Genomic DNA, 144,179 nt, shown 5'->3' with positions numbered 1-144,179 from the left:
AATTTTAGCAGAAGCAATAGATTTGTGGCTGTCATTATTGGACTGAATGCTTCCCTAAAAGTAACAATGAACAGGAAACTCTTTTGTGTATTTGGATTTATTCTACAAATGGTCAATTTGTGATTTAGGTCTATAAAATCATGACTGGTCCCCTGTGGAACTCCTTGCCAGAGGGTGTCGTGAAGGCCAAGACCATAACAGGGTTCAAAAAAGAACTAGATAAGTTCATGGAGGATAGGTCCATCAATGGCTATTAGCCAGGATGGGCAGGAATGGTGTCCTTAGCCTCTGTTTGCCAGAAGCTGGGAATGGGCGACAGGGGATGGATCACTTAATAATTACCCTGTTCTGTTCATTCCCTCTGGGGCACCTGGCACTGGCCACTGTCGGAAGACAGGATACTGGGCTAGATGGACCCAGTAGGGCCATTCTTATATTCTTAATTAGTCCCTCAAATTGAGAAATCGCTAACGGAAACTAGGTTGAGTGCACTTTAAAATAAGTTACCATGCCAGTGTTGTATTCTTAAGGAAATTTTCTATATATTACAATCTCCTGAAATAAAAACCAGGTTTGGGGATGTATGCATTAACATATCCGCTAGCACAGCAGTAGATCAGATTCAATTCTGACTGAAAATGCCAAAATGGATTAAGAGGCATGTTAAGATTACGCTGCAATGACTCCCTGGAACCTTTGGAAAAATAGTGCACATTTTAGATTATGCTATTAAAGGATCTAAATTACTAAACAAATTAACAGCTTGGTTATAAGTTTGCATTGCTATAGCAACTACTATAATTATCTTTCTGGGCACTTCAACACAAGTAATAGCCATGCTTTTCCCCCCAAAATTACTTATTACAGTTTCAGCTACAGTCATCATGCCAACTGGGAAACCAACAGAATATATTTGTTCAAAGTGTAAATGCACCTGAAATTTCTACACTAATGTCCCTTATAACGAAAGTTTCACTCCAGAAAAGAAACAAACCTGTATGCAGACACCATAATGGATGAAAACAATTGGTGACAGGATGCACTGTTGTGTTTTCTCCCTTTACAGTTGTTAAGGTGAAGTATGGGAATGCAGATGGCGAATACTGTAAATTTCCCTTCCTATTCAGTGATAAGGAATATAACAGCTGTACTGATGCAGGGCGCAATGATGGATTCCTTTGGTGCTCAACCACATACAACTTTGATTCCGATGGCAAATACGGATTCTGTCCCCATGAATGTAAGTTGAACACTTGGGTTGGAGGCTTGTCTCATGGCTGATTTTAGCCAAGAGGAGTCAACTGTAGTTATTCTGCATGTCAGGCTGCCATTGTACCTTTCCACTTTGAACGCTCCGAAGTATGTTGAAACTGATATAGAAACGTCAGTCCCAGGATCAAGTAGCAGTGTCAGCTCTTTTGTGTCCCTTCCATTTCCCCTTTCCGTGCACCCAGAAGAGAATCTAGGCCACTATCTTCAGCTCCTGGAATCTAATTATAGCATTGACTTCAATGGGAGCCCAGTCGGTCCTTATTAACTATATGAAAAAAATAAAAAAGGGGAAATAGGAGGGGGACATCAGCAGAAAACACTAGCTAAACAACTTCCCACCATCTCCTTCTTGGCATCAGAGAGGAAATTTGTGCTCAAGTCAGGTGAATTGAATAAAGTAAATGATCTGCCTGCTTAGTAAGAAATCCTCCTCTTTTTTCAGTCCTGCCAGTTGGCCCTCTCCAAAGAGAGGTCCACATAACAGGGGAGCAATGGAAAGGACTAGCATTTGGGTTTTGACTTCAGTGGGACAAGGATTTGGCCCAAACCGGGCATGCGGCCATTGCAAGGGCTAGCACTCGCACTTTCACGAGCAGATTAGCATTTTCCCCACACAGCACAGGGGAGCCTTGCAAGGAACTAATCTTGATTTATACAGATCCTGAGTTTCCAAATGTCTTATGGCCCATCGAGGTCAGCTGAGGAAGTCACAGGCTTTTCCACAGGATAACAGTCCCATTAAGGGGATGGTGTGATTGCAAAGAGAATGAGAACAGATAAAAGAAAGATGTTTTCATTTTGATTCACCATACGTAGATTTTGACTTGCTTGATATTAAATATCACCAGTATAGGACCAGCTTGAACCTGCTGCTCAGCAGCAGCAGATAGCACAAGAAACTTCCTGTGCTTGTTCCTTGACACCCAGCAGCCAAGTACAAGCACACTCCCCATGCTCCCTGAGTCATAGGGTCAGCTTCTCCTAGCAAGATGGGGCCAGATTCACAGAGGGGAGCGTGCTGCACTTACCTACGCATTGGGCCAGCAAATCTTTCCCCCCTGAACGCCATGCCGCTCCAGCAAGAATTGTAGCTTCCCCCAAAAGCAACAACTGAGACCATTGTCTGTGAACCTCACAAGGAGAACCTCAGAAGGAGAGTCAATGGGCCAGAACTTCTGGACCTCCATTGACGTCACTGAAGCTCTGTCAACTCATATAGCTGAGGATCAAGCCCATTGTCTTCTGTTAGAATCCAGGCCCAGGGCAGCCCAGAGGATTCAGGGGGCCTGGGGCAGGGCCAGGTCTTCGGCGGCAAGTCCTTCCCTCCTAGAGGGACCCGCCGCTGAATTGCCACCGAGGAATGAAGCCATGGCAGTAGAGCTGATGGTGGCTTTTTTTTTTCCCCTCGCCGCTTGGGGCGCTTGTACTCACTGGGCGGCACTCCGAGGCTTCGGCAGCACTTCAGCGGTGGGTCCTTCACTCGCTCCGAGTCTTCGGCTGCACTGAAGGACCTGTCACTGAAGACTCGGAGTGAGTGAAGGGCCCGCCGCTGAAGTGCTGCCGAAAACCCGGAGCGGCTCGCGGGGCCCCACTTGTCCCCTCTCTGGGCGGCCCTGTCCAGGCCCCCTTCTCTGCAATGGAATGAATTGTTCCATCCCATCCCGTTACACTGAAATGCTCTGACTCCTTTACAGAATTCTGGTGATGGGAAATAAATGTTATTATGAAGTTACATAGTTAATGGTATAATTGCAAAATGCTAGTCAGGTAAGTGGGCATGCTTTGAGCATTAGGTTTTTATTGTTAACAGATACCGAATGACTCTTTTACTTAAAAAGTACTTTCAGTTGCTCAGTGCAGCCAGAGGAATGTCACTGAGTATTTCAGAAACCATATATTAGAAACCATATTAATGGAAAAATTCTAGTGGGTTTTGAAAAGCTGAGATCATATGTAGGGTTTTTTATTAAGCTTTTTGAATTGTGAACAGAGTGCTAGGACTCACAGATAATTTGTCTCATAATTTGGAACTTTTTTTTAGGAAAGATCATATACAGATGAAATAATTTGTATAACAATTTCATTAACTCAGCAGTTTTTTGTACATATGTAACGTGGTGATTGTTTTTAAAGTAACACTAATATGGTGAACATTTTTCCCTTTGCACATTTGTAATATGTGCATTGTTTAAAATATTGCGGGTGAGTCTGCAGAGTAGAAGATTACAGAAAACTCTTATATTATGTGAACTTTAATTTGATGTAATCGATGTCAAACTGCAGGAAATATTCTGGAGAGGAAGTATGGTCCTGTGGGTAGGGCTGGGGCCTACAGCGCAAGATAACTGGGTTCTATTTCCAACACTACAACTGAGCTACTGTGTGACCTTGGGCAAGTCACTTCACCTCCACACACACACCCCCTTCCATTCTTTGTCTACTTAGATTGTAAGCTCTTGGAGTCAGGAACTGAGGTGTTTCAGTGTTGCTCACAGCTATACGCCTATTGTGTACCATTGGCAGGGGCACCAGTTGGGAGACAGGGCTGCCCAGAATGGGGGGGGGCATTTGGGAGGGCCCCCAAACTGAGTGGCATTGCAACCTGGCACACAGGCTCATGGCATCACTCAGATTTCACCCAACAGCCCCTTGACAGAGGATTCACTGGGATAACGAGTTGTGCTGAGACCCCAAGCTCCAGGTTGTAAGCGCCGCTCACTGAAATTTGGCCCGTCAGCCCCTCTGTCGTGATCTTTTAAGTTAAAGTGAGACTGGTTCAGCTGTGCATCCCATGTGAAACATTTCTAGGGTGTCTCTGCTGTGTTTTATACGGTGCCAACCACAATGGGCTCACTAGTTAATAATAATAATAATGAGTCAGAAAGGAACAATTGAATGAAATAATACTGGAGGTTTTGTTTGAAACCAAAGTTGTTGGAATCATCCTGTTCCTCCTTGGAACGCTTGCAGTGCACCTATTTGCAAGGTTACGGCTGGATTATATCTAGATTGTATTGGGAAAGGGAGTGCGGGTTAATAAACATCTTATCCCGTGCTTAAAAGCAAAGCTAATAAAACCAGATGTGTTCAATATCTTGCAGGTTCAAGCCCATGCTAGTCCAGTCTAACAAACCCTAACTACCATGTGACGTACTGCAGAGATCAGCAGTGGCTCACATAAAATAACTGCCCATACAGGGCCGCCCAGAAGATTCAGGGGGATTGGGGTCTTTGGCGGCGGGGGCCCCTGCTTTGGCAGTAATTCAGCAGTGGGGGGTCCTTCTGCTCCGGGACCCACCGCTGAAGTGCCCCGAAGACCCGCGGCGGAAGCTCCCAGCCACCGAATTACCACCGAAGACCCGGCACTTCGGCGGCAGGTCCCGCTTCGCCAGTAATTCAATGGCGGTGGGGGTCCTTCTGCCCCAGGGTGGAAGGATTCCCCCCTGCCACCGAAGACCCGGAGTGGAAGAAACTCCGGGGGCCCGGGCCCCACGAGAGTTTTCTGGGGCCCCCAGAGTAAAGGACCCCGCTCCAGGGGCCCTGAAAAACTCTCTTGGGGGGCCCTGCGGGGCCCAGGGCAAATAGTCCCACTTGCCCCTCCCCCCCCTCTGGGTGGCCCTGTGCCCATATGGGTATTTCTATGTTTATATTTGTCAGTCCAGCAGCCATAATTTTTGGAGAGACCATAATAGCTGTTGTGTAGAAAAAGGCCTTCTCATACCCTCCTTTTCAATGCTTCCCTGCTCGGCTTCTTATCCTAAGAGTGATCAGAGGCAGATATTATCATCCTAGGTGTTTCTTGGGCTCACTTTTCAGAACAGGAGGTTTTTAATATTTGCAAAATGAGCCAGAGTTTTTCAGAGTTCTCGGTAGTTTTCAGGTATAATGCCACATACTTCAGTATTCCAGCCCTGAGGTGACAGAAGGGGGTCCTTCATTTCTGAGGGCATGTCAATATTGTAAAGCACGCTGATGTGCTGCCTTCTAATTTCCCCAAGGAAACCCTGCTGGTACTCTCTGAGAGGTCGCGAGTTCCCATCATCTCAGTGCGCACTAGGTACCTCTTAGAGTACGTCAGCACTTACATTGGGCAATTAGAGCTCAGCACATTAAAGCATTCTACAAATCAGCCCCTCTGGGGCACTTTGCTTCACCCTGTAGACAAGCACTCAGTCTTTCCGCCGACTTCCCCACCTTACTTTTCCTTCAGGAAAGGAGGCAGAGAGAGGAATTGCTGCTGATACTTCTTTAAAATACTAGAGATGCTTAGATACTGCAGGGATGATGGTTAGGTAGGTAGGTGGACAGATAGACATTCATGCATCTTGGGCTATTTCTGTGCCTAAAATTACATGGGTTAGAGAATTTAAACAGTCTCTTCCAGTGTCCAGGGCAGTTATGATTCTGCACGGCCAAAATGCTGGTGTCAATGTTTTGAAATTGAATTGGTGGTTTTGAGCTGTTTGTTTGTGATGTAATTGTTTTGCAAGATGCTTGAACAGCTATGCACAGATGTTTCTTGTTAAACACATTGTGGTATTGTTCACTTATTATTCCAGGACACCATTTTCTAAAACCTAGGAATAAATTCAAATAGGGCAGGATTAGGGATTTACATCATGGAGTCTGTTGGGTCAGGAAAGATTTATATTTGGCAGTAGGCTGATCTTTTATTTCTAAAGTCAGTGTCTTTAGTTTTCCTATAACATTATATAACCAGAGAATACATGTGAAACAGTTAAAAGAAATGGTTTAAGACCTGAATCTGCACTGAAGGCTTTTAAAAAGCTATTCTGCCCAGAAAAAGTGTAGGTATTTTAAACACTGTATGTGCACCTTTCAGAACGCCAACCCAGCTATCCACTAACATATATAGTCAGTTGTTCTGCTGAGAACATATGGCCTCGGTTCTCATGAAGTCCTTTGACAACATTCTGGTAGTGTAAAGGGGCCTAGGGTATAACCCACTTGAAGGTCTCTTTACACTGCCTGAGTCCTGTAAAAGGCCCTTTGTGTAAATGAGAATCAAACTCACAGGGTTTGTTTTGTGCCGTGGGCAGGGTAGGAGTAGAGAACTTGTATCCCATTTTGTGGGGCCCATGTGAAGGCCGAACTGCATCGCACACCTGGTGCTCTGGGGAGTGGAGGGACCGTGTGAAAGTCATGCCTCAGTCCCCCACACACCAGCCAGCTCAGAGATATTCAGGGTTGAATGACTTTCCTCCAAGAGTTGAGGGTGTTGCACCCCTCACAGGTTCGACACTTAATTGAGGGCTGGAAATACTGGACCTGGTTCTACTCTGACATTGGTGTAACTTTGCGTTGGCATTACTCCTGATTTACCCTGGTTTAACATCAGAATCTGGCCCTGGATGATGCATTGATGATAAGTAACTGCACCTTTATTTCAGTTCTCTGAGCAAGTGATACAGTGTCTTTATTTTTTTCATTTACAATAAAACTCAAAGATGTTTCAGTTTAAAAAAACCTGTAAGAACTTTGTTGGAATGAGGGACTTTTAGCATCACGTGTCATTACCCAGGAGCAAATTGAAGAACCTTATTTTGACTGTGTCTTAATATTGTACTGACTTTCCATATGATTTTGCAACTTATCCCTGTTCAAACCAATCAAAAATTCTACTCATAGACCAAGGCTGCCAGATCTGCAGCAGGAAGCGGAATGTGTGGCAAATGAGTCATCCAAACAACTCAATTTCGTTTTGCTTTCCAAGTGTCATTTCTCTTAAAAATCTTTCCCCAATCAAAATAAAGACTGCACTGTTTAATGTATGTGCCCTGCCTAACTCACCACCAGAATCTGAGACATAAATACTGAGTCAGACACTTGGCTCCAGCTCTGTCTCTTTCGCCCAGCTCCCCCAGCATAGGGGCTATAGGGGACATGTTAGGGCACTGCCAGAGATCAAGAGGTCCCTGAAGGATAAAGTGTCCCCTAGAGATAGGTTCCTAATGTGGCTGATTGCAGGATCAGGGAAGCATAAATATGGCGTTAAGCCCCCCTCTCCTGGATCCTGTGCAGAGCATAGCTTGGCCAGACCAGAAGATCATGCTTGCTACATTTAAGCAATAACTTGTTCTTTTATAACTTCTGACCCAGTTCTGGAAGGTACCGAGCACCCTCCCCTCAATGGGACCAAAGCATGCTAACTGGAAAGATCAGATCCTTAACGCCCTAGTCAGTCCATGCTTTAACTTGGAAAGGGAGTCATCTGTGACACCATATTTTCCTATTCAGCAGTGATGCCCCTCAGCTCAGTTAGCCTATAAAGCTAGAAGGGTTTCCACTCCCCCCAAAAAAGCAAATCAAGCCAAGAAACAATGGATATGTAAATACGGCCATCTTGCTGCTTACATAACAGACTAAGCCCAGGGAAAATCTAATCCCACAAATACAAAGTGTCTGTGATAATTTTTCAGTAGTCAGAACTGGCTGAAATATAAAACTAAAAGTAACATACACCGTAAAGGAAAGATACTGTGTCCTAGGTGCAACTCTCTTACCCTCTAGATTTTGATGCTCCCTTTAGATGGATTCCAAGTCATTAGCACACATATTCATTGCTCATTTTCACATCTATTTTTCAAAATCAGGCCAAGACCATTTAATTGCCCTTCCCTGGGCCACACAGGATGTCTGTGGCAGATCTAAGGAGATAACCTGGATCTCCGGCCATGGCATTAGATCTGTGCCTTAGCTACAAGACCCTTCTTCCCCATTTATGTGGTAGATGATTCTCAGGGACTATAGAAAGCTTGGGAATGTTTGTGAGTCATGGAGCTTGTTTATGTGTGGGTGGGTGAGAGGGAGGACGCAAACCTGAACTTCTTGAAGAGGAGCATCTCATGTCAAACTATTAACTGGGAGGGAACGCAGGAGCCATGCCCATCTCTCCCTCTTTGTCAGAGGAGTGAAGTTCAGTCTATTTAGCTCGGATATTTATAGAGTATCAATCACTGCAGCATCAAGTGATTGTTGTGTGGACACTCAGAAAAGTAAAGCCGAGCTATTGAGAAGCTAAAGGAAAGAAAAGTGGGATAGGAAAAATGCCAGGATATGGTCTCCCCTACTTGTATCTTCTATTGTAGTCTGCAGACTAAACAAACAGAGGAATGTCACATAACATGCTCATTAGGAAAATTGTCATCGAAAGTGGTAACAAACCTGTCTACATGTTTAAGATGCTATTTTAGTCACCTCTGTAGCACAGTGTAAATTAATAAGCAAAACACTAAGGAAAATAGATGGCTTCCTGGAACACTCCCTCCAAGCCTTGTTTGAAGCAGACGTATTAGCTACAAATAGGCACTAATATATTATGAGGCAGGGTATAAAGGATATATTGCCAGAAACTTGAGCAACCCCGTGGACTTCACTTGAGCCATGTTAATAATTATTGTCTCTCTCTGTGCGTCAGGTCTCCCATCTGTGAAATGGGGATATTACTTCCTTTCTCCCACCCTGGTCTGTTTAGCTCATGAACCCTCTGGTCTCTTACCATGTGTACGTACAGCACCGAGCACAATGGGCCCTTCATGTTATTTGGGGCATCTACATGCTGCCATACTACAGATAATTAACCAATAATGTTTTTTCTTATCAATTTCTAGTTATAATTTATATAATTACTCATTAAAAATATTCTATTTTTTTTCTGTTTCACTTTCACTGCAGCTCTTTTCACGATGGGTGGAAATAGTGAAGGGCAGCCATGCAAGTTCCCCTTCAAATTTCAAGGCACATCCTATGACAGCTGTACAACAGAGGGGAGGACAGATGGGTACCGGTGGTGTGGAACTACAGAAGACTACGACAGAGATAAGAAATACGGCTTCTGCCCAGAGACTGGTAAATAGACATTTGATATGCTGGTCTGGTTTGTCATTGATCTGTATGTTGCACATGCAATTTTCCATCCTTTAATTGAATAGTTAAAAGTAGTTGAGTTAGGGGCATATGTGCCTCTGGATGTGTTGATATTTCCACTTTACTGAAAATGTGTTGATTGTGGCTTCTAGGCACATGCACAATATAACCTATAGATAAGCCCGTACACAAACCTATGTGTGCGTATATGCAAATATAATATTAAACCAAGGCAACATCAGTTAACAAGAATAAATATGGGGAGGAGGTGACCAGCTCTCTGTGGAGAAAGAAGTAGTTCGGGGCTATTTAGGAAAGCTGGACGAGCACAAGTCTATGGGGCCGGATGCGCTGCATCCGAGGGTGCTAAAAGAGTTGGCCGATGAGATTGCAGAGCCATTGGCCATTATCTTTGAAAAATCATGGCGATCGGGGGAGGTCCCGGATGACTGGAAAAAAGCTAATGTAGTGCCCATCTTTAAAAAAGGGAAGAAGGAAGCTCCAGGGAACTACAGGCCAGTCAGTCTCACCTCAGTCCCTGGAAAAATCATGGAACAGGTCCTCAAGGAATCAATCCTGAACCACTTAAAGGAGGGGAAAGTGATCAGGAACAGTCAGCATGGATTCACCAAGGGCAAGTCATGCCTGACTAACCTAATTGCCTTCTATGACGAGATAACCGGCTCTGTGGATGAGGGGAAAGCAGTAGTGATCAATGGTTCCATGTCTAGTTGGCAGCCGGTATCAAGTGGAGTGCCCCAAGGGTCGGTGCTGGGGCCGGTTTTATTCAATATCTTCATTAACGATCTGGAGGATGGTGTGGACTGCACCCTTAGCAAGTTTGCAGATGACACTAAACTGGGAGGAGTGGTTGATACACTGGAGAGTAGGGATTGGATACAGAGGGACCTAGACAAATTAGAGGATTGGGCCAAAAGAAATATGATGAGGTTCAACAAGGACAAGTGCAGAGTCCTGCACTTAGGACGGAAGAATCCCATGCACTGCTACAGACTAGGGACCGAATGGCTGGGCAGCAGCTCTGCAGAAAAGGACCTAGGGGTTACGGTGGACGAAAAGCTGAATATGAGTCAACAGTGTGCCCTTGTTGCCAAGAAGGCTAATGGCATTTTGGGTTGTATAAGTAGGGGCATTTCCAGCAGATCAAGGGATGTGATCATTCCCCTCTACTCAGCACTGGTGAGGCCTCATTTGGAGTACTGTGTTCAGTTTTGGGCCCCACACTACAAGAAGGATGTGGATAAATTGGAGAGAGTCCAGCGGAGGGCAACAAAAATGATTAGGGGGCTGGAGCACATGACTTATGAGGAGAGGCTGAAGGAACTGGGATTGTTTAGTCTGCAGAAGAGAAGAATGAGGGGGGATTTGATAGCTGCTTTCAACTACCTGAAAGGGGGTTCCAAAGAGGATGGATCTAGACTGTTCTCAGTGGTAGAAGATGACAGAACAAGGAGTAATGGTCTCAAGTTGCAGAGGGGGAGGTTTAGGTTGGATATTAGGAAAAACTTTTTCACTAGTAGGGTGGTGAAGAACTGGAATGGGTTACCTAGGGAGGTAGTGGAATCTCCTTCCTTAGAGGTTTTTAAGGTCAGGCTTGACAAAGCCCTGGCTGGGATGATTTAGTTGGGTTTGGTCCTGCTTTGAGCAGGGGGTTGGACTAGATGACCTCCTGAGGTCCCTTCCAACCCTGAGATTCTATGATTCTATGATTCTAAAGAACTACTGAATTCCCATCCAACCCTCCAACCCCCAGAAAAAACAAAAATCCTCAAGTCCTTTCTGCATCTCAGGAAAAGTCAGAGAAAATAAAATAGCTATTCAATATGCCTGACCTGTAGGGAGCAGTGCTCTGTCAGACCAAAAGGGAAGTGGATTCCAGAATTCCATCCCCTTTACTGAGTATGCTCTTCCAGCAGTACCCAGATAAATAAATCTCTGGATTTATCAGCCCAAGTGCTGGAAAATTGCTAGGGAGAGCTGTGTAGTACCAATCAGAACTAACCCCTTGAATTACACCCAAAAATGAATTGAGGCCATGGTATGGCTTTTTCCTTCACCACACTAGTCACCTGACTAGCAGTGAATATATCCATTCAGATGTAATCAGAACCACACTTGGAACACTGGACCAAAGCTCAGAGCTGAAACTTTCCTGAGGTTTGAAAGAGTTTGCTTGCGTTTTTCTAACGTAAGCAAGTCACAAATAGCAACTTTCCCAGATTCCTTGGCTCTTTCAGCTTCCAGATGGAAATGGAATTACCTACAACAACAGTCATATATTTGAGGTATACTGTATAGGCCAACCAAAGTATAGCCTAAATCTGTAAAAGCAAATGCATCTAAGGTTGCATACAATTTTACATATACCCAGTTCAGATGAAAAAATCTTGGATGCATGCACACAATCCTAGATAGCTTGCCCATGGGCATCAGGAATTTGCACAGCTAAATCAAAAATGAGCATAAGCACACATGTATGACTTTAAATTGTAGGTATAAATGTCTACCACTACATGGTAAATGTGGGTAGATTATTACTTTTTAATATCCCTGAAACATGAGTCACAAATGAAAAAAGCAGTACAAAGGAAATGTGAAACTTAAACAGCCAATGACTAATGATTAACATTTTTTTTTAAAAGAGTGTTTAGCACAGTCAAATTTAACTTAATAAATATGCCTTTACGAATTTACAACATACTAGGAAACAAATTGAAAATTATCTCCTCTCTCCAGAAGAATGATCTTTCTGCTTTCTTGACAATTTTAAATGCTTGTTAACGTCAGTCGTTACCACATAGCGTGTCACAGGAACAAAATTAGTTTAGAGGATTGTATAACTTGGCAGGAATCATTTTTCTGAGATACAGATGAAAAGCACGGTTACTCATTTAAACTGCCTATGATGGTTCAGCACTCCTGGCACTTAATGGAGCCAAGGTGAAGCCACCAAATGTAATGAAACCAAAACTAAATGTAAGCCTAACTCTGGAGCAATGGCTGGCTCTGGATGAACAAACAGATTGAATCCATTTCCAAGCTTTTTAAAATGCCATCTCTGTTTAAAATAGGTACTTGGAGCATTTTGATTGGTTGCTAATTATTTCTGACTTTCTGAGCCATCATTACTCTTAACAGCAAAAAAGGATCAAACTTAGCATAACTGGTAATGGGGACACAGAAAAATCTAAGTGAAGGTTAAATGAGCGGGAGAACATTGGGACTAATATACTGAAATTCTTACACAAAATCTTAACAATAACTAGAAGTAGTTCATACACTTATCTGTAAGGATCCTCTGTTTGTTTTTTTGGACAGTATCTAGCACAGTGGGGTCCTGCTCCAAGACTGGGGCTCCAACGTGCTCTGGTAATACAAATAATGACTAACTTTTGAGCAGATGAAGAAGTTACTACATAATCAGCCTGTTGTGCTTTGCATTTGTTTATTGTTTACATCTGGTTTATGCAAAATGCCAATCATCTAGCTGGCCTGGTTAGTCTTGATTCCAACTTTCTATGGATTTACAGCAAATATAAGAGCTCTTTCCAAATTATGCCACAAATCCCCCTATGACATTTAAGCCCAGTGATGCCTCGGAACAGTGTGTGTGAAAGTGGAATGACCATATGGCATTGGTGTAGATTCTGCAACTCCACAAAGCAAACCCCAAACCCTGCCATATTTAACACTCCTATTTTCACAGCGTGAAAGTCAGTACATCCTGCACGGATCCCGTGCTATCTACATGCGTTCTGGCTAAGCCACACTCCTGCACTGTGGCTACTCAATATCCTTCATTCCAACCTTGAGCAACATATAAGGGGTACAGTTCTTCAGCATCCTTTCCATGATGGTTCTGACCCACTGGCCATATTTAAAAGTGTGGGTGGATATTGTAGAATAGGAAGACAAAAAGCGGTCTCCATGAGTACCAAAGGTAGAAATTTTACTCCGCAGCACATATCACATATAGTTTATATCCTTCTCATTAGCTTAGTTTAAAAACCACTGATTTTAAATTGATCCTTTCTGTCAGTACACCTCGACTGTCTCAGTGTGCAAGATCTGACTTTTTGACTCCTCTAAGGCCTTGTCTACACTACAGGACTATTTCGAATCTACTTAATTCGAATTTGTGGATTCGACCTTATGAAGTCGAATTTGTGTATCCATACTAAATACACTAATTCGAACTTCTGAGTCCACATTCACGGGGCCGGCGTCGACTTTCGAAGCGGTGCACTGTGGGAAGCTATCCCACAGTTCCCGCAGTCCCCGCTGCCCATTTGAATTCTGGGATTTCCCCCCAATGCATGCTGGGGGAAAAAATGTGTCGAGGGTGGTTTTGGGTAACTGTCGTCATTGAACCGTCAATCACGCCCTCCCTCCCTCCCTGAAAGCGCCTGCGGGCAATCTGTTCGTGCACTTTTCTGGTCAGTGACAGCGTGGACGCCACAGCACTGCAAGCATGGAGCCCGCTGCGATCCTCGCCGTTTTCTCCTCCTCGCACTTTATCGTCCACCTCTTCCACATTCAGCTGCTGAGAAATTGGGCTACTTTTCAATGGTTCTGCAAGCACTGGGGGACCATAGGGGACGTTTTACCAACATGAACGTCGGATGGCCGGGCAAGGTTCCTGATGCATGTGTTCTCAGGAACTGTGGGCTGCTCAGACGCCTGCTGGAAGGTAGTTTCTTCCCGTACCACGAAATAACTGTTGTGGATGTGCATTTGCCTATAGTGATCCTCGGTGACCCAGCCTGCCCGCTAATGCACTTGCTCATGAAGCCCTATACAGGCGCCTGGGACAGCGACAAGGAACTCTTCAAATACCAGCGAGCAGCGTGACCTGTGACTGTTCAGTTTCTTTACAGAGAAGCTGAACCTGCCCCTGTTTCTTTACCCAGTTACTGTTGACTCTCCTCTTCGGTTAAATACCCCGTTCTCCCCGTTTCCTCCACTTCCAAGACACGTGTAAAAATAAAATACATGTCACACTGTTACTGAGGAGAGGTTTCTTTATTCATGACTTTTCGTTAAAGGGTCGAAATTGGAACGCAGACTGCGGTGGGTAGGGTGTGCGCTGATGTAAAGACCGCCTCTAAACTTAAGGAATGACAGGCTCCTGATCGTACAGCGGTCCGCATTGCCGGACTGCTTGTTTCAACGGAGCCTGCCATCCCTCCTTTTTGGGATTCTGTGTGCGGGCGGCTATGTGGCCTTGTGGCGGAGGAGGACGGATACAGATTCCTCTGCTGCGTGACTCAGCGGTCCACAACAAGGACCGCTGTATAAGATCTGTACCCGACCTCCCCCGCTAAAAAGTCACATCCCCACCGCCCACACAGAACCTGGAAACCACCTCCCATACCGACCACGGTGCCTGCTGACTGCACTGTGTGTGTTACCCGCTGCTGATCCGGCCCCCGTGTCTGTACCCTGCGAAAGGTGCCTGTCCTATGCAATTAGCAACGCACTTCCCCACGCACCCCATTCAAACACAGTCTTCAGTGAGGAAACATGACGGAAACAGTACTTAACAGCAAAGTATTTTTATTACTTAAGTACACAGTTATGGGATGGGACTGGGATTGGGACTTGTTTGAGTCCGGAAGGGAAGGACTTATGCAAACGTAGGGTATGAGAGCTTTTGGTTACTTGAGCACTCTGCTGGGGTGCAGTGACAGTATTCACGGACCAGGGCGGGCATCCTCCTGGTTATTTAGGGTGAGGGGGGTATGTGACTTTGTGGCGGGGGAGGGCGGTTGCAGAGATACTGCCGGGGGCTCTGTCCTGCAGCGGACCTGCAGAACATACACAAGTCGCCGGAGCATGTCCGTTTGCTCCCTCAGTAGTACAAGCATTGCTTGAGTCGCCTGCTTGTGTTCCTCACGCCACCTCTCCTCCCATTCGCTGTGTGAGCACTGGTACAGAGAGACTTTCTCCCTCCACTGCCTCTGCTGGTCCGCCTCGGCTAGGTAGCAGCCCACACATTCATCGAAAATCGTGTCCCTTGTCTTTTTCTTTCGCCGCCTAATCTTCGCCAGCCTCTGCGAGGTGGATGCTGTGGAAGGTCTGGAGACAGTGGAAGCTGTGAGATGGGAAACAGTTAGTTAATTCCTTGCAATGATACTTTTTTGCGAACAATTAACTGAATCTAGGCTGTCTCTGTGAATTTTTTGTTGAGACCCCTGTGCCTGCTGTTGCACAAATCATTTGCGCGGTGGATTCTGGGTAAATGTCGCCAGTCATTCCTTCCTCCGGGAAAGCAAGGGCAGACAATCATTTCGATCACGTTTTCCATGAAATGCCCTGGCACACGCCATAGCGTGGCAACAATGGACCCTATTTTGCCTTTTGTGTATGTCACCGTATGTGTACTGTATGCCGCTGATAGAGGCGGACCAGCAGCGCTACACAGCAGCATGCTTATGCTTTTGCATGACAGCAGCGATGGTTACCAGGCATACTGCACCGTCTACCATACCATGAACTGGTAAGAAGACGGTAATAAGATGGTCATGGTTACCTGTCCTTTTGCACTGCGCCATTTGGTGCTGTCATAAGTGCCCCTGGTCGATCAGCCAGGGGCGCAAAAGCAAAATTTGGGAATGACTCCCCGAGTCAATCCCTCCTTTTTGGGTATCTAAAAATAGAATCAGTCCTGCCTAGATTATGTGCAACTGTACTAGAGAACCACTGTATCATACAATCAGAGACCACAGCTGCTCTCTGTCCAATCCTGCATAAATTTTGAGCTGAACGCTATTCACAGGGTGTGCTCCTGAAACAACCCCAGCTGTTCATTACGTTCTTCCCCCAGCCTTCCTGGGTTCCAATACCATTGTCCCCCCACTTGTGTGATGAAGTAATATAGAATGCATGAATAAGACACAGGTAGTCGTTTGTGAGAAATGAGTGGAAGGAAGCCTCCAGCTGCAATGATAGTCCAGAGATGACATTAAGGGGTGTGGAGGAGGGAGCCACTCATCCCTCTGCTACTCCAGGGGCAATTGAATCTTTTCTTTACAATGAAGGGTGGGGGCTGATGGATCTCAGCCCCCTGTTGCAATGATGAGGACGGTTACCAGCCATACTGCACCATCTACCATGAAAAATTAGCAACAGGCGGCCTTGACCGACCGGTCCCAAGCAAGTTGGTACGGTTGTCATGGTTACCAGCCCTTTTGCACTGCCCCATGTGCCAATAGGCTGATGATGAGGATGGATTTCCATCGTTTTGTACCATCAGCCATCCATAGCGTGGGGGGAGCAAGGATGTTGGTGTTGAGTGCTGCACCATCGCGTCTATCTGCAGCATTCAGTACAGATACGGTGACATGTAAAAGAGTCAACAGAGGATTGTTTTCCCTTTTACTTCTGGGGGTCGGGGGGGTGCGTAAATTGCCGAGCTATGCCCCGTCCCACCGCGGACACTGTGTTTGACCCTAGAAGCATTTGGAGATCAGCCAAGAATGCAAATGCTTTTCGGAGACAGCAGGAACTGTGGGATACCTTGCGTCCTCGTTCCCCCCTCCCTCCATGAGCGTCCATTTGATTCTTTGGCTTTCCGTTACGCTCGTCACGCAGCTGCGTGCTGAGTCTGTGCTATGCCGTCTGTCCGTTTATTTATTAAAAATACTTTGGACCAGGCGTAACGTAACATTTCTTCCCCTACTTAGATGCAGGAGTCTAAGAGCGAGATCACCGTGAGGACAGGCACTGAAGGAGATAGAGAGCGCATGCTGCGTGAAATCTAGCACGAACCACGGACCTATGCAGCCGTGCTCTGGGAGGCAGTGCTCCCTGAATACCGCATGAAAGCCTCGCGCGGAAAAGTGTGCTATCACGGAGCACCCAATAAGGCAGCTCTCCCCAGGAACCTCCTGCTGATGCTTATCGATTAACGGCAGGAGAGCTTCGTGGCGTTCTCCCAGGAGGATTTGTGTTCTATCACCATATATACAGAGACCTCCTTTTCACACACTTCAGATTCCTGTTATATTAAGAATAAAAGTTAACATGGTTAAAGCACTTACCGACTGCTCCTACCCCTGATTCAGGATCCGGGTTCCTGGCCGGGGAGGGTTGGTAGGGGATCTCCGTGAGGGTGATGAATAGATCCTGGCTGTCGGGGAAACCAGCGTTGTAAGCGCTGTCGCCTGCCTCGTCCTCCACAAACCCTTCCTCATCTTCCCCGTCCGTGAACATCGTCGAGGAACTGTCCGTCGACACTGTCCCATCATCAGAGTCCATGGTCACTGGTGGGGCAGTGGTGGCAGGCTCCGTAGCGTCCGTTGGCCGCTTTGATTTTTTGGTAGCCTTGTCTGGGGTCCTTGATTTTCACGCGGCGCTGCGTTGCATGACGGCTGTATCCTCAGTCTGTATCATGGCTTTGGAGACCTTCTCGTAGGTCTTTGCATTCCGTTCGTTGGAGCGCAGCTCCGAAAGCACAGACTCCTCGCCCCACACACCGATCAGATCCAAGAGTTCCCGGTCTGTCTTTTCGGTGTCCATCTTTCTATTCAGAGATTACATGAACTCCTCTGCTGGAGAGCTCTGCATTGCTGCCGGTGCTGCGGAGCTCGCCCCGATGTGCAACCAGAACGTCAGATTCAAACCGCCCAGACAGGAAAATGAATTCAAATTTTCGCGGTTCATTTCCTGTGTGGCTGGGCAGAGAATCCAAGCTCGGGCTGCTGTCCAGAGCGTCAACAGAGTGGTGCAGTGTGGGATAGCTCCCGGAGCTACTAAGTTCGATTTCCATCCACACCTAGCCTAATTCGAACTAGCCATGTCGAATTTAGCGTTACTCCACCTGCCGGGGTGGAGTACCAAATTCGAACTAAAGAGCCCTCTAGTTCGAATTAAATGGCTTCCTGGTGTGGACGGTTGAGCGGTTAGTTCGAATTAACGCTGCTAAATTCGAATTAAAGTCCTAGTGTAGACCAGGCCTCAGATCTTTTTTTGTCCTCAGAAGCTAAGTAAACTTCAGTGTGACACTTCACAATCTGCTGATATATAACAAAATTATAAGTTTCTATCAATAAATCTACTCATGGAAGACAACTGAAAGCATTACCAGAAACGATCGTATTAATTAGGCTAATACCAGTTGTTAATACCACTTTGTTAATCAGTTCCCCCTCCAATTCCACATGCCATTGAGCTGCAGTAGAGTAACTGCTTCTTTCAAGTAGTTGCCAGTTGCAGTTTTTGTCTTTAGGTTCCGTGGCTTCAGCAGGAACAATTAGACTTTCCCTCGCTTTTCCTCAGTTGCAGGCAATTTCCATTTCAAACAGGGGCGGCTCCAGGCCCCAGCACGCCAAGCGTGTGCTTGGGGTGACACGCCTCGGGGGGCGCTCTGCCGGTCGCCGGGAGGGCGGCAGGCGGCTCTGGCGGACCTCCCGCAGGCGTGCCTGTGGAGGGTCCGCTGCTCCCACGGCTTCGGTGGAGCATCCGCAGGCACGCCTGCGGGAGGTCTATCAGAGCCGCAGGACCGGCGACCAGCAGAGCGCCCCCCGCAGCGTGCCGCCGTGCTTGGGGCGGCGCAATGGCTAGAGCCGCCCCTGTTTTCAAACTGTCATTTTCAGTCACAGTTTCCGTGTTTGTTACAACAGTTCAGATTTTCCAGTTGCTTTCTGGGCTTAGGTACGATTTAAGAGAAGGTGATGTCAGTTTTATGTCACAAAAGCTGGTTGATTCTCTACTTATTGCATTTAAATATTGTTTTCCCCATAGCAATGTCAACGGTTGGTGGAAATTCAGAAGGAGCTCCTTGCGTATTTCCTTTCACCTTCCTTGGCAATAAGTATGAATCCTGCACAAGCGCTGGACGTAGTGATGGCAAGATGTGGTGTGCTTCCACTAGTAACTATGATGATGACCGCAAATGGGGCTTTTGTCCAGATCAAGGTAACACAGTTTCTCAAACAATAACTTGAAAACCTTTAGCAATGTGTATTACTCCCACCTCTGTCTCGGGCTAACCAATGATAGAAGAACATTGACCAAAATGCTGTGAGTAATTGATGTAATCGGCATTACATCCAGGATAAGTTTGGACCCATATTTATAATTCATGTACACTTGCATTACTTTCCCTACAAATTTGGGAATGCATATTTTACTTTTGAAAATAAAAGGACACTCTCAGAGTACATCTGGCGCCCAAAGTTAGGGTTTGGAAAAAGCTTGTCAAAATAAATACATAAAAATGTTTGCAGGATATTTTTAAAAGACAGCAAAGGAAACAGGTTTTTAATCATAAATGTTCCCCTAAAGCAGTGGCGGCCAACTTGTGGCCCACCACTCCCAGAAAGGGTTAGCAGGAAAAAAAAACAAACCAAAGCCGCCCACAAAACCCCACAACTCTTGAAAAAGTGGGGGAAATATTTTTTTTAATAAATTATTTTCATTTTAATAATCTTTGGTGTTATTTGTAAATAAATTAGAGATGGTTTTTAAATGCAGTACTTGCAACATTGACCAACAATTGCTAAATTCAGGTATCTGATATACAGAAGCATTTTCCATTTTTTTAGAACAGGAAATAACTTCTCTATTCAGACACTGATTTGGTAACTGTTGATAAAATGCTGCCCTTTTGTAATATGGATGATTTTTCACCTATCAGTAGTTATTTAACCGTACTGAATCAATGCCCTCCTGTACTAATAAGGATTATGGAGTTGACGACTGGGTGTTGACAAATATGTACTAGAGTCTAAGATGGCAGTACAAAATTACTAGTGACCTAAGGTCGGTTTTAAACTCAGAAATCCAGAGGTGAAAGGCTACTGCACTAATCCTAGGCCTCTGCCTGCCTCATCTTATCTGCAACTCAAGCAAGACAAATAATGAAAACAGCAATTTTGTTAAAATAAAATAAAAAAACCCTCAATAGAGCTGTATAACTCCTGGATGGTTTTTAATGATTGAAAGTAAGATTCAAGGTCCAGATTGTGGTTTAATTCTTCCATGCTAAATAAATCAAACATTTCACTTGAACTACTTCCTTCCTTCTCAGAAGTACTAAGTCAATGTTCAAGGGCACTTTACATGAGAGACAGGGAAAATATATGCACGAGTCAACTGTACAATAGGATTGAAAAGAAACCTTTCTGTCTAATGACATTTCCTAAGACTTGGCAATATGCACGGCATCTTTATTATTATTATATGAAATTCCACATCAAGCAATATTTATTATGGGAATCTTTTGGTGGAGAGAGGAGGAGTGGCAATTTTATGGGCCTGGGATAATAGATGCAGTATATCTTTATTCGGATACAAGCAACCTGTGTTGACTCATTGTGTTGTTCAGGTTACAGTCTTTTCTTGGTTGCTGCTCATGAATTTGGCCATGCCATGGGACTAGAGCACTCTGAGGACCCAGGAGCTCTTATGGCTCCAATCTACACCTTTACCAAGAACTTCAGACTGTCTCAGGATGACATTAAAGGAATCCAGGAACTTTATGGTAAAGTATTCATCGTTTATCAAAAGTACGGGCTGACCTAGTATTTTCAGATGCTATTATAAATAACGTGCACTTCTGAGTAATTAGAGATGCAAATTTCCATTCCCTTGCCTGCCTCACTCAAGATATTGTTCCTACTTCCTATTAATGGCTCAATTCAGTAACAAACAGCCACTTACGCTTCTGAGCTGTGAAAGCCCCAGAGCAGCATAGGTTAATCCCGTATCTTTAGGTGGAACGTTCAAAGGCTCTCTCTCTCTTTGGCTATGAAACGCCATGCTGGGAATTGTGGGATACCTGCTCTGTAACATGGAGTCCTTAACTCAGGGGTCATGACCAGATGTCAGGGGACCATCATCACCTTGCCCTACATATTGCTAAAGGGGTGGTCTATCCTGACTAAATGGCAGAGGGCAGTACAAGGGTCCTGGTATGGACCCTCCCCACTCTGTACCCACTGCAACCCTGGGGGAGAGGAGCTCTCTCATTCTCCCTGCCGCAGCTGCAGGGCAGGAGGATTTCTGCGTCCCCCACCAAGCCCCGCCCCAAGTGAAGGAGAAGCTCACTCTCTCCACTGCAGCCCCAGGGTGGGAGGAGCTCTCTGCCCTTCCCCCCCCCCCGCTTTTTTTTTCTATTAAGATATTTCCTCCTAACATGCAGTGCGCAAACTCAGTGAGGTCATACATGTATCCCCGTAATGTGAGATTATGGATGCACATGCACCTACTTGGTTTGCACATGTTCCCCCCATAAGGTTAAGGATCCCATATTCAAAGTGGATTAAAGGTGCAGTTCATTTAAATGGTGATCACGTGGCTGTTTATTTCTTTGCATATGATGCATGTGCATGGGTTTATATAGTTTTGTGTATAATGTATGTGTGTTTAATGTGCCCCCCACACACAAAGCGGAAACATTTAAATTCCTGAGCACACCCCTGTTTCTGTGGGAGATGTGCATGCATAGTTCTGGGCAGAACCTGGGCCTAACATGGGGATAGAGACTTTCCTTAAGGACAGTGTACTACCTACCATCAACCAGAGAAAACTTCATGACAGATATTTAGCTCTTCATTTAGTCTCCTGGAAGCAATGGGGTGATAGAGGTCAATGGCTGGGCATATAATTTTCTTCTTCTGACACCAACTAGGGAGCTCACTCTTTTAGCCTGTAAAGGACATTTAAGTCTATACTCCAAAGGCCTTTTTTGTCTAAAAGCAATGCAAAGAGGGTAAAGCTGTTTCACAGATGGCGACACACACGCCCTCTTCAGCCTCGTACTATTGTTTTCAAATAGGGATGCTTCAGATGAGCAATTCTACCTTGTTCATTAAGGAGACACTCCCTAGACTTAGAAGCTGGTGATTGCTGGTGGTGGTTAAAATGAAAATAAATTGTGCTGGAGGGACAAGTTGCTTTTCATGAGTTTCTTGTCTCCACTCTGCTCAATTTAGTGATTATTCTCCACATGATAGATGTTTCTTGTTATTTCCTGATAAGTTTCAGAATGATATGTGAACAATAAGCCTCCTCACCTGATTGATTTATTGATGATGGACCAGAATTTACGAGTATGTGTAGTGTGTTACCTCTATCACCGTCCTATCAATCAGCCAACGATTTAGGCTGTACAACAGGAGAAACAACATTTGTAGATAATGTGTGGAAGGTGATAGCTGTATATACCAGATGTTTCTGTGGGGAAGAGGAGGATATCAGATATTTGTATTCTGTGTTCATCTTTAATATTTATGTATTTTTCTCCAGAGATCATTTTAACATATATTGCATGGTGGTGGTTTTATAACTTTGATCAGTTAAAATCCATTCAGTCTATAGACTTGCTAAATTACCATGTAGGGATGAAAATATCTCTGAATATAAGGCTGCTGAGCAGTTTGGAAGGATCATATCATTTCGCAGTTTTCTAACTTCATCACTTCTTAATTACTGATGCCTTGATTCTGTAGTTCTGGACACCTTAGGAATGCTAATAATAATACCAAATAATTACCAGATATATGTTCTTTATTCAAAAAAATGACTTTGATATTCATTTTTTCCAATTCCTGGGCTCTTTAATTGAAATTATTTAATCATTTGTGTGAAGTCTGGAGAGCCCAACCAAGACTGGACCTCATTGTGCGAGATGCTGCACATAAACATGTAAAAAGTATCCCTGCTTGGAATATTTTACAATCTAAATAGACAAAACAAAGGGATGGAAGCAGAAAAGGATGCAGCATACTACCAAAAGATTGGGAAGTGAGACACAGTAAGGTTAAGTGATATTCACAAGTTCATAATTGAAAGACTCTGGAAGAGCTCAGAATGTAACCCAAGTCTCTTAAGTCACAGCCCTAAGGCTTAACCAGAAGACCATCCTTCCTGCCTCTTTAACTAACTGAAGTAATACTTTAACTCAAAAAACTTTTCATTTTTGTAAACAAACTTGTATTTTGCTTTTGGGATTATTGTTCATTACACATTTTCTAGCATTAATCAGAGCTACATCAAATCAGCTGGAGTCACGTTTTGTTTAATGATGTAAAATCACCTGATTGCTAAGGAGCAGCCAGATGCTACACCAGGCAATGCAGCCACAGCCAAATAACAAAACAAAATAAAATCCAACAGATGGCAAAGTGCATGTTTTGAAGAGAACATTTTGATTCTTAATGAGGGGAGAAAGGCAACAAATGGCTCAAAATGTGTATTTATGACTTGCAAACTATTAGCAGGCTGGAAAAACTGCAGTACAAAAAGCTGGTATGTATAGTATTCAGAATTATCTGCACGTCAGTTCAGATACCATGGCATACACTGTTTTAAGAAACTTTAGTTTGTTATATTTTAAACTACCCCACCACTGGGCAAAAAAATTCTCAAAGTTAATAAATGCGAGTTGCAAACAAAAATTATCTGTCCTGAAAATCTTCCTGACTAAATAGACTAGATCAACTATGGGTAGGAGGGGAAATACAGGCACATAGAAATGACATGTCTTGACAAAGCTCACACAGCAGGCAAGTGGCAATGCTGGGAATAGACTCCTCCCACCCCAAGACCTTCTGAGTCCTAATCTAGTGCCCTGTCCACTGAACTACACAACCTCTGAAACATTTTCTAATTTCCATCAAATATAACCTCCAAACAACTGAAGTGATTGTTTCCCTTAAATGATTTATAGCAGTTTGGGGTCTTCACATTATTAGAACAACAATACACTCAAACATTAGAGTATAAATCTGTTCTTCGTTGTAGGAGGATCCACTGATTTTGGGCCAGATCCAGCTCCAACACTTGGACCAGTCACCCCAATGTTATGCAAACAAGATGTCATATTTGATGGTATCTCCCAAATTAGAGGAGAAACGTTTTTCTTCAAAGACAGGTAAGTGAGAGACATTGTTTAGTGGTAAGAGGCTGCCATAAAAAAGATGAAGAAAAGTTGTTTTCTCTTGCCACAGAGGGCAGGACAAGAGGCAATGTGTTCAAACTACAACATAGCAGATTTTAGATTAAATCTCAGGAAACAATGTGAGAACAGGAGGACAATGGAACAGATGCCTAGAGAGGTTGTGGAAGCTCCTTCACTGGAGGTTTTCAAAAGAAGGCTGGAGCCATCTGTGGATCTTGGCAGAGGGTTAGACTAGATGACCCTCGTGGTCCCGTCTTACCCTATGATTCTGTGATTACTTGGAGCAGAAGGAAAGTTTGTGCTATACTGTCAAAGCAATTCTGTAAAATTCTGGTTGAAAACTGGAATTTCCATCCAAGGGAAAAATCCAAAATTCTGAACAAACCAAATGTTCTGTTTCAGAACAAAGTGGAAATGATGAAATTTCCCATGGAAGGGAAATCGCGGGGGAGGGAGAGGCAGGATTTAGAAATAATCTTGTTTGTTTGTTTGTTTGTTTAAATGACAGGGAGCCAGGAACCTAGAAGTCCCAGGAGCCTCAGATTTTCCCAGGCTCTCTTCTGCAGGTTTGGGAGGTTTGTCTAGAGCTGGAGCTACCGAGGGCTTCCAGGCTCCCATCTCTGCAGTAGCTTGGGCTCTGCCACAGGGAGCCTGGAAGCTCTGGGGTCCCCAACTCAAAGACAGTCTGAACGGCAGGGGTGCTCCTAGAGCCACTGGCCTTGGGAGCCTGGACTTCCCAGCAGCACGCCAGGCAAGGTGGCAGGAAACCAGGCAGGGCTCCGTTGGAGCCCACTTCTGTTTTTCCAGAAGATCATTGAAATAAATATGGTTCTGGAAAATAGTTCCGTTTTGATGACTCAGTAATGAAAAAACATTTAGCCAGAAAACTCCCAACCAGCTCTAGTTGGGGGAGTATAAACAGCACTGTTGCGCTCCCCCCGCCTCCCCATTGCTCGGTTATGCCAAGCATTCTCTGGCTATAGCTAAAGTTCTGGCCATGTGCATATTTTGTGTGTGAGTGTGTGTGTGTGTGTGAGTGTGAATGTGTGTGTGTGTGTGTGTAAGAGAGAGAGAGAGAGAGACTCAAACACAACAGCTCAGATTTAGGACCAGCAAGTGAACCTGGCCAAACTATCAAATGGAACTGACCCATCCAATTTCAGTGTCTGCGCGTTGCAAAAAGTAACAGAATAAAAGAGTGAAAAGTACACTCAGTGCTCCAATAATCCAATGTTTTATTATTGCAACAAAACCAGAGAACTGTATTATACAGGACAGTAGACTAAATAATCATAATGGCTCTTTCTGGGCATAAAATCTATGGACTCAGCATATGTGTTTATATACATGATACAGTATGAGTGGGGGAGTATAGATGTGTGCACATTCACACTAATTTGTGCTTGAGTAAATTCATTTTAGAAATTAAGCTTTTTAATAATAGCTAAAAACGTAAAAACGAATCTCACTTGTTTAAAAGAAGCAGACTTCCTTGTTTAAAACTGCTCATGCAGTGCTGTAAAATTTGAAATTGGCATGAATCAGAATGTCGATGGTTATATTATTGTCCTAGATAAACAGGCACAAAGGCCATTTTTCCAGCAGTACTGGAAACCACAACTGCTATGTGCTCCGCTGAAACACAAGAGACTTGGATGTACTGAACGGAACTAAATAACCAAACTGGGCATGCTCACAAAATATCGGCTGTGGAGCTTCCAGTCTCAGGCCATTTAATAATCATTTGTGCCTGCTGGTGTTGTGTGCCCAGAAATCTCCTCCGTGTTTAATTTTCAGCTGGAACACTTATGATTTTCTGCGAAATAATATTGCCTAAGCCATGTTCTTTGAATCATCCTTTCAGAGAAAAAGAGCAGAAGGGAGAGGCAAGCTCTCGGGGCCTGCTTCACCACTATGTAACTCCACAGTGGATTTACTCCCAATTTACATGCATGTGAGATCAGAATCAAGGGCCAAGGTTCGGGAGGTTAACTTTTGCTCTGTTACTGGTTTTCTGGTCAAGTAACAGAGAGTGGGGTGACAGATGGAGGAGAGAGGAACACAGTAGAGAGACTATGAAGAAAACTCCCGCTGAAGCTGCTTTGTGGTGCTCTGGGTATAAGGGGCCTCAGGAGATTTCCCTTGGGAAAGAATCTCTGCTGACATTGTGGCACTTAGAAGCTCCTGTGCTATTCCTTTCAACCCCTAAAAAAGTAGGTGTGACCAGGGCTTCCCTACAATCTGGTGATGTGCAGCTGCCAGAAAGGTCCCTTGTGGGCTGTGGCAGTTGCAAAAGCAGTGCCTGGAGGGCAAACATTGCAGAAAGCCACCTTTGGACCGTTCCATGCCTGAGCTACAAAGGGGTGGACCCCAGGACCTGAACCACTTTCTGTTTACCACACACAGGGCACACACTTCTGCTAGCCTCGATGTCTGAGGGCAACCCTTAGCTCAGGCTTCCTTTTAGCTAAACACATGGCCTTTCAATAATGTCAATCACCTTTAAACAAAACAACAACAACAAAGTTTAAATGCAGGGGGAAAAATCTGTGGAGTCAAATTTGTTGCATTGCACAAAAGTAACTTGATATGTTTGCAAAACCTGCCTGACTGGGGGCTAGCTCATACCACTTCTGAATTGTGGTATTAAAATTGATACTCCAATGCCATATGTATCATTTTTAGGGCCCAATTTTCAGCCAGGCCCCAAGCCAGCTTCCATTTTTGCCATAATTATTTTCTGGCACAAATAGAGATCATCTCTGAAAACAGATCCTACTAAAAACAGTTTCCCAGCATTTAAAATCCAAGATTCCTGAAGAAATTTCCATTCAATGTCCTGGGAAAGAGAGAGGAGGTTGTCAGGTATAAATACACCATACTTCAGTTTCCTTGTGTAGGGCACCTCTGCTGAGCCCAGCAACAGCCTCTTGCAGTTCCTCTCCACCTGTCTCCCCTACTTTCTTTGTTTGGCAGCTGCTCATGGTAGTGCCAGTCATAGCATTAGTGTAATCAGCAATTGCCTTGTTTTAATCAACTATATTATTCACATAGGTCTCTTGCACTTGAAACTCACGTGCAAGTATTATGAATGTATATATACAAGGCATCAGCCGTGTCAGGTCAACATTTTATAATATACAAAATCATAGGGAAATATGAAATTCAACACGCAGTCGGAATAATTCAGTTGTTCCAAGAACAATATAAAGATTAAAACAAATTGTTCAAACTGACTCATACTTTATCTAACATTCAGCAAAGAGAGGGTGTGACTATTTATTTGGTTTACTTTGGAATTCATTCGCCTATATTTGTATCCTGTATTTCCCAATATTAGGGGAGAAGGCAGAAAACAACCTTGTGGTCCATTTCTGGAATTAATAAATAACCCTGAATCATGGTTATGACTCACCCACCTTAATAATAAAAATGACCAAAGAATCCAATGTTTATATCACATAGATATAAGACCGAGAGAAGACTAAGGAGAAAGACTAGATGAACTCTTCAAAGCAAAGGGTTTTGTTTTTGTTTTTCCTCTCCATACAGATGTATGTAGAATCAAGAAATGAGAGAAGGGAACTACTGTGTGTGTGTGCTACTCTACATAAGCAAGAGGTCCCGTATTAAAAGACCTGCTAGCCTTTCCAATGAGGATGTAGGAAGCAATCTTATTAATTAGTCGAGATGGGAGGAAATTGGAATTTGTGTTCAGTGGGAAATTCCAGCATTTAGAAATTTGTTTTCATTCAATTGGAACAAAAAAAAAATTAGAAATTTCCTGCAAAATGAAAAGTCCAACAAATTTAAATTCAAATCCACTGACTCATTTTGTTTCACAAATGTAAAAACAGAATATATTGTATGCATTATATATATATGTAATATACAATATTAAATTAATATTTAATGTAAACGTCTAAACAAAATGTTTCAGCATTATTGAAATGAAACAAGAAAGTTCATTTCTCCTCTTTTGCCGTTGAATTTTTTGCTGGAATCAACACGTAACCACAAAACATATCACTTTTGACTAAACTGCATTTGCCAACAGAAAACTGTTGTCAAAAATATTTTGATGGGCTCCATTCAGTAGAGATGGGCTTGAACCACATCCCTGCTTTCGAACCCTTCTGGGCTCTGGGAGGTTTAGAATCCTAATGTGGATATAGATCACTGGCCCTTTTCTCTGATTAGAGTCTAAATTTGATCCAAACTTTGCAAAGGGGCTCCCCTTGCAGAGCCACTAATATGGATCAGAATTCTGCAGCTTAGGCCCTTCTGTAAGGATAATCATTTATCAAAAGCTATATATGTAGTGGCAGATATGTGTTACATGGAGTTCCTTATGTCACGTGATCTGCTTTTCTGTGAAAGAAAAGAAACATATAATAGGCAATAGGAAAAGGACCCTTTTCATATAGTGTATCAGTAGATTTGCTTTTGTGTGTGTGTGTGGCCTGCTATAGCTACTCTGATTATTCTTCATTAAAAATAAATATGAAATTGATGTTTATATCAGTGAAAAATAGAACACATTAAGACATCATTATCCCAGTTATTAAGACCAAGTTATATCTAACAAAACTTTTGTAAAAAAAAAAGGAAAGTAACATACGTTTAGTCATTTTCTGTCTTGCTCATATCAGCTACTACACCCTATTATCAGAATTGTTTAATTTTAGAAATGAGACAAAAAACTATCGTACTGACAAATACATATTAAAATGCTCTAAATTTGTGTCCTTGCTAGCTCCTTTGATCCATAGTCAGATTTCAACTGATGGGTGGTACAGCAATCTACAAAAGCAATTTAGGGCCTGATCCTGCAATTTTTAGGCAACACTGAAATACAATTTCAGTCTTTGAGAGTTTCATGAGAAAAGGATTCCAGTTAGGGGTGAGAAAAACTGGCACATTTTTTTCAGCTTCTACTTTTCATAATGATAAAAGCTGGATTTGACCTGATAATTAGTTTACTAGCTACAAGATAAAGTATGTTGCAACAGGGCTTCAGCTAGCTTGTTGATTTTTCATCTTAAAAAATTGGCAAATTGCTATAAGCTTTTGTTCTGTTGGGGCGGGAGAGGGGGAAGGCTGTTCCTTCAACAGGGGAGAAAACCAGTAGTGCCTTTGTTAATATCAAGTGCCTTCTACACAATGCTCTGCCATTGAAAGATCATTACAGTTTTTAAAATCTTATATCAAATGAGGATACTGCTTGTACATAAAATAAGCATTTCTCTAATGAACATGTTTAAGGTTTCTTTTACAGCCAAGCTCACTTCCCAGCTGCTTGATATATAGTTATTCGATTTGAACTTTTAGTCCCTACAATAATAATTGCAAGAGCAATTCATGGGATGCAAATGTCTGCATTTGTCAAATGCTGGTCCATCTGCTCCATACACAACAGCAGGATAACTGTAATCATGTAACTGCCTTGTAAATGGTTTTATTTGTATAATTGAAGCATAGAATACATTTTACTCTGGCGCAAGAAGCAACATGAACCCTTCAGCCATCAATCTACTTCACTTCAGTGAGGTTCCGGCGGGTGGCAGATTATGCAACCATTTCATTAGCATGCTGCAGGAGAATTCATTTAACCTCCCAGGCACAGTTTTGAATGTATAGCCAAGCAGTTATAAGTTTGTGCTGCTGTTGCTAGACCATGTGAGAGCATGTGCGTGTTCAGGCACATACGCCTTTGCCAGATATGATGAGAAACAGATGTGCTGATGAATCAGTTCATTGTAAAGCCTGTGCCATTTTCTGTTCTGTTCAGATTCATCTGGAGGACTGTAAACCCCCGAAATAAACCCACAGGTCCCTTGCTTGTTGCTACATTCTGGCCGGAGGTGCCAGAAAAAATCGATGCTGTCTATGAGGCCCCTCAGGAAGAGAAGACCGTGTTTTTTTCAGGTATTGGTTTGAAGTTGTAAACATAGCTTGCATAAGTGCTGCATTCAAATTCAGTCTTCTAAATGCTAAGCTGGATGAGGGAAATGTACCTCTGAGGGCAGCCATATCAGATCTATTATGAATGTCAGATTTCAGCTATTCCTTTCCTAGGACTAAAGGTCCAGAACCTGCAAGGTGCTGAGCACCCTCCACTGCCCTTAACCCATTGGGAGCTGAAAGGCTGTTAGCATCTTGAAAGAAAAACTCGGCAATATGCAGAACTGAGTCACTGTATGTGAATGCTGGCATTTCACTCACACTGAATGTCACCCTTCCCTTTGTCCAGGTCACCCTCATTGTCAGCTACAGTATCAGTACAGATCACTTCTCTTTGAGAATCTTAGACTTAATTCCATTCCTTTCCATGTTCTGCTGCTGCACCTCTACTGTCTGTCAAAGACAAATTCCTGCTCTGCATTCCAGGAGTCTAACTCGGATTACTCATCAGGCAGAGAGGATGCATGCGGGCATGCTAGCTAGCTTGACGGCCGAGGATAATAATAGATACAAATCAGTATACTGTCCATTTTAAGTCAGTCATATATATGCTCCAGCGAGCCTAGCCAAACTAATACAGCTGGGAGGTTGTTTTCAATGTTTGGAAAACTGAGCCAGCAAAAACTATCCTTCAGAATCCATTGCAACATGACTAAACATCTCCAGCCATGTAAAAAACACATGGCTGATGCTGTTGTACATTTTCTGCACAGGGGGAAAAAGTATTGTTAATTTATTCCCCATGTTTGATTGGCTATTGGAGTTAAGCTACATGGTAAAACAATAAAAACTCAGCACAGTCAAAATGCTTTGATATGCCATCTCCAGTAAATATTATTGTTAGTTGTGGTGGACTTTGGAGATTTTATTTGGTTTGGTTTGGTTTGGTGTAGCTTTTTGTTTTGTTTTTTGCAGGGAAATGCAATTGCTTTAGAAAAATTCTAAACAGGAAAGACTAGCAAACGCTAAAAGATCAGTAGGAAACTGCCTCTAGCCCAAATACCCTAAAATCCTTTGTACAGGAGCATCCGCATTTTGCTTCTGAAAGGCCATGCTGGTAACTTACAGGATGGAGAAGATTATCCTGGGAAGCAGTGACTATGAAAAGATTTGGGGGTTGTGGAGGATAATCAACTGAACATGAGCTCCTAGTGTACTCAGTGGTCAAGATAGCTACCGCAATTCTGAGATGCATAAACAGGGGAATCTGAAGTAGAGCAGAGTCTATGAGTATCTACATAAAGAACAAATATTTAATAATAGGCTCTAGGGCTTGGCTACACTTACAAATTTGCAGCGCTGCAGCAGGGTGTGAAAACACACCCTCTCCAGCGCTGCAAATTGCGGCGCTGCAAAGCGCCAGTGTAGTCAAAGCCCCAGCGCTGGGAGCACAGCTCCCAGCGCTGTCCGTTATTCCCCACAGGGAGGTGGAGTACGGACAGCGCTGGGAGAGCTTTCTTCCAGCGCTGGCGCTTTGACTACACTTAGCGCTTCAAAGCGCTGCCGTGGCAGCGCTGCCGCGGCAGCGCTTTGAAGTGTAAGTGTAGCCAAAGCCCTAGTCTAGAAAAGAAAGGTATAACCCGATCCAAGTTCAAGCAAGACACAGTCAGACTGGAAATAAGGAGTAAATTTTCCATGGTGAGGGTAATTAAGTATTGGAACAATCTAATCTGGGCATGGTGGATTCTCCATCACTGACCATTTTTAAATCAAGATTGGATGTTGTTCTAAAAGCTCTGCTCTGGGAATTATTCTGAGTTAGTTCTATGGCCTGTGTTATAGACTAGATTGTCACAATGATCCCTTGTGGCCATGGAGTCTGTGAATCTATGAGTTTGCCAGGAAGTTCAATGTTGCACCTTACACCTTTCTTGTGTTAGATAACTTAGTTCCGGATCCAACTCCCAGTGAAGTCAATGGAAAGCTTTCTGACATTCATAATTATTGTAATATAATTATGGCCATTAGAAATATTCTCTCATGGCGAAAGTTTCCATGGTCACCGGTGGGTAATTTCACTGGAGTCAATGGAAATATTCACTGAGTAAGATACCAAACAACGTAAAGGTTGCAGAATTTGGCCCTTTGATTTTTATGTATTTTGGGTCATATTAGAAATCAAGGACCACAGAATCAGGGCCTTTTAAATTGGAGATATAGATGGCCACTTAATATGCGATATTCTTGTATCTAACTTGATGGATGAATAGAAATTTCTGAAATAAACAAACCACAGATACACAGAGAGGGTGGGTGTGCGCAGGATATACGCTGTGTTTGGCCTTCAGACTACCCTGCTTTAAGACTTCATCATCCAACCAGATTATCATTGTTAATTATTTGTACTACAGTAAACCCAACTGACAGCAAGGCCTATGCATGCTCATAGTCAGAGGCACCCGCTGTCCCAGAAAGCTTACAATCTAAATACACAAGCCAGATGACAAGTAGGAAGGGAAACAGAGGCACAGAGAGGGGATGCTATATGTCCAAAGCCAAGCATCAGGTCAATGCTAGAACCAGGAACAGAACCATAATTCCTGAGCCTCAGTCCAGTGCTCTGCCTACTGGAACACACTGCTTACTAGTAATATAAGCAGGATGATAAAAGATCCTATAAAGTATCACAAAACAGAAATAGCTTTTTTGGTTAATCCACTGTGTAACAGAGTTAACTACCATGTAACTCAGTGTTTTTCCCACTTAGGAAATGAGTACTGGGTTTATTCAGCCAGTACTTTGGAGAGAGGATATCCAAAGAAACTCACCAGTCTGGGGTTACCTCCCGAGGTACAACAGGTCAATGCAGCTTTTAACTGGAGCAAAAACAAGAAGACATACATTTTTGCAGGAGACAAGTTTTGGAGGTGAGACACATTACGGTTAAGGAGGTGAGCCCTTAACTAAGCTGTTGTGGTGGATACTTGTTCTCATTTAGGCTCAGGTGTTTGCTGCAAAATGTTTTGCCAGACAAGAGCCTAAAAAAATTATATCCCTTGGCAGCACAGAAACAAGGTGGTCAGGTGACAAGGCCTGGAATAAATCTCTGAGATTTTCAAAGGCACAAATAGCAGCTAGGTGAAAGTCACTGGTAGTAAGCATCTAACTTCCATCTGTGCCTTTGAAAAATCTCCCCTTGAACCACTATTCCTGAAGGGCATTGGCCAGAAAAATGTGGAGGGGACAACGACAATATAGGGCTAGCAAACTTTGGTATAATTGCTTTTCTTGTAGCAACAGAAATAACAAAGGGCTAACATATTTGCTCTACTTATCTAATTGGTGCTGAGGGGAGCTGGGCACATCCTGCTGAAATATATCTGTTAATCTTGTGTCAAATCTTAATTTGAAATTTATTTTGACTGCATCTGCAATCCTTTTCATATGTTTTCTATGCACAGCAAGGCAAGCCGTCTTTGTAAGGATGTCCACAGATAACCCAGAAATACTAGTGTGTATATTAATGTGCCCTAAGAGTCATGTTGGAAATGTCTGTCAGAGAGTTAAAATAATATTATGCAACATAAGTAACCAAAGGCAGAATTCAAATGTCATATTCTTATTTTTGTTATTTGTCACGTATTATGATAGGGCTCAGAGGTTCTAACAAAGATGGGATCCTTTTGTGCCAGGCATAGTAGTTACATATAGTAAATGACAGTTCCTGCACCGAGCTTATACTTTAAATAGACAAGACAGACAAAGGCTGGGCAAAAATAAGGATTATCCCCATTTTACGGAAAGGGAATTGAAGCACAGAGAGATTGAAAGACTTGACTAAAGTCATATAGGAAGTCTGTGGCAGATCTGGGGACTGAAACCAGTTTCCTGAAAATTATTCTTCCTTCCCAAATAATCAAAGTAATACTCAAAGAGTTGCACAGCAGGAAGTTTTGGCTAACTTTGTGCTAGAAGGAAAGGAGACGCTCCTTCACACCCGTCCCTGTCTAGAAAGTCTAACTGAGTCCTGTGCTAGAAGGAAATGTCTTTAACCGCAGGTCTATGAGTGTGATTGAAAGGTTAGTATCAAATATCTTAAGTTGTATCTGAAGAAAAATGTACTCATTTTATTTTATTTCATGGAGTTGCAAGAGTATAACTGTCAGCAGGTTTTGGCACAAAAATAGGTTCTTAAAATTAGTCACCTGTCTGAGTGCTTCGCTGAACTGCGGTGACTTACCTAAGGAATACACATCAAGAAAGTAGTAGAGCTGGGAGTGGAATCCTGCCATCCTGGCTCCTGCTTTAATCACCAGATAGACCTTCTTTGCACATGGAATTAGGGCAGGGTTTGGTTTTAAGAACACACACTTGAAATTCCAGGTAGAAATAAGAGCCATTCATTAATTGACAATATAGAAACAAGTTAAAACCAGGAAGCTCCTACTACAGATGTAATAAGTTCCCAAGGTTTCAAGTATTCTTTCAGTGAAATGTAAGCTATATCACATATCAAAGATACATCTAGGGTGCATGAATCCTTTTTATATGAACAATAATTTCATATTGTGAACAGAGTAGATGTAGTGTCTTTTTTATATCCTAGTGGCTATGAATTCCTATAAGTACATAAAATATCCTTTCACAAAGGTTACCATTTGAAAGACAAGTATGATTAATTACCTTTGAGAACAGCACTCTTCTTTTCCCCACTATCTGAAAATACAGGCATTGATCTTAAAAAGCAAAAGATTGCTTATCACTCACTTGGAAAATATTAACTATGCAGCTGATCATGGTTAATGTTTTCAAGTATTTATAATATAGCCATTTGTAATACTTGAAATTACAGACCAGGAGTTAGCAATGCTGCTAGTTTCCTCCTTAACACTCACTGTTTTGATTAACTGTACCTTTGGGTCTCCAAGAAATTTATCACTCTGATCTCAGACACTATTTCTATCAAAACCCCTTATCAGTTGCAGTCACTGTAGAATGTATAATTTATTGTTATGCAACTAAACAGCTTAACTGATTTATATCTGCATAAAGAAGATAGCAAGCAATCAAAAAACATTTGGGAAAAGGCAACTGTGTTTAACAGACATTATAACCATTTAATATGCAGCTGTTTTATTTTATACAAGTACTCTGCCAGACAGAATCAAAATAACTACTTTGCAAAGTCCTTTTCATGTCATTATCACAAGCTTTGAACAAAGGCGTAAGAATGAAGCCTACTGCCTCCCTTTCAGTGTCTTCATAACAGGATTGGTAAGCCAGGGAGGTTTATTGGGCTGGTGGTGAGGGGAATTGGTTCATAAATTCCACAGCTAAACTTTTAAAACTTCACTGCAGGATGGTTTAGCCCCCAAAGTAGGTTTTGCTTAACTAGTAATAGAAAAAAAAAGTCATGATTTTAAATCTCTCTCTGAATGTATGGGCCTAATTTTGATCTAAATTACGTCAGTATAAATCAGGAGTAACTCAGTCGAAATCAAGAGAGTTTTATGTGTGTAAAACTAGTAAGGGAGAGGAGAATCAGGCTCTGTATAGAACAAGAATATATTACTTCTGTACGGTATTTGTGTGTAGGAAGTGAAAATGATCATAAAGAGATCAGTCCACTACCACAGGTTAATCTGAGGCTCACTGATGCAGTCCTGTACTGGGGGCATAGGCACATCAATTGCTACCATCCCTTGGTAAATCCTGCATACTCTCCTCTCCCCTCCTTCTGGGAATCAGTCTCAGTCCCTAGGTCCACGTGAGGTAGAGAACCAGGCCATAGCCCCCCTGCCCCCTTGGGAATATCCTGCATCCCGAGCGTCACAGAATGGGATTAGTCCCTGTGCTCCTATGTGCATAGGGACAGTCACTTGTAGATTAACTGTATGTGGGCTATGAAAATGGGGGGAAAGCTTCTTACATCTCCCTCTCCCTGTGCACAGGCTAGTCTAGAGCGAAGTGCCCAAAGTGAACAAAGCATCAGATCCTCAACTGGTAGAAATTGGCAAAGCTCCAGTCACTTCAAAAGGATGTTGGAAAGTAGATATAAGTTCAGTGGAGCTAAACTGATTTATACTAGCTGAGGATTTAGCCCCAAAAGTATAACAAATGAAAGTAATTGGGTTGGTTTAAATTCTCTGGTTTTCCAAGCTAAGGTATTACTGGTAGTAACACATTGTAAGGAAGTTTAGTTCTTGTAACCATTATATTTATCATCACTGGTAGGGCTGTGTGAAAACAGTGGAGATTTGTGGTTAAATTTCATGCAAAACTATTTGTAATTTCATTCTGGGTAATTTCTATGGCTCAGAAATGGAGCTTTGAATGGAATCTTCACAAACTGGCCATTATACATCAAAATGTGTCATTTTGAAAAGTTGCTGGTTGCAGAGCAAAAGTTGACCTTCACTGGAATTATGTTTTGATGTTTTAAATATGAATTTTGGGAAATTGATGGCGTTGCTCAGAAAAGACTATCTGGGTGAAAGTGAGGTCCATTTTCAGTTCAGAACTGATTGCATTTTCAAACAGAAAAGCTGCAAAAATTCACAGGATTGTCACACAACTGGACAAAACTGAAACAGTGCGAAAACACGATGATTGAATATCACATGTGAATGTTTTGTACAGCCACAGTTACTGGTGACTTCCTGAAAGGTAGTGGCAAATGTTACAATGAAATAAAGACATGATTATGGGGTGTTATCTTCTGCAGGTACAATGAAGTAAAGAAGAAAATGGACCCTGGGTTCCCTAAATTAATTGCTGATGCTTGGAATGGAGTTCCAGATAACCTAGATGCTGTGCTGGATCTCAGCGGAAGTGGTGAGCAGTCAGGCATAAGTCATTATAGAGCTTCCTTTCAAGTGTGTATTGCCCTTGTCTACTTCTGGACTTCCTGGAGACATTCATTTCTAGTGGTTAATGAACAGGCAGCCAATCAATCATTCTGCTTGGCATGCTGCCAGGCAAAATACATATTTCAGTTAAATATCCCATTGCTCTCAATTTACTCTTAAAGAAAAATATTTAGGAATTATTACGTTTCCTGAACGTTTCTGGTTCCTGTAAAAAATAACCATCCTTTCAAATCAGTACCACTTTCATGCAGTACTTGTATTTAAAAAATCTGCTACCGTTGATATTGAAAGTATTTAAGCTCCCCTGACACCGGTCCCTTGGAAAGGAAGTCTCTTAGAATTAGAGATTTAGTAGCAAAGGAATCCTTTGATTTTTAGTTTTCATTTTCCCTTTTTAGAAATGAGCAAACCAAATCAGATAACACAGTTCCTCCCCATTCCAAAACCATGTTTAAAACAGCCCATTAGAGAACTGGTTGGAGTAGAGATGGGTTTGAGCCATATTGTGGAATATGGAACCCTGAGGGGAGTCAGAAGCCAAGTTTTGCCAACTGGAACATCTCTACTTTGGAGGGGTTTTCTCCACTTTGTTTCCATCATGGATCAGAAGTGGAAGTAATAATATACCTCAGGAAAGGGTCTTCTTCTAGAATACTTGACCAGAACCAGAATGCCAGAATGCTCATGGGGAAAGAGACTTCTCATGAGAAAATCGGGGCAATGTTAAATTTTGTCTAAACACCTGAAATTTTGAATTGAATACGCATTCTGAACTGTTGGGCACTTACTCAACACTTACCTCATTGTCAATATAATTTGTATACTGGGTCTTCATTTTGTCTTTATGTTTTATATGCCATGTCTTGTGCATGGGTAGCTTGAAGGCCATAGTTTTTTCTGTCACTATCCTCTAGAACAGTGTTCCCCAAATTTGGGATGCTGCCTGTGTAGGGAAAGCCCCTGGAGGGCCGGGTCGGTTTGTTTACCTGCCTCGTCCATAGGTCCGGCCGATTATGGCTCCCACTGGCTGCGATTCACTGCTCCAAGCCAATGGGAGCTGTTGGAAGTGGCACAGGCCGAGGGATGTACTGGCCGCCGCTTCCAGCAGCTTCCATTGGCCCGGAGCAGTGAACCGCGGCCAGTGGGAGCTGCGATTGGCTGGACCTGTGGATGTGGCAGGTAAACAAACCAGCCCAGCCCACCAGGGGCTTTCTTTACACAAGCAGCGTCCCAAGTTTGGGAAACACTGCTCTAGAAGGTTACAAACCTGTTCTATATGTGGAGGAATATAAGAGAAGAATCAGTCACACACAGAATATAAATGTGTATGACACAGTCCTTAAGGTTTGGACTGGATGTCTTGGTCAAATCCCTCTGCTTTGCACCATTCTGGTGGTGTGAAGCCTGAAAACCAGATTAGCTGCCTTCCTGTGGTGGCTTCTTCTAGTCCTGGATAGGGTCAGCATAAGATCCTGCCGCATGGCCTCTGACATAAGAACTGATCCAAGAGAAAAGGGCGTGACCAGGAGATTTCCCCACATGGCTTCTTGGAATCATGGGTGGCCAGTTAGAGCATGTTCCAGCACTGTTCTAATTCTCCCAGGATCTGAATCAGCCCATGGTAAGCTTCAGGACTGGGGCTGGTAGCTTGGAGCCAACTTTGCTTCTTCCATCTCTGAATGTAGCTCAGCTGCAGCTAAGGACCTAGTCCATGGTTTTCAGAAGTGGCCTGCCATTTTTGCACTGACAACTTCCCAGGCACAAGTGTTTGTGAGATGTCACGGAGGTGCCTACCTGATAGCACCTTCATACCACGGAGCTAAATTTTTAAATGACATTAATTGTGCCAGCAAATATTTGTGTGCATAAAACTTAGGCTCACAAAATGGGCTTCATTCAAAATCAGTCCTCCCTTGATATCCACTCTGGATTTCATATATATATATGTATAAAGTTATTAATACAAATGTCATTTTAAAAACCCTGTTAAAAATAAAACATAGTTTCTTCTAAATATCATTAGAAAAATTTCTTCTATTCCTATAGGTTTAGCTAAAATAATAAAGAAACAAACAAAAACTATAATCAAGAGTTGTGTTTTCCATAATATTTATCTTTTTTTTTCTTCACAGGGTACAGCTACTTTTTCAAGGACTGGTATTATCTAAAACTGGAAGCCACGAGCTTGAAGATTGTTAAAGTTGGCAATGTAAAATCCGATTGGCTGGGTTGCTGAACTGTATAGAATATTAATAACCAAATACTTACTCTTTTCGTTATATGCCTTTTCTGTAATTAGAGATAGATCAGAATGCTAATTCATGGACCAGTCTGGTACTGGTACCAAAACACTAAGTACCAGTACTCTACACTTTCTTTCATCAGATAATTTAAGAGTGTGCACTTCCTAAATATACAAAAGATGTTTATCCCAAAAATATGGTACAACTTTCCAATTTTCATGATAGTCACAGTGACGCTAGTAGCAGAATATCCAACACTTTTTATTCCCCTGGTGCCTGAATCAAAATCCAGTGAAGTCACTGGAAACTGACTTCTTTGGACTTTGGTTATGTTCCCTGTGGGGTACCAGTCCCAAATAGGATGTACCAGCAGTGCACTTTGATTATTTTTTTTTAATACAACTCTGAATATAGATGGACTTGCCTCAACGCTTGTCACCTTCTTGCAGGTTTTGGTCATCGTTTCCATTTATTTACATAGTCATACAGAAAGATTGGCAAAGGCACAGGTTGCCTCAGGATTTGATTTGTGTTGATGCATGATGGAATCATGGCAAGAAACTGTATTAAAAGTATTGTTTTAAAGTACTTTTTATTTTAATATCTTAGTTAAAATTTAGCAATTTGCTTCATGCACTTTGTTACTACTATCACTTGTTTATATGGACAGAATGACTCAGATTTTTGAGGTCGATGCATTATACATAAAAAGCCAAGTACTAATGTTTAACTTGTTTTATTTTATTTTGTTTTGTTTGTTCTCTATAACATTGGGGGGCTTGTTTGTTTATTTGTTTACCTGCTTACTTATACATTGGGCGATGGAAAATTTTCAATCTACTACCTGATGGAATGTTTTTATTCATTAAAAAAAAAAGAAAAAAGAAAATCTCACACACGAAATGCCAATGATACAAATAAAACCAAATGATGCTGTCAGTGATTCTCATAGACATGCTTCCTTGAATTGTTTGAATTTACAAAGCATTTTGGTAGCATGTTAAATTGAGTGTCTGTCAAAGGAAAGACCATATTAACCCACAACAGAAACGCATATTGGAAGTGTTTAGGAACTCAGGTTCAAATTCTCAGTTGTTGACTTCAATAGAGCTGCACCAATTTACACCAATCGGAATATTTCATAGAATCATAGGGTCAGAAAGGACTGCAAGGGTCATCTAGTCTAACCCGCTGCCGAGATGCAGGATTTGTTGTGTCTAAACTATCCAAGATAGATGGCTATTCAGCCTCTTTTTAATAACCTCCAGTGAAGAAGCTTCTACAACCTCCCTAGGCAGTCTGTTCCATTTTCCTACTGTTTTTACAGTTAGGAAGTTTTTCCTGAGATTTGATCTAAATCTGCTATGCTGTAGTTTGAACCCATTGCCTCTTGTCCTGCCCTCTGTGGCAAAAGAGAACAATTTATTTCCATCCTTTTTTATGGCAGCCTTTCAGGTATCTGAAGACCTCTCTCATATCCCCCTTAATCTTCTCTTTTCCAGACTAAATATATCCAGTTCTTTAAGCCGTTGCTCATATGTTTGAATTCCATTCCCTTAATCATCTTTGCCTCTTGCCTCTGGATCCTTTTCAATTTCTCTACATCCTTTCTATACATTGGTGACCAGAACTGGACACAGTACTCCAGCTGAGGCCTAACCAGCGCCAAGTAGAGCGGTTCTATCATCTCCTATGACTTGTATGCTATGCCTCTGGTAATGCAACCTAAAATTGCATTTGCTTTTTTTTGCAACAGCATCTCATTGCTGACTCATGTTGAGGTTGCCACGTCAGTTTTCCCCTATTCTGTATTTGTGCATTTGTTTTTTCTTCCCTAAGTGTAGCACCTTACATTTGGCCCACAACTGCAGAAGAGAGCACTGTACTTCTACATTTAGCTTCCATGTTTTTTCCACTGAAGTAGCCTTTCCAGACAGTGTCATTTGTCCATCAGCCATGTCTTTCTTCCCTCAATAGCCTCCTATCACCTTGTCTCTTATTGGCATTGATCTACAACCTACTTCTCTGGTTAAAGGTGTAAGCAGCCAATGGCCGATGATGTAATTCTGGCATCTGTCGGGAAATGATTGAATAAGATTGGGTATGGCACCTGAACAAGAGACAAAACACATCGCTTCTACAATAGATGGCCTGGGTGATCCCAAAGAGTTCTCCATTCACTCCTGAGTCTCGATTCCAGGCCTTCTTCACAGATATAGAAAGACACAATTGAATAGCGATGCAAAGTCCCCAATCTGAAAAGCAATGCTGGTTGGCCACCAAGAATGAGTAGTGTTTAGTGATTTAAGGTGATTTTAATTCAAATGGACAAACCCCACGTACTGTTAAAAGAGAACACTGAAAATATACAAAAAAGCACAGAGACCAGTTGTTAACATGCAGTCATCTTTATTCCAAATTTATCACACACATCTAATTATCTACTGTTGATTGATATAATGTGATTTTAAAAAATCTCACAAAAGGAAACAACATGCAAAAACACATCTTTTCCCAATAATCTGGGGATGTAAAATTGAACTGAAAAGTAAAATTAGCACTGCCTGTTGGGCACCAAATACTGGCTAATGTGCAGAAAGTGGTTTAGCAACTTCTCAGACTTTTTGGAGGGCCCAGAACAGAGCTCTTATGGTATGTGCACGCATCTAGTGTATAAATCCATGGTCACAAACAGGACACAAACTACCAAGCTAACTCTCGCCCCTTTAGCATTGGGGCTCAAAAACAGGCATTCATCCAAAGCCACAGGCTTTGAGTAAAGGTAAAATCTCTGCTAGCTGCAGTATATCCTCTGTAGGCCAGTCACTTGAGGTCTGACATTGTATCCAGGAGGAAGTGATTATACACAGAGTTAGGCAGAAGATTTTAATCTGATAGATTTGAGGTTCCAGGAGGTTTTCTTGTAGTGTTTTGCAGGTTTTTAAAAAATTGGGTTCAACCATTTTGTATTGCAAAGTAGTGATTCTAAAAGGAACTTTAGGGGTCATGGCGGATAACCAGCTGAACATAAATCCCCAACACAATGTAGCAGCTAAGAGATTGTGATTTTTGGATTATAAACAAGAGAATATTGAATTGTATAGTAAATGTATAGAGCGTTAGTGGAACCTTTACTGGAATACTGTGTCTTGTTCTTGTGTCCACACTTGAAAAAGAATGTTGAAAAATTAACAAGTGTTCAGAAAAAAACTACAAAAATGACCTGAGATCTGGGACACAAGTCTTACAGTCAAAGACCAAAGAAATGACTTGATCACAATCTGTAAGTACTTACATGGGAAGATTTCTGATAGCAGAGGGACCTGTAATCTAGCAAAGACATAACAAGATCTAATGGCTTGCAGCTGAAACTAGACAAATTCAGATTAGAAATAAGGTGCAAATTTTTAACCATGGGGGTAATGAACCACTGGAAAAAACAGACCTAGGAATGTAATGGATTGTCCATCACTTGAAGTCTTTAAACAAAATGGAATGACTTTCATTAAGAAATGATCTAGCTCAATTAGAGTTTATGGCCTGTGTGATGCAGGTGGTCAGAAGAAATTATCATAATGGTACCTTCTGGCCTTAAAATCTATGAAAGTTGGTGTCAATGCTTTTTTTCTGCACCCATAGAGGAAAAAATATAAATGGTATGATTATTTTAAAAGAATAAGAAATCTGGTAGCACACTATGGACTACAATATTTTCTTTCTTCAGTTAAGATGGGAGCAATCATTTATCTAATTAACTCTTAGTATAGGTAGAACTCCAAGAGCTGGGATTTTTAAAAACCATATGAAACCTAAATGTTGCTTAGCCTAAAGAATGTCTAATTTGGTCACAGTCAATCCATTTAAGTATGTTTAAACTGAAAAACAGAGGGATCTGACTTAGAAATAGAGTAAGAAATATTAGAAATAAGCATGTAAATCTGGACACTGGTCAAATTGTTGACAGCTAGTATTTGACAATACCGGTCTGCTCTAATACAATGGTTCTCAACCAGGGGTCCGGGGCCCACTGGGAGGGCCACGAGCAGGTTTCAGGGGGTCTGCCAAGAAGGGCTGGCATTAGACTTGCTGGGTCCCAGGGCAGAAAGCTGAAGCCCCACCGCATGGGGCTGAAGCCAAAGTCTGAGCAACTTAGCTTCGCAGGGCTGCCTCTGGCGTGGGGCCCTGGACAGTTGCCCCGCTTCCTACCCCCTAACACTGGCCCTGGCTTTTATATGCAGAAAAACAGTTGACACACAGACGGACAATGGAATTTTTATAGCATGTTTTATAGCAGAAAGGAAAAGGTTGAGAACCCCTGCTCTAATAGACTCTGGTACTTGTTGCAATAAAATTAGGGTTGTGATTAAAGGGCATTTGTTGATGAGAATAGCTGAAGAAATGAATGGCTTTGTACAGTGCTTTTGTTTAAGAGGGATGAACAAAAAGTCTCTCTTAATAGAGATGCTTTAGACCAATTGTAGTATTGTTCCTATTAGTATACCTGTATCCCTGCTTTTAAAAAAATCACATGATTAAAAAACAATTTCTAATTATAAGAACAAATCTCCAGGGAATTGATATCTTCCTGTATAATTTTCTGCTTTTAGAAACACTGATCTATTCATATGAGAATGGTTTGAAAATCAGATGTCTTGTTTGTTTACTTCAGGGTCATGGGTGCATGCAGCTTCCCAGATTAGCCTCTCACTTCCTGTATAGAAGTCGTCTATTAATTAGGCTGCTTCCTATTAAAACAAAACAAAACAAAACAAAACAGGTCCACCCTGGATCACCATTTCTTGCCCTGCAATTCTCTCAAATACCATTTTGAATCTTTGTGACCTGTTAACATGGGCTGATAAAGTCAACATGTTGGATAATTAACACAGTTCAAGGAGCAATCTAGACTAATTTTGCATACATTGTTCCGTGTCTGAGGACTCCATATTTTCTAAATAAGCCATATGCACAATGAATCTATGAGAGATTTTATAGATAATGGCTTACAAAGAATGAAACAAAGGGAAAGTAAGGTTATGTTGCAGATGAAATTAGAGCAGATGGAGTGGCAAAGAATATATCAGGCTATATTCAGTGGTGAGCTGGAGCAGGTTCCCACAGGTTCTCAAGAACCGGTTGCTAAAATTAGACCTCCGTGGAGAACCGGTTGTTAAAGGACCAGAGGGTGGGCAAAGAACTCTGGTCTGTGGGCTGGACCATCCTGTTGCTCCCAGGATTCCCAGCTGAGGAGGCTGAGGCTCCCCCGGCCCTTCCCCCGCTTCCCCCCAGCTGCAGCGTGGCCAGCTGCCGGCACCAGCTGGGCAGCTCAGCTGAGCTCGGGAGTCATCCTGGTGCCACTTTTTGAATGGCCGAGCAAGGTATGTGGGGGGGGGGGCTGCTGCAAGCTCCGGGGCTGGCCAGAGGGGAGGGGAAGGGGCAAGTGGGGCAATTGGCCCAGGCCCTGCAGGGGCCTCCAGCCCCACGACGATCTCTCCCCGGCCCCTCTCCCGCTCCCCCCCCTTAAATCAGAACTTTTTATAGGGAACCGGTTGTTAAGATTTTGGCAGTTCATCACTGGCTATATTGCAGATGGAGTGGCAAAGAATATACTCAAAGAGATACTCAATGACAGGCTGCCATAAATGAATGTTAGTTTGAGCCATCAGAATAAAGCCTGTTCTACTGAAAAACCTGCTAAAACATTTTGAAGAATTAAAATGGAGATGCAGCCTGAAATTCACATATATACAGCACAGTACAGACTTGGTTACAAGTGCTGGTGGGCAAACCACAAAAGACATAGAAGATTGGTGTGGTTTGGTTCATATAATCACCCGTGAATAGATCTAGGCATTCAATTGGATCTAAATTTACTCCAAACTACACATCTGATTTGTATAATCCAAAGTTAAATAGAGCATTAAAATTGAATTAGTGCAGCAGTAGGATATGGAATACTTAGTTACGTTGCTAAACTCTTTGCTAGCACACTCTTCGTATGCACAAAGCTGTAAAATGCAATGGTTGAGAGATTTCTGAAATACAACTCAAAAGAAAGTTTATATTGCAAATCTCTATCCTCCAGCTCTCAAACTCTGCTGACATTTCCTGTGCCTTAGTAACTGAAAGGGTCAGGAAATAAGGGAGTTAGGTTTTCAAACATGGATACCTAAACTACTCTGACTTTGGCCAGTCAAATCACATGTCTTGTGAATGCCCATTTTAAATGCTCAGCTACAGAATTTGACCAGCATGTTCAGGTGCCCATTTCAATACTGGGTCCACAGTCAAAAATGAAATAAAGTAAAAGGTTCCATGCTCCATTGATCCTCTCTTATTATAACTTTCCAGGATATCAACTTCAGTGACAAGCTGTAACTTGAGGATGCACCATTATTATTTTCATCCCTATCACCTACTTAACCAGAGTATCTAGGAGAAATCTCCACATACAGAAAATCTTATAAATCCTGAGGAGGAATTCAGGTCTTCCAGTGGATTCTCCAAAAGCTAAGCTTTCATTATAAAATTTTAAAAAAGACTTTCTGATTTCAAAGATAAGGTTGACTAGTTGTGTCTCCTTAATGAGACAGAATAAAACAATTGTAGTAAAAGAAATTATTTCTCTCAGATACCACAGGGATGAGCAGGCATAAACCTCTTTAAAATAGAAAATCTCAATTAACCATAAAGTCCAACTGTGGTCACTTAAATACCATCATTGTTAATCACTTGACTGTTGATTGTCCAGCACACCATAAATACCAACTCAAAATCCGTCCAGTATGGCTAGATGCACAGTATCTTGATGGTCTATGATCTTGCATAAGGAATAGAAAGAAGTTTTTAATGTTCTAAATATGCAAACAGGCAAATAAACTTTCAGTTATATTGATGATCAAGGTGATGGCTATTAACCTTAAAATTATGGTGAAAGTGGTACTTAGAGTGATGTCAGCTAAAAAAGTTGTGGACTCCTGAGGTTCACTTTGTGGCATCCAACATGACATTACTTGATTTTGAGGGTTTCCAATAAAACCTCTTTTTAGACCAGAAAAAGCCACTCTTCACATTTTTGTTGAATGATTTATATTTAATTATACGGATACCTGGTACTGACTTTTCATGCAAAGCATTTTTGATCTTGTATTTGTAAAATAGCTAACAGATCTCTAACGGACTCTGACTGTGACCAATTTGGAAGTGGAATCAGTCATACTGTCACAGCACCGACGCAACCAAGGTCTGAACTCCATAGTATCTTGTTTTCTTATGGGACAGAAATTTGTTGACTCAGACAAAGGATCCTAGTCTAATTTACCAACAGTAGATATATATTTTTTAACAGAGTTATTACATGTGAAAAGCAAAGGGCATCTTCTATCAGTCACACATGTAGCACGGCTTTTCCAGAACTCAACAGAACCGCTATTTTCAAACCCTCACCTGCAGTGTTGTGCTCTCAGACCCAGTGAGATTTATTCTCCTCTCACTGGGGTTTCACTCCAATGCAACTCCATTGACTTAAATGGAGTTACTCCTGATTTACACCAGTGTAAAAGCTAGATAAGGCCCTGTGGGTTTAAATACCTCCACAAGTACATTAAGGGTATGTCTTCAGTACGTGTTAACTGTGCAACATCTACACCCAGGTTATTACCCTCTCATTACGCTAGCTAAGGTTAGTGCAGCCCTACTATGAAATAACACTTGATCTCCTATGTCCACACTGGTGTGCTGCACTCACTCGTGTGAGACACTAAGACTTGGGGTTGAGGGTGCATCCGATGGTTCTTTGTGCTACAGTAAGATGAGCTGCTCTATAAATTCTTTCCCAGTGAAGTGTGGGAAAACTTGTCTGCCTAAACTTGTCTGCCTTTTCTGGGCTCACGGAAAGCAGTGGAGGACCAATGGCACACAAGTGGAACTAGCTTGTGTCCACACTCCCAGAATAGTTGAATTAGCAGCCAGCGAGTTGTGCTCACTCGAGCGTTAGCACGTACCCCCTCTTGGGTCAGGCAACTCAAGTCAAAAGCATCACCACGCTTGAGCTAAGAATTTCTCTATGTTGACAGGACTCAAGTGAGGAGCAACACTCGAGTTAACTCCACAGTAAAGACAAACCCTAAATCTTTTGTTATGAGTGTGGGACTGGGCTGTCACTCAAAAGCACTCCTCCCCTGAGAAGCTGAGTCTGAACTCCCCATTTCCCGCTGTTACTCCAGCCAGGAGCAAGCTACATGTTGCAGCAGCAATGACTGGCCTAGCGTAGAGAGAACACTAGGCAGCCACTGGAGTCTCAATCCCTGTTGTCTAACACTACTCAGAGCAAGTCTAGGTTCAATGCCAGGGCCTTGTCTCCATTAACATTCTTACTTAGCTACCACTGCTGGAGCAACACCAGCAGTATCAATGGTGGGAAATATTAGGGGGAAATGGTGAATATAGACAAGACCATATAGTGCTTTTCCTGCACAGGTCTCAAGACCCTCTACAAAATTAAGTAACCATTATTGTCACCCTTTCACACAAGGAACATAGAGCCCGTGAGTTTAAGTGACATCTTCAAGACCACAGAGTGAGGAAATGGCAGAGCCAGGAGGAGACCTCCAGCTCTCCCAGGCTGGTGTCTTAACTGCTTCACCACATTTTCTCCCTTCTTTTATAACGTTGGGATAAATTCAAGTCCACTTAGGACTTTCCAGTGGTCATTATGCTATAAACCATGGCTACAGGGATCTTGGCAATTGTGGAGGTTGAACTAGGTACTCCTGTTCCAAAGCTTAACCCTTGATCTGAAGGAGAATTTCCACTAGTTGTTAGCAGTACAGGGTCTATGACACACAGTAGGGCAGTTCCAGTTGTATCCAGTCAAGGGCAGTGGTGTACATTCACTAGCCAGTCTATTACAATACATACAACGTAGAACATAGCAGTGGTTTTAGTACAATGCCACAGTTTACACAGACAAGGTGAATGAGGTAACATCTTTTATTGGACCAACTTCTGTTGACGAGCTAGATAAGCTTTCGAGCTCACGCAATGTTCTTCTTCAGGTTTGGGAAATGTATTCAGAGTGTCACAGTTAAATACAAGGTGGAAGAGATAAGTACCTTTCAAGATCCGTGGCTCCTACACATACCTATCACTACACGTGCTGTACCTCATCCAGTGCACTAAATGCCTCAACAACAACTAAGTGGGTGAAACCAGACACTCACTACACTCTCAAATGAACTCACACAGGAAAATGATAAAAGACGAAAATATCCTATCACCTCTGGGTGAACACTGTTCACAAAGCATGAACTCTATATCTGACCTATCAGTCCTCATCTTCAAAGGAAACATGTACAACACCTTCAAAAGACGAGCCTGGGTTCTTAAATTCATAATTTTGCTACACGCTGAAAATCATGGACTGAACAGAGACACTGGATTTATGTCTCATTACAACAATTTAAAACTCACTGAACCTCCACCCCACCCCCAGCCGCCTTCCCCTCCCCTTTCTTTCCCCCATATGACTGGAGAGGTGTTAACAGTCCACTTCACCCTCAATGGCCCTTTGAAATATGCATTAAACATCTTATGCTAAACAATCTGTTCCACCTTGTATTTAGCTGCGAGTCTCTGAACACATTTCCCAGACCTGAAGAGCTCTGTGTTGCTTGAAAGCTGGTCTCTCTCACCAACAGAAGGTCCAATAAAAGATATTACCTCATCAACCTTGTCTCTCTAACCTCCTGGAACGGACACTGCTACTACAACAATGCATACGGGTTACATAAGCAGTAAACGCAGCCGGCTAAAACAGAAACTATACTAACTAGTAACTGGTTAATGAACGCTTGTTATTAATTTTCTTCTTGCCATTTTGTTGTGATTTGACAAAGCAACAGTTTCCCGTGAATTTAAGCAATTGCCATGATCTAGACTGTTCTTTACATCAATAGCAAATAAGTCCTCTGAGCCCATCTTGGGCAAATGACTTCTCCACATGCGCTTGCTTTTAACAGTAAAAAACAGGAGCCTCAGCTTTCCTCCGCCTTAGGAAGAGATTCACTCTAACAAATGATCGTGCACTGGGCTCTGTGGGATCTCTGAAGCCAAATATGTACATTTACATCTAACTGCCTACATATACAAAGGGGAAACATTCTGCTCATTATTGGCTACAGAGAAAGCTCATAAGAAATAGCAGTGAAAATCTTATAAGTTTAAAGGTAGGGATATCTGTTGAGAACTGGAGGGGGAGAGGGGAGCGGGGGATGGACCCAGAAACCCACAAGAGAAGAATAATGCAGTCAGAAAGACGGACCTGGAGGTATCTCCAAAGCTGTCAGCTTAGCTTCCTGCATACCAGAGTCTGTCAAAGAGCTGCATGCTGCTATTTGAAACATATTACCATCTGGAATTGCAATCCAAAAAGGAAGGGAAAGCAAAAAGAACAGCAAAAATGATATCCTAGGAAGATTAAACTGTGTGGCTCTGATATTTACAATTGCACACACAATTACTATGATTTCATGCACAACCAGCCAGGTAATGTGTACTTGGCCTTTTACATACACAATCAGTGCCGTTAAATGTGCATCTGTGATGGCTATGCACACATTTTGCACATACATTGAGTGTATGCAAATCTAAGCTTTTTTGTATAAAAATTCTGAAAATACCTTTATATTTTAATGTGTAAGACAGCTTTGCATAACAATATATTCTAAAAATAATTGTTCAGAAATTAAACACATTTATTTTTTTAAATAGTGTAGGCGTTTATTAAGTACACGTACAACATTTTAAACCAGTGATTATGTCAATAACACATACAAATAGCTCATTGCTAACTAACCAAGTTTAATATTAACTTCCAGACATCAGCTAACTAACACATACAAATAGCTCATTGCTAACTAACCAAGTTAATATTAACTTCCAAAACCTCACTCAAAAACAGATGGGCCATGTTCTGAGTAGGGATAAACAGCATAGTGACAAAAACCAGCAACAAGTCTACACTCACGTTTTCCCAATGGTTGTTAGCAGTAGCGCAGCAATGGTGGGAGAATTTCAGAACAACCTCAGTGCAGAGGCAGCCTTTGGGAATCACTCATGATGCCCATGGAGAGGCCCACCCCCAGAATACAGGCTTCCACATTCTTGCAGTGCCTAGATGATCAAAAGTACTCAATAGACACCACCTTTGCTTGGCTGCCTACCAAAGGGTGAGCCTTCCCCATCTATTGAGGGTGCTGATTTAATCTATGCCCAGTTCTTCTGGTTGCTTCCTCAACTCTTTAAGCATTACCTCCGACTTCAGGTAGGCTGCACCCAGACCCAGTCTCTATTAGATGATGGACAAGCTGCTCACTTGCACTTGCAAGGTCAACAAAGATTGGAATATAAAGCCATGTGTCTTCCACATACAGTACTGAAGACACCACAGCCTGTATTTTCCTAAAGATCCCATGGAAACGGAGGGTGGCAGAACAGAAACCTTTGGAACCTACAACTGCCTGTAACTGCCCAGCGCTACCGTTTGGCACTTCCAAAGGAAAGGAACAGAGCCACTCCCAAGTGACTCGAACTCGCTTTGCAATGAAGAGTTTGTCAGTGTTGCCAAAATAAACTCAGTATTAAAAGGATAATAGTTTAAATTTGCATTAGCCTGAAGTTTGTCAAAATGATCCCACGGGTTATTCAGAGATGGTTTCCTTCTCTACATGACAGGAATTCAGAATATTATGGGAGTGAGTTTGTCTTTAGGTTTTCATCCACTCCTTTGATCTTGGGCTGCTGTGGAGCTTCACAGACATATCCTGCCTACCATATGCCATCACAGCTGTAGTCCTGATGCCAAGAGGGCTGGCGTTTTCTGAATCTGTAAAGCAGTTAAACTATCTACAGTCAGGTGCTATACAAAGATGACAATCCTACACCCTCCCTTGTACAAGACTTCAAATCTCCACCAGCTTAAGAATGAAGAAACTCAAGGTTAAATCTAAGCATAGGCCTCCCACCCAGTGCTACCTCAGCCAGCCAATTAAGCGTTGGAGACATTATTAAATACTCTGTGGTTGCCCCCATGAAAGATCATGCTGACTACTGCCTTTCTCTTCATTGTCGTCCTTTTCAACTCCTTTACTCCCATTCATGCTGAACATTGGTGCACTGGAGTATAATGTCTAAACAGGGCGAATGACTGTTGTAGTAAGTAAACCAAGTTGAGGCAATTTATTTAAATGCAAATCTTGCATGTGATAGGAAAAAGTCAGACAATTTTTCTTTCAGTAGTCAGTGCCTCAGTCCATCTTCTCTACAGAGTTGGAGAGAAGGTTCATTACATATTCCCCTCCTAGGATTTTGGTCCATTCTTTCCCCAATAATACATGTACCCTTTTCTGAGGCCTCTGCCAACTCTCTTGTTTGGCAGTGCCAGAAATGAAATGGGAGGACATCTTGCTACTTGGTAGGAATATGGGTGTTTCACACACACACACACCCCGCCGTGTGACTTGCCTTTCAGCAACTTGGGAAGTGCATGTGCCAAATGCAAGGGGTTTGTGTTACTTCTATTCAACAGCCTAAACAATATGCTGAGAAGAGGGTCAGCCAGAGAACATGATGAAGTTACTGGTGTCTGTCTCACATCAAGGTGACAACATTAGAAGCCTTCTGTTTCCTCAACAGCACCTCGCCATAGGGCAGGCGAAAGCTGCAAGTCCTCGCCCTCAGCATACTTGTATGGTACTTATTCTGTTCTCCCTTACCTGTTCTCATTTAAATACTATTTTCTCTCCCTTCTGTCCCAGTGGAGCATTTGATTGATTGAGAAGCCAGAGGTCATCTTCCCTTCCTAACGTACTTCTAGATGGGTAACCATCATTGACCAGATAAAGCTCCCTCTGCTGGACTCACCAGGCTGATGGGTTCAGATCCAAACACTGGATCCTGTATGTTTCTACCCTCTGGATCTGAGCAGTGTCCAAGCACTGTTTCTGGCCTCTCAGGCTCACTCCCAGGGTGCAGACACCCTATCTAATACCTGTTCTTGCTCAGCCTTCAGGTTTGCTCTTACGACAGGGAAATATTTCGTTCAAAGATTCATGAAGGAGAGCAGATGTCGATAAAATCCTTTTTTAAGACTTTTGCAACCAAAAAGCCAACCACGGAAAAGCCATCCCAAGAATACCCAGCTGCCACCCTACCTAAGTTTAGCATAATTGACACTATTTTATACTGTATTACTGTACTGTATTGACTGTATTAAAATGTTCTGTGTGTTTGAATGATGTTAGTAGGGTTCTACATTATTTTATTCAATATTTTGTGTGCAACGTGTACTGTATAACCTGACATTGTAAAAAAGATACACTGTTTAGGTGAAAAAAGCATTGTCAGAGGCGAGTGTGGTGAAGATGTGAACCCCCTCCCCCATGCCATTATTTCTTATGGGGCAAAATTCCCCAGTATTCATCTGTAACAGGGTGCTGGCCAAAAAGGTATTGGCCAGGCCCCTGTTAGCCCAGCCCAATTAAGGGGTATTAATTGGTATTGGCTGGGTGTGGCTCACCAAAGGGCTTAAGGAAAAACACCTGCGGGCCGTGTTAGCCAGGAGGCTATACAGATAGAGCTGGCAGGAAGGAAACTGGGGGGGGGGGGAGAGAACAGGAAAGGGAGGAGCCTGTGGCTGTCGTTCCCAGCTGGCTGAAGACGCTAGCTGTCTCCCAGGGAGCTGGCTGGAATGGACTGTACATAAACGGTGGTGGGAACTGACACAAGGAATAAAAGGGCACTGGTGCTGGCATAACAAGCGGTCTCCGACTGATTTTTGGGAGGAGCAGCGAAGCGTCCGTTACAACGTCGTTTTGGTATCCATAACCCTTTATAAGAACGCAACCCCAGTGGATATAGGGGACCCCCGTAACACCTCTTCTTCTAAGCTTCTAATACCTCTTCTTTGTTCTCCTTTTCTGCTGTGGAATTTTCACTGCTCCAGCCCCATTATCAGCAGACAGTTTGGGATAACCAATTTCTTTCAGCTTGGCCAGTCTCTTTAACATACTCTTTTTTTTTTTTTTTTTTTACCAGGGCAAAGACATTAGATGGTAATGACTTCTTTGATTATCCTACAAGCTGCTTCTAGACAGTGTGCATAATATGTGCAGTGGCATGCTGTCTGTGTATGCAGGCCATATCCAGCCCATGGGATGATTCCATCTTGTAGACACCATTTTGTAGAATGGAGCATCCTCTGCACTGCATGACCTCGCATTCACAGTACGTACAACGTCGCGCTGCCAGGAGGATGCCATTTGGGGCCAAGTGAGTTGTTGCATACCTTACTAAAACGGTCGTGGAACAGCACTCCACCTGCTCTCTGTCAGCAAATGGCTGATTCAATACACACTGAGGATTAGAGTTATACATGGAGTTCATAAAAATCAATCAGAATTCGTAAGTTTTACATAGACATATAGGGGACTCAATCCTACCCTACCCTAATAGCTGAAGAATGGTGGTTAAAGCACTGACCAGACTCAGGAGCTCTGGGGTCAATCCCCTGCTCTGCCACAGACTTTCTGCATGACCTGGGGCAAATCACTTAGTTCCATATGTTGGGTGAAATGCTGTGGTTTGTGTTAATCAGCAAGTCAGACTAGATGTTCATAATGGTTCCTTCTAGCCTTAAAAATCTATTACTCTCTAAGAAAGCACATGTTACCACTTAGCCTGTGAATTCCATGACTGCACAGTAGCTGATTTTAAGGCCTGTTGTAATGGGCTTGCAATACTCTGTTTTGTACAGATGAAAGACGATGATGAGGTGGCGTTGTAGTATTGCAAAGTATAAACTGCCATATGGGAAACTATATTGCAAACTCCACCTTATGTAATCGTTTAGGGGTCTGATTCTGAGAGGCACTGAACACCCACAAGTCCCTATGAAGTCAGTAGGAGTTGCAGGTGCTCAGACTCTCACAGTAAATTTGTTTTTATACCGTTGATTTGTTCGGTTTAGGCACTAGGTAATTTGATGTCTACTTAACGATGGAAGCTTCCATCACCAGGGCATTGCTGTGTGGCTACAGAAGCTTAATAATGACGTTGTCCTGGTTCTTTGAGAAAAAATTATTCACAAAACTGTTTGTATATTAAACCTTGACACACCTTCCAGCCATGGGACAAGGGGGCAGTTGCCCTCACCAAAAAAACTTTTGATAGGTCCATGTGCTCCATTATGTCTTCCACTTTTTGCCCCACCCAGTCCTTGGCTGCAGTCATTAGGAAAGCAATCATTGTCTAGTTTTTCTCATTCATGATGCTATTCAGAACTGAGAATGTTCTATATGCTGACACAATTTGCCCACCCCAAATTTCTCTCAAATGACGCCCCTGCTTCCAGCACAGAATCCACACCTCATTGCATACCATTTTGAGAGTGAAATGAGTCTAATTTCACCCTGGCATATGTGCAACTCCTTTCAAATGAATGGATTTTTTTCTGGCTTACACCCACAGTAAGTTTGGCCCTGGACTCTTCTTCAGTTATTTTAACCCTCTGATAGCAAGGGTAGAAGAGAGAATCTGACTGAGAGGGAGTGGCAGAGACAGGGGAATGGATAGCTGTAGCTGTGGTTTGCAACTAGGATGAAAGGAGATAGCAGAGACTCCACATGGCCCTAATGCTGTATTTTTAACGTGTGTGCATTATTTGGAAGAGAATACGTTTCTAGAGTCGGGCGAGGATATTAGTTTGTGCTATGCAGGATGTTTCCCAAATGTCACTATCTGACTAAATGGCATGGAAGGACTCTGTGATGTGTAGTGTAATGGGTCATGCTGTTTATACGAGAAGAAAGGGGATATGGCCCCTGGACTTCATTGTTATTGGCTGACTTTGACTTGAGTTGAGTTGTGACAAAAAGAAAAACAAATCTATGCTTCCTGGACATGTAATACTTGAAAGTTTCAAAGGCATCTAAAGAAGTTAGGTGCATCGTTTCCATTGATAGTCAATAGGGGGAGGTGCCTAACTCCCTTAGGCTCTTTTGAAAGCATCAGCTTCAGTTTACATCTGAAGTGTTTCTACTAGATGTTTTCACTCAGGCAATTTGGAAGAATCTGAAACTCATTTAAGGTTGAATTTTATGTAGTTTGCAATTTCATGCCTTACATCATTTGATCAGTTAGGACCTTTTCTGAGCATAGTTTTGGAAGTAATTTATTCCATCCCTCTGTGAATAACTGTAATAGCGAATTTATGCAAAGAAAAATGGAGGTAACAGTGCTGACTTGGTTATGTACAGTTAGTACATGTAATATATAATTACTAGAGCTAGTGTGAAAATTACAAATGAAAAATGAGAAGAAAGCTTTTGGAAAATGGTTGTGATATTAGCACTAACTAAGCTTCCTACCAGCAAATGCTCAGGTTCCAAATAAATGCCCAAAATTCATCTGCAATTGTCCACACATATACATGCGGCTTACATGCCTAATTTACATGCACAGCTTCGATGGTTGTAAGCACAAAGTAGGTAACTGTAGGTCTGATCTAAAGCATTTCCACTGAATTTAATGGAAAGCTTTGGATTAAGCTATTTACATGAGCAATTCCCAATTAGCCATGCACAGCCAGGGTGTCTGTATGCATCTTGCCAGTGTAACTGTGCACCTACCTCATTTGAAATGTAATCCAAGTTCTATGTCATTTATGTACTTTTTAAAAATGTTCACTCTTGCTGTGTACCTTCCTTTCCCACTGCTTGCACTATGAATTATGCCCTCATATCTGTCTTTAATTTTAAGTGTTATACATCTTACTCATATGAGGATAATTCGGTGTCTAGGCAAGATCAGTACCAATGAAACAAGTCCTCTGACCTTTATATTTATTATATAATCAATTATATTTAATAAGCATAATTCTGACCTGGTTTTTATTTGAATTGGTGAAAACCATCACAGATTTTTATACCTTTAGTCCAGTATCTTTGAAAGTAAGGAAATCCTAAAGCTAAATGAAATACAGTCCCAATTCATTCATACAAGGGGGACACATATCTAATCTGCCTTTAGTTCTTAGTTTTTACTTAACTGGTGTCATGCATGTCTATATATCAAGTTATACCTGGCATTTGCCAATATCATTTTGGTTTCACTGCACTTAGACAATGAGGTTTATTCAGATACTTGTACCTCCAGATTTACTTCCTGTCTACTCACAGTTGGATACTTGGAGCAAAACATTTCCATGAAGAGTGTAGTTAGGGGAGGACTTAACCTTTCACCCCTAAAATCATGTGTTCAAATCCCCACTAGAAAACCAAAAGCTCTTTGTCAGCACCAAATTCAATTTATTTTAAAAGTGGGGATAGATTTAATATTTTGTGGGTAAATTTTGTGCTTATTAAAGAAAAAGGCAACTAACATTGGCTAGAGCTACGCAAGCTTCCCCACATGGCTCTGCTAATGCCATTCACTCCTGACCTAAATCCCCTTGCTGTTCCAGTCCCAGTGTCCCATGGGCAGAGACTGCTAATGGTACCAAACTGGCACACATTGTTCTTTTCATAAGACTTTTGACTTTTAACAAGGTAAATGTTTAGATCGGGAAAGGGCCTGGTCTAACCTTTATACCAGCTTGATGGGCCAAACAAGCACTATTAAGGTAATTATTACTATTTACCGATTGTATTATATTAGTAACCAGGGGCTCCCAACCAAGATCAGACCCTAGTGCTCTCAGCACTGGCAATACAGATAGTGAGAGACAGTCCCTACCCTGAATAGTTTCAGTCTAAACAGACAAGACAAACAGAAGGTGAGAGAGCTAAAATACCCTCACTTTAAAATAGGAGAACTGAGGCCTGGAAAGGCTAAGAAATTTGTCTTAGGTCACATGGAAAGTCTGTGGAAGAGACAGGAATTGAGCTGGTCATCGGGATTCAAGGCAATATTTGCAAAGGTACTTGGGCACCTAAGATGCAGATAGGTGCCTAAATACCTTTGCAAAGCAGCCCTTACCCGCTAAGTATTTACACTGTTATGTGTCATTAGAGATTCAAAAGCCCGGCTACTTTACATCATTTTCTTTAATATTTTTTATCTGTACGGTATGGTGCTGCAAATCACAGTGAGGATGGACTCTCATTATGCAATCTGTAACATTAACAAACACATGCCATTTTACACACAAACCTACCTTTCAGAAAAATGTCCAAGGGTTTAAGACGCCCCAGTAAAGCTAAAAAAATGACCAAATGTATAGAACTTTCCAGTGACGTTAGAAAGCCTCAGAAGACATGGTAGGTTCAGAACTGCACATTCCCTGTTTAGGGCCTGATTCTGTAACCGTTGCTCACCCTAGCAGCCCCCTCTGACTTCTGTGGGTCTGCCTGTCGAAGTGTGTACGACTCAAGGGCCAGATTCTGCATCCCTTATGCTACGGATTTGAAGAGATGTGCACGCTCCTCAATGGAAGGTGGCCGCACCAGGGGGCTTTAGCTACTCTGAGCCTTTGTGGCACACAGATTCTGTCAGCATTGCCAAGAATGGAGCGTCTGTACCAGTAAACAAGCTCCAAAGGTAAAGTGGTGCAAGCATTTAATCATAACCCTTTTATTTGGTAACTTTCCATGATGCACATACCACTGCCCTTCTAGACCAAGGCAATCTGAAAGACACTCACATAAGACATTCTTATCAGATTACCTTCAGTACAATAAATGCAATTGATTTTTCCACTGTGTTAGCAATTCCTCACATTAAATTATTGAAGCCCACACTCACCAACACATCCAGAAAGCTATTAAATATGGATTGCTTTAATACTAGGAGATCTTTTTTTCTCATGTGAAATAAGAATTGTGGTGAATTTTAACCTACTGAAAGCCTTACAGCACGCCAAGGTTAATACTGCAAACGTCACTAAAGCACTGCACTAGGTTTTGCTAGAGGTTGCTACAAGAAGCAGACTAGCCACGTAGCCCAAGACTGTGCAGATAAACTCTTGATCAGAGATCACTGCCGTCTTTTCTGGCCAATTTAACTCATCTCTGGGGTCCTGTCTACGTTAGCACTTTTCCCATCCCTGATTCAGTGCCAGTACAATTCCGCTGGTAGTATCATGGTAGAAGTGCTGGTACAGGCAGGGCCCAGGCATTTTTACTATCATGTCATGTTAACTGTGTACAATATGAAGGTTCAATCATGCTCATCTACATTAGTGCTCCTTCCAAGACAGGATTAAGGTACTATAAGCTGATGGCCCCAGATCCTCAAATTTTATGATTGCATCATAATTGCTGTTTTCATTTTTAGAAAAATTACAGTTTCTGGCCCCAACAGTTGCAAAGAACACCTTCAGAATGTGGATCAAGCATAACCAATGCAGCACCTGAGTCTGTAGAGAGCCTGAAACAATAGTTCTTAGAGGTGCAAACAGCAGTATGTATCTCAATGAAGTGATAACTCTAAGACCTACTGCTCTGGGGCCCTGCCAATGCCACCCCAAATGAGGATTCAATGTGGGGCAAGAACAGATGAGTAGAGAGGGCCCAGCCCGCCCACTGTGGTGGATACATCCTGGCAGCTCAGATAAGCACAGGAGGGCTCACCCAGCTGCTACCGCTGCTTCTCTGAAGCAGGTCGGGGACATCGATTGCCACCTCTGTTGCTCTCAAGAGGAGCCAACCTTGCCATTCCTAAACTGGAGAGAAGGGGACTCACGCTTTTACCTGTGACTCTCTGCCAGGGCAAAGGAGCCCCACTGCCACCACCACTCCAAGTGGAGGCAGAATCATACTGGGACCTGTGTCATGGTTTGCCTAGGGTCCCAAATTATCTTAGTCCAGCCCTAGTTTCCTCCTCTGCTACCACTAGTGGAGCTACACTGTTAGCAGTCGAATGGGGAGAGAAGTGCTGGACATCCCCAGCGCACACACACGCTAGGAACGCATTTGGAATTTCAGCTGAGCATAGCTCCCAGTTGACACTGTTTGAGATGCCTTGCCTGCATCGAGTCCCTTTTATGTGAGCATCCTGGAAAGCTTTACAAACATTAACGCCTGAGGTAGGTGAGAGCTGCTCAACACATTGCAGACAAGTGTCCTAGAGAAGGAACTAAGTGGGTTATCTGCACCCATAAAATGGTTTGGAATACATGTTTATTTTCAGTAATACATATTGGCATGACATATGACTCGCCAGCGTTAAACTTGGATTCAATTTTTTAAAAAAGCATCACGTGACTTTTGGCCTGTGGAAGTCTGCAAGGACAGCAAAGAAGTCCCCCCAAAATGAGACTTTTGTGGGTTTTGCAGCATTGCAGGGCTTGCGTAGTGTGGAAGTTGAAAGTATTTCTTATTAAACAGTTCTGATCTTTGGAAAGCATAGCTCTGTAGCTTAGCTGTACAAAAGCTAACCACCCCCAACTGAACCTTTGCCTCTGAAAAATAAGACTATCATAACAACAAATATTGCTAAGATGCAGTGTGTTGGAAGGGCATCCTAGAGCAGCTGGGTCTGCCAATGCCTTTATACTAGCCCTTTGGAAAGAGGACTTCAGATTCAAGGGTTGTCACATTCAGGCATCTAAATACTATGTTCATATAAAGAAACAGGTCAGCATAAGTTAGACATGAGGACAAATTCCTTCTGACCATTTTGAACCTTATATGTAAGCAGCAAGAATAAATTCGCCTCTTTTCAGACTGTTCCATTCCTTCTAGTGAGCATCTTTATCTCAGCTGCCAAAAGCTGTGCACTGTGGAATTTGAACTGCTTAAGACCAGCATAAATTACAAACATATTATTACGTGCTTGATTTTGAAGATTAGCCTCAGCCTTTTGGCATGTACAGAATCGAGCTTAGTTTCCCTATCCCTAAAATTGAGGATAATGATACATAACCTACTTCACAGGCATGTTGTCAGGTCTAACTAGATGTTTGTCAAGCACCATATAACTACAAAGAGGTACTAATGTCTGTCATAGAGGTGATGAAAGGATCCCAGCTTCCAGCTCTGTGTTTATTCCTCTGCAAAGTGTGACCTCTAAGGCTGCAATGTCACCTCCCCTCTTTGCTCCAAAAGTTTTGATTAGGAAAACGGGCCTCTAAGTTTTTTCACTCTTCACTGAAACACATTTTTGGCCTCTCAAAATTTTAGGGATGCAAAATGAAGTGGTGAAAAATGTTTGCAGTGCTGATGTAGCCGTATGAAAAATGTTACTTTTATGCAATTTTCCACTCGTCTCTGGAACGACATGTAAAATTACTAGCAAACTCTTCTGGACTTCTCTGCATATTTCCCTGTATAATCTTGTGAAAGGGAAATGAATTGACTGGAACAGGGAAAACAATAACTGCTGGACATAAATGCACTTTTTAAATGCACAATGATTTTTGATAGAAAATGGAGCCTTTTCTATTAGGTTTTGAAGGGATTTTTATGATCACGTTTTAATAAGGAAGGATGTCTTAAAGAATTGTGCAATGATACCAGATACCATAAATACCTTCTGACCATGCTGTGAAAATTACATGGTAACTTATGTGGGAATTATAATGGAAATAATGACAACGGCACCAAGTTAGTTCATGTGATTTCAGCAGGCCCACATTCTCTTAACTTTGCAACCAGGCTGGATCCCCACTGCACACCCATGTATTTTCACACATACTCAGCTTATTCAGTAGAATTGAGAAATAAGAACAGCTATGAAATGAGGAAGTTAAAATGAAGGCGTTCATGAAGACTGAGGCAAGGAAGACTGTAGCTGTAGGACTGGCTTTGCAATAATTGATATGTTCAGAGAACAGCAAATGAGAGCTGTTGCAGTTGCCACAGCATTGTTTCTAGTTTGCTTTTATTTTCAGAGTCAACAAACAGGCTGTCATACACTGATGTTTGGAAAGCATGAAAGATTCTGAAGTAGTCCAGCCTACATATGGTTTTGGGATCAACTGTGACATAGTCCAGTAACTGGACAAACAGCACCACTCACAGGCCAAACTGAATCACTGCACCAATGTGTTTCAAACCCTGTGGAATTGGCAAAGTTAAAAGGGATGGAAAACCTAGTTGGTCTTCATTAAGCCCCAGTCCACACCACCCCCTCAACTTGTCAGTCATGGCATAAGAGAAGTTTCATCTAAGATACTCTCTGAATTCACTCTCTGAATTATGCTTGACCATGGCCAACCCAGGATGTGGAAACTGCCAAAAAACATGAACTCCACTTTCCCACAAGACAGTTACAGATATTTACCCTGGACAGTTTTTCAAAGTACAGGCACAAAAATGACTTCTGCTGAAAGCAAGATGAAAAGGTGCAGTATCCCCTCAGTCACTGCTTCCCCTAATGCCTCCTCCGCTCAGTACCTTAACACTAACCGAATTCCTGCAATTTGAGAGTGACGGAGCTCAACGATATCCAGGTTAAAACTGTCTTTCCATTACAGCAGCTTGGGGTGTGACTTAAGCCATTATAACCCCCTTCTAATACTTACATCAAGACATACATTTGAGGATTGGATATGAAATTTGTGTTTAGAACTTAGCACATAGTACAAAAATGAAGGTGTGGGCATTGAGGATATGGATATGATGAGGCATGGTATGAGTGTGTGGCACTGAAGTACATTATATAATGTCCTGACACATGCCTATATTAATCAGATGCCCACCACTAATCCTCCATATCAGATCCAGAGCCACATTCTCAGCTGCACACAGCTTCCGCTATCTCCGAGTTGGTTACAGTGCTCTGATTTTCAGCCTGGCATAGGTTAGAGTGGCTGAGGGATTGTGCTCTGTCCACTTCCTGCCCCCACATGGCCTTCTGCACTAACTGCTTTAGGAAGAGAGGCACAGGAGCCATATTTCAGCCTTGGGTATTCCCCCAACATCAGGGCAATGCCAAGCAGGGGACTTGTAAGTGTTTCCTACTCCCTGTGTGCTATTTGGGGACTAGTATTGTGCTATGCAAACAGACGCCATTAATTAAAACAGTCAACATAAAAGGAAGGTATATTTGTTGGACACGCGTGAGAATACATTTCCAGGCAAAAATAGTTAAGCAGCAAGAACATTGCCTTATCAGCTCTCATGACTACTTATATATACCCACTTACCCATTCTCCTCAGGCCCTGCAGTTTGGTGATCATTCCTTCAGCCAGGGAACTATTTCCCTCCAGAATCACTGAGCATGTCAGCCAGAAAGGGGTGCTTGAGGCAGATTCAAGGCATTTCCTCCTGCTAAGAGCTTGAGGTGTCTGTCTTGACTCACAGTCACTCCTGGCAGTTTGTGAAGCAATGATCTTCTCTGTAGGAGCAGAACATGCTGCCACTAAGCCACTGGCCTGGCCCACATTTCAGGAGTATTTCAGCTATGTATCACAGCTGCTAGAAGCATTTATTTTGTAAATGCACATTACTGGACACAATTTTTTAAATTTCTGAAAGGGTCATCACAGCCTGTCAAAGACATCTTTACTAAAGCCTGTTTAGCAAAAAAATGGACTTTTGACCTGACTGGCTGTGATGGATTCATGACGGAAAACCTCATTGAATCAGTCCACTGGGTGAAACCAGCAAAAATTTATACAGGAAAGCTCATGCAATAAAAACAGCATATGAAGGAGGCACTTTCAAAACCAAGCTAATCTAACCCTTTACTTTTGCATTCTTGAAGAACACAAGGTCAACAGAATTCCAAGGTCTTTTTAGGAGACTGTGTGTTATTTTCTGTTCTACTCATCCAAACAGCTCATTAAGAACCTGATCCAAAGCCCATTGTAGTCAACATAAAGAGGTCCAACTGACTTTAAAGGGCTTTGGATCAGACCCTAAATCCACTGCTCCAGTGCAAGTAAGTAGTATCTGTCCACATCTTTATGTAATTTTAAGAGTAGTATATACGGATATTAAATCCCAAGCACAGCTTTCATCTGCCACTTTGCTTCTGTTCTCTATCACAATTCAACATGCCCAACAGCAGATTTTATTGTACACTTTTATTTCCACAACCACTTATTAGCATGGCAACCTTTCCGCACAGAGCATGGGGAGCGAGCAATGTCACTGCTAACAGAAGGTATTGCACAAGTAATTACTGTGTATCACAGTGAAAAGTTACTCTGCAGTTTCTTGCTATAACTGGCTACTTTGTAGAGACAGTGAGAAATCATAATAATTAAGAGCAAAGATCGTTGAACACGCTCATTGCCACATTTGAAGAATGAATGAGAGTAAAATTTATTGCTAATCCAGTAATTGTGGGAAAGCAGCCATTAAAATATCACAATGTCATCCTCTCACTAGCCTATAAAGTGAAATAAGGAGAGCAAATCCAACTTCAGAACACTTGCAATTGGTCTTTACAGTGGCTTAATAATGGAAACATAGGTTTACAGCCCATGTACCTCATCAGGAATACCTAAAAGTTGTGACCAAGTTAGAGGAACTAAAAGAGAAGAGAATGAAAAGGGAGAAGGCGGCAAATGAAGAAGCAGCCCAAGAAATATGGACATTCAAGGTAAGCATCCACATGTGCATCTCCATAGTGTCTATATTCTCTGGGTCAGTTTGTCTCTTATGAAAAAGTCACTGTTATTTTCTGTCCCTCAATTTTTAAAATTTCTCCCAGTCATCAATGCAGCCTGACTTCTAACATATTTAACTAGCTTCCAGGAAATTCACGGGGCCCTGGCTTGGTGGAGGAGAGAGAACACGGACATCAACAATGGTTCCTTCTCCCCAACAAATGGCATTTGAAGCTTGATGCTTTTGGTTCACTTAGGTGGTTTATATCTCCCAAGCATAATGAAAATTCCAAAATCAACCAATCATTGACTGGATCAAACAAACTTCTCACAAACCCAAATATACTAGGTGAGCGGAGTGGTTCAAATTCAGATTTTTTTTTCTTTTTTTGCCATTGAAAAGAAGAACAAAGCATGGGAGTTTTTCTCTGCTGCTGTGTGCCCTAACAAGAGCCCTTTGCCATAAGAATCAGGTATGTTTAGTAATAAGAGGAATTGTCATAGGCAATGCAATAAATAAATGATTATTCTATGCAGATCTGCTGAATTCCATTCTAGCATGGGGGGGATGTTTCCCATGACTATGGAGAGTGCTCAGGGTATAAAATGAGTTCAAAACAGAAGCCATATTACTAGCAGTCTCTTTATAGCAGCAGATGTTTGTTAATAAACAGAAATTTAACTGGGTCTCTCTGATGTTTCATTATCCGAGGCTGAAAAACACCGCTAAATATTTCAAATTTATACAGATTAATCTATTCTCCATTACCGTCTAATATACAACAAGATCTAATCTTTATTGGCAAGACCTCTCCATTTCCCTGATGGGAAGGGTAAATTCTATTAATATGAACATGAACAGGTTCTATCTGTATTGCAGTTCCGGTGGCTATTCCCCAGCATACTTTCAATGTACTGAAGTGCAAGAGCCTCTTGTTTATTATGGAAAAACTGCTGACCTAGAATTAAATACAGCAGCCTTGCATTATGGAGAAAGAAGGGAGGTCCTATTCTTCCTTACTGTCTAGTAGGGCAGCTCACGGCAATTCCATGTGATAGAGAATTTATCACATCCATAGTAATGTGTTCCACTGGTTGCTTATCTTCACTGTTATAAATGATTGTTTCAGAACTGTAGTGTCTTCACTCTTTATCCAACTTTAAGGACCTGGTGAAACCACATGGGCATAGCTGGGTTCCAAGTACCATGTTTGCTACTTACGTACAAACAAACAAGGCTCCTCTGATAGCTTCTGGTGGCTTATGCTAAAGAAGACAGGGAGGCCAACGAGAGGACTCACAAACTATTTAAAGGGATACTACCCAATACCTACACACTACAGAAGCAATCTATAATTATTGTGTAACTACATATTTTCCTTGCTCCCTGTTGAGCTTGGATTTTCTCATGATCATGGGAGGGGATATAATTCTGGTAAATTCCCCCAATTAATTGCACACTTGCATTTAAAAATTTTCACTAACTCAGTTCAATTGATCAAGATCAGCCTTTTAAAAATAACTGCAATTTAGGCACTTAAATTTCTCTCACAAAAATTTGGACACAGAATCGCCTCCCACCCTGAGAAAACAGGATTTCCCCCTCCTCAGAGCACAAAAGGAACAAGCATCCAGGACGTAGTCCAAAAATATATACTTCAAAATTCTGAGCCAAAGCCCACTGAAGTCAATAGAAAGGCTCCCATTGAGCTTTGGATCAGACCCCAAGAGAGTAAGAACATGAGAGCAATTATGTTCTTCATAATTGAGTACAAGAATTTCAGGTCGATACAGAATTTGCTTTCAATGGCTTTGTCCATACTGCCCATTCCCCATTCAGGATTATTGACTCTGTGGTTTTCCAAATTTAGCACCACTATAGATGGTTCAGAATAGCCTTGTGCTGTAATATTAATGAACTTGTATTTACATTGTGATCTAACTTAGTCTTCCTGGAACCATTGAACTCAGCAGGGTAGACTTAACCCCTCATCTTTGCAAGAAAAATAAACCAATCTCCAGACAGATTACTGTGTGGTGAACTTCAGGTGAGACTTTATAAACTGAGATCCTGCCAGTTCTGTGTTCACACCAAAGAGCCCATTCTTCAGAAGAACAGATGCTTATCTAGTGTCTAAAGTCAAAATGTCCTCTCCTTCCCTCTGTCATTCTGTTCATTAGGGCCCTTCAACGCTGGAGGTGGCTACGGTTTTCAGTGGTGCTGCCTACTCAGTCTGTAAAGCACTTTGGGGTCCTTAGAGATACAAGGTGATATATACTCATGTGTGTATAGATATAGATATACACACACACAAACACACTCATATATTATACCACACAGATAAGTATAGTAGTTGAAGTTATATTCACTATTACTCACATTAAATTAGAATTAAAAATATTACTGTTGTTTTTGAAAATATGGTGCATGCAAAATATTCACCATCCCACCTTTTTGTGCCAAATTTACTTGAGACTTGGGCTTGTAACAATTTAAGAGTCTGAACTAGAAGAAATGGGGTAAGGGAAATCTCATTAAAGGGAGAACTAAGAAGAGGCTTTCACTTTCATCATTTGCAATAGCTGTACGTGATGGATTGGCGGTGGCCTGAGCAACTTCAAAGGGGAGAGGCAAGGAAGTGTTTCCTATTAAACCGCAAAGCACATATTAATAATCAGCTACAGTATTTTGGAAGCATCAGAAGCTACTTCCAACTTACTCTAGCTTTGTGATGAAGAGCGATCCAATGAACTGCAGTGAACTATGTCAGGCTATGTTGAGTCTACAAAACAATGTAGCTTACACGCAAATTGATTTACACAGCTTTTTTGGAATTCAGTAGCATTTTCTTACCAAAGAGATTTGGATTTTCTCCAAAGAGAAAGTTGTTTTCATTAACCGCAGTACAGCTAAGCAACGGAGACAGACAACTAATTTCCTGAAATGCTGAGCACAAATAAAGTCTACAGCTATGTGTTTGGCAGCCTAAGTATTTCCAATCAAAGCAGCTCCGCTTGAAATTTTAAAAAAAATCTAAATATTTTAACATCAGAAGGTATCTATCCAGTCAATCACACGCTCTCAAGAGACAATTGGATTACAGTCAGAAACCACCAGGAAAAAATTTCTGCATATGGCATTCTGACAGTGGGATTCTGTTTCTCACCATGCATATTTTTTTAAGGTAATTAAAATATATTAGTCCTACATCTCTATAGCAAGAAGAACTTCAAGAACTTTAAGTAATAATAACCATATTTTCAGTTTGAAAGCACTTTATAAATATAAACTAAATAATCCTCATAGCCCCTTTGTAAACTGTGGAGTTTATTATCCATAATACAGAGGTGAGGAAGCTGAGGCAGAGAGTCAAGTGCTTTGTTGAGGACATAGAAGAACTTCATGGATTAGACCTCATGCTCTCTGAAGAGGATATAGAGGCTAAAGAGGAGAAACGATAGTCCCCTCATTGCAGAAGTTTGTGTAGGTGGTGGGACTAGGGGCAGGAGGATGTGTACCTGTGGTGCTCAGAATTATAGGGATTCTTGTCTGTGGCACAGCTTTAAGCAGCTATGGGAAAACTGCCATAAATTAGAGCTGCCTCAGTGCCTAGGGCTATTTCTGTCCCAGCAGCACCCAGGAATCCAGCTACCTTTGCATCCCCTCCTCACAGCATAGCATCCATCCGAGAAAAACAGAACATGGTCTCTGCTAATAAAGATATAGTGGTTTGTGATCCCGGCACTCATAGTTATCAGGATAAGCAGACACTATTCTGCTATATTATTTATGTGAATGTTTAGTGGACTTCTTTCTGTCCTCAAATGAAGTGTCACACCAATCCAATACCTGGTAACATATTTTGGGATATTATAAAATACAACTCGTTCCCACTAGTGCTAACAGAGCAACTCCAACAGACAATATAGTCTGAAATATCACATTCTAATTAGCCATTTATCTGACTCCACTTGGATTTCCCTACACTGGTTACACAGGAAGTGCCGTCTGCTCAGTGCTGTCTCCTACTGGAGCACAGCATGCTGGAGTATGATTCCATGACTGCTGCCCCCATGCAAGAATATTACCACATTGCTATATGTAGCTCATAAGACTATCCTAGAGAATATCAATTTAAAGTTACTACAAATATATATGTGCAAGTTAAGATTAATAGTCCTCTTGTCCCAAAGCTCCTTAGGTGAGGTTATCCTGTAAGATGTCCTTCACCTGAAGGATGTTTGCACCCAAAATGTTTCCACAGTAGAGCCTGAGTTCCTTTATTTCAGAACTTCCAGAATAGCCCAAATTCTAGGCTCTCAGTGTTTAAAGCAATGTACATCCTGTTCCGTTCTCTATATATGCATCTGTAATTCACTGGTCGTTGTGGTGCCTAGGTAGCATGTACTTGGTCAATCTTTCTCCAAAATTCAGAGAGCTCTCCAAATTCAACACCACACCAGCATTAAACTAACTTTCTTAAGTGGGGCTGTTCTTACTCGTTGGTCTACAGCTCAACAGGGCTGGGCCCTGGATTCCTAAAAGATCACCTTCAGACTGCAGAATAGGACTGTGGTTGACAATTCTGCTTCTCGGACACAATGGTGATGTTTATCACAAGGGTATAGCTTGTCTGTACTGGAGACGGAACTTTCTCAGGGGCTGGCCCAAGGCTCTGGAACCAACTCCTCCAGGATCTAAGAACCACCACGAGCCTTTCTGCTTTCTATTCCGAGTGAAAGGCACAGTTCAGTTATAAAAACACAGCAGATCACAAACACTATCATCATAAACAATTACACTGAACTGAAAAATCTCACATACTTTTCCCCTTTGGAGAGAAAAAGGGAGAAAGAGAGCACTACCCATAACAGATGTCAGTCACATCACTCGCTGCACTACTGGAAGGCCATCAGATACTATGGCAATGAGGGTGGTACAAGAACCTGAACAGAGTGCAAAAGAATGCATTCTGCAGCTACCATTAATGAGGTTGAGTTCTAGTGGCATATGCCATTCCCTCTTCTATTCACCCTCTCACTCTCGTCACTAACAATACTCTATTATTTTGGTCCTCAAATTAGTCGGTTTAAATAAATGTAATGAAAAGGTTTTAAAGAATGCATATATTTGCTTCTTTTCTTGCTTTTCTTTCCGCCCTTTAACATAATTGCAACTAGCCTGTCAAAACCGTGAACAGCATCAACACTATAACATTGCCAAGAAACTGAATGCAGGAATTAGAAGATTTGAGTAGAGTCACTCAGGGATATTTTAGAGAAGGACAGTGTTGGCCTTGGGTTTATGGCAGGAAGTCCTTTGATACTGAAGATAGCAAGTAGTGAAATGCAACTGGCGTTAAAGCATTAACACCTCCAGTGTTCAACTTTCATGTATTAATGCTTAGGCTAACCCTTGCCAACCTCTGAAAAGAGTCTTGAGTGATATTTCAGGGTAAAGTGAGTGGATAAAAATGCCATCAAGAAAAGGTGAGCAGAGAGCATTCTTACGGAAAAACTTGAACACTTTATACTGAGGTGTGATAAGCACTCAAATAAATCTTGTGCAGATCCCTATCTGCTAAGGGTGAGGCTATAAAATCTGGACAGTGATATAAAACTAGTAAAAGAAAACCCAGCCTATTAGGCCTTTTTCAAAGGCTCTGTCTTTCTCCCGCCTATCTTGCTTTTAAAACTTGAGGGTATTTTAAAGCGTCCTGGAGATCAATTCTCTCATCCATTTTAGCTCCACTGTCAAGAGCCACAATCCAACAGCATAGGAATATATGGTGCATAGAGAGGTTTGGTAGATTTGATTTCATTTCATATGGCCTCAACTGTGTTTTGGTCTGTTTTTAGGATTTACCACAAAATTCTTTTTAGAAAAAATGCTGCAATTTACAAAGGAAACACATTCCCACCCAGGCGAAATATATGCTCCTGAGGAAAGTGTTTATTGAAATTTAAGTATAAGATGGGGTTCAGTAGGTTTCCAATATTTATCATAGCATTTTTTTTCTTTAAGAGGTTCTTTGTTTTGGCTTATTGTTCTTGACATTTCATACAGCATGTTATGAGTTTTCTCAGAGGAAAGCTTTTTCCAGAGAAGCACAAATTGCTGGGTTTTCTCTCATGCTAAGCATTATTAAAAGACGCTCCTTTCCCAAATAATAGATGAAAGGCAAAGTGCCTTATGTGTACTTGCAAAACAGAAGCACGAAGCCTCAAAGAGAGATGTGGTCTAATTTCTAATAATATGAAGGAAATTCTCTCAGCAGGTTGGTGTGTTAGCATTTCCCTTTATGCAGCTCTTCTGTGGTAATGCTCCACCAAGACTTGAGATAAAAGCCATGTGAGACCACGTATAGGTAGGAAACAACTTTCCAGATTTCTATTTATGTGGTATATGCCTAGAGTTCTACAGGCTTCAGCTGAAAGGTTGGAAAGCCCATCTCTCCAAGCACAATTCCAGGGAGTCTGAAAGCCTAATCCTACTTTAATTCCCTTTAAAAGCCACAGAAGCAGCCAAAAGATACAAATAAAAATCAGAATTTAGAATTTTAAGCTAGATCCATATTCTCCCTTACAGTAATCCGCTGAGATTTAGCCCTATCAGTAGTTACTCTTAAGTAGATTCTAGATGGATAGTGGCTGATTGCAAAAGTGTTTTGTTGCTCTCTTACTGGGCTGCTTTGGTGATTGCGCTTATTTGCATCTATATAGGCTGAAACTCTAAACAGCAGTTATGTTTCTCAAATGACTCAGTTTAGTCAGACATTTACTAAAGATCATAGACTACAAGGCTAGGGCTAAATATCGGGCTTCTCCCAAACCTCCCCTCTCTTATGTTAGCTCCAGCAGAAAAGCACTTAGGGAACTAGTTATTTATAACCTGTGTCAGGAATCACATGATGCCTGGCTTTTAGTGGAACACACCCTTTCTAATTACGCTCTTGTATTCAATTAACATACTTTAGCTTGTGTTCCTTTTCTGCCCAAATCCTCAGGCTATTCAAGTGCTTTTCATCCTTACCTGCTTATGTTTCAGAAATACTGAAATTAGCAGTTTCCATAAAATCACAAATTAATAAATTGCTAATTAATTGATTTACTGAGCAATACTGCATCTACTCTTCTGTCTTTGCTCTCTCTCAGTAAGGAGCAGAGACTGAGAGTAATTAGGCCCATCAGCATAAGTAATCTGGTTTCTGAAGCTCCTGCCTTTGCTTAATGCTTCCCTGAGGGTAAGAGTCACAACTTTTTGCCAGATTAAGGGCCTGGTCCTGTCCCCAGTGAAACCAATGAAAGATATTGATATTTCTGATAATTTCCCAACAAATAGCTGGAGTTAAGGAATTGGTCTTCAAATTAACTTCTGGGCCTGCAGCGATTGATAAAAGAGATTTACACTTTGCACCTTCTTTTTCAATCCACTTTACAAACAATATATTAATCCTTTTCCAAACCCCAGTAAAATAACCACTACATATTACATAGTGGGAAACAGGCAGGGAAGTGAGTTGCTCCAGGTTGTATAGTGAATCACTGGTGGAATTTCAGACTTCATTCACTGATCTTACTACTAGTCCACACTCCCGCTGCTGCTGTGGACTCAAATGTCTTTCTTAACTAATCACTTCACTGATGTAGCGCTTTCTTTTTGGCAACTGAGGTGCAACATATTTACTTATTTATCATAACGTTTGTGATCTGTGATTTGACAAAATCATTTATCATGTTTTATAGGGGCCTGGTTACAGCCTGAGCCAGCTCCCCACTAGTGTAACCCCTTCAGGGACAATGTGTCAGGATAGTGAGGTACACAGGCTTAGCAAATGAATTTCTTAACCATGGACACTTTACTCTAAAAGCAACTCAGAGGTACAGGACTTTGAAAATAAAGTCCTGAGACACATCCTCCCTGAGTCTGAGCTCAATCCTCCTTGTGAGTCTCAGGTTTGGCAATGTTTCAGGCTGGGTTGAGTTTCTTTTGTTCTTTCTCCTGGAAGCCCTTCTTAGATATGGTGAGGGTTGGTCGCTCTGCACAGAACAGCACCCTGTTTTCAAGTAGGTCTCCATCTCTCTGCCGTGTGCTCCATTGGGAAGCCCCAACCCCCTTTCCCAGTCATGCTGGCCCTATCTACCTGTCCCCATGTGGAAATCCTATGGGGCAGGCCATTAGTTGAGAGTCATTCAAAGTCAATGGGTCCAGATCTAGGTCGTGAGGATTCTTAGTATTAGTCTTTCAGCAAGGTGTCAAAGCATTTTTCCTGAGGAGGGCAACTATCTGTAATGTAGTCCAATAGGTTGTCTTTGGCCATGTCCAGACTTGTGTTCAATACACTACAAACTGGAATTAAAATTTGATACAGAAACCACACTGTCATAGGCCTGGCCCCATTTTCTGATTCATGAAATATCCCTGGCTCTTTATCCCAAAGACAGCTCCTTTGCTTTTTTCACATCTTATAAATTGTGCAGAGCCCCACTGAAGTCCATGTGGATGGAGGAGTCCTTCACACAGCTACAGGATTGGGGGCCTTAAGATTTAAGTGTTTTATTGTACTTGCTCCTTCATTTCTTTTTACTTAAAGATACGATATTTGAGGACCCTAATCTTGCTTTCTTTATACATCCCAAACTAAGTCAACTCAAACTCAAGGAAGAGCTGGTCTGAAAAAGGTTTTGTTTTTATTTTCCATGTGGAAAATTTAAACAAAAATGGGTGGAAAATCCATTTTCATTTACATTTTCCATGGAAAATGTTGATTTTTCAAGGAAAATTCAAACACCAAAATTTTTTGACCAAAACCAGAAATATTTCAGTTCATAAATGCTGCAGTGGTGCCTCATGTAATTGAAGTTTGGGTGTCTCATGCTTTCATTCTACTCTAATGGCTGGGTCCTATGGTTGGACTGTATCTTCTATGATCCACCACAGTATCCTCTTTTGGAGAGCAGAGGCAGGGAATGATGGGAGTTCCTGATCATGGTGCATCTTGAGAATGTAGTCCAGCCAGGAAGCATACAAAGCAGAATGGAGATGTGAGGCAGGTGAACTACAACTCCCATGAGACATTATGGCAACATATCCAAACTGAAATACTTTGATTCCCAGGTGTTTGGTTTTTTCAACAAAAAAAAAGGCAATTTTTTTCAGGAAATCATACACTTCAGGAAAAAAGTTGTTTTGTCAAAAGCCCAATTTTCCATCAAAAACAGTTTTGACTGAAAATTTTCAGACAGCCTTACCTGGGAGTTCTGGGGGTACAGAAAATGTAGGATTTATTATTTCTTTTCATAGTCAACAATTTCCTCTTGGCTTTTAATGGATGTCCTGGTCCATTGTAAAAAAACCCAACAACCCTGGATCATCTTCTACATACAAGCTCTGCTGATATTACAGTGTGCTTGCAATTTTAAGTAATAAGACAAAATGTGACTTTTGAGGATCATTTTACATATGGATGGAGTTTTGGAGGGCACATAGTTGTGGTAAGAAGGGTTTGTTTTCCTTAACTGAATACGCATGAGTTATAGATTAAAGTGAGGCACATCCCGTTTACAGTTGACTTTACCCTATTTAGTGTTGCATACTCATGGGTGCATAGCAGAACTGTGGCTACTTGTGCCAAGGAGGGTAATGGAACACAGAAAACTCTGAGGTTTTCTGGCGTGAAGCTGATGTTAAACCCACATAAGTGATGCCACACATTTTTGTGATACTATTTTGAACGTAACAAAACCAGCCGCAATGCCTGAATCTCCGGGGAGAAATAACTAGGGCATACTGGGTGTTAAGACTTGAATTCTTGTCTCAGAAATCATTGACTATGGCAGGAAAGGGGCTCTGAAGATTTTAGCTAAAGATACAGACATTAAAACTTCTCTTGGTGTTTGAGCCTGTAAGACACAGCAAAGCTAAATAGCAGTACCTTCCGTCCAGCAATTATGGAAAGGATGGGGCAGATTCTGATCTCAGTTACATCCATGCAACCAAGATCAGGGTTTGGACCAGGAGGTTCAATCCTGTGTTCCTCACAAGTGCCATTCGGCAAAGGATCAGATTCCATGTAGCTTTACTGCTCCCCCAATAAATAGTGCCAGTGCAGGGCCATCTATATGCCAAGGGTGGGGACAGCCCTGTCAGCTCTGTGTTGCCCCTGCAGAAACCCTTAGTACAGAGGGAATCGTTTGTTGGGAATGGGGGAGAGCAGGGAGTGGGTGGATTATTGGCCTCTGGAGATGTGGCCGGGATAGTCCTGCAGCCTAGCAAGTCTCTGCTGCTGCAGGCACCAGGGCACTTTGGCAATGAAGTCTGTCCTAGCTTATGATTGGGGCCAGAAGAGCCTTGGAAGCAGAAAGCTGCAAGTTCTTGAAAGAGAAGACGCAAAGGTGGTTTGAGGCACCTCTTGACCCAGCCCTCTGCATTAAACCTAACCACATGCCTTGTGCTTAGCTGAATGGAGTCCTTGGTTCTGCATGCAGATTTTCTATGCATTAGAAAAAATATACAGAAGTATATTATATCTAATAATAAATATTTTCATTTAGGAGACCCAGTAAAACCATTCTTCAGGGGCTATATCAAGCCATAAATTTTATTAAGCATTTACTTTAACAGTGATTGCCATTACAAGCTGAAATAGGCCCAGGTCCTTCAGATCCAGCACCTGGAATGAGCTCGTGTAGCATTAACAGAGACACAAAAGTATTGAATTTTCTAAATCAGGGGTTCTTCTTCTTTTCCTCTTTTCCTTTAGGATGCTCTGGCTGGAGCTGATGAAATTCTTCACAGCAAATAATTCACTGTTCTTAATATAGCAGAAAGAAAATCAGACCTCACAAAGATAGAATGGACAGCAAAGAAAAAGGAAATCACAACAATCATTAAAATAAAAGAAAATAAAAGGATCATAAGCTTCTTAATACAAGGGGGGAAATAATTATACTGGAAGAGAAACCAGAGATGCCAAATGTTCCAAATAGCAGCAGCTGTTTCTGCTTTCCATCATTATTATGCTGATCAAGATAAGGCAGCCTGAGAATATGGCCCTGGTCTGTAGATGCAGTATTATTGCTGTTAAAGGAGAGTGTCTACAGAAAGAGACGTAGTAACTTGAAGCAAAGGGCTGAAATTAAGAAATGGAAAATTCAGACAACCAGGGAAATGTCCCCACTGTAATGGGTGCTACTTCAAATAAATAAAAACGGAAACACTGTTAGGCTGTGGGATGGCCTCCCAAAGGGCACCAGTAAATGTAACACTCCTGAACTAGTAGTGGGATGGAGTAGTACTGTGCCTTAATAATGAGTAGAGATTTATCGCCCCCTTGTGAAAAGAGAAAAAAATGCCAGTCTTCTAGGAAAAGGGACACGTGATTTTTTGCTCATAGATAATACTGAAAATGTGATGATACTGTGTCCATATAGTAATTTCACTAAAGGTAAGGTTAAGCGAGCCAGAGGCACTGTTCTTATTGACAGACTGTAACAATTTTATGTGAAAGAGACAAATGCGAAGCCTAAAAAAGGAAACTACAAACACAAGGAACTGAGCCAATTGGGAGTTTTCGTAAAAAAGCAATTTAAACTTCCCAATGCTCCATTCCCCAAGTTGTGTGGCTCAGCACTGCCTACAATATAGACCTCTAATGGCACTAGCTGGCCCTAAGCAGGCCCATCCGGAGAAATCTGGGGCCTCAGTACATCATGCTCACTGTCCCCGTTGTGTGCCAGCCCTCCACTAGACAATCATCCCCCATTTTGCCCCACTTCTGTGCCCAGGTTTCCTCCATGGGCAGCCCCAGGTCTCTCATTCTTTAGCAGCTTTCGCAGAAGACAGAGAGCTCTGAGTATTCTACCCTCGGTACAGACTGTGAGCCCCAGGCCCTTTAAAGCGCTACCAGAGCTCCGGCAGCCAGGCTCAAGCGGAGATTTAAACGGCTCAGTGCTTCGGACACTGTGGGGATCCCCGGGCCCTTTAAATCCCTGCCAGAGTTCCAGCAGTCAGGCTCAGGTGCGGATTTAAAGGGCCAGGAGCTCTGGCCGCTGCGGGGAGCCCCGGGCCCTTTAAATCCCCACCAGAGTTCTGGCAGCCGGGTTCCCGCGGTGATTTAAAGGGCGGCAGGTGGAGCCCCGGGCCCTTTAATTCGCCCCTGAGTCCCGGGGCTCCCAGCCGCCTCTGCAGCTGGTAGCTCCGGGGTGATTTAAAGGCCCCATCTCTTCCGGTTGAGGCCATGCCCCCGCTCAGGACTCCAGAGTACCGGTAAGTCCTTTAAGTTACTTTCACCCCTGGCTAGGCACAGTGACTTATTACATGTTCTACCTCCTGCCTTTCCCGGACTGCATTCTCCACCCCTCTACTGTCCCTGTCAGACTCAGACCCACTCACCGTTCACCTCTTCCTTTTCATCTCCCTCATTATCCATTCTCTCACCCCCATTCTCACTTAGCCACTGGTCCCTTCTTCACCCTCTTTTTCCCTGGCCCCACATTACTCCCCACCTCATCTTCCTTCTCCATTGCTCCTTCCTGCTACCAGGGGCGGCTCCAGGCCCCAGCACGCCAAGCGCGTGCTTGGGGCGGCAAGCCGTGGGGGGCACTCTGCCGGCACCGCGAGGGCGGCAGACAGGCTGCCCTCCGCGGCTTGCCTGCGGAGGGTCTGCTGGTCCCACGGCTTCGGCGGCACGCCTGCGGGAGGTCCGCCGAAGCCGCGGGACCAGCGGACCATCCACAGGCAAGCCGCAGAAGGCAGCCTGCCTGCCATGCTTGGGGCGGCAAAATTCCTAGAGCCGCCCCTGCCTGCTACTTTCCCACACCTCCCCCTTTTCCTCCCTGCTTGTTTTCCCTGAGCTTCTACCCACTTCGCCATGCACCCTCCTAAGATAAAATGACTACCAACGCTTACTTTCTCTCACCTTCTGCTGTCTTCTCTATGTTAACTGTAAGCTCTTCAGGGTAGGAATAGTCTCTTAACTACGTATGGGGATCACCTACCATAAAGTGCCGATGGCAGTTGGGGCTGCTAGGCACTATGGCCCAGATTGTTAAAAGCATTTAGGCATTGCTCTGCTCAGCATTGCAAGGCCTAAGTGACTTAGGAGTCTAGAGTCTTATGCACTTAGGAGCATAAATTCCATTGACATTCACTAAGACATTTAATATTCCTAAGGGCCCACCTTTGAAAATGAGACTTAGGTCTTGCAATTCTGAGCAGAACAATGTCTAGATACCTTCCAAGATCTGGGCCTATGTCAATACAAACCAGTACTACTATTTCTACTGTTAATAATAATAATAATCCTGCCTGCCATAATGCCTCAATAGTTCTACAATTAAATCTCACCTAAACACTCCTTTGTGACATTTCCACCAAGTCATGGTAGCAATACGGGCCTAAATATTACTTGATCATAAATAACAGAGGACTTATATTGTGAGGAAGAAAAAAAATAACAGCCTTCTACATTAATCCTGTCGCTTCTACTGTGCTGCATTGGGTTATGTTGCCTCCCCTGATTCAGAATAAACAAAGCATAAATCCTATCCAAATGAAGGTTTTGCTAAGTCCTGCTAGCATAATGTAATACCCATTCATTATCACAAGCAGTGTATCATTACCACTTAGCTTAGTAAATATTTAAAATTATATTACGGTAAAGAATACAAATTCACCTACGTGCCTTTACTGTGCTTAGTTGTGAAATTTAATAAACACAGTTTTATAGCTACTATATTTAAATACAATTAGGTCTATACATTTCCAGCTTAATAAGAAATAATACATATTCATTTCTGCTCATTAACAGTCAGTAAATAACTCTTAGCTAATGAACATTCAATTATGCTCCATGAATACATTGAGGGATAAATTCTCTTTTTGTTGCTCGTATCAGTTCACTTCAATTCAGTTTTTTCTAATTAAAATTATTTTGCCTCATGTAGACAAAACTGGGGTTTTTGAGTCCCTGGAGACTTCTCTAAGACTTCTTTTTTATCTCTATGTACTGTCAGCTCCCTAATTAATGTTTTAAATAGGGTAAACTTTACTGTTCCTCCTGGGTTTAGTTCAAAGGGGAAAAAACAGCAAGATTTTATATTTCATACACATGCAATTCACTGATTCGCTCTTTTTTTTGTAAATCTACTTTTTTTCTTTTGTTTTAAAGTGAAATTAGTGATCATGGAAGATGACACTACAAGAGCCCTGGGAGTTGGATACGTAATCCTTCATCACCAGTTTGGACTTCCTCTGACCAAGGACACACACATATAAGAAATTCCCATCAAAGTGTCCAGTTCTCTAGCAGGGCACTCCTTGATGTAAATGAGAGTATGTGTGACATGGGCAGCGCCTGCTGAATCAGGCCCTAAGTCAATACTGACTTTACCTTCAGGTAGAAATCAGCAAGCCACATCATTTAGCTAACTGTTCAGTGTATCTAGGTAGCCATATAGGCCCTGATCCAGTGAAGGATTTAAGCAAATGCTTCTCTTTAAATCCCATTGACTTCATGGGACTAATCACATGCAAGCTAAGCACATGTTTAAGTGTTTTGTGGAGACCCTGTGCTACACTTCTGATACACGACTTGTAAACCTAAGGGACCTGATTCTGGGTGCTTGTTGTTTCCTGCTTTATTCCACTCAAGTGGTGCAAAGTGTGGGGGAAGTCAGATTAAATGGCTACCTGGGAATTCTCTCAGCATAGGGGGAGTCTGTTGTAGGGTGCATGCCCATGGGAACAGGGTATCACTTTACTGCCATTATACTCCAGCTATTCTTGGATGCCTGAATGACCCATTAAAGCAATGGACAGTCCAACTGCCAAGCTACTCTAGCTTACGCTATGGACTGGACTGGATCCTGGTGGGCCCAGAATCCAGGAGGCTGTTTATAGTTACTTATACCCCTCTTATCAATTGCTAGAGCTTTGTTCACAGATTTCAAGTTATTTTGCTAACTCATCCTGGCAGCCAGCAAATGTGATGCCTGTTGGCTTCCACCCAGGATATCAGAGCTTTGAAAGGCTCAGTAAGGCAGAAGAACAAGGGATGGAGACAGGAATGGGAATTTATCTGAAAATAGTCTAGAAATAACCAAGCTCTGGAGAAAGCTTAGGTTTAGATTTGTTGTGTTGTTATTTAACAAGAAAGGAAATCTCCGGGCGTTAGATAAGTTTGGACCAGAGCCAAAGTGTGTGTGTGTGTGTGTGTGTGTGTGTGTGTGTGTGTGTGTGTGTGTGTGTGTTTTCAGGAGCAATGACAGGACTACCAGTTGCTTGCATCCATGTTCTAAGTCACATAACTTTCTGAAACTTTCAGTTTTGGGGCTAAGATTTTGCAGACTTGGTTTCTTACTGAGGGGGGATTTTGTTTAAAAGATGAAAAAAAAAATCTACTCTGACTTCAGTACCAGGCAAACCAGTTGAAACTATAGTAAAGAACAAAATTGTCAGACACACAGATGAACATAATTTGTTGGGGAAGAGTCAACATGTTTTTTGTAAAGGGAAATCATGCCTCACTAATCTACTAGAATTCTTTGAGGGGGTCAACAAGCATGTGGACCAGTGGGATCCAATGAATATAGTGTACTTAGATTTTCAGAAAGTCTTTGACAAAGTCCCTCACCAAAGGCTCTTAAGCAAAGTAAGCTGTCATGGGATAAGACGGAAGGTGCTCTCATTGATTGGTAACTGGTTAAAAGATAGGAAACAAAGGGTAGGAATAAATGGTCATTTTTCAGAATGGAGAGAGGTAAATAGTGGTGTCCCCAAGGGGCCTGTTCTGGGACCAGTCCTACTCAACATATTCATAAATGATCTGGAAAAAGGGGTAAACAGTGAGGTGGCAAAATTTTTGGATGATACAAAACTACTCAAGATAGTTAAGTCCCAGGCAGACTGCAAAGAGCTACAAAAGGATCTCTCAAAACTGGGTGACTGGGCAACAAAATGGCAGATGAAATTCACTGTTGATAAATGAAAAGTAATGCACATTGGAAAACATAATCCCAACTATACATATATGATGGGGGTCTAAATTAGCTGTTACCATGCAAGAAAGAGATCTTGGAGTCATTGTGGATAGTTCTTTGAAAACATCCACTCAAAGTGCAGCGGCCGTCAGAAAAGTGATCAGAATGTTGGGAATCATTAAGAAAGGGATAGAGAATGAGACAGAAATTATCATATTGCCTCTATATAAATCTATGGTACGCCCACATCTTGAATACTGCATGCAGATGTAGTTGCCCCATCTCAAAAAAAAGATATATTGGAATTGGAAAAGATTCAGAAAGGGGCAACAAAAATGATTAGAGGTATGGAACAGCTGCCATATGAGGAGAGATTAATAGGACTGGAACTTTTTAGCTTGAAAAAGAGATGACTAAGGGGGGATATGATTGAGGTCTATAAAATCATGACTGGTGTGGAGAAAGTGTATAAGGAAGTGTTACTTACTCCTTCTCATGACACAAGAACATGGGGTCACCAAATGAAATTAATAGGCAGCAGGTTTAAAACAAATAAAAGTAATTATTTTTTCACACAACGCACAATCAAATTGTGGAACTCCTTGCCAGAGGATTTTGTGAAGGCCAAGACTATAATAGGGTTCAAAAAAGAACTAGATAAGTTCATGGAGGATAGCTTCATCAATGGCTATTAGCCAGGATGGGCAGGGATGGTGTCCCTAGCCTCTGTTTGCCTGAAGCTGGGAATGGGTGACGGGATGGATCCCTTGATGATTACCTGTTCTGTTCATTCCCTCTGGGACACCTGGCATTGGCCACTGTCGGAAGACAGGATACTGGGCTAGATGGACCTTTGGTCTGACCCAGTATTGCCACTCTTATGTTGTACTTTATTTTTTTTTATACATACGTACGTACATACACATACATACATACACTTTGTACCAGATCCTCAGCCTATTAAAGTCAGTCACTTGAGCTATGCTGAGTTACACCAGAGTATCTGGCCCTTTGAGCATTACATATAAAATGTGTTTTATGTTGGTTTCATAGTTAAATAGATACCTCTAGAAACTGATCACTCCTAGTATGTTTTATTTTCCTTCTATAATGTGACCTCTTTCTGTTTCTAGATTTGCCATTCAAAATGATCCTTTATTATTATGGACCATAGCTTGTGCTACTGATTTTCCTTTCTCAGTCTGCATTTTGGCTACCTAACAAGTGGTAATTTCTACACAAAGAGTGTGATTCTTTTTTCACACCAGTTTTACACCAGTATAACAGTATTGGCTTCAACTGAACTGCTTCTAACTTACACTAGTGCAAGCAAGAGGAGAGTCAGGCCCATCGAATTTAGTAATCTCTTATGGCATTATTTGGGCAGGGATATTGTAGCCCGCCCTGAGAAAGGGCTGTGGGGATCAGTTACTGAACAAAGTGCTGAGTTTTGTTGTGGTAGAGCATTGTGACCACCAGATGGGGCTTGTTTTTCAAAAGCAAGTGGGAATCTGCTTCAAATATAAAGTGGGTTTTCAATTTATATGTCAGACGTGCCTTCTGAGTGTGTTCTATAAAGATAACATACTGGGGCTAATCAGGATAATTAATCAGCGAAAACCTATAAGGAGCAACATCTGTTAGCTTGTGGTACGGAGGAGAAATGACTGACAGCAGATTTAAAAAATGTGTGAGTGCATGTATTTAGTCTCGCACTTTGGAATATGTGTTTTCTTCCATTCCACACCTTTTGGAAATAAACATTAAAATGAGTTTCTGATGTTTTATTTCCCATCATTATGGTATGAAGATATATAGGAACAAATTCTAGCTAATGCAAAGCAAGGAGAGTTATTTCTTCCCAAAACGAGTACTGAGGGGAAGATGTTAATATGATATAATTTGTCATAGCACCACTGACATCAATGAAGTTATGACAATTTACACCAAAGGAAAATCTGCCCTCTACAGGATATATTCTGCAAAAATGGCATTATTATAATCTGCCCTCTACAGGATATATTCTGCAAAACATGGCACAATCTGCCGGCATGTTTCGCATCGGTTGTATGTACAGACTGCAGCTGTACTGGACGCAGGGGTTTAACATCAGCAGATTTAACCACAGGATCAGGATCTTAGTGTAACAGAGACTGGCCAGGAGACCTGTGCCAGGTCCCACTTAGCCCAGCTCCAAGTAAGGAGTATTAATTGGAGCTGGCTGGGTGTGGCTCGCCTAAGGGGTTAAGGAGAAACACCTGCTGGCCTAATCAGCCAGGACACTAAACAGAGCTGGCAGGAAGTAAGTCGGGGGGAGGACGACTGGAGAGGGAGGAGCCTGTGGCTGGAGTTCTCTGCTAGCTGAAGAGACTAGCAGTCCCCCAGGGAGCTGGCTGTATTGACTGAACTGTATATAGATGGTAGTGGGAACAAACACTGCAAATAAAAGGGCACTGGTCTCCGGCCTGATTTTTGAGAGGAGCGGTGAAGTGCACCATTACACGTGGGGGCTTGTCTGGGATCTGAAGCCAGTGAACATGGTTGGTGACCCGGACATGGAGGAGACTCTGCAATGGCTGGTAAAGCAGCAGGAACGGACACAGCAGACCCTGCAAAACTTCCAGCAGTCCCACCAGGCTGAGAGACAGGCCTTCCTGGCCTGGCAGGTGGAACAGCAGCAGAGCCTACAGGACTTTATCTGGGAGCAGACCAGCGTGCAGGGGCAACTCCTGCAGTGCATGGTGAGTCCTATGACAGGGGAGGGCACCTGGCTGCCGGGTTGGGGACTGTGTAAGATGAGCATGGCGGATGATCCGGATGCCTTCCTTGGGACTTTTGAGCGGGTAGCCATGGGCACCAGGTGGGAGAGAACAACCTGGGCCCTCCAACTCGCTCCCTACTTAACTGGTGAGGCTCAAGCCGCATACATGGCACTGAGCGAGGAACAAGCTCACAATTATGAGGCGGTAAGAGCAGCCATTCTGGACTGGGTGGGCCTGTCGGCCAAACGGTACTGACAGAAGTTCTGGTCGTCCCGGTGGATGTCAACAGTGTGGTCCCGGGCGTATACCCAGAGGCTGAGGGACTGGGCCACGCGCTAGCTGAGACATGAGGCGCGGACCATAGAGGAAATCATGGATACCCTGGTCCTCGAGCAACTATTGCAGAGCCTCCTGGAGACCATACATGTATGGGTGAGACGCCACCAGCCCGGCACCGTCGAGGCAGCCGTCCGATTGACGGAAGAGTACATAGAGGCCGAGGGACCCCGGAAGGAGGACTGACCCCAGAAGGATAGGGGAGGATGCAGACAGAGCTGTTTCCTGGGAAAGGACAGGAGAAAAAGGGGGAGCCCCGAGGAGCACCCAAAAGGCCTGCTAGTCTAACGTGTGGCAGTGTGAGAGACCGGATATGGAATTTTATGGATGGACTCAAGTTGAGGGGCAAAAATGGGGGCTAAACCTGTCCACCATTCCCTGAAGGTGGGAGAAAACCCCAAACGGGCCTGGTAGACATGGCATCAGGCTGTACACTAGTACAAAGGATGTTGGTAAAGCCACACTGGCAGCTCCCGGGGGCAAGGATGGCCCTTGGGTGCATCCATGGGGACAAGAAGTCCTGCCCGGTGGCTCAGGTACCCCTGGAAGTGAGGGGTTGCTTCAGATGGAAGCAGGTGGGGTGCTGGACGGGCTACCATATCCAGTAGTGTTAGGCCAGGACTGGGCCCCGCTGCTTAGAAGGAAGCAGTGGGGTACCCTGAGAGGAGGGGCAGAGATACTGAGCCAGAGGGTCCCCAGATGAAAGGATTGGCCTAGTCCCGTCAGTAGCGAAGAAACTCCTAGACAACAGAGCCCAGAGAGGGTGGGCCCGTGGGAAGGGTATATGGGGGAGCTGGCTAGCCTGAGCCCTTCAGAGGAAGGGACGTGCCAAGGGGAGCACCCCATATCACTGCTCCCCGTGGACGAGGCCCCAGACCCGCAGAATAGAGGTATGGGGGAAACTGAGGTGTGAGGAGCCCCACCCGAGAGTGGGATGAATTTAGAAACCCAACCCGAGGTACAGGAGGAACTGGGGATGGAGTGCCCGCCACGCTGTGATGACCTGCAGGCAGAGGCGAATTAGGGGGGCCACCCCTCTCGGAGCAGTGTACATTCTGTGGGAGAGGGATGGAGGATCCACCAACAGAGGTGGCCGGGAAGTGCTCAGCCAGGAGTGGGGAGCCTTCCCTGAAAGGGCCCTCCTGGGTAGAAAGGGCCAAGGGGCAAAAGGGCTAAAGTAGGCCGGCCCTTGCCTGTCTTAGCGGGTGAGGCGTGTAACAGGGGCTAGCCAGGAGACCTGTGCCAGGCCCCTGTTAGCCCAGCTCCAAGTAAGGAGTATTAATTGGAGCTGGCTGGGTGTGGCTCACCTAAGGGGTTAAGGAGAAACACCTGCTGGCCTGATCAGCCAGGAGACTATATAGAGCTGGCAGGAAGGAAGAAGAGGGGAAGGGGGAAACTGAAAAGGGAGGAGCCTGTGGCTGGAGTTCTCTGCTAGCTGAAGAGACTAGCAGTCCCCCAGGGAGCTGGCTGTATTGACTGAACTGTATATAGATGGTGGTAGGAACAAACACTGCAAATAAAAGGGTACTGATATTTGCACAGAAGAGGTCTCCAGCTGAGTTTTGTGGAGGATCCAGGAGGGCAACATTACACTTAGATTCTTGCCCAGAAGAGCTTACAATCTATCTTCCTACATCCCTGCAAAGTGCTTAGAATACTCTTATGTGCTAGATCAATAAGAATAAACTACCCTTAAATTGTACATATATAACACTGTATGTTTATTTGTGGATTTTGGTGATGTACAATAAAAACTCAGTAGATAATATCACCACAATGAATTTTATGTCTTTCAGTAGTAGTCATTTGTATTGTGGTAGCACATAGGCGCTCCAGTCATAGACCAGGACTATTGTGCTAGGGGTTGTACAAACACAGAACAAACAGATGGCCCCTACCCCAAAGAGGTTGCCATATACCTCACTGCCACGAATTCCGGAACAATGGCTAGATTACAAATGAACGCTGGTAAAATCTTTTCACCTCATCATGTATTCTGATATGCTACATATTTTACAGAAAGACTCTTCCAGAATGTTAAAACATTTTATTTGCATTATGTGCTTCTCTCTCACTGCAAAGCTAGGCTCCCTCAATGGCATAAATCCCACTGTACCAATCGTGGAAGGGAAAAAAATATAATCAATACTTTTAAAATTGTGTGAAATTGCCTAAAATAGATTTTCTATACATAAGAACATCATTACTGTAAGACTCAATAACTTGGGATCTTTGAAGCAGCACAAGAACTGAATGAATTAGAAAGCTAGGATTCTCCTCTATCCAATGGGATAAAGCTCCTGACCAGATCTCCAGCTCATGTAAGCCACTGAAGCTCCCTGGAGTTAGAAGTAGTCTCAGTGGGTGAGGATTAGTGGGCAGAGTGCAGGTGAGATGGTCAAAGATGCTTGATAAGCGCCATTTATCACAAGTACCACCACCACATGCTTTATATATACCTAAATATGAACTCAAATAGCAACTGAAAATAAATTTGATATAGAAAAAGAGGGCCTGATTTTTGGAGATGCTGAGCCCCTGCAACTCTCAATGATTTAAAATGTCCATATCACCAAAGCACTACCCAAGAAACCTGGTTGTGCTCAAGAGGTGGAAGGTTAGAGAGAATACACAACAGAGATCACACCTGAGTTTTGCAAACAGGAACATGTTTACTCAGCTTCCACTTTGCTGCTTCCTGCATGAAGATCACACTGTACAGGGTAGAGAAGTTGAGGCTCAGAATAGTTGGCTGTGTGAAGCAAGGTCTAACCGTCAACTGGATGGCAATTCTGTGTCTCCTGCATTAAGCTTGGAGCTGCTAATTTATGTTAGCTCTACTGCTAAAACTATAACCCCAGATTTCTTCTCCTCATCTCGGTTTATTTAATTATAAAATGGAATATCCATGATGAACATTCACTCTTGTCCTGCTATCCATTACTGAAACAAAACCTTTCAATGCTTCCGAACCACATTTGTTGACATTACTATTCTATGGGAAATTCCAGTTTCCAACTAGTTCTAGCCATGGCCCATGGAGTCAGGGCTTTAAAAGGAGATCAAGGATTGGCAGAGAAGGTCACTTTTGAATTCACGGCACTGTGGCTCTAGGCCTAGAAGCTCGAGTCTTGGCATCATCCCAAATGGGAGGAACGTGAGTGAGAGATTTAGTACCTAAGTGTCCTTCATTATAAGTGGGGGTGGGGGTTACAGAGGGAGAATTAGGCAGGGCCTTGATTGCTACACAAAGCTCATTTAAGCCCAGTTGGGGTGTTTGTATTCTCTATGGAAGACTGGCTGCCGATGAGAGAGGAATTGGTTGCTGCTCGCCTAGCCAAGCCGTCAGGTTTTTGAACAAACTGTTATTCATAGAGAAACTACAGCAAGTTACAGAACAATGCAAAAACAAAACCAGCACCTCCCTCCAATACCCTCACCACTCAGAGAGCCCTTCGGATTTTTGGCTGGTCCTTTCAGGATGCCTAGACTCTCCTCTCCTCCCTCTCAGCCTTCAGATTCTCTCTCCCTTCACCTGTAAGGTCTCTCTAGAGTCCAGATAGTTCAAGAGTGGAAGTCAAAAGGTTCCCCAACATTCCATGTTAGCAACTTCTTTGATTGTCTTGTAACTGTTCCAGACAGGGTGTGTGATAGGTGACAGTGAGAAACCCCAGCAGTGAGGAAAATCCTAGCCCGGCTGAGGTTCAATTGCAGGCAGATAGTGCGGTGCATGCATATCTGAAGCCAGAATTTGGCAGAATCTTTGTATTATTAATTAGCTGTTACACGGTGTTTTGCACTTTGAAAGCACAAATATTATTAAAAATCATCTGACTGCTGTTAATGTATTAATCCTCATGACAACGCTGTGAAGTAGGTAAGTACTGTTCTCCCCAAACAGAGGAACTGGATTAGAAAGGTTGAGACTTGTTATTGTTATTTAGTTGTATGATGGTAGCACTTAGAGGCCCCAACAGAGTTAGGGTGCTAGCCACTACATGAATGCTTATTTAGACACATGACAGACAATAGGTGAGATAGGAAACAGTGTCACAGGGAGGTCAAGGGACTCACCTAAGGTAACCCAGCAGGTCAGTCATTTGAGAGCCAAGTCCCAGTCCAGTGCCCACTCCACTAGACCCCCTACCTTTGATGGGGCAATGAAAAAGTTTTGTTCTTATATCATAATCTGTTTAATAAACTTGTATCAACAGTGTGCTGTGAGGAACTAAAACAAAGTACCGCAAAGAAAGTTAGGCTGAAACTTCGCTTAGTTTCAGAAAGGGACCCAGCTTCATTCAGGTTTGAAGACAGAGGAAGTTCCAGCAGCCCTCACCTCCGAAAGGGAGATGGAGAATGAATACCCTTATAGGGCTCCCTACCTAAAATTAACTCCTCTTCACTAATTATGCCACCTGACCCCCTGACTTTATCTTTCTGGCAATAAATTGTCCTGTCTCCGCCTAGTGGTAGATGGCTGCAGCATAAAGGTTTCAGGGCATTAGGATGAGGACCTCTTTACAGGATATGCCATCTATTTTAGGTCCACGTTTACCCCTGCGTCTACATACAAACCTGGGGCTGTCTCTTTGTTAATCCCTGCCAAATACTAACCAGAAATGGTGGCAACATGATATAAAAGGATGAAACTGATGTTATTGAAGTAAACTTTACACATATTAAAGAGAGAGAGACAGACCCAACTGACTCAGACCTGGCTTGCTCCTCTGTGATTTATTGGGCTATGCACTTGAGAGATTTTTGGTTTTGCCCCACCACAAAGAAAAGGGGAAAAGAAAATCTCCTTGGAGCAGGGACAGTCTTTTGGTCTGTGTTTGTAGAGCTCCCAGCACAATGGAATCCTGGGCCATGACTGGGGCCCCCAGCAGGCCCTATCACAATGCAAATTATCATCATCATAACAAGGGATGCAACCTCCAAGCAGATGCCTTGGGCAGAGGTTTAGGTTGGACATTAGGAAAAACTTTTTCACTAGTAGGGTGGTGAAGAACTGGAATGGGTTACCTAGGGAGGTAGTGGAATCTCCTTCCTTAGAGGTTTTTAAGGTCAGGCTTGACAAAGCCCTGGCTGGGATGATTTAGTTGGGTTTGGTCCTGCTTTGAGCAGGGGGTTGGACTAGATGACCTCCTGAGGTCCCTTCCAACCCTGAGATTCTATAAGTCACTAGTTTCTCTATGCCTCAGTTCCCCATTTGTGAAATGGGGGCAATAGTACTTTCCTGCCTCCCAGGGTCGTTGTGAGGAGAGATATAGTAAAGATTGTGAGGCATGTAGATACTACAGTGATGGAGGCCAGATAGGCACCACAAATAGATGTATGGTTAGTGAGGCTTTCTGTGTGCTGCCTCTGAGAAGGCTGCAAGCGGCTGGCTGTTCAAGGTTTGGGGTGCTGGCAAGAACCCACTAGCCCAGGGGTTCTCAAACTGGGGGCTGGGACCCCTCAGGGGGTCATGAGGTTATTACTTGGGAGGGGTCAAACCCCGCTTTGCCTCCAGCATTTAAAAGTGTTAAATATAAACATGTTTTTAATTTATAAGAGGGGAGGTCACACTCTGAGGCTTGCTGTGTGAAAGAGGTCACCCGCACAAAACCACTGCACTAGCCTGAGTCCAAGGAGATGGGCAAGTGCCAGGGTCCAGCCTCCTGCTTTGGCTTCGGCCACAGCTCCTGCAGGAGGCACAGGGGCTCTGCTGTTCCTGGGACGGTTTCCTTCCCAGCCCCCAAAGCTGAGGGCCACAAGGGCCCTGGGGTTGGCTGTGCTCTGGGGGCTGGTCCCTGTTTACCCCCGGGGGGCCAGCCCCGGCTGCCATTAAATCCCCCCTCCCGCCCCCAGCCCCCCTGGGGGCTCTGGCTGGAGCCAGGCAGGGGCTGCCTGGCAGGTCCCCTCCAGGGACGCGCGCCCACAGGCGGAAAGGCCGGGAGCAGAGGCCCGTGGGCGTCTCCTGCCGGCGGGGGAATCCCTGGGGCGCGCTCAGCCCGGGGGCCCGGCCGGCTCATGCGCAGGTGGCGGCGGCGGCGGCGGGAGGTGGAGCAGCAGCAGCAGCCCCGCGGCGGTGACTGTGCGGAGCGGCGGCCGGAGGAGCGGAGCGGCGCGGAGCGGCGCGGGGCCATGGCGCAGCGGCTCTTCCCCCTGCCCAGGCAGCAGTCCCTCTACCCGCCCAGCGTCCGCAACCCCTTCGTGCACGAGGGGCGCCTGAGCGCCCGCGACAAAGCCCGGGTAAGGCCGGCGGCCCGCGGCGGGAGTAACGGGGCAGCGGCATCCTGGCCGGGGCAAACGGGGCACCTGCGGGGGAGGGTCTGGGCCCGGGCCCGGCTGCTGGGCGTGGGGCTCGGCTGCCCACCCAGGCAGCGGCTGGCTCCAAGCCAAGGGAAAGCGGCTGTTTATTCCCGTGCAGCCCTGCCGCCAAGGCTGCCGTAAATCCAGGGCGGCGATTAGCCTGCAGCCTGGGAGCAGCCCGTCTCCCTTGGGGCTCGCCAGGGAAGCAGCCCGACGGCCCCTGCGGGCGTGCACCAGCTAGACGGTGTTTGTCTTTTCCCTCCTGCCAGCGTGGGGGGTTGCAACGACCCGGCTAAATTGCATGGACCCCAGACTTCCCTTTCTGTGCGTGGACATACTGCCGCTGAAAGAGTGCAGGGTGCTCCGACCGTGTGGTTAAAGTAGGGGCCGTTTATACCAACAAACAAATCCCATCGCCCTCCCCCCGCTTGTCAAAATCTACATGGCTCGTTCCCATTTTAAACAGAGGGACTATCACCAATAGTGTGTCTTGGTAAATGCTCTCCCCCCCGCACCCCCCTTTAAAGAGTAGCTCCCATTGCACTGGAGATGTTACACTGTTTTTGAAGAGTTAACCTTTCAGTTTACTGTGGCTGTTTGGTCCAATTGACCAATTAGAGCAGTGGTTCCCAAACTGGGGGTTGGGGCCCCTCAGGAGGTCGTGAGCTGTCAGCCTCTACCCCAAACCCCACTTTGCCTCCAGCATTTATAATGGTGTTAAATATATTAAAAAGTGGTTTTAATTTATAGGGAGGGGGATGCTGCACTCAGGGGCTTGCTATGTGAAAGTACAAAAGTTTGAGAACCACTGAATTAAAGGACTAGAACTTCTGAGGTGCAATTACTTTTGATGTTGCTCTGGCAGCATCAGGTCAAAATGGTCCATGACTGCAATTAGATCCAGTTGCAGCACTGGGATTTTAGATTTGGCTGGGGTAGGGGAGAATTTTATAACATTTAACAGCAGTAGAAATTTTTTCCAGTGGAAACATTTCATTCCCAATCATTTCCTCATTCTTCTGGTTCATGTCACCTTGAAAGTGAAACTGAATAGGAAGAAAATGACTAATCTTTTTATTATCAAAGCTTAGGGGAAATGTAAAAGAAATCAGCATAAAGAGTAAGTCACTGTTTAAGATGATCTCATTTTAATAATTTAATGACCCAATCCTACAAACAAGCAGGTGAAACATCTGTATGTAAATTAGTAGTCCCACTGACGTTAAAATTACAACTCATGTGAGTAAAGTTACACCCTTGCATAAATATTTGCAGTATGATGGCTATGGTGGTTGTTTATAAAGTAGGAAAGAAAATATCTTAAAACATTATTTTTGTCATAAGGGAACTTTTAAACTCGGTTCCTTGGGTTATTAATCTGTACAATGTGTCTAATACTTGCCTCGCTTTGAAATGGCAGTATAAAAAGCTGAATTATTATAATATTGATTTTAAAAGGACTCGTGTTAAGCACTTTAAAAATTCTTTTCTGTTCTCTTAAAATTAAAATTAAATAATTTAAAACATATACTTTTTTTTTTTAATGTTGACTCTTATCTGTTAGCTTGGACAATGCAAAGAGGTAGCCAGTTTCACATTATTGTTAACGGATTTTACTTGCAGGCTCAATTGAACTAGATTCTACGGTAGTGGATGCAAATGCTGCGGGGGATTGGATTACAGACTTTTCTTTTTTCTCTTTCGCCTTTTGCAATTAAAAAATATGTGGAAACAATTATGATTTATGGTTTTAAAAATCTTATATTATTAAAATCTAAACTTTGAGCCAAATTTGACCCGACATTGTCTCAGTAAGGACAATCAACACAACACAGTGTGGCCTAATCATCTTCTACTTTCTGCTGATACTTCATTAAATATCGGGGATTAGTGTGTAATGGAATTCTAAATAGTTCTATATATCTATGCTCTACATTTTAAATAACTCGCATTGAAGGTAGGTGAGGTGGAGGAAAGGTAAGACTGATCGTAAATTGTTATGCAAGTGTATTTACTCTGTTCTGCTTTAATGGTGGACTGAAATGCTTCTTAAATACAAACACACCAGGATCTGCAAGCATGGACTGCACACGTCTCAGTTGTGCCATTGACTTTAGTGCGACTGCAATTTCCCAAAGGTGTAGGTTTCCATACTAGCAGATCCAGTTATAGAATACAGAAACTTGTTTTCAGAAGCCTGCAATTTGAAACCATGGTCCATTACTCCAGATCTCTACAATAATCTCCACTTGTTCAGCAGTTGAAGTGTATGTTCCTGTAAAGCTACAGGAGGGTGGGGGGAGATTACACAATGGTACGGTTTCAGGCCCCATTGCTGCAAGGTGCACTGTGTGGTGAGCCTGGCACCCATTCACAGCCCCCTCAAGGCCATTGGGGTTCTCCATGAGTGCTGGCTTCTGCCTGTGAGGTGCACCTTGTAGGTCAAGGCTTGACAGAGAGACAGGAGGCCAGTGGGAACTGAAGATCCTGCTTTTCACTCACATTTTGCTAGCAGAATCTTTCTTGTGGACATTGGACAGCAACGAATGTTCATGTTCAAACTTCTGCATAAAAACACATGCTTTTCTTTAATTCCTTTCTATTCTTCAGTGAGATGTGGTCTCACCCCGTCCTACATTAGAGGCTTAGTCAAATACTTCAGTTCCCAAATCTAGGGGGGGCCTTTGTGGCTTTGAATATTTTTTTACTCTTTAACAAAACTTAATATAAAAATAAACATTTTCATGACGCGTTGTCTGGATAGCTATATTCTGCTGTAAACCCAAAGGCTGCACCAATGTGCTAATACATGGAAACTGGAAAGTGAAACTGATTAGTCTGTTTTCATAGTTGGAGCTGAGTGCATTGTAAAAGGTAAATAATGTCAGACATGGTGAAAAGTGTAGTCAACTTCAAAAGACCTCTGGCATTATATATGGCAATATAGCAACTTACTTTTAAATAAAAATGGTTTTTTAACCTCACAGTGCAGCTGTTTAGAAGAGAGAGGCTCTCTTTAGAAGATGAGGAAATGGTTTCCTTGTCACATAGGATTACTTGGGTTTGGAACCATCTGAAAAAAGTAATACAAATCTATTGAAACAAACAATGGATGTTTACCTTGCGTCCTAAAATATAGCCAGTCATACCTGCTAGGGGCAGGTTTACCTGCTCAGGAGCTGTAAGAAGGTGGGATTTAGCAGACTTAAATTCGTCTCACTCCTTAATCATCTCTGTACATCAATTTATGACATGTCCCTCTAATATTAAATGTGTGTGCTATAGGTGATCAGGAAAAAAGATTACATTATCTTTGTTGTGTTAATTATAGCTCAATAGCTCTCCATTTAAAATGTGTGTGTATTATACTGCCTGTGAAAATAGAGAGGTGTTGTATCAGAATAGCCCATCAAGGCAAGCAGAAGACATGGTGGTTGTCACCAAAGACTGCAATTAAGATTTTTAAAAGATTGTGCTAGGAGCTGTACAAACTGCATAGGAAGATGCAGCCTTTGCCTCAGAGAACTTGCAATCAAGTTTGAAACAGATGTAACAAGCAAGTGTGATTAAACAAAGTGAAGGAAGGAGTAGGGTATTTAGAAATAAGATCACATGGATTTACATGGATTTCCCAAGCTTGATGGTGGCCTGCTATTTCCAGTCTGGAGTTAGTTCATCAGGATGGTTGTCTTTTAAAATAAATAAATCTGCTACCTCTGACTGCTGCATTATCTATCATTCACAGGCTGGCTGATTTTCATGGGCCTAACACCAAAAGTATGTATTGAGGAGAGGATAGTAACCTTATAGATTAATTCAGAATGCGTGTTTTATGTGTAATGGCCACCATTTTGGCCAACACGAGGGATTGAACTGGAGATCTCTAGGGCTAAAAGCTTGAGTCTCTGCATCTTGAGTTCAAGAAACAGACTCTCGAGCTGGGAGCTGTAACAGACTCATCTTGTGTTGACTGGGCACAGAGGAGGACATACTGATCAGTGGGTTACATATGCATAAAGGGCATCATGGAAGAAAGCAGAAACACTCATGGGAGAAATAAACAAATGGAGGTTTGCCATAATTGGCAAAGCAAAGGAGGTATGAGGGAAACATAAGAGACTAGAGTAGATATGTTAGAGAGGGACAGAATTGTGAATAGCCTGGAAGATGAGGACAGGAAGCTTGAATTTGATGCACTGAAAAATGTGGAGCCAGTGGAGGGATTCAGAGAAAGGGATGACGTAATCAGAACAAAGGGTAAGGAACATGATCTTAGCAACTGTATTTCTTAATGGATTAGTGGAAACGGGGGCAATGTGTTTGTCAGAGAAGCCAGAGAGGAGGAAGAGGGAGATGAGAGATGTGAGCCTAGCTGTGTGGAGAGAAAAAAGGCTGGATTTTGGAAATGTTATAAAAGAGGAAAGGGCATCATTGGTATAAAGTCTAGATGTGTTAGATGTAGGAGAGGGAGGAGCCAAAGGTGATCCCAAGATTGACAGAGTGTCAGGGAGGATTGGGCATTGTCAACAGTGTCAGATGCTGGGGTGGAGCGTTGGGTTTGGGAGGAAGTCTAGAGAGTTCAGTTTTGATCTTGTTAAGGGTAAGCTGGTATTGCGACATCCAGGAGGTGGCAGAAAGACAGGCCGATGTATGAGATTGCATGGATGGAGACCCGGCAGGTATGGAAAGTGAGAATTGTAAGTCATTGTTTTAAAGCTGGTACTTGAAGTCCTGTGAGTAGAGCAATCATCCCCAAAAGGGTGCACAGCTAGAAGAGAAGAGGCTTTAATGAGAGCGGGGCAGGAAAGGGAATGTGCAGGAGCTGACAAAAGAGATCCTCATTCAATGGCTAATTTTGAAATTTTTGGCATGGGGGACTGATAATTCCCTCTTTTATTCGGTGTCAGTCATTATGAATCTAATAAAATCAGCTCCTGTGTGCAGAATTTGTTGAACCAGAGATTTCCTACTAGCATCTCAATACTGGATCAAGAAATACAATACGTGATTGTCTCCTTTTGCGTCTTTTGTTTATAATCTGCACATGAAGTGCAACATCATGGAAACTTGGTGAAATGATGATAATCAATGGAACTTGGTAATACCAGCGTACAAAATATATAGGAATGACACAGTAGGTCACGATGTTGGGGGAATGGCACTATGTGTGAAAGAAAGCATACAGTCAAAGTAAAAATCTTAAATGAATCAAACTGCACCATAGAACCTCTATAGATAGAAATTCTGTGCTTGAATGGTAAGAGTATTGCAGTAGAAATATACTACCGACCATCTGACCAGGATGGTGACTTTGAAATGCTCAGGAAGCTTAGACAGGCTACAAACGCAGAAAACGCAATGGGGGATTTCAACTATCCTCTTATTGACTGGCTATATTTCACCTCTGAAGGGGATTCAGAGATAAAATTTCTAGGCTCTGTAAATTAGTTTTTCTTGGAGCAGCTTGTCCTGGAACCAACAAGGGGAGAGGCAGTTCTTGGTTTAGTCCTAATTGGAACACGGGATCTGAACCAGAAGTGAATTTAGCTTGAACTGCTAGGTCAGTGTTTCCCAAACTTGGGATGCCGCTTGTTTAGGGAAAGCCCCTGGCAGGGTGAGCTGGGCCAGTTTGTTTACCTGCTGCGTCCGCAGGTCCAGCCGATCGCGGCTCCCACTGGCTGCGGTTCGCCGCTCCAGGCCAATGGGAGCTGCTGGAAGCAGCACCTTCGGCCCATAAATTGATGTATATAACAGGTACACAACTTACATCCACAGATATCTAAAAGGGGTCATGGTAACAAATTTATGTATATAATAAGTTGAAGTACTTGATGTACTAACCTATAGAAAAAAGACAGTCTGACATAAGTAAGGTAAGAAAATACAAATAAAGAAAAGGGGAAAATCCCCTACTAAATATGCATCAAACATGGTGGTGACAGCATAACATATTATAAATGTTGTATCATAGCCTAGGGGCAGTAGGGAGGAGATGTTGTCCTTGGGAGGTGCCAAAAAATGGGCACTAGTGATGTGGGAGAAGGTGACGGTAATGAGGAAGATAATAGCTAATATTTCAGGTTATTCTACAAGGGATGGTGTGAGTATATGGATGCGCAGGTGTATGTTCTGTAGTATCGCTATCTACCTTACTGAGTTGGGGTGTTTGTGACTGTGCTAAATGTATTAATAAAACTGTTTGTAAATATAGAAGAGTTCCAATTGTGTAGATGCCTGTTTTTTAAAAAGGCCCGAGAGGTGATCCTGGCAATTACAGGCCCGTAAGCCTAACTTCAGTACCAGGCAAACTGGTTGAAACTACAGAAAAGAACAAAACTATCAGATGCATAGATAAATGCGATATGTTGGGGAAGAGTCAATGTGGCTTTTGTAAAGGGAAAACATGCCTCACCAATCTATTAGAATTCTTTAAAGGTGCCAACAAACGTGCACAAGAGGGATCCAGTGAATATAGTGTACTTAGATTTTCAGAAAGCTTTTGACAAGGTCTCTCACCAAAGTCTCTTAAACAAAGTAGGCAGTCATGGGATAAGAGGGAAGGTCCTCTCATGGAGGACAGATTAAAAGATTGGAAACAAAGGCTAGGAACAAATGGTCAGTTTTCACAGTGAAGAGCAGTAAATAGCAGGGTCCCCCGGGATCCTCCCAATATCGGTACTGAGATCAGTGCTGTTCTACATCTTCAGAAATGATCTGGAAAAAGGGGTGAACTGTGAATTGGCAAAATTTGCAGATGTTACAAAATTATTCAAGATAGTTAAATTCAAAGCTAACTGTGAAGAGTTACAAAGGGCTCTCACTAAAGGGGGTAACTGGGCAACAAAGTGGCAGATAAAATTCAGTTTTTATAATATTAATACTTAGAAGATAAATAAGGACAAATTTACTTTTGTATGGAGATGATCCAATTATTTTTGGAACCGTAGGATGTCATGACAAGATTGAAGGAATGCTGAAAGAGATGAGAGACAGACAAAAGGAGCATTGGAGCCAATGGAGTATATTGAAGAATAGGATGAATAATGCTTAGAAATGCTTCTAATCTCCAACGTGAATTACAAACAGTAGTTAATTTAAAGGGGAGACGTAAGAATCAAGACAGTGAATATATTTTATCATAGAATCATAGAATATCAGGGTTGGAAGGGACCTCAGAAGGTCATCTAGTCCAACCCCCTGCTCAAAGCAGGACCAATTCCCAATTAAATCATCCCAGCCAGGGCTTTGTCAAGCCTGACCTTAAAAACCTCTAAGGAAGGGGATTCCACCACCTCCCTAGGTAACCCATTCCAGTGCTTCACCACCCTCCTAGTGAAAAAGTTTTTCCTAATATCCAACCTAAACCTCCCCCTGAATGATCATTCAGCTGTATGGATCAGAAATTGCTTTCCAGAAGTTACTTCCTGATGGGGCAGCTCAGCTGTTTGGCCTTGCTTTTATTGAACAGGAAGTAGTCACTTGTAAAAATCAGATTAGAAGTGCTGTCTTTGAGGGAGGAATGCTGCTATTTAGTTGCAGGTTTTAAAAAAAACAGCAACGCTTGCATGGTTTCTAATAAGAGCCAATCATCTGATATGGCAATAAAATACTTAACACAACTTGCTTGTTTTTTGTACGATACACTTCTTGCTGCAATGTACCTGTCTGGTTTTGGAAATTCATTGTTAAATGGCTGTGGATGTAATGATCCTTCAGATATAACTTTCAAAATGGGATTTCCCAAAACTAATTCTTCTGTTTATACTTTCTGTTGTTTTTGACCTGCTTGAAAAACATTGCAAATTTATTTCACGATTTCAAATTAAATACAACACATTAAGCTTCATGAGAGGCTTCATGACATCCAGTCATGCCTTTGGATGAATATGGTTTGTGCATGTATCCTGTTATATACAGCAGCAGTATTGTAGAATAAAACAGGATATGGTTACATCATGATAAAGTTTAATACTCTGTCAAATATTTGCATTCATATTAGCATGATTTGTGGTTTTATAACCTTTACTGAAAAACTGGATTAGCCAGTCTGCATTTTCCTGAGACGTGTCTATGACAGAGGTGGACAAACTACAGCCCGCAGGCCACATCCGGCCCGTGGGCCCCTCCTGCCCGGCCCCTGAGCTCCTGGTGTGGGAGGCCCTCCCCTGCTGGTCCCCCTCCCCGCAGCCTCAGCTCACTCACTCCGTTCGCTCTGGGCGGCGGGGCTGCGAGCTCTTGCCCGGCGGCGCAGCTGCAGAGCCTGGCCTGATCCAGTGCTCTGGGCAGTACAGCTGTAGTGCTGCCAGCCACCGGTGCTCCATTTTGGTGCATTTGCTTTGAGTGATCGTAAAACAGAAATAAAGTTTCTGCTACCTATACAAATATCTGCCTGGTTTTGACCTCCCCCGTTGTCCGTGGTCCCTGTTGAACAGGTTCTGGACCGGTCAAGGTCTCTGTGCAGCCAACCAGTATCGCTGGGGCCTTTGTGGCAGCCCTTTGTGCAGCTGCGGCGTGACACAGATAATGACGCACATTGTCGAGGAATGCCTGCTGACTAGGTTCAGCAGAGGCCTAGAAGAACTGCATCATGCCACTGAAGATGCCATCCCTTGGTTAGACGACTATGCCCCTGCTAAATTTCCAATCCCCCTGCGCCAGTCAGTCTTGTAAGATCCTTTACTTAAAGATTCAGAAATTCCAGTTCCAACTATAGAATTTTCCCAAGCACCATTTGTAAAAGAAAAAATAACGTCCCCCTCCTTTTATATAAACATCTGTTGTGTTAGAATCACATAATACTTTTCGTATTTAATCATGTAGCAGTGACATAAGTACTTTAAAGTTCACATTATGTAACCAGAGCAAATCAGTTGTCAAAGTGATTTCTGTTGATGCATTTTCTTCCTTTTTTTCTCCTCCCAGACTGTCCTGTTGGGGCTTATCCTGCTTCCATTTCGTGCCATATGCATTGCATTAATTTTGCTGCTAGCATGGCTATTTGCAGCAATTGCGACTTTCTGCCATCCTGGAAGAGGGTCTGTGCCGCTCATGGGATGGAAGAGGTAAAAAGCAATTGTCAAACTTTAGGTAAATTTTAGTGATATATTTTAAAAGCTCCAAACTTTAATAAATTGTTTCCTTATTATTTACATGATCAAAGAAATATTGCAAATACATGCTGTGGAGAATGTCTGCTTTAGGATCAACAACATTTGGTGCAACATTTGCTCTGAGTGATTGTAAAACAGAAATAAGGTTTCTGCTACCTATGCAAGTGTCAGAAAATCTTCTTCTATGTGGTGGGCTATGTAGTTTGCTGAGCTCATTGCAGCAGAGACCTTGGGAGCTAGTTTAGATATTAAGGCAGACACTTTGTAAGCCAGGCCTTTCCTTAGAGGTGGTTCCAGAAAGGAATATTCCTTGGAGTGGGGTACTCATTAACAAAGGAAGTAAAATACCTTTGGAATTCTGCCCAAGGATGATGGGAACAAGAAAATATATCCCTGTATATTTTTTATGTTACATAATAGGCAAACTTCGTATTTGGCCACCTTTTGTGCCCAGATTGCTCAATATTATTATGCATGACAACAAAAACACCTGTGACAGCTCACAAGTCTCTTCTCCTAGGTGTGATGTCATCAAAGGGCTGTTTCACAACTATATCTGTTATAAGCAGGGATTCTGGGTTTTGATCACTCAGCTTTGGGCCTTTCAATATCTTGGGTGCATTCCAGATTCTTCCCTCTCTGTAGCCATATGATACCAGGCGCGAACAAAAACAGGAAGTGGGTTATAGCAAAACCGGAGAGTAGCTGAGAGTTAAAGTTCCCCTGTAAAGGAACATGATTACTTTCCGTCTTAATCAGGGTTTCTTTATTAAAACTGATCATTTGAAAAAATAGGATTGATGCTATTTGATTGGCTAATTTTGATTCAAAGTGGAATCCCTTTTTTTTAACATAAAAAAGAGGCAGTAGGGTCTGATTTCTCATATAGCGGGTGCATGAGTCCAGTAGTTATAATGCATGACATGGAAACCTAACTTGCATGCTCTTTATTCTAAAGTGGGAAAGAAATGGTTGCCGGGGAATGTAATGGAGTTGATTTACTTACACATGCTATTTGTTTTGTTCCCTTTTTAAAGGAGAGTGACCCAGCGTGCCCTCCAGTGCTTAGGTCGTGTTATGTTCTTCTTGATGGGCTTCCAAGTTGAAGTGAAGGGAAAAGTAGCAGGTCCCTTGGAAGCCCCAATACTTGTTGTAGCTCCTCACTCAAGCTTCTTTGATGGAATTGTTTGTATCATAGCTGGATTGCCGTCGATCGTATCCAGGTTAGAGAACCTGTCGGCCCCAGTATTTGGCAGTAAGTATTGATAAAGTTACAGATAAGGGGTAAAATTTTCCAAAGCACCATTGTGATTTAGGAGCCAAAGTCCTATTTTTAAAAGTGACAGAGGGCCAGATTTTCAAAGATATTTAGTCACTTACAAATGCAGCTAGGCACCTAGTGGGATTTTCAGATCTCAGTGAGGGAGAGGCTCCTAACTTGCTTAGGCACTTCTGAAAATCCCACCATACACCCATCTGAATCTTTAGGTGCCTAAATATCTTTGAAAAGCTGACCTATATTTCCACTGTCTTGCCCTCCCTAACACTGTCCTGCCATAATTTCTATCTCCATTGTCTTCCTTTGTGTACATGACTCAAGTGATTCTTGACAATCATCCTGTAAATCATTAGCCAGAAGATTCTCCTGTTGACAGTGTTTGGCTTTGGGCAACCTGGATGGAATGGGGAAAGGCTGGGAGCTTCCCAGAAATTTCAGACTCTTGGGGGGTAAGGAGGCAGGAAGACAAAGGGGCTTCAGGAGTAACACAAAGAAACCAAAGGAACATGTTTCACGTGACTTTGGGGTGACTTTTGCCACAGGCAGACCTTCTTGCCGCAGAACTGGATTTAGTGAGCCCACATTGAAGGCTTAGATACCCCCCTGGCCTGTGACAGTGACTAGCTCCACAGCAGCTCTCTGCATGTCTCCGCTCAGAGGAGACTTGAAGGAAGCAGTGGAATTGACACTCCCTGTGCAGATCTGTCATTCATTTCCAGGAATGGGAAAGTTGTGCAAAGGCTTCTCTACTTGACATGGATGGATGGAATGGATTTATCAAGCCCCCAAAGTGCTGACTTTGCAAATAAACATACAAATTACTCAGGGTCTTGGGGGTGGGGAGTTATGTAAAGAAAATGCAGAACAGACCCATATCAAGGAAATTCAGAAAATGGCATATTCTTGACACTGCTTTCTATGTTTGAACTCACTGAGCATTTGTCCTTTGTGTGTGTCACTGATCTGTGAAGAAGTAGTTATGCAAAAAGGAAACCATTCCGTAGATTAGAATAGACTATATGCTTGATTTTCCCATTGTCTGATCTCTCCTCCTCCAAGAAAAAAGAAAACCCACACTTTTATTCTTACTGAGGCCATATACATGCTGTAGCCCTTTTACTAATCTCACGCCCTTTATTTTGTATGGTGGCCAGCCTGAAGTTTACAACATTCTTCATAAGCAACATAACTCCAAGCCAAACTCCTGGTAGGCAACTAGGAAAAGTAACCTAAAAACACTAGACTAGCATGAAAGACTGACTGATATTTGCTATGTAGTTTTGGGAGCACAGGGCAGGGAAGATGGTCTGGTGGTCAAGGCAGGACTGGGATTTAGGGGAGCTGCATTCAGTTTCTGACTCTGCCACAGATTGTATGAACTTGGGGGCAAATCACATAATTTCTCTGTATGAGGGGCAGTAATATCTTGTTTTTCCCATTCTTGGCCTGTCTTTTCTAGTTAGACTGGAAGCTGATCAAGGCAGGGTCTGTTTTTTACTATGAGCTTATTCAATCCCTAGGACAGTGGCGCTTGATTTCAGTTGGATCTTCTAGATACTCGTGTGCCATGAATCATAAATAACGTGAATCTCTCTTTCACAGCAATTCTCAGATCTCTCCAGCCCGTACTGGTATCACGTCTAGACCCAGATTCTCGAAGGAATACAATCAATGAGATAACTAAACGAGCAACATCAGGAGGCCAGTGGCCACAGGTAAAATAGGCTGTAAAGTGTCAGCTTTCCTTTTAAATTGTGAAACTTAAGGCTCAAACATCCCATTCAGTGGGACACTGGCCTGTAGCTGTAACTTTGAAACCAAAGGAGACGACATCAACCCTTTGGGGTTTATAAAAGGCTTTTAAAAAAGGAAAGGGGATTCCAGCATAATTACTTTTGAGTGACTGAGGAATCAATTCAGAACCCAAATGTATTAACTTGTAAAAAAAATGTGTCAAGAACACTTACAGGGATGCTTCCCCCCTGCCCCGAAGATTGGGGCCTCGAGCCTGTTGACCAGGTCGCTTGAAACTTAGTAGGCATTTAGCGTCACCTGTATTTTGGAAGCCACTTTACCATCTGCGTTGGAGTTCAGCATGAGAGTAATGGATATCAGCTCCGCACGCCTACTCACTTGTGGTAACTTTTCAGCACCACGCTGTTTCTCTGCTTCTAGGACTATATCATCTTCCCAGCCGGAGTAGCTGGATGCTGGGGACCTCTGTGGAGAGAGTAGTGTTGTGGGGAGCAGCTCTACAGTTACTGTGCCAGGCCAAGGGCTGGGATGGGCCCTGGACCCTTCGCACACCCCGTTCTTCTTGGAAGAGCAAAGCCTAAAGGATCCCTGTAGAAGCTGATCCTCTAGTTCTGACCTCAGCCCGCTGCTGCCCTGTCATAAAACCCCCTGACTGACAGTGCCCACGGAGCCCCACACAACTGAACTCCCCATGACAATCTGACCAAATCCTGCACCTGTCCTATCCCACTCATTGGAATGGCACCTCTTCTACTGTGTGTGGAGCTCTTAAAGGCAGAGGAGCATCCAAGGGAGAAATCTGCACCTGATCTCGTGCATGTGCCTGGCTTTGTTTTTGTTTTCAGTGACTGAGAGAACGAGTTCAGTGGCTGAAATATCATGAGATCTATTTTTCTCAGAGCAGGTCCCTTCCTGGATGATTGAAACATCATGAGGAAACTGGCTCGTTTTTGTTCCATAACTGGCTTCCTGAAGCAAAAATAAAAAGCTTTTGAAAAGTCAGAGATGGCAATAGCAAGATATTTGTGTTTCTGTTGAACCGGAATGCAGAGCCCTAATGATAAGGGGGCAGTCGGGACAGACAGCAGCCATAGAGCCCCATTTCCAGGAAACAAAAACCAAAATACATGTCATTTTCTCCCTGGGATGGGATTACTTAAATGTACCATGCATCATTTTCATTCCACATGCAGCTTGCTCCAAGTTCTTTAGTTAGGATTTAGGCTTCTTTAATTTGACTCACAAGTGCATGTTCAAATTTGCCCTATGCATTCTTACAGCCGCCTTTATTGTTTTTTCCATTTGTCGCAGGTCTGGAACTCTGCCACGCAGGTATTTTAATCAGACACCTAGCTCACATCTAGGAAAGCTTTTGAGTAATGCTGTGCTTAGAAATGGATGTGTGACTGAGCCTTTCATTTCCTTGCTGGCAAATCCTGGCGGAAATGCGTGGTTGGATGGAATATAGACCAGGTGCACCAAAGCTTTGCTGAAGACGGGGCAGACACAAAGGTGGCTTTACGACAGTTTTGTGCTATCCCAATCCCCAGAGGTGTTGGGGAGGTGTTTAGGCTTGTGGCATAAAGTAGAGTAGACTTGTGGATTCCCAGTTTACCAATGAGGAAGCTGAGGCATAGCTAAGTGAGCAATCTGAGGTTGTGGAGTGAGTCAGCGGCCAAGCTGGGAATGTAGCCTGTGCTTTCTGACTCCCGGTCCGGTGTGTTATCCTTCCTCTTTTTTTGGAGGAACCTGACCGTAAACATATTTTCACAACGTATTCTAAAATATCTAGGGCCAAATGCTGCCCCTGTAACACGGGTGCAGTAGAGGAGAAAGCAGAGGGATCCAGGGGCCCCTTCCCTTAGAACAGTGCACATCAACAGAAGAACACTCCTGTTAGCAACAATTGCTTCTTCTGTACTCCTCAGCACAAAGGAGGCATGATCTGGTTAGGGTGCTTTGTCTGTTCTCAGCATGTCTGCTGAGGTAGGTGGCATGTGCTAGCCAAGAGCACATGTTGCTGATCCCATCACGTGTTTCTTTTAGGTTCTCAAAGAGTGGTTTGGTCTAGAGAGAACTGGCTGCATTTGTCTACTTGATTCTGGAGGTAGGAATATGAAAATTCCTCTCTCTGGGCACCAGCCCCATGTCCTTTAAGTATCAGTTTTCGTGCCCAGGTACCTAGGTAGCAATTTTTGTTCTGGTTGTACTATGGTTGGTTCAGGAATGGTCATGTGTGTACCACCTTTGTGCTTCCTCTGTCCTTGGAGCTACCCCTCTGTTATAAATTAGAGCAGCCTCAGGGTTGCTCTAACTTACACCTACATGCCTGTGGCCCCAAGCAGAATATCACTGGAGCACAGGGATGCCTTGGGCATACCTTCTTTTCCCCCAGCCATGCCTTCTGAAGTAGGAGCATCTCTTTATAATTTTTGCTACAGTGACACTGTTCAGGAGTCACATGTTCTTGCCCAGAGAATTCAGAATTCCAATAGGTGTTGCTACAGTGCCCCGAAAAGACAAAGCTGCTGGTGTGCTCTATGTTCCTTGAAGTGTTGGCTGCACTGTGTCATACTGTATCTCCTTCTAATCCAATTGCTTCAGAAGATGATTCTAAGACCTCCTGGGTATCCAGTGTGTCTGATTCTTCCAGACACCGAAGCCATTCAAGTAGTATGTAATGCTTTCAGAAGTCATCACATCACAAATGCCCCCACCTCGAAGTCTGTATTTTGCTGCTCCCCCTTGATCCGTGATCATATCCTCACAGTTGGCATCTAAGCTCATGTTGATAGCATCTGTGGCGGTAAGTGCTTATGTGCCTCCTATGCACTTGATGTCAACCCAGACTCAGTGTTCATACAGCTTACAGATCTGTAAGGAGCTCCTGGCAAAGAAAGAAACAATCACTTATTATTTCCAACACTAGATACTGCAACGGAAACATTGGAGGCCTTTTGTGCTCTACTTCAGACTTGACAGAATCCTTCCCTCTCTTACAAAGCATTTGTTTTCAAATCCAGATGAATAATGTCGCCGTCAATGACAGGCGTCCTTCCCTAGTTCTTTCATTTCCTTGCTGACAAAGTGATAAACTTGTGATGCAGTATCAGGGCTCATCGACAGTTCAGAGAACTTGACTAAGTCATCACACCTTCAGGCATGTATAAGTTGTTAAGGCAAAAGTATAAAGTATATGTATATAAATAAATATACTTTTTTTTTTGTTTTTTAATCCAAGGTACTGATTTTCCCAGAAGGCACCTGTACAAATCGATCTTGTCTGATCACCTTTAAACAAGGTCAGAGATATTGTGTTGCATGTATTTTGTTAGAAAATCATGGACTGACATGATTTGCAAAGTCACTTCAGTCAGTTTGTAAAAATATTAATTTGGTCCAGTGGATTTCTTTTGTTTATTTACAGTCTGTAAGGGTACTGTCAAGTCAAGCACTTCTAAAAAACCACTTTTCTTCAGCTTTGTTACTAGTAACACCTTAGATTATTAAAACTGCAGTAGTTTTTAAAACCTCTGCTACTTTATACCATTTGCTATGAGTTTACTTTTTCAATTTGTGGCAGCTTGTAAAATGATAATAGATTAGTTAGTTGCATGTAGTTTCTGGGCAGTTTCTAGACAATTTTACTATGTCTTTTCATGCTTTATAGCGATGGTTCAGTAGTTGTGTTGCAAATCCTTTACAGGAATATCTATTAGTTTTATATAAAGCATCTTCATTGAAATTAAAAATAAACAGTGGAAACCCATTTTCACAAAACCTACTTTTGAGAGATTGGACCTGACAATGTTCCTGTAATTTGAGATGCATTTGTTTTTATTTAGTTAACCCCTAATATTTAATATACTTATTAATGCTACAAATGCATAAACAACTCTGAATTTTATTGGTTCCTGCAGGATTATTAATAATTGCATTTATTTTGGTAGTTTTGTAATTTTTAAAATTTAGAGCTGAGCAACTAACTGGAGTAATCTCAGTGCTTCTGTGTATATTTGTTCAGGTACTAATGAAAAAAATAGGAACATTCTTTGCCCTGCAGCTGATTTATGAAATCTACTCTGGTTCGTGTTTAGCAAGATTAGCAGAGCAGATTATTGGCTGCACAGAATAGCTGTTCTATATGGCACTATCTAGCAGAAAGTGGTCTCTGCTGCTGCTTGCTCACCAAAGCTATGATGGTTTCCCATGTTACGTTGTTGAAAAAGCAGCCCCCTATTCCAAAGTCACAAAATGCTCATATAGGCACCTATGTGACTAAATAAGGACCATAAGCATTACCTGACTATCTTGGCTGTCATTCTCCCCAATGGTCATGTGAACATGTAGCCAATATTATTTCCTTGGTGACTAGAGAGACAGGGTGGGTGAGGTAATATCTTTCACTACCTCACCCACTTTGTCTCTCTAATGTCCTAGGACCAACACGACTGCAACAACACTGGGTACGTCCCTTGAGAACTGACATTCATTCACATGGGAGAAAATTAGTTTAAAATAATCCACAAATCCAAGGGAATCACTTTTCTCTGACCTAAAACTCTGCTCTGGAGTTCAGCCAGGTAGAAGGGAGGGTCTCCTTTGTCATGCTTTTAAAAAATAGCTGTCAAGGGAAAAAAATTTTTTTTATTTCCCTTTTACGTTTTATTTGTCCTCCAGTCCGCCTTTGTCTTAATCACTTAAAATTCTTAAGTGGTATGTTTGTATATTAAAAAGTGGTTTGTGGTTACAGGAGCCTTTATTCCAGGAGTTCCCGTGCAACCGGTGCTGCTCCGATATCCAAACAAACTGGTAAGTAGAACATTCTTCTTTTTGCAACATAGAAAGCTAGAAATCAAAACATTCTTCTTAAAAGACACCCAGGTACTAGGCAGTCCATTGTCAAGTTTAAATGCATTCCTAGAGGCCCCAGCTGCTTTGCCTTAAAGGTTGGCTGAGCATTCCCCCGACACAGGGGAATCCTCCAGTGATGCAAAGCTAGCGTAGCTGGCTCCACTGCATCTTTCTTCTTGCTTCTTGTTGTGGCCAGACTGGGAGGGGCTATCCTAGGATTGCGGCGGAAGAAAGGTTAATACAGTAGAAAGTACTTAAGAAATTAAATGCTATTTTAAGAGCACTTTTGCTATATTTTGTTTACTAGGTGAAAAGCAAATTTGTAATAGTAATGTACAACGGGTTCCCTTTGATTAACTGCAAGCAACATGGAAGCAATTCCCTCAAACTAAGTCTGCTCTTATTGTTAGGGGAGTGCTTTGTCTTGGCTTGTCATACTTCTACATAAGTTTTCCTAATCCAAATGAGTTTATTGCATTCTCCCTAATATTGAAGCAACCTGTGTGGCATGTGCTTTGGAAATGTCCTGTTTAGTGCTTCAGTATTAGTATTTGGTTTTGCAATGTCTTGTAAAAAATTGAAAACAACAACCCAGTTGTCTTTAATACACTTTCCATATTCTAGTATATATGCAATTGGAAATCAAATACAAATAAATTTACCATAAGAAATGCTTATGTCTTCCAGTGTAGTTATGTTATGCCTCCGGCATAATTAAATTATTTAGAATAATAAACTCTGCTTTCCTTTTTGTTGTTTCGCACTAGTTAAATTAATTGTAATATGTCATAACTTGATTAGCTTTGAGACAGAAACCATGTTTTATTGGTGTTCTGTAAAGCTGCATGCCAACTTCTGGTTATGTATCTTTCACAGTAACGTTGTGGGGCCCTTAAGAAAACAAATGTGATCCATTAAGAGAAACAGCCTTTGAAATAGTTTAATAAGATAGTGCACTGCCTCTCAACAACACTTTTTTTTATTAGGAGTGCATGGAATTTTAAGAATTGTCCTTGATTGCACATCTGGTTCCATCCTGCTGAAATACTTACATGGCAGATAAACTTGAGGAATATTTTTAACCCCGGATGCATGTATGTAATTCCCATTAACAACTTCTTCCTCTGCAAAACTCACTGCTGCTGCTTTCACATGTACACAAGAATAATAGTTTGCACCGCATCCAAGAAACTCAAGTAACGTACATATATTAATGAATTTCCCTTCACAACACATGTGTGAGGAAGGTAGGGTAAATGTTACCCCTAGTTTACAGATGAAGAAACTGAGACAATTTGTCCAAGGTCCCAGAGGGGGTGAGTAGCAGAGCTGGGAATAGAATTCTGGTCTCTTCACTCCTATGTCTGTGTTTTAATAAAAAAAAAACAAAACGACCCTTTCGTTTCCCCTCCCCCCCGCCCCGAATTGTCCCATAGAAAAGAATGCCACCAGTGCAGTGCATCAGACCCCAATGTCAAGGTGGCAAAAGTCAACAGGAGTGAGCACTGAAGGAAGAACAAAATCCTTTAATATTTACAAAGCTAAATGTTTTACATCAGATTGGAAGTCAGCTGACTGAAGTCTTGGCCTCCTGCATACAATTAGATCCTGATCCAAAGCTTACTGAAATCGCTGGAAAGGTTCCCGTTGACTTCAGTGGGCCTATACTGGACTTAGGTAAAATCCTGGCCCTATGAAAATCAATGAAAGTTTTGCCATGGACTTTAGCGGGACCAGGATATCACCCCAGTCTTCAATAAACATATAATGAAATACATTTTTCTCATCACCTCTCACAACTAATTGAACATTAAGGTAACTTTCATTCCTTGCAAGCAGGCAGCTGCAAGCATTTAGCATATGAGAATTTGGGGACTTCTGATTCAGTTTTACTTCTACTCTCCACCACTCGATCTTTCCAAGTTTTTGTAGCTGTTAGAGCAATTCTTCTCCCTGAGTAAACTCAAAAGACCCCAAGGCAGACATTTAACGCTGTTTGTTATAATTAATTAAGCTGCAATCGATGTGCTTGTTTTTGTGGTGTGGGTGATGCGCTCTTCTTCCCTGAGGCTTACTTTATGACTGCTGCAATAGACCTAACTTTCAGTGGTGTAGGCTAGTACTTTATTGTTGTTTTCCTGCTGCCTGTGCGTCTCCCCTTCCCCCCCTCCACCCCCACCAGAAGCATCAAACATTTTGAGGTGGGGGCCGGGGAGTGGGATCACTTGTGTCCTGTGTCTTTTAGGGCAGGTCTACACTACCGCTTAAATCGATCTAACTTACGTCGCTCCGGGGCGTGAAAAAGCCCCTCCCCGAGTGACAAGTTTTGCGCTGTATATGCTGGCACTATGTCGGTGGGAGATGTTCTCCTGCCGAGGTGGAGTAATTATGCTGAGGGGAGAGCGCTCTTCTGTCGGCATAGCGCATCTTCACCAGACACGCTACAGCGGTGTAGCTGTGCCAGTTTAGCGCTACAGCGTAGACTTGCCCTTAGATGTTAGTACTCTCCTCTGATGCTGTTTCTCCCACTTACCACAATGGGAACCACACGTGCATTGGAAGAGAGGTGAACTATCTTCCCCGCACGTTCTTTTTCTAATCCTTCTTCCCATGTAGTTAAATAGTGAAGCATATGATTACAATGCTAGACATGAATGTAATTTTACTACTGCAACAGGATTTAGAATGGTCTCCGTCAGCTGACTTCCACAGGGAAGTTGCAAACGTTTCATTACATGCCCGTTGCAACATAGTGTGTAGGTTCAAATTAAGTTCAGGGGAAAAAGCTCAGTTCACAATATTTTATTATTATTATTTTATTAAGAATAATAAGATTGGAAAATCATTTTTGGTAGCTTTGTTTGGAGGAAAGGAAGAGCACACAATTAAATGTTGCAGCAGGAAGGGGCAGAAATTCCAGGTGAGTGACAGACATTACAGCGCACAGGGAAGATTACAGAAATTGTTTTCCCCACTAGAGAAAGTATCACACAAGTTTCAGAGTAGCAGCCGTGTTAGTCTGTATCCGCAAAAAAAACCAGGAGTACTTGTGGCACCTTAAAGACTAACACATTTATTTTAGCATGAGCTTTCGTGCTAAAATCACACAAGTAGCGTGCCAACGTTTCTGTTGTGGAATTTGACAGTTTAAAAAAAAGTCAATTGAATGCTTATAAGACATCACACAAAAGTCTCTCTTAAAAACCTGGTAACTTTTTCTTGGATAATGTCAACTCATTATTAGCAGTGTCTTCTATAAGTTCCTGCACTTAATAGAGGGGATACTTAGATGAATGTAAAGAGTGAAATAACAGTATAAAGCAGTTGGCAAGTTTTTGCTTTCACAAGTTAGCAATAAGATATTACTTAGCTTGTAAGCTCCTTGGGGTAGTGTCTATCTTTTTTCCCATTGTGTTTGTATAGTGCCTTGCACAGCTGGCTGCTGGGCTATGATTTGGGGCCCACAGTACAAATCATCATCATAATTAAACAGTTTAAAACCTGTAGAGTACATCTTTTGTTTGTTTGTCTAGAATCTGTCTCTGGAAAACAGGTTGATAAAATAGGTGTTGAAAGGTATAGTAATGAAGAAAAACTATGGTTGATTATTCATATGAATTCTTTTGTCTTGTCACACATTTTTATCAGTTATCATGATAAGCAGAAGTAATCTTGAAAATCTGCTTATCCTTGCAGTAGTTTTGATAATGCAGCATATGCAATGCATGGTTTTAGTTCTGAATTTAAGGCTGTGTAGATTGCAGTAGGCATCAGAATCTTGATCAGTTGTGGTAGCATGCAGAGTATCCAAACGTTCTTTGCAGTAGCTTTTGTGTGAGACATCTATAAATACAGCTCAGTGGGTTGGACCAACATTGAGTGGGTTGATAGCTGGGACATATTAAGTTATATTTTCTTTACCTATTTAATGAGGCTTGTCACAGTTCAAGGCACCTGCATCTGTAATCTCTCTTCATGGTCCAGCAAGAGCACCCATTCTCAGGGTTCCAGCTCCACAACCATCATCTCTTGGGCAGAGACATGCATCGCTCTCATTCCTGTCCTGGGTATTTCCAGGCTGCACAGATCCCTGCCTACACTGTGAATTCCCCAGCAAGGCAGATTGCCTCAGCAGGCCTGCACTGCCTTCCATCCTCAGAGGCTATAAGCAGCATAATTGCCCACAGTTAAGTTACCACCCAGCTCTTCCAGAGCAAGCACCTTTAAGGTGAAAGTATTACAGAGAAAGTATCTTGAAAACAATAAAAGAATCTACACCCATGCCAATACCCTTACCGGCAATCACCTCAGCTCCAGCAAGGGCTCTGGCAGGTAAACAGTCTTTCAGACCCCACCAAAGGGTTTGCTGTGGTCATAAGTTCATAGCTGGTGTTAGCTCAAAACAAGCACCCCGTGTATCTTTAAGTCATTGCTGTGTGCGGTTTGGGTTTTGATCTGAGAATAGGTAATTTGTAGACCATGGGTGTACTCCTTAGGGCGAAGCTTCAAAAGTCTGAGTTCTTGCATAACTGAAGGGGGCACATTTGCATGTATACTTCCCCCTAGAGATTTCCTGGAAACTCACTTAACTTTAAAAGTTCAAATTGTTTCAAATAGTCCTTTAAAGCCCTAACATTTCCCATGCTTTACATGAATCCTGTCTCCCCCCAGAGACGTTGCATACAATCCCACAATACTACATCAGTGTTGCATGAAATACAATGAAATACTCATTCTTAAGCTTGATTCGGTAAGGTGTAACTTCATCCTATCATGTTTCTCCAGGATACTGCAGGAAATTGCCATATCTGTTCACAAGGCTGTCCAAATATGCTTGTGTTCCTTGATTCCTCTAGTCGTATTGTTCCATACACAATTGATCAGGTACCCAATTCATTCCCACAGTGTTTCAAAGCAGAATCCTCCTTCAGAGACCCAGGAATGGGAATCACTTATGTAGCATTTGAGAGCTAATGTAAGAAGCCAGGTCTTTTTAGCATCAAAATTGGACTGCTGCTACTCTGGCTGTAAAAACCCTGCTAGTGGGGCTATTTAGTTTTAGATGTAGCTGAAGTAAAACAGTAAGCAAAAGTAGTTTGATTATAGCAGAAGTTGGAAATTTCCTGCCAAGCCAGGGCGTCTACCTCTTGAATCTCAGATTTCCCCAAAGTACATACAAAATTCTGCTGGTGTTCCCCTCTTCTGTTAAGATTCCAGTATTTTATCACAACAAGGTTCAGCAAACAGTTTCAAAAGGGAAAAAACAGGCAAAAATGCCATAACCCAATTGAACATATAGTTAGACTTTGTTATTTTGAATCAGTTTGTACCTTCTTACAAGAGTATTTTCTATAATAACTTCTCTGGCATACAGAGGTAGACAAAGTCTTATTTCAAATACATGAAACTCTGTGATACCATAAGGTGATGGTTGCGGATATTTTACTGGAGAATGCTTTAAAGTACATGAGTGGCTTTGATCAAGTGATATAAAAATGTTGCCTCCATCTATGATATAAATGCTCCCTTTGACTGTTTATTTGTGTGACAGTTTTATTAGTCCCTTGTTTAATACTAGAACAATATAGATACAGTGAGCTTCGGCAACAAACACCTTTCTATTCCTGTGGAGCCAATACAACTGTAAGAGACCGAGTAGGTCTAGTCTTCTTCATGCAGCACTGGTGGAACTCAGTTGCATTCCAGTTGTAGAATCTTTATTTATTGATGATGGTGGAAGAGGCAAAAAGAACCCAGCCTGACTTTTTACATCCCGGGCTGAGCTTGATTATTCGAAGGGCAATAGGCAGGAGGGGGCAGGCTGTGAGGAGGGTTTGGGAGGGGGGGAGGAGTTGCTGCAGCTTCCCTGTTTTCTGTAGCAAACCTTTTCAAGCCTCTGCCAGGTAAAAGAGACCTGCCTTGGTTCTTGACGGGTGACTAGTGTCAGACTAGAATTGTATTAACTGGTATTTCTCCTAAAGAATTTGAGACAGCAGTATGAACAGCTGGAGTTAGAACAGTGCTAATGTCCATAAAGGGAGGCAGCATGGGCTAGGAGTGGTTGGGGTATGGCCAGCAAGTCAGAGACCTGGATTCTATTCCTGCCTTTGCCACTGGTATGGTGAATGTAACTACATCTTGCCTTGCCGTAGCCTGCCCACCTGTAACATGGGGATAATGATGTTTACACTCTTTTGTAAAGCACTTTGACATCTGTGGATGGAAGTAACTAATCAAAAGATTAATACTAGACAGAGTTTTAAAACTTAATAATATAATATATGGAGATATACTTATCTCATAGAACTGGAAGGGACCTTGAAAGCTCATTGAGTCCAGTCCCCTGTCTTCACTAGCAGGACCAAGTACTGTCCCTTTTATTATTATTATAATAATTTATTTTGCCCCAGATCCCTAAATGGTCCCCTCAAGGATTGAACTCACAACCCTGGGTTTAGCAGGCCAATGCTCAAACCACTGAGCTATTCCTCCCTTAAAAAAACCCCCACCAGATCATTTATAAAGAGGAAATGACCTTGAAGACAACAGTGATTGTACGCAAGTTGGAGGAGGAAGCTAAAAGTATAAAAAGCAGTTTAATGAGGTGTCAGTAAATTCAAGGTGTTGAGAATAAGGTATAAATTGGCAATCTTGTCTATAAAATATTAATAGGGTAAATCTGTGTCCTTATATATGGGAAGTTTGAAAATGTATTAAGCAGCTTTACAGAGTTAAAAAGTGAAATACTATAGGTACATTGGCCTTTTTTGGGTTTACAGAGGTACAGAAGAAGGTCATACTGGGTCAGACCAATGGGTCCATATAGCCCAGTGTCCTGTCTTCCAACAGTGGCCAGTGCCAGGTGCTTCAGAGGGAATGAATAGAACAGATAATCATCAACGGATCCATCCCCTGTCGCCCATTCCCAGCTTCTGGCAAACAGAGGCTAGGGACACTTCAGGGCATGGTTTTGGTAAATTTTAATCTACAGAATAGTCATCTTCTGTTTATAAGAACTAGGGTAAATGTGCACCACATTTTGTTTCTGTTTAGGGCTCCTTTTCTTTCTAATCATGCTCAGTACAGATGTGATGGTAGGAAAATAGGAACAGCCTGCAACAACAATTTAAACAAATCATTTCAACTAAGCTGTGATTACCCTCGGTGTGATTCTATACAAGATGATTGGGAAAAGGAAAAAATATGGGCTTGTGCTTTCCTTTAGCTTCTTTGTGCTGTGTAAAGAAGGCCTGAAAGATACTTTGGGGGTGGGGGGGGTTGTTTGTTTTTAAATTTTCTGTATGTTTCTACACTAGAAATTCAGATGCTATCTAGATTCATAGATTCCAAGGCCAGAAGGGACTATACTGATTATCTAGTGTGATCTCCTATATAACACAGGCCATAGAACTTCCCAAAAATAATTCCTAGAGTAGATGTTTTAGAAAACATCCAGTCTTGATTTAAAAAATGTCAGTGATGGAAAGTCCACCACAACCCTTGGTAAATTGTTCTGATGGTTAATTACCCGCCCTGTCAAAAATTTACACCTTCTGTTCAGTCTGAATTTGTCTAGCTTCAACTTCCGGTCTAGGCTGGAAGACTCTTTGATGACTGGAGAGCCTCGTGTAAATGATGAGATCACACGTGCTAAAGGAATAAAAGTAGCACTGTTAAGTGGGAGAAGATAATCTTCGTCAGACTGTTAAAACAACAACTGTTTGACCTCAGTGACTAATATTTTTGAATAAATGAAAAATTTGTTGAAGATGCCAAATTTGTGTCCCTTACTAATAGCTTAGTGCCTCCCACTGGTCCTCCAACAAAATCACAGAAGATCAGAGTTCACATTTCTATGATGGAAAAACAAGCAGAATTTGTTTCTTAATTAAACCAACCAAACCAACCCATCCTTTCAGGCCCTAAATTAGCACAAGCCCCTCAACTCCGTCCCTCCCCCCTTTTGGTATCCATTGTAGGTTAACTTTAAAACACTGGAATGAAGCAGTAAAAAAGGATTGGTTTTGCATAAATGGAAGGCATCACTTTTTAAAGAGGGAAATAAGTAAGACCATGTATACCGTAGAACAATGTTGTGGCACAGCTAGTGCTGCGATCTCAAGCATAACTACCAGACCACTGTGTAAAGCTGTTCTTCCTAGAAGACAAGGAGTATTATAATTAGTGCCTTTTATAGGGCTAGTGTCAACTCCCAGTGAAGTCTTTTAATGGGAGCTCAGTAAGAATCTAGGTGATGTAAAACATCAGTCAGTACAAAACTGCATGGGCAAACTAATCCATGGGTTTGATCTTTTCTCTGTTTCATTTTTCATACTATGGCAATGCAGCTGCTGGTGAAAATATTTATAAGGCTATGGATTCCAGTCACATTAACATTTTTTTATAGGACAGTAAAACATCCTCTGCTTCACTCAATTGTATGCTTATAATTTTCTGTTGTCTCCTGTCTGTTCTCCCCTCTGGTTTGACTTGTCTTACATTTCTGTTTTTCTTTAGGATACGGTGACCTGGACATGGCAAGGCTATTCATTGTAAGTTTTCTAACCCTATTAAAAACAACATACAGGAACTTCTCCCATTAATAAATAAATGGGGATGACCAAACCAGCCCTGTTAAGTCCAGAGGAACACATTTCTTGGTTTGGTCTTCTGATGGAATGTATTTGGGGGTCAGACTGACATTATGTGACATGCTCCAGAGTTTAATCTCTTCGTAGATAGAGCACTAAACTGGTATTCAAGACACCTGGGTCTGTTCCTGACCCTGACACTGGTTTGCTGGATGGCCTTGGGCAAAGAACGTCATCTCTGTGCCTCAGTCTCCCCATCTATTAAAAAGGGAATAATGATACTAACTTCCTTTGTAAAGAGCTTTGAGATCCACTGATAAAAAAGCACTATATAAGAGCTAGGTGGTATTATGGCAGCAAATTTTGTACTTGTTCTATTTTTCTGTCCTATAAGGATCTGTCATTTCCCAGTTATATCACCCTGAGGATCCCCTTGCTTATATTGGTATCAATCTGGAGTAACTCCAGTGAAGTCGAGAGTTTTAAGCTGGTGTGCAAAGGGTGAAAGTGGAAGAAAACCGAGCCCTATTGTATGTGGAGCTGCAGGTGCATTGCCTTCGTAACATTCCCAAATAGTTCTTTCCAGTTATTCTAGCATTACATTTTATAAAAGCAAAGCTTCTGCCCCTGCAGTAAAGTGTCCAAGGAATAATCTAAGGCTTGACTGCTTGCGGACTTTTTCATTATAGCTAGATCAGGATGGTTCCCACAGATATTAAGAAAGTTCAGTTCTGGATTTTCTGGTTGCTAGTAACACCAGAATAACAACTGTTATAGAAGAGGCAAATATTGCAGTTAAATAACTGTGCATATTGTCAAAAGTTGATTTGGTTAGTCTTCTCCTGGCTTTTGCCTTTTTCACATGTTACAATGAAGCAGACATGGCAGTGAAATTCTTAACATTTTTGTTTCCTTTTTCTTTTGGACTGTCACTACTGAAAAATCACAGGCATCAGCAATTTACTTGATTCTTCTCTTTCTTTAGTGTCATTTTAACCTCCAGCATACTTGTTTCTCTATCTGACTTGAAGTTTAACCCCAAGATACAGTAGATAAAGAGAGGCCAGGACATAGCAAACATCTCTTCCTCTCCTTCATCAGATACAGAGAGACAGTCTTTCTATATACAGACTCTTTTAGTACTTTTCATCTTGCACAATGAAACGAGTGCCTTTAGCTTTAGGAGATTCCAATTAAGAGAGATTTTCCATTTCAGATACTAATAGTCAGTGAAAACTCTTCGAGGGAGACCCTCAGAGATCAACAAAGGCCAATAGCTTAATGAAGGTGGCTTTCTAATAAGTGATTCCAAATTGTGCTCATTCAACAGCATATTAAAGCTTAAATATTTGACGCCATATATTTATTTATAAAACCTCAGTAGAAACATTGTGTATCGTTTTGCTATATATATTACATCTATATTACATTGGAATTTTTATACATTACTACTATTATATATATATATATATATTAGTAGTACTGAAATTAAAATGCATAAAAATTCCAATGTAATACAGAATTTTTTTCAGTTCAAATATATTTACATGAAATATCCAAGGAGAACTATTCTTAAGTATGTTTTAGGAGCATTGTAGTCATGATGTCCTCAGTGTCATTGGTTGATTCCAGTATTTACACGTTCGATGCAGTCTTACCAGTTGATGCTCTATTTCTTCTCGTTGCTAATGAAGGAATTTCCTCTAATGTTTTGTCCAGCCTGGATATTTGTTCTAGAAAATTCCATTCAGACAACTTGTACATGATAAGAAAGATTTCTTTTTTGTAAGTCAAGTAGAGAAAGTAGAATTTTCATAATAGCAGCTAAGATTTAAGGCCAAGATTTTCAAAAATAAGTGCCTATAAACACACCTAAACAAGTGGCCTGATTTTTTTTATTTTTTTATTTGTTTTTAATTTCAGTAGTCCCAAACAACCACTGCCTTCAGTGTGAGTTGGTCCTGGGAAAATCTTTGGTTTTGTTCATATATCGCATACTGGATTTGCTGTTGGAAGGATGGAATGTAGATTTTTGTTATAGGCTTTGAATGTGTGTGATTTTTATATGAGCCTTATTGCATACAGGTATTTTTTTAGTATGTTAGTTTATTACTTAGATGCTATGGTAATAAAAATAATAAATACTGTGGATGGGTTTGTATTACCTCAAGTGGCTGGAGTCACTCAAGAAACTGCCCTTTCTTGCCCATAAACTTAATAACCATATTCAAGAACAATAAAACAGACATTTTACAAGAACAACGGTCTTCACTTTCATGCAGATCACTTGAGACTCCATTTCTGAACCACTTTAAATGAAATAAGTGTTACCACAGTTTTCCATTCATGTGACTCCCAGCTACATGTTATCTTTTCCTCTTCCTGGCCCCTGACTTAGGGCTGAGCCCTATTTTTCTTGCCTTAAGAAAGAAGTTGCATTTGAAAATTGACACCTTGGATATCACAGTCATGGGCACACTAGAAATATTAGTGCCCATACTTTTAATCAGAGAAATAGGTGAGAAGATTGGGATACTGTAAACAGGCAGTCTGCAAAGGGACTTCAAGAACTTAATCCTCAAAATCTTACTCCCAATTCAGTTTGACTAATGTAGACATAAATCGTGTGCTTTTCCTTTGTTCCAGAGCATTTGTTCTATACAAAATTTTACTAGATCCTTGTAATTAGACCATATCCATCAAGCCATTTCTTAAGCCAATTATTTCATGTGTCCTAGGAAGGGATGATGCTAGAAAAGAATTTTCTAAATACATTTAAAAGAAAATGCTGGAAACAAATGGGTGCTAATGGGATTTGCCAGAATTGCATATCTGGGCACACAATTACACAATACACATGGAAGATCTCAGAACTTATTTAACAATAAGTTAACAATAACAATGAACTATGCATAAATGTTAATAAATATATTGGAGAGAGGGAGTTTTAAAAGGAACATGATGATAAATGAATAGGATATTAAGTATCAGGGGGTAACTGTGTTAGTCTGTATCCACAAAAACAATGAGGAGTCCGGTGTCACCTTAAAGACTAACAGATTTCTTTGGGCATAAGTTTTTGTGGTTAAAAAACCCACTTCTTCAGATGCATGGAGTGAAAATTACAGATGTAGGCATAAATATACTGACACATGAAGCAAAGGGAGTTACCTCCTCATCAGTTATTGGGAGTGGACCACATCCACCCTGACTGAATTGGCCTTGTTAACACTGGTTTTCAACTTGTAGGGTAACTCCCTTCTCTTCATGTGTCAGTATATTTATGCCTGCGTCTGTAATTTTCACTCCATGCATCTGAAGAAATGGGTTTTTTACCCACAAAAGCTTATGCCCAAAGAAATCTGTTAGTCTTTAAGGTGCCACCGGACTCCTCATTGTTTTAATAGGATATTACACTTTCTTGTGTAAAGGACAATGTGAAATGGTATAGGTGGGTGTAAGCACAGAAGTAAAACTGAAAACCTAGATTTAATACCTGAATAACTGAAACTGTTTAAAGCTGCATTCCTTACTCAGATATGACATCAGTTTTTAAACTAGAAAGGAAACCTCTTTAGACTGATAATAGCATTAAAAAAACCTCCCTCCATGGGGGCCAATTAGTAAACCAGAGAGTATGGGAGAATGTCTAGCTATATGTAAGCTAGACTCTTTCTTCTGCTTCCCCTACTGGGTTCCTCTATTAGTTGCTCTCACTTCTCTTGCTGGCACAAACTCTTATGATTACCAGGATGTGACCTAGAAACTTAAGATGTGCCAGAGTAGATACGAGCATTGGTGAATCAAGCCTGGGGGATACGTGGCTGAAGCAGACTTTGAGAGGAGCGGATGAATGGAAGAAGACTGGGGAAAAGCAGGGGTGGGGGTGAACGGGGAAGAGTAGCAGGATATGAGAGCAGAGGTGAAGGAGTGATTTAGACTCTGTAGGCCCTTGAATGAAGTTTCATGATATCCTGAATAATGTCTCCCTTGTTTTGCAATCTGGAAATAGCGCAGGAAGGTCTAATAAAAGAGCTAATTGATTGCATCTTGCAGCGCTGGCGTGCATTTGGTAGAATGCTTCTTGGCCCCTCCCTGAAACCTGTCTGCCCCCATTCTGTTTTCACTCACTCCTTTTGTGTCACTCTTTTAACCTGTGGGACAGGTGCCTAAAACTGTTTTATAATTTTAAGTCAGCTGTTAAAATTCATAAGAAAAGTCCAGCTGGCCCTCCCACTCCACCACCTCTTCTCTATCCCCGGCCTTCTCAGAAAACTCTTCCCAAACAGAATAAAGTTGTCTGGAGGATTTGCCTTTATTTCAGGCTACAAGTAAATGCTTCTCTCTCTCTCAGCTTTAAAGTGCTAACAGTCAAATGTGGAAGTGGTTAACCGTACCTCATTTCCCAACTTCCCCCACGTTAAAACTTCATACTGCCTTTTAAAGCATCCAAGACCCAAAGTGCACTGGTGGTTTCTTGTTATAATAATAGTTAGCATTTAGATGGTACTGGAAACCTGTAAAAGCTTAATCAATCCTCCCTCTGCTCCTGGGAGGGAGGTCAATAGGTATTAGCCTCACTTTTCATATGAGAGAACAAACACACAGAGATTAAGTTCATACAGGCTATAAGAGCCAGAGGCAAGGCTAAAACTCAGGATTTCCTGTTTGCCAAACCACTAAACTTCACCTCTTTTATAAATTCATAGATTAAGTGCAGGAGGAACTGTTAGCGCATCTAATCTGACTTCCTGCATGACGCAGACCAGTTACTCCTGCAATGAGCCAAACAGCTTGGGTTTGAATATCTTCCAGAAAGGCATCCAGTCATCATTCGCCATGTCCCCCAATGTATCTTCAGCCTTATTTAAAAAAAAAATAACAATTGCTAGCCAGATGTGAACTCTCTTGACTTTATATAAAGCACGATGAATGTGTGTGTGATAACTACATATATAGTGCTGTAAATGCATATGGCACTAGAGAGTGTAACACGTTCTCTGCTCTAAAGAGCTTGAAGCATAAATACCGCTAAAATGCCTTTAACTTTCATAGGAGCAGGAACCAGCCCTATGGAGAAAAGCTAAGGCAGCATCTCAAGAAGGTTCAGATCAGGGCATATAGAGATTATTGCCAGAAATAACAGAGACTGAAAAAAATGTTAACAAATGGTATTTGAAAGTCAGCTGAAAGTAGATTGTTACTTATAAAACAAAATCTTTTTCCTCCTCCCTAGCAAAGAACTGTGTGTGATGACTTTTTGCCAGCCGTTAACGAGGGTAGAAGTTGAGGTAAGAATTGGAGAAACTTGGATTTTTTTGATGAACATACTGTTCCTGTGTTTTTTATCAATATCTAACAGAAAACAAATGTCTTTTGGCAATAAGTGCAGTTCGTGTCTTAATAGATTAAGCTCCCTTTACAGGGAAACATGGTGGATACCCGTGTTGACATGTCTTTTAACTTGACAAGAGCCCATATGTGGAAGTGGTCGAAAGGGTATTTGTTATAAAATCACTATTAAATACCATTGTTCACAAATGTTTGGACTCACTGTTCTTGTAAAGACTGAACAGGTTGAATTACAAAGTAACTTCTCTGTTGTTTGTTTATTTTCAAAATTTAAGACTTAGCTATGGGTCTCCTAGTAATTGATGTGTGTTAGCGAGTTTCCTTATTGGTATTAATATGCATGAATTGCTGTGTAATGCAAAAGAAAATACAGCATACCTGTTGTATATTTGTATGCAAATACTCTGGGCCTGATTCTCCTCACAATCACTGCAGTTTTACACAAGAATAACTCATTTGAATAAATGTCTTTAACTATTTTATTTCTCTACATGTCTAATCATGTTCTGTTCTGTATTTTTTTTAAAAAGGACACTTGCTGTCTCAGAATTTAATGCTAGAGCACCTGTAATAAAACAAATCTGCCCTCAAATTCTAAAATTATAAAAATTAGACATGAAGTATTTCACTAATATGCATCTCCCCCCAGCAGAGAGAAATAAATTGAATTAATAAATGAATTAAAATAAATTAGACATCACCATGAGCTTCTATATATTCCTGTACAGAGATGTACAGCAATGTACCAGTTGTATTTTAAGAACATATCCCAGTGAATTGTATAGATTGGACATGAAACAGTTAAGCTGAGAATCTGATAGGCAGACTTATTGCCAAAGATATACATGGTAAATAGCATAGGAGGGAGGGAGGAGGCCAAAAATAGGTCAGGGAGGTATTTTCATTACTTGAGTGAGTTTAAAAGGATTTTATCTTGCAGGGCTGGAATTTCCCTCTGCAATGTCAGGAATTCCTGACTAGACGAGAGTACTTATTCATCATCAGCTGGAATGTAGTTGTGCTAGCCCCAGTCACAGGATGGGAAAAATTAAATCAAGTCCTTCTCCAGAGTGTGTGTGGTTATGGGCACGTCACATGCAGTGAGTCTCAAACATCATCCCCATTGCCTTTGGAGGAGGTAGAGGTGTAGTCTCAGCTGGTGAAGAGTAAGCTTGCTCTTTCATACCAGGACCTGAGACACAAACGGGCAGGCTTAGTTCGATTAATCATGTCTATGGTTCACATTTTTGGATTGTTCAAATGTTTTGACTTCATCCTACTCGAGTGCCTGCAACCAGGGATTATGCATAGTGTGGATAACTGTGACTGCAGAGGATGTCAGTGCTTTGCTTCGCTACCCCACCCCAAGAGAGTTAACCACTGTTTCACTCAGGACACGTGGAGGAGGAGGAGTTAACTTAATAATGGGCAGGATGGGGTATCGACTCAGAACAAAGTGAGTGCGTAGTGATCCTCAGGGATCAGCTCTAGGACCTTCAATGCCAAAAACGCAGACCTCTGCCCCTTGAACACCTGCCGTTTGAGAGCACTCCTTTAGTTGGGAGTAAGTGGTTGGTTGTTACAGCCACTTAAAAAGACATGCTCACAGGCAGTAAGCCAGTGCATTACTGCACACAGGCATTGGGAAGGAGACGGCTTGCCAAACTGCAAAAGAAAACTGTGGCTGTTTTTATACAGGAAGTACATACAATATATTACAAATGAGTAACAGATACAGAAACTGTTATATGGCAAATTAATAAATTAATATACAGGGCTCTGTGCAAACATCATACTGAATTAAACAGGAGTTATGCATCCCTTTCCCACCACATTGCTTTGAAAATGAACTTTTACCTGTTTGTTTTATGCAGAAATCAACTATATTTACATAAGCCAAGCCCATTTTCATTGTGCTCCTTTGTTGACATGTTATAAAGAAGCACAGCTGCTAACACCTCATTTATTGAAATCTTTAACAGTAAACATTTTCACTCTGGTGCAAATTCACTCTTTTTTTCTCTTTATTTGATGTCTCAGAATAAAGACTGACTTTTATTGTGGTAGTAGAATTATGAACATTTATTATGATGTGCTAATAATTCAAAATGTACTTTGTAAACTAAATTACCAAGTCCTGACCTTTTGGTGATGCCCCAGTGATTGAGAAAGTTGAATATAATTGAGAATGCGTCTTTTCTAGTAAATTACTCAAATGCAATAACCTTTCTTATAATTTCATAATAAATCTACTCAATATTTTGGGGACACAAGCTATTTCAGGCATATCTGCACACCACCTGTTTTCCTTAAGACACGGATTTTGCATTTGGATCTTTGAATTAGTTGTAAGTCTTTAAACAGTCAGCTTCAAATTGGTTAAATACGTATATATAATTTAATGGATTTATGCCCCCAAAATGGATAAAGACTCAACTGTTTCAAATAGCAGCATATAACTGACTTCAGGGTTTTTGCTAGTAATGCCCATTTTGAGGTCCAGAACCCATCTTTTGGAAAAATTTTATCACCCAAATATGTCTAATAACTTAAGTCTCAGTCTCACTATTTTACTACCTATTTCTGAGTGCTGTGGATCAGAAGACAAAACTTGACCCTACGAAAGAATACAATTTTGATATAACTCTTGTTGATCTCCAGTTGTTACAGAAAAAGAGCAGAAGAATGGATAGTTATATAATGTTTCAACAAATTTAACTTTTTATTTTATCATTATTGACAAATATGAACTCTCCATACAAATATTTTTAAAACAAGATCTTTGCAAGATTCATTTGTGTTTGGTCAGCCTCTTATAATCTTATCTGTGTATTTATTTTGTTCAAATTCCAAAAATAGCGAACATATATTATAAAATCGACTTCATCCTGAAATAAAACCATTTATCTTTCTTTTTTCCATTGGAAATATTTCCAATAATTTATTTCTCCATGTCACTATTGTTAAGGCATCTGCTCTTTTCCAACAAGAAGATCTAGAATACCAGTCCTCAAAATCCTACAATTTAGCTGCAACATCAATATCTTTTCAACAGATTAGCATTAACATAAGACTGTATTTAAGTTGTAATGTAGTACTAGGTACCTAGGTATTTAGGGCATAGAGTTTTAAAAGTTTGTGTACAGTCCCTGAGGCCTAAATACTGGAGCTCAACCCTAATTTTATGAAGAACTGTGTATTTAGGCTATTTGTCCCTTTAGTTTTGGATTTCATATTAAAGCAGCTACAACAGATCTGACCAAACCAATATGTAGCAGCCGTGGAACAAATATACAAATAATCTGCTGTGTAGCGTTTTGTTTGGGTACGTTTTAAAAAAAAACAAAACCTGAGCTGTTTGTGAAGCTATGGAGACCTCTAGTGGCTGATTACTTAATTGCTTGACTGATATTTTTTCCCCTTTATTATGCAAAGCCCTATCAGTAATAAGTTAATGGTTGTGCAGATTTACTGAATAAATTATATTTTTCAGTTTCTACCTGTCCATGTTCCTACTGAGGAAGAGAAAAAGGATCCTACTCTTTTTGCCAACAGAGTCCGTAATACCATGGCAACGTATGTATCCATATAAAAAAAAATTCTCAAGCACTTACCAAGAACTGTTCTTACATATCCTGGGCATTGGTTCAAATATATTTTGAACTGCGTTAGGGATCTGAAATATTTCAGGAAGTGATTGACAAAGCCATGATTCACCTGAGTCCTAGGTTTCATATTTGAATCTCCAAATTAATTGTATAAGGTGTACAAGCCTCTGTAACTAGACAGTTCCTAATTGGCTAATTATTACTGACTAGTAATAAGTTAATTGTTCTGTGCTCCACTATAATGCATTTAATTGGTGTAAAGCTGGGGTAATCATTTGCATGACAAGACATAAGTGCACAGATTCAGTTTTCTCTCCTGTGGTTAATGGGCCTAATTCTGCTCTGTTCCAACAGTGTACATCTCAAACAATTGGCTTGACTCCAGTGTAATGACTGTGGATTTGTACTGGCATAACTATGAATAGAACTATGAACAGCAGCTATGCTAACCGCTTAAGTGGTGCAAGGATAAATTCTCATCTTGTCTGTTTACATATCGCCTTTGAGACCAGCACCGAGGAAGGTTGGGCAGGGGGTGGGGGAAAGGGGGAAAGTAAGATTCAAAAATCTCTTTGTTAAGATGTTTGTCTTTCTACTACATTTCAGGGCTTTGAACGTGCCAGTTACAGACCATACTTTTGAAGACTGCAGACTTATGATTTCAGCAGGACAGCTGACCTTGCCCATGGAAGCAGGACTGGTGGAGTTTACCAAAATCAGCAAGAAACTGAAGTGAGAGAGGTTTTGCTATTCCAAGTTCTTTAATGACTTTAGAGCTGCACAAGACATTGTGTCGTGTTCTCCAGAAACAGTAACATTGGTCTGAAGTAAATAGGATGAAATTCAATAGGGACAAATGCAAAGTACTCCATTCAGGAAGGAACAATCAGTTGCACACATACAAATTGAGAAATGACTGCCTAGGAAGGAGTACTGCAGAAAGGGATCTGGGGGTCCTAGTGGACCACAAGCTAAATAAGCTAATATAAGCTAAAATGTAACACTGTTGCCAAAAAAGCAAACATCATTCTGGGATGTATAAGCAGGAGTGTTGTAAGCAAGACACAAGAAGGAATTCTTCTGCTCTACTCCGCGCTGATCAGGCCTCAACTGGAGTATTGTGTCCAGTTCTGGGCACCGCATTTCAGGAAGGATGTGGACAAATTGGAGAAAGTCCAGAGAACTGCAACAAAAATGATGAAAGGTCTAGAAAACATGACCTATGAGGGAAGATTGAAAAAATTGGGTTTGTTTAGTTTGGAGAAGAGAAGAATGAGAGGGGACGTGATAACAGTTTTCAAGTACATAAAAGGTTGTTACAAGGAGGAAGGAGAAGAATTGTTCTTAACCTCTGAGGATAGGACAAGAAACAATGGACTTAAATTGCAGCAAAGGAAGTTAAATTTGGATATTAGGAAAAACTTCCTAACTGTCAGGGTGGTTAAGCGTTGGAATAAATTGCCTAGGGAGGTTGTGGAATCTCCATCATTGGAAAGTTTTAAGAGCAGGTTAGACAAACACATGTTAGGAATGGTCTAGAATAATAGTCCTGCCATGAGTGCAGAGGACTGGACTAGATGACCTCTCGAGATCCCTTCCAGTCCTATGATTCTATGAACAAGGACAAATTGCCTGGTTGATTATTTGATTTTGCGTAATGTATTTTAGGATTTGAAAAGTAATATAGTCTCTCTAGAAATTAGAGATGGAAAAGGCCCACAGGGATTAAATTATGGCTTGGACTATGCGCCTGTGTGAGGAAGTAAGAATCTGCCTATTGTAGTTCTATAGCCCTCGGCTACAGTAGTATCTGAGCACCTCACAATCTTTAATGTATTTATCATCACAGCAGCCCTGTGAGATAGGGAAGTACAATTATCCCCATTTCACAGGTGGGATGCTGAGGCACAGAGAGCCCAGTGACTGCCCCAGAGTCACACAGGAAATTTGTACCAGAGCAGGAAATTGAACCTGTATCGCCCAAGTGCTGCCTACTACTCAAATCAGGGGACCACGCTTCCTCTGTGTTGGGGATAGGGCACTGTCACTTCTCCTGACAATGAGATGTATTCTGGGGTGCATCAGTATCATTACTCAGCCAGCAGCTTAGTTGCAGAGGTAAAAGGTGCCCTCTCCCATGTGGGAGCTAATGCTGTGACATGAAACAGTGACGGCTGGGTGGATTCAAATTTAAGGCAGTGAAATGTTGTCTTTAGTTCTGTTGCCAGATGTTGCCTATGCTTCTGAAAACTCTCATCTTCTGTGCAGTGAGTGCTGAGATACCTAAGCACAGAATTAGCTTCAGTAAAAATAATAATAATAATAATAATTTTCAGGGGGTTTTAAATGCTGATTCAGTATGAAATATTGCACATTGAAAGCACAACCTTTTCGGTGCACTACATACTCCACACTATCCTGTTTTCTGCTGTGGAAACTGCAATCACTCTCTTGCTACTAAAGCTCCATCTCTCTTGAGCCCTGCTGCACAGAAGTTAATTACGTCTTCCTCTGATTTTTATAGTCTAAAATGGGATCCTATCCGAGATCAACTGGATACATTTGCTGCTATTGCAAATGCCTCCAAAGGGGGAAGAATTGGAATGGAGGAGTTTGCTGAGTACTTGAAGCTGCCTGTCTCAGATGTTCTCAAAGAGCTGTTCCTACTCTTCGATAGGGTAAGGATTTATGGCACTGACTGAAATAAGGTGTCTTATTAACATTCTCTTAGGAATCATTTTCCCTAAAGATATTTGGCAGCATAAGTCCCGCTCACAAAAGGAGTAAATTGCCAACCAAAATCCTATTGACAGGATTGTGAGGCTGCAGGTAACTAAGGGAGCCCAATACATGTAATACGCGTGCACGTTCGTGCTTGTGAAAACATGCTGTACTTTGAAAGGTTCCCATTTATGCACTGTGTGCTACGTACAATCAGCACAGTATGCTGCAAGCGGGGCCGGCTTTAGGCCGATTCCTGGGAATCGAACCCCGCGCCTAAGAAGGCCCCGCAACATCTGGAAGAGGGGCCCCGCAAGGTAAGGCCCGGGAAGACAACTGCTGCCGAGGAAGTGCCACTGGAAACACCGGCAACCGATTGAGCTGCCGCCGAATTGCTGCCGCCAGCTGCCGCCGTCTTCAGTGGCATTTCGGCAGTGGGTCTTTTGAATCGGGCCCCCACGTCCTAAAGCCAGCCCTGGCTGCAAGCACTCAAGGATCTGTTGTTCCCGTTTTATTTTGGGAGTTTCACAAACTCTGCATGTTTTTCCTGGTCCTGCTTTTTAGTAAACTTCCCTGTCAAGGAATTGTGCCATATAGCACTGACAAAACTTGTTTTGAGATTCTCCAGGTCTGAACGAATTCATCAGCATAAAATGAAGGGTCCAATTTCTTCTTCTTCTTTTTAAAATGCTGACTGTATTGAAAGTGCCTGACCTACAAGCATATGTGAACATTTCATCGCCATAGACCATATTTAATCCCAGCTGTTCCGTAATGACCATCGTGTCTCTCTCTCTAGGAAACTATTGGCTAAGGCCCTACTTTTCCCCAAGCTGGGACTTTCCCGTATGCTGAGTAAACTGTAGTCATTTGAGGATCACTCTCCATGCTTACAGTGTGGTGCTGATTACCAGATTACGGTATGGCTCCATGTAGCAGAGTCCTACAGAGCAGAAGAGTAGTTGAGATTTTTATTTTCACTGAAAATTCTATCCACTTGCCCCAAACGAAATCAGCTACGCTTAAAATCCCAGCTCTTTGACTCAGGATAGCAAGCTTACTGCTGACGCTCATGTAAGTCTGGCTCGAGCGTCTCATCAACACCTTGTTCTTCCTGCCTGCTTTTTTTTAAATTTAATTTCAAAATACCCAACTTGCACGCAAGAACGCAGCTCTTTGGGGAAGGAAGGGAAATGAGTTGTGGGTACTCTCAACTCCAGGTCACTGACTTGAGCCTCACCCAAATTTGTAGCCACCAAAAGGCCATCAAAATCTCAGATAGTAAAATGAGTGGACGGGGTCTGTGATATAGAAACCCCCATCAGACCTGATTCTTGTTCAGTCTTAGCAGAGAGGCTACAGACAAAAAGTGAAACTAAACTATCCTGACCGTTAGGCTGTGGCCATCACAGTAAGTGGGAGGTTGAGACCCATTGGCATGGCTGGTTAGGCAATCCTGTATGGTTGCTAGCCATGCTGCACCGATTTGGACAAACAAGTTACTTTAATTTCTGAACTCCAACAAAGGTAAAGACATTGGAGAGGAGAATGCAGGGACAGATACAACCATGGTAAACTGAGCGGATCTCCTTGGGAAGTTAAGTTAGAAGTCGTCTAACCTTGGCTGTGGTCTTTCTAATGTTGCATTGCTCAAAGGGCCACCAAGGACATTTTGAAAATTTTGCTGTATGGTTTTCAGCCCCTCCGTTTTACCCTAAAATGGTTTCACATCCGATAAAACAAATCTGATCTGTAAAATAAAAAGCAAGTGTTCGGCGAGAGAAATACTTGTCAGAAGCAGAGGGTGGCTGCAGGGAGCTGATGGAATTCAGGCAACCAAAGGCTGCATCAGACGTGCCTGGGCATGGGGAATACTAATACTTCAGACAGATAATCTGTATTTTGCTCACACCCAGCTCAGACTCCATTGTTGCTCTCAGAGGCTGCAGGATTTTCAGCTCTCATCTGGTTAATTCTCTGTAAACCGTTCACCATGTTCCTCGCTCAAGCCTTACTTGGTGGAGGGAGCAGTGGTGGAGGGGGCCTTGCAAGAGGTCTGGGAGGTCTTTTAGCAGGAGGTGGACAAGGAAGAGGGAATCTTGGAGGACTCGTTGGAGGACTCGTCAACATTATCAGTGAGGTAGCAGCTCAGTACACCCCAGAGCCACCCCCAACTCCTCGCAGCCACTTCATGAACGTGGAAGCCGGCGAGAGTGAGGAGATTAGTCAGTTCCGACGACTCTTTGTCCAGCTGGCCGGAGATGACATGGAAGTGTGTGCCACGGAGTTGATGGACATTCTAAACAAGGTGGTGGCCAGACATAAAAACCTGAAGACAGAGGGCTTCAGCCTGGACACATGCCGGAGCATGGTGTCAGTCATGGACAGTGACACAACCGGCAAGCTGGGCTTTGAGGAGTTTAAGTACCTGTGGAACAACATCAAGAAGTGGCAGTGCGTGTACAAAGAACACTACTCCGACCAGTCAGGAACTCTTGGGAGTGCTCAGCTGCCAGACGCATTCAAGGCTGCAGGGTTCCAGCTGAACGAACAGCTCTACCAGATGATCATTCGCAGATACTCCGATGAAAATGGGAGCATGGATTTCAATAACTTCATCAGCTGCTTGGTGCGACTGGATGGCATGTTCCGTGCCTTCAAATCCCTGGACCAAGATGGAGACGGCCTGGTGAACATGAACATTCAAGAGTGGCTGCAGCTGACCATGTACTCCTGAGGGAGCACACTGGAATGGAACACACTCCAACTGTGTGCTCTTGTTTATACTGGTGTTAACTAACTGGAGCCTTTCTCCTTCTTCAAGAGCAACTGTTTGTCAAGTCAAGCAAGCTTTGTTGCTATGAAAGAGCACACAATAATGCTTAAAAAACATGTAGTTTATTGTGAAATGTTTGTTTTTTCTACTGTGTATGTTTTACAGTTTGGATTGCTGAGGGGCTAGCAAATGGAGCATTTCTTGAGCTGTGCAAGACTCTGGGTGTGTGTGCGCACACATGCATATGAGTACCTATAATAGGAAAGCTAGAATGATGATGGGAAGAGTAGTTGTTAAGGCTTTTCTCTCATATAGCATGTTGGTGGACATCCACCTATAATACAGAATACATTTCTGATTTTTTCTTAAGATTGGGGTTGTTTTTGATGACTGTTTTGATTTTTATGTGTTATCTATCAGTGCTTATTTTGCTGGAGGCAGAAGCTGTGCTTGCCTGTAGGGAAATTGCTAGTAAATAGAGGTGTATTGATTTCTAATTTGTAAGGAATTATTTGTAATGGGGAAAATAAATTGGAGTTGTAATTATTATTATAATCAGTGGATTTTGAGAGACAAACTAAATCTCTCTTCTTTCCTACTTCTGCTGTCTCATTGTTTTCAGCTGAAATGTTTCCTGGGGACCCGGTGCTTGGTATATACTCTTTTTATTCCTGCAGCCTTCTAACAAATATTTTTACTGTAAAGTGCAATAATCTGAGTAGTGTTAAAATACAGAATTGCCTATCGAGAGGGCCGTTGAACTGCTGCAGTCACCTATTAGACAGACAGATGGAAAAATTCAGCCTTGGCTTATCTCCATTGAAGTAGAGTTTCCTCAGGGATGAATTTCACCCACAATCTCCAACTACAGTAGTTCCATTCATGTCAGGGCAGAGATGCTTGCAGTGGCATTAAAAGACAAGAAGCAGCAGGAACTGGAGAAGGTGTGTGCCTGCAGTTCAGAATGTCCTTGGCTGCTTTAAAGCAAAATTATTTTACATGGGCCTAGTTGATATTAACGTGTGTGTGTGTGTGTGTGTGTTTGAGAGTGAGAGAGAGAGAGAGCGTGAGCGTGCTGAATGGAATGTGAAAAGATGGTCAAGCAGTCATCTCTAGTTACAAATATCCATCCGCCTATGCCCTTCCTACACAACCTTGATAAGAAAGTGTCATCAGCAGCTAACTAACTAAACAATAGGGAGATAGCATTTGATTATTAACAGGCTGATGTATTTTGAAATCATTATGGCTTCCATTTCCATTTCTACGTTCACCGAGTCTGTGTGCACATTGTCGTTGAAATCTGATCAGCTTTCCACAATGTACGAACTGTCGTTTAAATCACTTACGGTGCACGATACCAGACTGAATGACAGAAATTTAGTAAAAATAAAAGAATAGTCAAATTGTGACAAAATAGGCTAACTTCTGAACCACATCCACATCGTCCACAAATTAATAAATCACAGAAGCATACTTTTATCTACATAAGCATTTTTGCTAGGTGGGTAATAATCCCAGTAGAAGAGTGAGTGAAGGAGAGAGAATGACACCTTTGTGATTGTTTCTATATTAATGTTTGCTTTAGAATCTCTGTCTTTCAGGCTAATGAGATCTCACCTGTGGGTACAGGTAATTGTTTGGCAGGGAAGGATTAAAATAACAACCTCCTACATGATGTTCCCTATTATGAAAATTAGACATGTAAAAACACGTCCCTACTGTTGTGTCCAATAGGAATTCCTCTCTCTCTGTTGCAGACCTAGAAGCGATTGTGATGATTTTCTCTGACATACAGGAACAGTTCTCCTAGGAAATATGGTTTCTAAATCAAACTAGAAACTATAGTAAAAGTCGACGTGAAAACTATCCCTGTTATGACACCTTTTGTAGGCACAGTGCAAGTTGGGCCCCTTGGGCAATGACACCTCAGGCTTTTTCCACATCACTCCTGTGCATCCACCTGGCCTTGGAAGGGGTTTTGCTAGTTGGAAAAAAGGTAATTCAGTGTCCATGCCCGATCTTTCTCCCTATGGAGCTCTGAAGAGACTGTTTATTGTGGGTGGGGGGCAGGGGTGTTTTTCTTACAATATGCAAGCTTTCCTGCTACTGAGACCACCATAAATGTACTTAACTGAGCACATGCCTCTGACTCATAAACAGAAAATACATCTTAAATATATAGTGCCCCATTCTGAAAACGGCAATGCAATGCTGAAGTCTGGTTTAAAATCAGAATACACAGTAAAATTGTTATATTTAACTTTTACTTTTCTTTAGCAACATACAAATATTTAAATGAGCTACATGTATTTGCTATGCCAAATACCCAATTAATAGTAAGTATAGCTGAGGAGCAGCATTCAGGCATTCAGCACACTGCAGGATCCCAAAGTCACACTAGCCAGCCACTGCTTCATTCGTGCTTTCCAGGCCCGTCATAGCCACCCTGAACTCTGCTGGGCATACAGCAGGTAGATAGCCCATGGAAGCCTGGTAAGTGCCGTTGTTATCCTAGTGTATGACTTGGGCTATATAATAACCAGAGGCAGTGGCTTCTGCATCACCACATGGTGTATGTCGGTGGTGAGAGAATCGAGGGGGGACATTTCACCAGACAGTTGCAATGAGTTAATGTGACAGACCTGAAATGAAAACCAAAATTTTAAATTGAAAAAGTAGCTGTACATGGAATGCTCCCCCCCCTTATCTTTGCTATTTGGGGAATTGGGCTTTTGGTTCACAAGTCACCTCTCTGAATAGCTTTGGCTAAACAGTTTAAATCTCTGCTGCAAATCACAATCTCCTGTGAAAACAGAGATGCTGTTAGGCCAAACTTACCTGCAGTGACATTGCTTCTTACTGTCAGTGTTTCTCTAGAGGCATTTTTAATTCAGTGCCTGTCCTTTCTCTCCTATCCTTTCTCATGTCAGGAGCCATGCAAACATCTCCGTTTCTGCTCCTGCCCTTCCCACCTCTCCTTTCATCAAGTGTCAAACCATCTGGCAAGTAGCCAGCATCCTAGGTATTAGTATGATGAAGTCACAGTATGAACCTGAAATGCAGTTATCACACCCAGATATCCAAAATGCTGGAATGAAGTACTTCTGATGGCACTGCATGTAATTCTTGGTTTTGACACCTAGATGGAAAGAATTTGACCATACTAACTTTGTCATGCTCTGTTTATTAATAACGAAAGCATTAATCCCCATTATGAACCAACTGACTTCCAAATTCTGTGGTTTTGTTTTAAACCAAGGCCATATTCACTTAACATAGCTTACTTCCCCCCCCCAACTCTTGCATTCATATTTTTATGCACCACTGGGACAAGCTTAAACCATTTAAAAATCATACTAAGTCATACCCAAGCTAAAACCTGTACGTCATGCCACACCACATATACGATGGAATTGTAAATTCCTGAAAACGGTTCTAGTGGAATCAGCAAAAAACCTTCAACTAATTATGTACAATACAAGCATTTGCTGGACCTTTGATGATAAATTAACAATCCGGGCATTCAGATTGTAAAACTACACAATAAAAAGCAACGATACATTGGATATCTAACATTTGGATGTCACAAGATCCATAGTGTTAAAATATCTGGCATCAGAAACCATTGGACAAAAAAAAAAAAAATTGTCCCGAGGTACCAGCTAACTGTTAATCACAGAGGTTAAAGTGCAGAGATTGACTAGAAAATTGCCAACAAGCATCAAATTATACCATGCTACCTGTCTAACAGGATGCTGGTAATTTTATTAGCAGAGAAGAATTTTATAAGGAAACTTGTTGGCAAACCTGCAAGTCTCTAAGCAATAGGTGATATTCAACATTCTAAATGCTTCCACGAAGATTCTTTACTCTATCAATAGAAAACAAAACATGAGTGTCTGTAAACTGGCAGTGAATTGTCTTTAGAGGCTGAGTAAACTTGGATCTAGGTAGCAATTGCTTTAAATCTTGCCAAGTATATTGGTCATTTTTGTTTGTTTAAGAGTAAAAATATTTTCTCACCCACCTATCTGAATCCAGGACCATGCAAAGTACAGAAGCACTCATTCAGTAATGGAAATCCACAGTATGCAGATCCCAAGGATCTCAAGGCATTCTACAATTTAGTCTTAGCACTGTCCCATTAGGTAGCTTATTGTTCCATTATACAAATGGAGGAACTGAGGAGCAGAGACGCTAAGTATGTTGTGTTCAAGAGGACAGCAGAGCCAGAAAGCTGTGCAGATCTCCCTTCTGCTCTGTGTGTTTACCCACAAGACTTTTGTTTGTTCATTTGTCTGTAAAATGTTTCATATTGATCAACTTGGGAGGCTCTTGACACTACTATTTTGCCTCCTGGAAGAATATTTTAATTCAGAAATGTAGCCCTCCTTTTTTTTTTCTCATGAATTCTACATCATCAGCATTCAGTTTTTACAAATTTGTTTGCTGTTCAAAATTTGTTGATGAATGTCTCGTGGGAATATTTCAGCCCAGGGATCACCAGTCACCTTAACATCAAGGTAGATGCTCTGTGTCTGGTCACCTAACTTTCAAATGTTACTGTTTCTTACCCATGACAGAATATCTCCCAAGTCCACAAAGAGCTTTTACAATCGTCACATAAATACAATCAACTCAAATATGCACGTGTATTTCAGCAGGTATTTGCCACTTCCCCTCACTGCAAATAGACTCGCCAATAATTTTACTTCAACCTGATATCCAGTCCCATCAAAGGAACTGCAGTTTAGGTCTGAATGAATTTATTGTAGTATCTTTCTACTTAATAGAATCTGGTTTTCCTACTTCCAATACAGGCCATTATGATTAAAGTGCAATATCTTGTTGTTTAACTCATGAAGTGTCTCAGGTATTTTTACAGCATTCTAAACATAGTACTTGCTCCACAGAAAGCCCATGGTAACTTCTTGACTATGCGTGTGCTGTATCATATCTCTGTGTTCTATACCTTATAGCCAAAAGTACTTTTTGGGGTGATCAAAAGCTAATAACGAAAACTCCCTTCTTACGCAGGTAAAAATTTTAATCCTTTTGTGAACTGGTGCTTACAAAACTGCAACCAGAAGTCAATTGTTCATCTGTAGAAATGCTTCCTCTGGTCATTTTTAAATGGTACACATGCACTGATTTTTTTTTCCAGAATTTTTTTTTTAAATAGCAAATCAAGCATTAGTACAGATTGCATAGCTTGATTATATTTCTCATATGATGAGCCTTTCAAGTGATCCAAGCTATTAACTCTAACTTTTGTCATCTGTCTTTGTGGTTACAGAATGGAGATGGCACCATAGACTTCCGAGAATACGTGATTGGTTTGTCTGTTCTTTGTAACCCTGCCAACACAGAAGAGACTATTCAGATGGCGTTTAACGTAAGTTCAGTTTAGTACAGCACTGTAAACCTGACAAACCTGGGCTGACTGTAATTCTGTTCTCTTTCAAATTATAATATAAATTTATAGATTCAGTCTGTCATGTGAATGTGAGTAATACTCTTAAACCAACTGACATTTGTGGTGAAGAAAATGCAGATGTCAGCTTCGTAGATAAGTTCTTCAAAAGCCATGTGAAGGCACTAAGGAATATGTAACTTGGCAAGATAACTCCAAAAATGATTCAGCAACAATTACACACTTCTGTGGGGGCGTTTTGTGAGCGATACGTAGATCAGAATAGTTTGGTGGGGCAGAAGTGTTTAGTCTAGCTGTTCTTTTTAACAAAATCATCAGTGGACATGTCAAGGCTAGTAAAATAAAAAATTAGTTACCAGCTTGTTTTGAATCATGACTTTGAGATCCCTCCACTGCTCTGCTTTTGTGCATTCCTCATGCAGTGTCTTGTGAGGGAAAGTTACTCTGAATAGGACTCTCATAAGAGAGACCAGTGCTTACTCAAGCAGTTGCCTATATTATTGTGTCCTATTGCTGCTCTATATAGCTAAGTATTCCAGCAATCCAGCCTGTTCAACCACTGCGCCAAAAGGTAGCTCTGCTTTCTCAGAGATGTTTTGTGTCTGAAGATGCTCAGAAAGACTGGCCTCCAAACCATAGCAACCGCCAATGGTATATTAACTGTTGCATTTACACCTCTACCCAATATAACGCTGTCCTCGGGAGCCAAAAAAATCTTACCGCGTTATAGGTGAAACCGCGTTCTATCGAACTTGTTTTGATCCACCGGAGTACGCAGCCCCGCCCCCCGGACTACTGCTTTACCGCGTTCTATCCAAATTCATGTTATTTCGGGTCGTGTTATATCGGGGTAGAGATGTACTTTGAAGCCGATAATTTGGACATCATTACTCTCCTCAGTGGTGAGCGTTCTACTCTGAAATGGAGCTATGACTTTTCTTCCATTATCTGCTGTCAAACATAGTTTCACTTGCAGTGGGTTCTGCTCGATTGCTGGGGTTCACCCCGGGGAGCTCTTTACAGGATGGGAGCCATCGTTCCCTTTATTTCTGACACTAGTGAGTGGTTAGTGCAGCTGCTCACTGCCACTGCCATGCTAGAAAGGATGGGATGAAATATGTAATGGGCGACAAATCATGCATGTTATTACAATATGGATTTTCATCCTAGCCAAAATAGTAGCAAGTTCAGTCATGTCATAAAAGTTTAACTTGCAGAAAAAAAAGACAAAAGCCTGATGGTATTCTTTTTAGTACTTATACATGGGACACTTTTTAAAATAAATATAATGGTTTATAACAAACTATGGGCCGTGTTTTTGAAAAAGCTAATTTAGTGGTATTTTTCCATGACTAGTTTCTGAGCATATTCTCCAGTACAGCATATTTACATCCAATTATTGCATTTGTCCATCATGCATCCTTTGATCTCAGTGTTGTCTTTCTTTTGAAAAGTTCCTTGAAAAATGTCCCATCTCATTCTCTGGAAAAAAAAACATTTTTTAAAAAATTTGTAATAAAAATCAGCTGTTGGGACTCCAGTCTTCAAATCACAGTGACAACTGCTGAGACATCTTGAATGGCAGAGACCGTTATTGGGTGCTTTCAAAGGTTAATTTGAATTGAAATTGCTGTGCTACCACATAGGCAAACTGATACCAGGGGTGTTCACGTTACAGTTTTGTAATCTTTCGACTTCAGCTCTTTGACGTTGATGATGACGGCAGCATAACAGAAGAAGAGTTTGCTTGTATTCTCCGGTCATCTCTCGGCGTGCCTGACCTTGATGTTTCTCAACTCTTTAAGGAAATAGACACAGATCATTCTGGGAAGATCGCCTATAGTAAGTCTATTTCATAGAACTAATACACTTATACTAAGAAAGAGCTTTGATATTACTACTCTAAGATCTCAGTCTCCGATTATTACAGATTCAGAACTCTTTTCCCCACAAAAAAAGTCTAACAGGTGCCTAGACCACTCATATGTTGTTAATGTTGAGAAAAATATGTGGTTGGGGAACATGGACAAAGATGATGTATTAATTTCTCCTTAATTGAATGTCAACACTTGGAGCTGGGGGTGTCATTTAGTTGGGGATTGGTCCTGCTTTGAGCAGGGGGTTAGACTAGATGACCTCCTGAGCTCCCCTCCAACCCTGATATTCTGTGATTCCCATTCGAAGAGACATACTTGCACTACTGTGCCAGAGACCCTCGGCACATATTCAGGGCTGCTAGTCCCACCACTCTCGCTGCCATGGCTACAGTCTATTTTTAGCGCCTGAGCTCAATGGGAGCAAGTGCAAGTATTTCTCCTCACGCCGGGAATCACTCCCCCCAGCTCTAAGTGTAACGTAAGAGATCTTATAACATCATTTCGGTTGGTTTTTATATGCCATCTCCATCACCATGAATGCCTTATAAGAGATTCCCACAAGCAGCCAATGGATTAACTTCTTCCATACTTCCCCTGACCCAATCGCCACAATTGGTAGATTTTCTGTCTTCCCAACTGCCCCACCCCCTTTCTTCTTCCTTCATTGCTGGTATTATTATGGCTGAGAGAAAGCTGTGCTGAAGCAGTGAGCTTTGCACATCCCATTCAAGGCAAGGAGACTTGTGGTCATTCTAAGCCCCTGTATTAGGCAATTCCAAAGTCTGGGATTTATGCTGTGAAATCTGTGTCTCCCACGCTAGTGAATTCCACCACTGAGACCGACAGTCACCTCTTATGCTTCTTAGCAGCTATGAACCATTATTTGTAATGAAATAATCCACAATAGCCTCACTTTTTGCAAGAGTTTTGACAAGTGTAAAATTTTAACTTTTCAGGTCACCATTCAATTGGCATTTCAGTTTCTGGAAGTTTTAATAAGACTAAATATAGAACAGCTACAATAGAAATAGTAATTCCCAAACTGCCCACCCTGGAGTCTGTTGCCCCTTCCTCTGAAGCTTCTTGTCCTGGTCACTGTCAGTGAAGGGATACTGGTCTCAGTGTGGCAGTCACTATAATTTTCTTTGCTGTAATGCTGTTATTGTGCAGTAGAGTATTTTGCATCGTTGCTGCTCAACCCACTGTCTTTACTGTCTTTAATTTCAGATGAGTTTAAGGACTTTGCATTCAAGCATCCAGAATATGCCAAGTTATTTACTACATACTTAGAGCTACAGAGGTGCCAGCTACAGACATTAGACGAAGAAGATTATCAGACACCAGAAGACACATACTCACAGAGTAAGACATCAGTTTCAGAAAAGACCCCAATCGCAAGAAATAAAGTCAGTCCTGAAAGCAATGAAGAAGACATCTCAAGTACTTCAGACAAAAAGGATGATTAAGTATAAACGGCCTGATAATTTTGCATTTACACTGTGTACATTTCACTGCTTGTTGAATATTGATAACAGTTAAGATTTTAAGAATTTTTTGACTTTTTTTGTATTTCTCTGTGTGTCAAAATTGTGAGGGAGGAGGGATAAATAATTTATTTCATTCTGCCACTCAGTGTTGTAAGTAAAAATGTCTCCTCTTAGGTAGATTGCACAATACACTCTGAATCTAAGTTAAATGAATACCATAGCCTCAATTTTTTTTGGTGTTAGTCTCACAGGACTGTGAATATTGTTTACTCTCTTCCAAGCAAGGTGTTTACAAGGTAGCAGACATTGTTAAGGTAGCCAACCAAAGAAAAGTAATTTCCCAGTAGGGACTGAGGAGAAGATTTGCTGCTTTCCCTCGCTATAGGACATTTAAATGTAAGATTTTGTTTTCTTTAGTCTCCGGGCACCCTTCAACATTTCTGAAATTTCAAACATATAGAAAATTTAGAATTCATAGGAGAACAAGTGTTAGGAAGTTGGTATTTTAGTTAGTGCGTGGCTGTCTTGAGGCTTTCGTTAATCTGTTGTCAACCACAGTCAAAATTTCTCAACAAAGCCATGTTGATTCACTGATAATAGCAACATCTTTGGACAAGGCCCACTAAAGATGGAATGGGTTGTATTTGTTAATAAAAATGAATTGGAGTTCAAAGATAGCAGATTATTTGAATAGGAAAACTCAGAAAACAGGGCCTCAGTGGTTAGAACACTAAATGGAAAAAAAGGCATATAAACAAACACAGTTTTTACTAATTTAATGCCATATGAAAACTAGAGGAAAATTTCGATCTAATAGTCATCAAGTGATCATGACCTTGTTCTGGATAATGTCAAACCATAGTTCTAATAGAATCTACTGTAAAATAGGCTTTCAGAAACCATATCTGCACTTAATACACCCCAAGAGCGTGATCCAAAGGCCACTTGAGGTCAGTGGAAAGATTCCTGTTGACTGCAATAGTCTTTGCCTCAGTCCCCTACTGTGCAATTTGGGACCAGAGTTTTGAAATGTTGGTCCATCATCTTTTCACCCATTAACCTGTAAGGGATTTATATTCTTAGCTTTCAACATTCCTAGGAGTTACTCGCATAGATTACCCTATTCATCAAAGGGAGAAGTGGCAGGTTAGTTTCAATTAGAGAATACCTGCTGAAAGATGGGCAAGACGCTCAGGAATATTACCTCAAAAGCCTGGAATGTATTGTGTAGCATCAGCAGTAGACCTAGTTCTGCTATTTGAGGTCCAGTTGCAATGGTGGCTTCTGACCTTTGATCAATGATTTTACTGTCTCAAGGTATATTTACATGTTTTAGCTTTCATGTGTGATCTTCTGTAATACTGTGGCTTTCTCAGTTCCAGATGCTTTAAATAAATTTTTTTTTAAGAACATGTGTGAGTATTGGAGGAAGGACACACTGGCTACATGGGCTGCTGGGGTTTTCCATGCAATGTCTTTGTATCGTGTAAGGTTCAATGTAAGTTGAAGTTGCCATTCTTAGCCCTGAGAACGATGGTGCTGCCATTTACTGCAAGGCTAGAGAAGTATCATATGGTTGCTGCTTTCCTGGAGATACAATGGCAGAGAATTCTCCCTGCTGACTCCCCTAGTAAAAGGGAACATTGGCACAAAGGAACCACACACAAAGGAAAAAAGAATTTTGCAGTCATCCCTTTTGTGGAGCCTCTGAGATGCTTGTCTGTCCACAGCCTGGAAATGAGGACACGTCATAGGCAAGTAAAAGGAATCAGTGATTCGAACCATAATTCATAAATAGAAATTATGTCTGAGTGTAAGTTGAACTCTAGGAATGTGCGCTCTGACCCCACAGCAGCAAATACCAGAAGAAGGATCTATAACCACCATGATTTCTGAGACACCTTCGTACATGTAGTCAGTTGATCCCTCACTTTCAGAAGCTATGTATGAAAGTGTACAGACAGATCCCAGCCTGTGATAGATTGTTGGCTTGCCTCTTCAGCCAATTTATGGGATTTTTTGTTTTTGTTTGTTTGTTTTTGCTGCCTCTTGCTAAGCAAACAGATTTCCCCACAAAGTTAGGAACTACAGTACCAGTATTCAAAAATTTAGTTACTGAGGTGTGTGATTATCGGCTGGGGCCACCCTTTGCCTCAGCCTGGCGTGGCTATACAGTGCCCCAGTCGCTGAGGGCTTGTCTAAATGGACAATCACTGGGTGTGAACCTACCCTGTACTAGCATGCTGCACTCTAGGTGTCTGTGTGGACCCTGCTGATTACTCTAAAAGTTCCCTAGTGCACTTTGAAGTATTGCTGTTTTAAACGTCAGTACATCAGTGTGCTCTAGGGAACTTTTAACATGCATCAGCAGGCCCCACATGTACACTTACTGCTCAGGAGGCTAGTGGAGGGTAGATTCACCCCCTAGCTTGCAATGCAGGAAGTGTTCATTTAAACAAGCCCTTAGAGGCAAAATGAATATGAATTTCTTAGCAAAGGGGATTTTGCCTGACACACACATCAAAGGGGACTGGAAGTGTAGTTCATGGTTTGTGTCAGGATAAGAGGAGGATGCTTTTATTCCAGGTAACTAAAGTAAGAGAGGGAGCGTTAGCGGATAGACAAAACAGTTTTTTCTCCAGAACCTTTATGTGGCAAGAGTTGTTTATGCACACTCCTTGAATTTAGGAACGTAAGAACGGCCGTACTGGGTCAGACCAAAGGTCCATCTAGCCCAGTATCCTGTCTACCGACAGTGGCCAATGCCAGGTGCCCCAGAGGGAGTGAACCTAACAGGTAATGATCAAGTGATCTCTCTCCTGCCATCCATCTCCACCCATCTGACAAACAGGCTAGGGACACCCTTCCTTACCCATCCTAGCTAATAGCCGTTAATGGACTTAACCTCCATGAATTTATCCAGTTCTCTTTTAAATGCTGTTATAGTCCTAGCCTTCACAACCTCCTCAAGCAAGGAGTTCCACAAGTTGACTGTATGCTTTGTGAGGAAGAACTTCCTTTTATTTGGTGGCCCCTAGTTCTTGTATTATGGGAATAAGTAAATAACTTTTCCTTATCTACTTTCTCCACATCACTCATGATTTTATATATTTCTATCATATCCCCCCTTAGTCTCCTCTTTTCCAAGCTGAAAAGTCCCAGCCTCTTTAATCTCTCCTCATATGGGACCTTCTCCAAACCCCTAATCATTTTAGTTGCCCTTCTCTGAACCTTTTCTAGTGCCAGTATAGCTTTTTTGAGATGAGGAGACCATATCTGTATGCAGTATTCAAGATGTGGGCGTACCATCGATTTATATAAGGGCAATAATATATTATCCGCCTTATTCTCTATCCCCTTTTTAATGATTCGCAACATCCTGTTTGCTTTTTTGACCCCCTCTACACACTGCGTGGACATCTTCAGAGAACTATCCAGGATGACTCCAAGATCTTTTTCCTGATTCGTTGTAGCTAAATTAGCTCCCATCATATTGTATGTATAGTTGGGGTTATTTTTTCAATGTGCTTTACTTTATATTTATCCACATTAAATTTCATTTGCCATTTTGTTGCCCAATCACTTAGTTTTGTGAGCTCTTTTTGAAGTTCTTCACAGTCTGCTTTGGTCTCAACTATCTTGAGCAGTTTAGTATCATCTGCAAACTTTTCCACCTCACTTTTTACCCCTTTCTCCAGATCATTTATGAATAAGTGGAATAGGATTGGTCCGAGGACTGACCCTTGGGGAACACCACTAGTTACCCCTCTCCATTCTGAGAATTTATCATTTATTCCCACCCTTTGTTCCCTGTCTTTTAACCAGTTCTCAAGCCATGAAAGGACCTTCCCTTTTATCCCATGACAACTTAATTTACGTAAGAGCCTTCGGTGAGGGACCTTGTCAAAGGCTTTCTGGAAATCTAAGTATACTATGTCCACTGGATCCCCCTTGCCCACATGTTTTTGACCCCTTCAAAGAACTCTAACAGATTAGTAAAACACAATTTCCCTTTACAGAAACCATGTTGACTTTTGCCCAACAATTTATGTTCTTCTATGTGTCTGACAATTTTATTCTTTACTATTGTTTCAACTAATTTGCCCGGTACTGATGATAGACTTACCGGTCTGTAATTACCAGGATCACCTCTAGACCCCTTTTTAAATATTGGTGTTACATTAGCTAACTTCCAGTCATTGGGTACAGAAGCTGATTTAAAGGGCAGGTTACAAACCATAGTTAATAGTTCTGCAACTTCACATTTGAGTTCTTTCAGAACTCTTGGGTGAATGCCATCTGGTCCCGGTGACTTGTCAATGTTAAGTTTATCAATTAAACCTCCTCTAGGGACACTTCAATCTGTGACAGTTCCTCAGATTTTTCACCTACAAAAGCTGGCTCAGGTTTGGGAATCTCCCTAACATCCTCAGCCGTGAAGACTGAAGCAAAGAATCCATTTAGTTTCTCCACAATGACTTTATCGTCTTTAAGCGCTCCTTTTGTATCTCGATCATCCAGGGGCCTCACTGGTTGTTTAGCAGGCTTCCTGCTTCTGATGTACTTAAAAAACATTTTGTTATTATCTTTTGAGTTTTTGGCTAGCCATTCCTCAAACTCCTCTTTGGCTTTTCTTTTTCTAGTGGGGTGCAATAAGTGAAACACCATACTGTAGAGCACTGTAACAATTGGGTTACACAATGGGAAGCTACCACAGCTCAAAAGGTATAGCCCTATACGTTAAACAGAAAAGGCCCGCAAATGGTTGCAGAATGTAGCTGGGGTTCCACCATCCACTGGAGAGAATTAATTGAGCACAAGAGACACTAACTCAATATATGCACATCTGGTTGGTGTGCAAGAAGCGAATAAATTAATTTCTAGGCATCCTCAGGGCTTCTGGCTGCTTTTAAAAGACAAACTAAAAGCAGTTTGGAGTAACCAGGCACTATATCTAACTAAGTGGCAGAGGGGGACTGACGCTGAAAGTTTTAAAAAGCCATGCTAAAATAAAAAACAGTTCTCAATCTAGCATTGCAGGACGGTACATTTATATTTCAGCGCAGGGTAAGTGTAAGAATTCAACAGCGTGGACCCCTGGTACATAAGACACTTATCTTGTGGTAAAATGGGCGTTATTTTGAACCCTATTCACTTCTTATGGGGAGTGATTCATCCAGTTGTCAGGCATCCACTGTGCTCTGTCAGCCAAGCAACATGATGATGTCAAGCCAGCTCAGATGGAAAGAGAGAGAAAAAGATACGCCAGCATGCCTTAACCAGGCTGCTTCACAGAGATATTCAACAGCAATGGTCATTACACTGACCAGCACAGGAGTGCATACAGGAGGGCTTCCAGGCTGATGCGAAATTACACACCTCTGATGGAACCCTACCCAGAAAGAACTGGATCAGTGAGGTCAGTAACACATTGATGGCGAGCAGACAAAGCCACTGTTAGATCCAATACTTTCTCTATAGCCATCTGCCTAGCATCCATCACAGATGCCAAACCAGGTCCTGATTCACTATTGCCTTCTGGCTTGAGCTATTTCCGAGATTGTGCTTTGTTTTGTTTTCACTGTGGAGTTTTTGCACTTGCAGGAACTAACCCTTCTCCCCCAACACACATTCAACCCCCTCCCCCCGCCCCAAAAAAACCTCACTAGTTCAGCTTTTGACTGTAAAAATGAAAATTCATAACATTCAAAATTAAAATCCTAGGGCTTGGTGGGAATTGGCATTCATAACTGTGCAGGCAAGCATACAAGATGAAGTCACATGTAATCAGAGGATGTATCTGGTTTTAATGACATTTAATTAATTAATTTTAAGTCCCAGGAGTAAGAGTACCCTTTCCAATGAAATAACATTTATTAGATTGATTAACCATGAAGTGAAGGTTGTCAGGAGCTTTTAAGATAGCAGAGACACGGTTACTATACATAGAGAGGCGGAAGGTAAACATCTTATAGGCTTAGTGGCTATGTTCATAGCTTGGTTGAAATTTGGCCAGTTCATTAGTACAGGACAGATTCTGACATTTTGTAAAGCCAAAATGCTAACAAAAAAATTAATCTGATACAAATACAGCATGCAGCTAAATTTCAAGATGTGGTACGTTCCGTGCCCCCATGCAAAGAGCGTAGAAGGCTCATTTAGGGTCCCAAAGTGCTTAAGCATGTATTTAATCCCATTCCCATCAGCCATGTGTTTTGTTGACCATGATAATAACGCAGTGCATGACAAAATTGCACTGGCAAATGATTACTGAGAGTGTTAATCATAAAGTATCATAAAA

At 42.0% G+C, this 144,179-nt stretch overlaps 3 protein-coding genes across 3 annotated transcripts in view; all 3 read left to right on the top strand.

Annotated features, from left to right (window-relative positions):
* MMP2 (matrix metallopeptidase 2) overlaps positions 1–40,052 on the top strand; it is a 50,423-nt gene extending 10,371 nt beyond the window's left edge. The window contains exons 5-13 of the mRNA XM_044987531.1: positions 1,067–1,240; positions 8,968–9,141; positions 18,925–19,098; positions 20,510–20,665; positions 23,929–24,058; positions 29,877–30,013; positions 32,757–32,916; positions 36,714–36,823; positions 38,991–40,052. Coding sequence (XP_044843466.1) covers positions 1,067–1,240; positions 8,968–9,141; positions 18,925–19,098; positions 20,510–20,665; positions 23,929–24,058; positions 29,877–30,013; positions 32,757–32,916; positions 36,714–36,823; positions 38,991–39,094 — 1,319 coding nt within the window. The 3' untranslated portion in view covers positions 39,095–40,052. The remainder of the gene's footprint in view (positions 1–1,066; positions 1,241–8,967; positions 9,142–18,924; positions 19,099–20,509; positions 20,666–23,928; positions 24,059–29,876; positions 30,014–32,756; positions 32,917–36,713; positions 36,824–38,990) is intronic.
* A 48,710-nt stretch (positions 40,053–88,762) lies between these two features.
* Positions 88,763–139,288, top strand: LPCAT2 (lysophosphatidylcholine acyltransferase 2). The gene is made up of 14 exons (XM_044987058.1): positions 88,763–88,971; positions 97,954–98,093; positions 99,179–99,396; positions 101,023–101,135; positions 104,417–104,477; positions 105,929–105,987; positions 114,547–114,581; positions 119,857–119,911; positions 123,466–123,548; positions 124,187–124,312; positions 126,105–126,258; positions 134,377–134,475; positions 136,215–136,356; positions 137,619–139,288. The coding sequence occupies exons 1-14, from the start codon at positions 88,864–88,866 to the stop codon at positions 137,855–137,857; spliced, it is 1,632 nt and encodes a 543-aa protein (XP_044842993.1). The 5' UTR covers positions 88,763–88,863; the 3' UTR covers positions 137,858–139,288.
* Positions 128,295–129,125, top strand: CAPNS2 (calpain small subunit 2). Its single transcript, XM_044987059.1, has one exon. It carries the CDS (start codon positions 128,295–128,297, stop codon positions 129,036–129,038), a length of 744 nt encoding a protein of 247 aa, XP_044842994.1. The 3' UTR covers positions 129,039–129,125.
* Positions 139,289–144,179: the final 4,891 nt, after the last annotated feature.

Source organism: Mauremys mutica, chromosome 14 (assembly GCF_020497125.1).
Source record: "Mauremys mutica isolate MM-2020 ecotype Southern chromosome 14, ASM2049712v1, whole genome shotgun sequence".
In the NCBI taxonomy this organism is placed as follows: Eukaryota; Metazoa; Chordata; order Testudines; family Geoemydidae; genus Mauremys; species Mauremys mutica.
Note: the sequence above shows the minus strand (reverse complement) of the source record. Positions and strands in the feature narration are given on the sequence as shown.

Coding starts and splice junctions, on each gene's coding strand:
- CAPNS2 (XM_044987059.1), top strand. CDS start 128,295: ATGTTCCTCGCTCAAGCCTTACTTGGTGGAGGGAGCAGTGGTGGAGGG.
- LPCAT2 (XM_044987058.1), top strand. CDS start 88,864: ATGGCGCAGCGGCTCTTCCCCCTGCCCAGGCAGCAGTCCCTCTACCCG. Junction 105,988..114,546: donor TCCGATATCCAAACAAACTG/GTAAGTAGAACA, acceptor GTTTTTCTTTAG/GATACGGTGACCTGGACATG. Junction 124,313..126,104: donor AAAATCAGCAAGAAACTGAA/GTGAGAGAGGTT, acceptor TGATTTTTATAG/TCTAAAATGGGATCCTATCC.